The 132,441-nt window shown below is 47.8% G+C and overlaps 2 protein-coding genes, 4 long non-coding RNA genes, 1 other non-coding gene and 1 pseudogene across 11 annotated transcripts; 4 read left to right on the top strand and 4 right to left on the bottom strand.

Moving 5' to 3' along the window:
- The first annotated feature begins 2,555 nt into the window (after positions 1-2,555).
- On the top strand, positions 2,556-15,844 carry LOC112134877 (putative serine protease 47). Its single transcript, XM_054521069.2, has 6 exons — positions 2,556-2,989; positions 3,265-3,291; positions 4,090-4,252; positions 5,741-6,018; positions 9,062-9,228; positions 15,340-15,844. Exons 1-6 carry the CDS (start codon positions 2,776-2,778, stop codon positions 15,640-15,642), a joined length of 1,152 nt encoding a protein of 383 aa, XP_054377044.2. The 5' UTR covers positions 2,556-2,775; the 3' UTR covers positions 15,643-15,844.
- A 3,378-nt stretch (positions 15,845-19,222) lies between these two features.
- LOC100432402 (BEN domain-containing protein 3-like) lies at positions 19,223-24,110 on the bottom strand (annotated as a pseudogene).
- A 126-nt stretch (positions 24,111-24,236) lies between these two features.
- On the bottom strand, positions 24,237-40,549 carry LOC129048080 (uncharacterized). 5 transcript variants are annotated; one of them, XR_010136440.1, is made up of 5 exons: positions 40,037-40,549; positions 37,730-37,802; positions 35,855-36,067; positions 32,357-33,363; positions 28,803-32,294 (listed from the first exon to the last, which is right to left on the bottom strand). It is a non-coding gene; the product is annotated as an uncharacterized LOC129048080 (long non-coding RNA). The 5 variants fall into 5 exon arrangements; XR_008510111.2 differs by lacking the exons at positions 28,803-32,294; positions 32,357-33,363 and adding an exon at positions 24,237-28,796 and having other exon boundaries at positions 40,037-40,452; XR_008510115.2 differs by lacking the exons at positions 28,803-32,294; positions 32,357-33,363 and adding an exon at positions 35,308-35,786 and having other exon boundaries at positions 35,922-36,067; positions 40,037-40,452.
- Positions 39,376-48,485, top strand: LOC129048081 (uncharacterized). Its single transcript, XR_008510116.2, has 5 exons — positions 39,376-39,525; positions 42,010-42,230; positions 44,203-44,273; positions 46,045-46,322; positions 48,199-48,485. It is a non-coding gene; the product is annotated as an uncharacterized LOC129048081 (long non-coding RNA).
- A 1,811-nt stretch (positions 48,486-50,296) lies between these two features.
- On the top strand, positions 50,297-56,735 carry LOC134759737 (uncharacterized). Its single transcript, XR_010136441.1, has 4 exons — positions 50,297-54,817; positions 55,206-56,131; positions 56,231-56,447; positions 56,625-56,735. It is a non-coding gene; the product is annotated as an uncharacterized LOC134759737 (long non-coding RNA).
- Positions 56,736-74,055: 17,320 nt separating this feature from the next.
- Positions 74,056-105,955, bottom strand: LOC134759784 (uncharacterized). The gene is made up of 2 exons (XR_010136545.1): positions 103,696-105,955; positions 74,056-75,185 (listed from the first exon to the last, which is right to left on the bottom strand). It is a non-coding gene; the product is annotated as an uncharacterized LOC134759784 (long non-coding RNA).
- LOC112135059 (small nucleolar RNA U13) lies at positions 100,150-100,249 on the top strand. The gene has a single exon (XR_002916372.3). It is a non-coding gene; the product is annotated as a small nucleolar RNA U13 (small nucleolar RNA).
- Positions 105,956-106,717: 762 nt separating the features above from the next.
- Positions 106,718-123,938, bottom strand: LOC129047762 (uncharacterized). The gene is made up of 13 exons (XM_054519639.2): positions 123,842-123,938; positions 122,599-122,663; positions 112,703-112,793; positions 112,419-112,594; positions 111,343-111,481; positions 110,391-110,845; positions 109,758-109,990; positions 108,787-108,886; positions 108,115-108,295; positions 107,916-108,032; positions 107,647-107,810; positions 107,189-107,335; positions 106,718-106,939 (listed from the first exon to the last, which is right to left on the bottom strand). The coding sequence occupies exons 1-11, from the start codon at positions 123,936-123,938 to the stop codon at positions 107,746-107,748; spliced, it is 1,719 nt and encodes a 572-aa protein (XP_054375614.2). The 3' UTR covers positions 106,718-106,939; positions 107,189-107,335; positions 107,647-107,745.
- Between the last annotated feature and the right edge of the window lie 8,503 nt (positions 123,939-132,441).

Raw genomic sequence — 132,441 nt, forward strand, 5'->3', positions numbered from 1 at the left:
GGCTCTGGCCCTGAGCTAAATTCCTTTGACCCTGATATCCATAAACCCTAGTCCCCTTGCTGCAGACATACCTAGGGAGAAGCCCCTTGTCTCTTGCTCTCCCTCAAACATACTGCTGCAGCCTCTGTACGTAGGTTCCCCTAATAAATGCTCTGGACTCATCACCCCGGTGTTAGTGCTTCTTTTCTTTGGAATCCCAACCGACCCTATCTTGGGATAGTTTGGGGCACTCTCTTCTGGGAATTCCCCTGCCACCATTTTGGGGGCAACTCTAGCCATTGGCTTGGTGGGACAAAACAAAACAAGACTGTGTGGAGGCCCGGTACCATGGCGCATGCCTGTAATCCCAGCACTTTGGGAGGCCGAGGCGGGTGGGTTGCCTGAGCTCAGGAGTTCGAGACCACCCCGGGCAATATGGTGAAATCTCGTCTCTATTAAAATACAAAAAATTAGCCGGGCATGGTGGTGGGTGCCTGTAGTCCCAGCTACTTGGGAGGCTGAGGCAGGAGAATTGCTTGAACCCAGAAGGCGGAGGTTGCAGTGAGCTGAGATCATGCCATTGCACTCTAGTGTGGGCAACAGAGGAGATCTTGTCTCAAAAACAAACAAACCAAAAGGCTGTGTGGAGCACAAGGGCTGGTGTATTTTGCTCTTTCCTCTAGGCCAAGTCCTACTGTAAGTCCTTATGTGTATTAGTCCTCACATTCTCCCCCAGTCTCTTTTCTTTTCTTTTTTCTATTTTTGAAACAGAGTCTCCTCTGTCACCTAGGCTGGAGTGCAGTGGCATGATCACAGCTCACTGCAGTCTCAACCCCTGGGGCTCAAGCAATCTTCCCACCTCAGCCTTCCTAGCAGCTGGGACTACAGGCATGTACCACCATATCTGACTAGTGTTTTGTTTTGTTTTGCTTTTTTGTTTTTGTAGAGACAAAGTCTCACTATGTTCCCCAGACTGGTTTTGAACTCTTGGGCTCAAGTGATCCTCCTACTGCAGCCTCCCAAAGTGCTGAGCCCATCTCCATTTCTTTCTCTGTTTGTTTGTTTTTTTTGAGACGGAGTCTCGCTCTGTCGCCAGGCTGGAGTGCAATGGTGCGATCTTGGCTCACTGCAACCTCTGCCTCCTGGGTTCAAGTGATTCTCCTGCCTCAGCCCCCCGAGTAATTTGGGACTACAGGCGAGTGCCACCACACCCAGCTAATTTTTGTATTTTTGGTACAGACGGGGTTTCACCATGTTGGCCAGGATGGTCTCGATCTCTTGACCTCATGATCTACCCACCTCAGCCTCCCAAAGTGCTGGGATTACAGGTGTGAGCCACCGCGCCCGGCCACATCTCCATTTCTTCAAGAGAAAAGGCCAGAGCCCAGACTGAGCTCCTTTCCTCAGAGCAGCCCTGGGATTCTGGCCCGTCTCAGCCACCATGAACTACCACACTAAACCCAGGAAGGGCTGCTTCCTCCTCTTACAGGCTAGCAGGTGTGGGAGGAGAAGGGCAGGGAGGGCGTTTGTATTCACTTGTCCTGTGCTGTCCGGGACAGCAGCCCTGGTCCACATGCGATGATTGTGCACCTGAACATGGCGAGGCCGAATTGAGCTGTGCCGTGAGTAGACATAACACACACCAGATTTTGGAGATTTACCATGGTATTTATTTTGGAAATACCAAAATTTACCAGATTTTGGAATTTACCATGGAGATTTACCATGGAGATAGTTACCAGAATGTGAACTATCTCGATGATTTTTATCTGCATTTATGTTGAAACAATAATTTTTTGACATATTGAGTAAAATAAAATGTATTATTAAAATCAATTTCACCTATTTCTTTGTAGTTGAATGTTGTTACTGTAAAATTTAAGGTTACTTATGTGGCTCACATAATATTTCTTCCGAGAAGCATGGCTCCAGAAGGGTGGACATTGAAACTGCTCTCAACCCGCACGGTTGTGCAGTGGAGCTGTGCTGCCAACTCAGACCTGGGGACTGGTGTCATCCCCACAGTTTCATGGAAACAGGTATTCCTAAGAGAAACACCAAGCCTCTTCCACCTAGGGACAGATGTTTATTTTATTTTATTTTATTTTATTTTTATTATTATTATTTTTTTTTAGTTGAGATTGAGGGCCGGGGGCAGGGGGGTGGGTCTTGCTATGTTGCCCAGGCTGGTCTTGAACTCGTGGCTGCAAGATGAACTGCCCGTCTTGGCTTCCCAAAGTGCTAAGATTACAGAGGTGAGTCAATGAGCCAGCTGGGAACAGATGTTCATGTCTTCCTCTCATCTTCTTCCCAAATTGCCCTTGGAAACTCTTGACAAGTCTTGGCCCGAGTTCTCTACCTCTTCCTCACCTATCTAGAAAAGGCAACTGGAGCCCAGAACAGCCGGAGAGATGATAGCTTTCAAGGTGCAAAGATAAAGAGATCCCAGAAAAGAGATGCATTTTGGAGATTATGAATTGTCTCCGTAGTGGAGAGAAGGATCGACAGGCTCCCCGCAGCTTTCACCCTCTCCTTTGTTCTGGAACCTGCCGCTGCCTAAGGAATTCTTTGGCAAAAGACTGCTTCCTAGGTCTCAGGGGTCGAACATGGGGAGGGTCAGGGCGGGGTCAGGGGCTGTCTTGGGACGGGGTTAGGGACTGGGTTCTGCGCCTGTCTGGGGCTAGGGTCAGGGCGAGGTCAGGACCTGTTTCCCAGGAGTCAGGGCCGGAAGTCACCGCCTGTTTCGGGGGTCAGGGTCGGCTCCAGCTCCCCTTCCTTCTGTCCTCGCGTCAGGCGATGGGTGTGAGGTCAACGCGGACCAGAGCCCAGCCGGGGCCCCTGCTCTGGTCTCTGCTGCCGCTGCTGCTCCTGAGCCCAGAAGCCGCCCTTGCCCCACAGTCCCGCACCGCCAGCCCCTCGCAGGCTCCGGGGGAGGCCAGAGAGAGCTCGGGGGTGGCCAGAGAGAGCTCGGGGGCGCAGCAGGGCCGGGAGCCTGCAGCCAGAGCCCAAGGTCCGTTTGAAGCAGAGGGTGTGGGGCCGAGCCGGCCTCGGAGGCAGAGGGCAGGGGGCAGGGGGCATTTGACGGGGCCACTGGGCCACGGGGGCAGGGGGTCGAGGGCTCGGCAAGACCGGATGGGGTAAGGAGTGTCCGGGAGAGGCAGGCGTCTGCGGAGAGATGGGGGAACCGCAGGCTAGAGGCGGTGGGGAGAAGGCCGGGGCTCTGGGCCTGGTGCCAGGGCCGGAAGTCACCCGAATCCGTTGTCTCTCTCCTCCCCTCCCAACCAGGTGGCTACAGAGACGACATCAAGCAAGGTGGGTCAGGCTTCCCGCTCTTGGTCCCAGGACTGGGTGTGGGCCCGACGAAACCGGACGGGGCGCCAGGGCCTGGTGCCGGGGCTGGGTGGAGGGAGACAGCACCAGGACTGCTGCTGGGCCCCGGGAGTGTGGGGTGGGCCCTGGGGTCTCATGTCCCCTTCTTGAGGCCTGGAAGGGTAGGCCAGGGATCAGGACACTGCCCCTCAGGGGTCCAGGCCTGCAGCTCCCGCTCCCAGCTGTGAGTCTCAGAACCAAGGTTGTCCACCTCAGCCCCACCCCCTCACCTTCTAAAAATAGAAGATCAGGAATCAGAGAGAGGGAGCAAGTTTCCCCAAGTCACACAGCACAACAGACTCCTTCCTGAGAATCTCTCTCCCTGGGATACTGGGGTGAGGTGCCGGGGGTAGGGGGCACAGCCACTTGGACACCCCCGAGACCTTCAGTTCTTTGATCTGCAAAGTAGGCAGACAGGTGTTCTGATGGAGGGAAATAAAGTCCCAGGGCTGGATTCCAGTCCACCAGTCCTTGGCAGGTCCGGATGAGCTGCTGTGGCCACCCTGGGTCAGCCTTGCCCTGCCTGCCAGACCCCTGGGCCCTCATTCCCACACAGCCTGCTCAGTTGTACTCTGTCATCTGGTCCTGCTAGTGGCCATAGAAGGCAGATGCTGGAGTAGCCCTCAGTCATTTTGGCCAGGTCACCTATTCTTTGGCCTTGGTTTTCCATCTGTGAAGAGAGCAGAGGCCTCACTGGGCACCACTAGTGTCTCTAACAGGTGGACCGGGGTGTCTCCACAGTGTGTGGGAAGCCTAAGGTGGTGGGGAAGATCTATGGTGGCCAGGACGCAGCAGCTGGCCAGTGGCCATGGCAGGCCAGCCTACTCTACTGGGGCTCACACCTCTGTGGAGCTGTCCTCATCGACTCCCGCTGGCTGGTGTCGACTGCCCACTGCTTTCTCAAGTGAGTCCTCCTTCCCTGGGCCCCAGCAGAGGGGCTGATGGGGAGGAAGATGCAAGGGACGAGGGTTGGGGGCTGGGGGGGTTATGCCTTTCTCCTCTGGGCTTTGCTCTGGGGAAGTCTGCTGCCACCAAACTGATGCAGTGCCTGCCTTTGACCCGCAGTCCCCTCCACCAGGACTGTCCTTCCCACTCTCCACCCACTGTCCCTCCATGTGCCCAGAACCTCCTCATCCTTCATCCTCAGTTCTGGCAGGGAGTTCCCTGGCCCCTGTGTCTGTCTGCTCAACCCAGACATGTGTGAGAGCATTGGCAGTGTCTGTGCTGGCCACCTGCAGGGCTTCTCTTCAGTGTCCCCCACGCTCCTGTGAGTCAGACTCCAGGCAGGGACTGGGGACTCTGCAGGTAGCCAGCAGCCAGGCGATGCTTTTTTTCTGTAAAACTGTATGCCTGGAAGGAGCTGTGCCAGGCTGCATGCATGGGTGGGAAGAGTGGGGCCCCCTGACCCTGGAGAATGATGGGGACAGTCAGGTGCTACTCCTCTGGCCCTCCTGAGCCTGACTCAGTGCCTAGCTTCTGAACAGTCATGGAGGGACCCAGAGGGAGAGGAAGGCATCACAGTCCAGATATGGAGTCAGCTTGGGCACTTAGTGGCTTTGAGACTCCAACTATTGGGCGCTGTGAGCATCTCCTGGGTGTCATACCACCCAAGACCCTCTATGGCACAGAGTGTGGCAAGACCCCAAGTGAAGGTGTCTCTATGGGAAGGCAAGGCACAAGCTCCAACAAGCAGGATGCAGGAGAGAAAGCCCAGAGTGAGTCAGAAGAGCTGACCCAAGGCAGGGGCATCCAGAGAGATGCTGCAGTCTTGAGGGAGGATGAGGAGCTGCAGGGGCTTGCCAGAGGGGAGGCTTTGGTATGGGGAGTGTGGCGAGGGGTTTCCTGGCGGCTGACCCACGTGAACAAAGTCACAAAGGTCAGAAGTTTCATCACTTGTGTTCAGGAACAAGGAGAGCATCAGTTTCATGCGCTCATCCGGGCATTGAACAAATCCTTTATGAGTGCTTACAACAGTGGGGAAGACATCCTTGGGGAGGGCAGGAAAGGTGGTTAGGCCAGGAAGAGGGTCATAGGTAGCCTTAGGAAGGGTCAGGCTGGAGCCAGAATTAAGCCAGAGCTCCTCTTGTGTAAAATAAAAAGGCTGGATTTGATGACTCTGTCAAGGACTTTCCTGGCACTAGGATTCTCTGCTCCTCTGATTCAGGGGTGTGCTGGGGAAGCCATATGTCCTGAGGTTGTGAGTAGAATAGCCATTAGCCTCAAAAAAAAAAAAAAAGAGTTCCTGACTGTTAGAAAGGGGGATACAAAGCTGCCTGGAATCATGTCAGGGGAGAAGGACCCAGAGGTGTGTGGGCGGTTACAAGTGGATGTAAAAAGAGAGTGCTGCCCCGCACTCCCAGAGAATGGTAAAAATGGGCCTTTCCTCCTCCAGCAAATCCCAGGCCCCGGAGAACTATCAGGTTCTGTTGGGAAACACCCAACTGTATCATCAAACCCAGCACACCCAGAAGATGTCTGTGCACCGGATCATCACCCATCCAGACTTTGAGAAGCTCCACCCCTTTGGGAGTGACATTGCCATGTTGCAGCTGCACCTGCCTGTGAACTTCACTTCCTACATTGTCCCTGTCTGCCTCCCATCCCAGGACATGCAGCTGCCCAGTAACGTGTCCTGTTGGATAACCGGCTGGGGAATGCTCACCGAAGACCGTGAGAGGGGTGCGGGAGAGGCAGGAGGATGAGGGAGGGGAAGGAGAGGGAGGCAGAGGGGAAGAAGGAAGGATGGCTTAGCCAGGCAAAGAGGAAGCCACTGGACTTGACCCTCTGTGCCTCACTTCCATGACTGGTAAATTGAGGACCACCACGCTGGGGCCCTTCTAGTTCTGAAAGTGTGTGATCCCATAGCTTTAGAGTCCCCTGAGTCCCAGGCTTTGAAAGTCTGGGAATCTTTAACTTTTGAGAATCCAGAATCTGGATTCTTTGAGTCTTCATGGTTCTTCATTTTAATGTTTTATTTATTTATTTATTTATTTACTTATTTATTTTTTGAGACGGAGTCTTACTCTGTCACCTAGGCTAGAGTACAGTGGCATGATCTCGGCTCACTGCAACCTCTGCCTCCCAGGTTCAAGCAATTCTCCTGCCTTAGCCTCTCAAGTAGCTGGCATTACAGGCATGCACCACTATGCCCGGCTAATTTTGTATTTTTAGTAGAGACAGGGTTTCTCCTCGTAGGTCAGGCTGGTCTTGAACTCCTGACCTCAGGTGATCTGCCCACCTTGGCCTCCCAAAGTGCTGGGATTACAGGCGTGAGCCACTATTTTAAGGTTTTAATCAGCCATGGGTCTGATTGAACTCCAAAGACATGCTTGGGGGCTGGCGCATTCTAGGTCACCACCAAACACTTGGATCGTCCCTTGCTTGGGAAGGTGCTTGGGAAGAGTGGCGAGAAAACACATGGTGGCTCTGCAGTCTGAGGCTGCATGATCCAGTTAGAATGATTGCGACGTAGAACTGTTGACCCTCTCTGAACCTCACGTTGCTCTTATCCTAACCTGGGTCATTCATCTACTTCACAGTCTTGTTACGTGACTGAATAACAGAGGAGAGAGTGGTGTGTGTTTTCATTGTTAGATGAGTAGAAAAGAAATGTAGGCAAAGACTTATACACAAGAGTGTTTATTGAAGAAAGGAGTGTTTATAGTTTAGGGAAATGCTTATGGTATGATGTTAAGGGAAAAAGGAAGAACATATATTTAATTATGTGTAGGGTTAGCATTTCTCAACAGAGGTGCTGTACGTATTTTTGATAGAATATGTTTTCACTGAGTGGGGCTCTGCTAGCATCCATGGCCTTTGACTACTAGATGGAGGGGATTCTCCCTGATCATCTGCTGGCTGGCCCCCAGCATTCACACACACATCTGGTTATACCTTGAGGGTAGAGGCAACATATACTTGTTTTAATATCCCAACTGGTGCTCCTGGGCTGGTACCACCGTGCTGCATGACACCGGTAGACCAGCATTTCTTGCCTGTAGCTTCGGAACTGGTCACCCAGCTTCCATTCTTCTGTGCCCCCACTGTAGGCTCCACGTGGATGTCAGAGTGTTACTTTAAATATTAGTCATGTCACTTCCCGGCTCAATATTCTACAGTAACTTCTCATTTGTGCAGAATGAAATCCAGACACCTGGCCGGGCGCGGTGGCTCACACCTGCAATCCCAGCACCCTTCACATCCCTCACCTCCCACCGCGCCCTTCACATTTCCCACCTCCCACCGCGCCCTTCCCATCCCCCACCTCCCACCGCGCCCTTCCCATCCCCCACCTCCCACCGCGCCCTTCCCATCCCCCACCTCCCACCGCGCCCTTCACATCCCCCCCTCCCACCGCGCCCTTCCCATCCCCCACCTCCCACCGCGCCTTTCCCATCCCCCACCTCCCACCGCGCCCTTCCCATCCCCCATCTCCCACTGCACCCTTCGCATCCCCCATCTCCTGCTCCAGTCATGACATATCCCACCTTCCAATGCACCCTTTCCATTCTTCATATTTCACTGCAGCCATTACATACCCCATCTTTTACTGCAGCCTTCACATACCCCACCCCATCCTCTTGGGCCTCCTGGGTACTCTTTGAACATCTCAAGGCTATTTCTATCTCGGGGCCTTTAGCTGCTGGTTTTTTTTTTTTTTTTTTTCTTAGCTTGCTTGTCATTCTAATCTTTGCAGGAGTCACTTCTTTACATTTACTATGCAGTTTTTTTTCTTGGTTTTACTTAATCATGTGAGCTAAAGTAGGCAACCCCCTCTATCACATCTTCCTGTTTTATTTTCTTCATATCACTTAATCTAAAATATTTTTTAATTTATTATTTCATATAATCTGTCACTTTCTACTAAAAATTATCTATATCATTAGCATATAAAAGACAGCACCAGAATAGCTGAATAGATGAGCGAATAGATCAGTGATTGTGTTAGTAAATGGATGGATGGATGGATGAATGGATAAATGGATGGATAATGGATGGCTAGAATGATGGGTGACTGCACGGATGGAAGGATAAGTGGATGGATGAGTGGATGGATGGATGGATTGATGGATGATATTTGAGTTGGTAGATGGATGTTTGGATAGATGTGTAGATAGAAGGATTGGTGAGGGGTAGATAGATGGAGTGGGTGGATGTGTCAATAGGTGGAGAGGAGGCTAGGTGGGTGAGTGATGGAGGGCTCGATGGAGAGATGGATGCAAGGATGGATGGTTGGGCAAATGTGTGGAAAGTGAGTGGATGAATGGGTAGGTGTGGGAAGATAGGTAGATGGAGGAATGGGTGAGTGAGTGGATGGGATGATGGGTGGAGAAGAAAGGTTAGTGATAGATGGAGGGAGAATGGATGGGATGGTTCATGAAAGAGTAAGTTGGTCAGTGAATAGTTGCTAACTTCCAATAAATGAGTCGTGGGTTGGTGGGATTTGCCTCTTGTAGAATAAGAGAGGTGTGATCTATTGCTATGAGAGAGGTAGAGGGAATAGGATGACTATGTGCAAAGGTTTGAGAAAAAGAAGAGAAGCTTATCAAAGATGGGTAGTAGAGTGAAGCAGCATTTAAAGCTTGGCAGCTCTGAGAAAACCTATGTTTGGGGGGTTGTGGTTAGCAGTCAGGCAGAGTAGGGGCTCAGAGTAGCCTGAGCTTTCTTAGTTAACCTACAGGACATGTCATTGATCTCCCCCTTATCTCTTCAGTGCAACTGTCACCACCCTTCTATCTCCAGGAGGGCAAGGTGGGCCTCATTGAGAACACACTCTGTAATACCTTATATGGGCAAAGAACTGGCAAAGGTGAGACCTACGCTGTGCACGAGGAGATGCTGTGTGTGGGGGACTTCTCGACAGGAAAGTCCATCTGCAAAGTGAGTACGGTCATTTCCTCTCTTCCTTTGCATATTCTCTTGGCCTCAGTTTCCCTTGGGACGGGTCTGTGTGTTGCCTCTGCTCTCTCTGTGGCGTCCCCTGGACTTCCTGTTTCCTCTCCTCTGAGTGTCCTCCTGGGCTCCATCCCTCAGAAGTCTCCCCTAGACTAGCCCCTTCCCCAGTGCATCTCAGTAGGAACATCTGCTGGAAGGATCTTCAAACAGCATATTTTAATATATTTTAAACTTTTTATTAAAGCATAATATACATACACAAGAGTACATAATTAATAAGTATATAGTTTGATGAACTTTCCCACACTGATACAACATGTTAACAGCACCCAAGAAGCACCCATGTGCCTCCTTCTTATCACTAACACCCAAGGGTAACAAACACCTTCACTTTTAACACCTTAGATTCTGAACTTCCTGTAAGTGGAATTTACAGTCAGCACTCTCTTGTGTCCTAACAGTGTATTTCTGAGATTCGTCCATACTATTACACGTTGTTATGGTGTGTCCTTCTCATTGCTCGACAGCACGCTATTGTGTGAGTTGAGTTCTGCATTGGATAAGTATTTGAGTAGGTTCCAAGTTGGAGGTATTATGAGTAGCTGTGCTATGTACATGTTTGTATTTGTCTTTGGGGCACAGATGAATATATTTTATTGCATAGAATCCTATGAGTAGAATTGCTAGATAAAAAGGTGTGTCTGTGTGTTCAGCTTTGGCAGAGGATAGCAAACGGCCTTCCCTCTAGCAGAGGATGAGAGCTTCTTTTCTCACCAACTATTATTCCTTTCCATCTTTTCTGATTTTGGCCATTTTGGTGAGTGTGTAGTAGTTTTTGGCTTAAAATTTTTTGTATGTTTATTATTATTGGATATCTTTATGAAGTTTCCCTTCAAGTTCTTTTTCTCCTATCATTTTTCTGTTGGGTTGTCTGTCTTTTTCTTCTAGGAGCTCTTTATGTATTCTGGACATAAGTTCATTGTAAGATACATGGATTGTGAAGATCCTTTTCAACTTTCTGTAATGTCCCATCTTATAGATGGGGAAATTGAGGCCCAGAGAGGAAAAGTGTCTAGCCTAAGTGAGGCAGTACAACCTGGGCCCAGGTGTTGTGACTCCAAGGCCAACCCTGCCTCCACAACCTCTCCCACAGGTTGTAGCCTCTTAAGCTGACATCTGTGGGCTGAGGTTTTGCATAGACACCACTGTAGGGCAGAGAGGAAAGTGCTGGGACCCTGAAATGAGAGACATTGCTCCACCACATGTGCCTGCCCTGTGACCTGGGATGTTCTCTTCACCTCCTGAGCCTGGGTCCTCATCAGCTATGTGAGGATTCCAAGGCCTCCTCCATGAGGTGGTTGGAAGGATGGTGTCCACTTGGAACCTCAGAGTGTGACCTTATTCGGAAGTAGGATCTTTACAGATGTAATTAGTTAAGAATCTCAAGATGAACCCATCCTAGATTTAGGGTGGGCCCTAAATTCAATGACTGGTGTCCTTAAAAGAGGGGGAGAGGCCATAGAGACACACATGGAGAAGATGGCCTTGTGCAGAAAGACATGGAGAGGGGAGGGATGCCGCCACAAGCCAAGGAATGCCTGTGCCGCCAGAAGCTGGAACAGCCAAGGGAGGGTCTTCCCCTAGAGCTTTTGGAGGTAGTGTGTCCCTGGAAGCACGCTGATTTCAGATTCGTGGCCTCCAGAACTGTGAGAGAATACATTTCTGTTGCTTCTAAGCCACCAAGGTGGTGGCAATGTGTTATGGCAAGCCCTTGGAAATGGATATGTTTGGCAAAGACCACAATGCTAGCAAAACGATAGATTGAAAACTAGAACCAGGTCTTTCCTTCCCCCTAGTCTGAGCCCTGAATCCCCCTGGCCCATGGGAAGGGATCATTGGCAGCACTGTTTTCAATATTGCCTGGCAAGCTAACTGAATAGTGGGAGGGAGCTCGGCCCATCTGCCTGCCCAGCAGGAGCCAGCCCCAGTCTTCTTGGTTTCCTGTCCACGTCCACATACTTTGTTGTTCCTCCTTTCTGGCTGTGGCCTGGCCCCTTCTCCACACAGAGTCATCTGTACCCCAGGGGGAGTAGGGAGCCTGCCCAATGCCCAGCCCTGGTGGGGCTCAGCCACCAAATCCTTAGTCCAGCTCCCTTCCAGCCTTGTTCTCCACTAGCCTCTCTTGCGAAGGCCATGCCCCTGGAGCCTCAGGGCCAGCACACTTTGCCTGCCTGCTGGACATCCCACAGTGCCCTCGGCCCTGCCCCTCCTCTAGTTCCTTGCCCAGGCCGAGGACACTGCTGAGGTGGACATCTCCTGAGCCTTTCAGCCACCACTGCCTGTCTGTGAGATTCCATCTGGATTCATCTCCTGCTGAGCCATCTGCTGTGGTCCCTGCCTCCACCCCGTGGGTCTCTTCTCTTCCCTGCATGGAGCACACAAAAACAGCTTTGAGGAGAGAGAGAGCTGCAGGGTGACTCAGCCCTCAGACTGCGGACAGGACACAGCTGGTTGCAGTCTTCACTCTGTCACTTGCATGTGCTGTGACCTTAGCTAAGTTTTCTCACCCATGCAGTGGGCTTGCTAACAGCCTCCACTTCATAAGATCCCTGTAGAAATGTAGCACCATGCCTGACATTTGGCAGGTGCTTAATAAGTGTTGGCTTCCATGTTCCTGGCCTTGTCTGTTTTCCTCTATCTGAGTTGTACTCATTCTCTGGGCCTATCTTGGATCTGCCCTTTCACTCAATGTGGAATTCACCACCAGGCCCACCAGTTACATGTGGCTTCCTCTGTCTCCACAGTAGTGCAAACCACAGCCTAGTTTGCATGGGGTACATTAATGTTGGGACTTCCTCTGCCTACTCAGAGCTCCCAAGGGTCAGGGCCAGGAGACCCTTGGAGTTCTCCCCGTCTCTCCCAGACTGGCCCAGAATCAAGCGTGATGTTGGCAAGCAGGTGGTTCATCTGCATGGATCGCTGAGGCCTGGAGTAGTCAGGGACCATTGCCCGGAGGACCAGGCCTCCTCTTGCCCTCAAACAAGCTGGGTGGGCACTCCGAGTAGGGAAGCACTGAGGGGTGGATCTGAGACAGCGAAGGCACTTTCCACTCCCAAGAAGATCCCAGGCATGAATTTACCAGGGCTGCAGGAGCAAATCCCCACAAACTGGGTGGCTGAGACCACAGATGTCTATTATCTGGCAGTTCTAGAGGGCAAAAGTCTAAAATCAAGGTGTCAGCAGGGCTGGGTTTTTTTCTGGAGCTCTAGAGGAGATTCTATTTCCTTTTCCAACTTCTAGAGGCCGCCCATACTCCTGCGCTCATGGTCTCTTTCTCCATCTTCAAAGCTATCAGTGTGACCTCTGTGTCTGTTGTCATATCTCCTTCTCTGACTCTGACCCTCCTGCCTTCTGCCTTCCCTTATAAAGAACTTTGTGATGACACTGGGCCTTTTGAGATACTCCAGAATAATCTCCCATCTCAAGAGTCTCCACTCAACTCCAGTTGCAAAGTCCCCTATGCCATGTAAGATAACACATTCACAGGTTGCAGGGATGAGGATATGGATGTCTTTGGGAGCATTCTTTAGTGACCGCACCATGTCACCCCTTCTCTCTCCTCTGGCCTCCACTCCCCCAGCCCAGGCCCCTCCCTCTCAGTGTGCTGTCTTGCTTCTCATCGAACTGAGAAGATGGAGCAATGAGAAGCTCGCTCTTCTTGGCCCCACATCTGCTCACCCTGATCTGCCCAGTCTCTCCCCCTTGCCCCGATGGCTCACCCTGGGCCAGCCCATCCTTGAGCACCGGGTCGCTAGGGCCTTCCCCTACTCCTGTGTCCCCTGCTCTCCCTCTCATGCCTCCCACGTCAAGGCATGGCAACAATCTCCTCCAGCTACTGCCCCATTTCTCCACCTTTCTTCCCTGAAGACTCCTCCCAGGGCTGACTGCACTGAATCACCCAATGCAGCCTTGTCCCTCTCATGCCACCAGAGCCACTTCGTCCACAGCCTCTGCCTTGCCAAAGTCACTGCTCCCTTGATGCATCAGCAGCATCTCACGCTCAGCTCCTGGTGCCAGGCCCCAGCCGCTCCACCCCCACTTTTTGCTACCAGCTGCCTCTGAGGAGATAGCAGACTAGAAGCCCCCCAGAATCACCCTGAGGACAAAGAAAGAGGAGTTAGCTTTGGGCGATGAGTGTGTCTGAGACACCAGGTGGCAAGGTCGGATGCTCTGTGCCTCCTCTCTCTGAGTCAGGGTTCCACTGCAGACCCACCAGATAGAAATTTCCAGGTATCAAGCTCCTGAGCTGACCCTCAGAGTGGACAATTATGGATCTGAATCTATCACATATGGACACACTCTCTGCCCTCCACACCCAGGACAACATACTACTTGAAGCCTAGAGGAGACAGCTGTATGTACAGGGCCTGAGAGGGGCTGGGCCCTTCCGGCCTCTCAGTGCTGGAGACCCCAGAGCCGAGTTCTCAGCCTTCTTCCTTTTGTCTCCACACCTTTTCCCTGGTTGGTGAGAAAAGGCCAGAGTCCACAAGTCCTTTGGCTTCTCCTTCAAAATACCATCCCAAATCTGACCATTTCTTCCCCCTGTAGTTGCCTCCCTGGTCCCTCCTCTCTACCTGGTGCTCAGCAACTTTTTCTCTACATGGCACCAGACTGATGGTTTAAACAGGTCACGTGTCCCCCACCCTCCAGCATACAGTTCTCCAAGTTGCCCCTCTGTGGCTCTGGGACCTCCCTCTGCCCCCTTGCTCCCTCCCACAAGGCTTGCCCCATCCTCTCCTGGTTTGCACCAACTGGGCCCTCTCTTCTGGACCTCGCAGAGGTAGGTTCTGTTTTGTATTTTGAGTGTAAGGTCGGGAAAGCTTGTTGTGATCCATGGATATGAAATGTCCTCCCGCTTCCATAGGGTCGGTTGACTTATTTATCTAAGCACCATGGGGGAGGGGGTTTGTCTTTTCCCCGTGTTTCTCAAGAGCAGTGCCTGCACTGGATGTCCCAGGTGCACCCTGGACTAGTGGGTGGAAGAGCCGGCTGTGGGCCCTGCCTCCCACCACCCTGAAGATGAGACCCTTTCTTTTTTCCCTTCCTTCCTTCCTTCCTTTCTTCCTTCTTTCTTTCTTTCCTTCCTTCCTTCTTTCTTTCTTTCCTTCCTTCCTTCTTCCTCCCTTCCTTCTTTCCTTTTTTTTGACGGAGTCTCGCTCTGTTGCCAGGCTGGAGTGTAGTGGCATGATCTTGGCTCACTGGAACCTCCGCCTCCTGGGTTCAAGCGATTCTCCTGCCTTGGCCTCCCGAGCAGCTGGGAGTACAGGTACATGCCACCATGCCCAGCTAATTTTTGTATTTTTAGTAGAGACGGGGTTTCACCATGTTGGCCAGGATGGTCTCGATCTCTTGACCTCGTGATTGACTGCCTCGGCCTCCCAAAGTGCTGTGATTACAGGCGTGAGCTACCATGCCCAGCTGAGACCCTTTCTTTGGGTCTCACTTTTTGGCCCATGATATAGGGGGCTTTCAACTGCATGATCCCACCCTGACAGCATTTCAGGACTCCAGTAACTCCCAGCAACTTTCTGGAGACCTCTGCCTGCTTCCCTAGTGATGTGGGCTGTCTCCACAGGGCCTGGGCATGGGCACTTTCTAAAGATACTTTACCAAAAAGTTGAGAGAAAACCAAAGGCCCAAATGAACAAAAAAGGAAGGAGTCCCCAGAGGGGATGTTCTGCTGCAGCTTGGGGTTCACAAGAGCTGTGCTCTGCACAGAGGTTTCAGCTGGCTGTGCTTTGCTAGCAGGCCCAGCCTTTCTCAGGCCCTGTACATACAGCTGTCCTCTCTAGGCTTCAAGCAGTGTGTTGTTCTGGGTGTAGAGGGCAGAGGGTGGGTTCACGTGTTGATAGATTCAAATCTATGATTGTCTACTCTGAGGGTCAGCTCAGGAGCTTGATGCCTGGAGATTTCTATCTGGTGAGTCTGCAGCGGGACCCTGACTCGGAGAGCGGAGGCACAGAATGTCCGACCTTGCCACTTGGTGTCTCAGACACACTCATTCCCCAAAGCTAACTCCTCTTTCTTTGTCTTCAGGGTGATTCCGGGGGGCCTCTAGTCTGCTACCTCCCCAGTGCCTGGGTCCTGGTGGGGCTGGCCAGCTGGGGCCTGGACTGCCGGCATCCTGCCTACCCCAGCATCTTCACCAGGGTCACCTACTTCACCAACTGGATCGACGAAATCATGAGGCTCACTCCTCTTTCTGACCCCGTGCTGGCTCCTCACACCCACTCTCCACCCAAGCCTCTGAGGGCTACTGGCCTGCCTGGGCCCTGCGCAGCCCTTGTGCTGCCACCGACCTGGCTCCTGCTGCCACTTACCCTCAGGGCCCCATGGTAGACCCTGTGATGACCGCAGAGCCCCTCGACCCCTTCTCTCTGCTCAGGCCTAGGTATCCATGCTGGACCCTCCCTCTCCCTAGCCCACTGTCCCTCTAAATGGTTCCTAATCCTGGCTTTTCTGCCTATCAACTGCTATTCCCCAACCAAGCTTGGCAACACGAAACCAAACCCAATAAAAGAGTCATCTGCTCCTCCTCTAACCCGCACGGCCCTCCCAGGCCCCTCTTGCTCCTTAGTGCTTGCCCTTTCCATAGGATTCATTGTCTGACTCCCAGGGCAGGAAACTGGGACCTCACAGAGAGAATCTCAACTGTGGGCTCCTAGGAGGAAAGCAGGGGTAGGGGGACACTAGGGGTGCTGAGGGAACTGAGACCACCAGCTGGGAGGGAGCGGGGTCAGTCTGCCCTCAACATTGCTCCTGCCACAGGAAGCACCCAGGCCTTCAGAGGAGCTGAAACTACGCCTGATGTCCACAGTGCCAGGGAGCAAGGGCTTCTCTGAAGTAGAGGAACAGCGCTTCTGGGGCATGGAGGAGGGAGGTTTGACTCCCAGTGGAGACGGAAAAAGGGAAGTGGCTGGTGCACAAAGTAATTGAGCAGGACTGGGGAACAGGATCCCAGCCATGAGAAGAGGGTTCCAGCCTGCAGCTAGAGTGCTTTCAAAACATGAGGGTCTGGGAAAGACTGACAGAAGCAGATGGAGGAGGGTCCTGATGCCAGGCCAAAAGCCGAGGTTTAGGTCAGCCATGCTCAGAGCTCTGCGCCTAGGGACAATTCCTGCCCCTCCTCACCTGTCCCCGTAGGCCCTGCTTTCCCCAAGTCCGCAGGCACCTGACCCACTGCCCATCTCCAAAGTGCCCAATCCTGCATAAATGTGCTCCCTCCTGTCTAAGGCCCTTGGCCAACCCTGCCCCAAGAAGTCTGCACTCCTCCAGCTGGTAGAGCCTGGTATTACCTTATCTACTTAGCTGACGCAGGATTTAGTGCCCCAGCAAAATAGTGTTCTGGGCCATCCTTCCTGCAAGCCTGCTGGACACAGCCCTGTGCATCCAGCAGGACTCCTAGAGGCCTAGACTCCTAGAGGCCTCTCAGCATAGCCTACCCCCAGCCTTCAGAGACCACGGGAGAGCTCCCATTTAGCACATATCCGTATGGACAAGGCACCATCCAAAAGGTTCAGTGCACATTGTCCCCAGTCCTGGTATTGGTGACATTTCCTGTACCCTCACAGGCAAGGGGCACAGATGGACTCACATGCACATCAACACCAGGACCTCACTGGCTTAAACCCTCTACTACTCATGCAGGAATTCTCACCCCAAAATAATATTGTGAGGCCTGAAGAAAGTGTCTTCCCGGTATCCACTCCTGTAGGGGTATTTCCAGCAGTCCCTCCCTCTGACCAGAGCTCCACCACTGAGGTACTGCTATGCCTAGTAATATGTCCACTACTAGTGTCCAGCCTTAGAGGTCAGCGGTCTCCACAGAAAGTGTTCCCTCCCCTGGTGGTAAGCTCAGTTATGGGGTCTCAGAGCAGGGCTGCTCAGGACTCTGAGAGGTCAGTGAGTTACCAAGACAGCATGTGCTCCACGCATGTTCTCCAGAAGGCCAGGAGAGCTTGGGCAGTTCTGTTTAGAGTATTAGCCACTCCACTGTCCCCAGAGCCACTGTTCTCCTTTGTGGCAGCCACAGGCTGGCTGTGTCCTGAGGGCCTGCCTGTTATACACCTTATGCCAGGGGTTAGGTGATTTCCTGTCCTCCCGGATGCTCTCAGGCCTCTAAACCAAAGGGTAGGGATACATACCTAGTCCACATGACAGATCAAACAAATCTCAGTTCCCGCACAGTTAGTTTCCCTGTTTCTTGAAACCAGCGTAAGTGCTCAGTAACCTTTCCTGGTTTCGTTTATTTTTAAAGATAAACTGCAGCCTATTAGGGTTGAGTAGCTTTTTTTTTTTTTTTTTTGAGATGGAGTCTCGCTCTGTCGCCCAGGCTGGAGTACAGTGGTGCGATCTCCGCTCACTGCGAGCTCCACCTCCTGGGTTCACACCATCCTCCTGCCTCAGCCTCCTGAGTAGCTGGGACTACAGGCGCCCGCCATCATGCCTGGCTAATTTTTTGTATTTTTAGTAGAGACGGGGTTTCACCATGTCAGCCAGGATGGTCTCGCTCTCCTGACCTCATGATCCGCCCGCCTCAGCCTCCCAAAGTGCTGGGAATACAGGCATGAGCCACCACACCCGGCCAGGGTTGAGTGGCTTTTTAAAGAATCATAGGTAGTATGTAGTGGAACAGAAATTCAACTCAGATCTCTCTTGAGAGAGCTCAATCACTGTTCTTTCCACACCCACAGACTGCACCCAAGATGCCTTTTATCCAAGCCTTAGACACCTGAGGGAGGCTTACTCTGACCTGTCCCCAAAGTGAGCCTCAGATATCCACTCCTGAAGAGAGAGACGAGTAGGGCATGGAGGGCCCTAGAGTCATCATCAGGGCCCCCCTGTTCTCCCAGATGGTGCACGGGCATGGGCTGCTGCTTTTGTTGCCAAAGTCATCCCCAGACAAGCTATGGGAATGAAATGAAATGAACCAAGATCAATTAAAGACTTCCAGTTTCCAGTCTGGAGTATAAGAAGCTTGGAAGTCATCACTCCCATTCTCAAAACAAGAAAAAAAAGCTGAACAAACTGAAAGTCAACAACTCTTCTTAGATCTGTCAGTGAATTGAGGTCACAGGGCAGATTACTACCCTCAAAACTGGAGACAGGCAGATACAGAGAATCACAGTTAATCTGAAGGAAAGCTCAGATGTAAAAGCTGGCCATTGGAGCAAATCCTGGGGTAGGAAAACCTAAACTGTAATTGACAAAGTGCTAAAGATTCAATGTGGATGAGCTTGACAGTTAAAAACTCCATGTCCAGTCTTAGAAGAGCCCCAACTTTCAGGAGATTTACCTTCAGTAGCCTTACCAGATTCTCAGGGTGTAGATCAGAGAAAAGCCCCCTCCTGATTTTGGCAGGACGATGGGAAAAGTAACCATTTTGAAATAAGAGGAGAATATTAGTTCTACTTTGCAAAAACCTATCCTAAAGAGAAAATATTTTTACCAGAGCCTAATGTATTGGGGTTTTATCAGACTCTAACTGAGTTGGGGAAAGAAAAGCGTCAAACTCCAGTTCCCTGTGCCTTCCTGTCCCACCAGGGACATGGGCTACTGAGAAGCACATGTTCAGGTCACAGCCTAGAAGCATAGGTTCACTGTGCACTGTGCCTGGAACCTAATTACAGGACTATAGAACATTTCCTCTCCCACATAAGCGCCTCACCACCACATCAGTAGGACTTTTGTGTAATAAAGGAATTATAATGGAAGGAATTGACTGTCTCAGCACTTATTTAAGAAGGAGTCTCTAGGGAAAGTCAAAGACAAAAGGGGAGATACTAACAAGGACACCAGAGTACATTTTGCCTCTGACACCTACAGCAACACCAAACAGTAAAGACAGTCTAACTACCAGCCAGATAAACACAGAGCCTTACACAAAAGACCTCTTTACCTCTGTTCCTTTTGCCCAGTATATCATGTCTTGCTTTCAACCAAAAAAATGGAACTAAAAGGTACTAAAAGTGAGTACACTAAAAGTGTATTAAAAAGTCTGCAGATGAGCCGCAGCTGTGTAGGGTCCAGCTGCTTCTTGTTGCAAGCCCGGGAATGGTTGTACTGCAGCGGGAGGTTCTTGGCGGTGGAGGAGCCCTGCAGCCAAGTTGCTCACAGAGAGGCTCTGCTGCACTATCTCGCGCACCTCCTTGTCGGACAGCAGGTAGGGAGAGGGCACCGGGAAGCTGGGCGAGGGACCATCACCTCGTCCAAGGGGATCTTGCAAAAGTCCTTCCTGCTCCTCTTGGGGGCAGCGGGGGACCCTCAAACTCCTCCTCAAACCTCTCAGGGTTGATTGCATAGTTCCTCGTGTCTCTGCACCCGGGGCCAGCACGTGGACCTTGCACTGCTGCTGGTAGGAGCGCCTCTGCTCGTGTCCTGGTGCAGGGTGCCCATGAACTCCAGGGTCCAGAAGTGGTCATTTTTGGCGTGGAGGTAGAGCAGGCACATGTACTGGCGAATGAGCTTGATGCAGGACAGGTCCAGCTGCTTCTTGCCCAGGGAACCGCTGGAGCTATACTGCTTGTGCAGGTTCTCATGGGTGAAGAGCTTGGGGAACAGGGGCACCAGCAGGCGCAAGGCGAAGTTGCCAATGGACAGGCTGCTCTCATAGATGCTGTGCAGATGCTCCTTGCTGAGCAGGCAGTCGGTGCTGGGCACCTCCAAGTTGGCCTGGGGAATCTCCAATTTGTCCAAGTTGATGAGTACTAGCCAGATCTTCTTGGAGCGGCACTGCTCGCCCTTGGAGGTATCCTCCACCCTGATTACTGAGATGTCATCGGGAGGCTGGAGGAGTTGTAGCGGTCGTCGCGTGGGGGGCTCGCCTTCGCTGCCTGCATCCAGCCCCAGGCCCTGGAGCTTGTCGTTGATGCGCTGGGCACACTGCTGCAGCCAGGCCGCCTCCTTCTGCATATGGGAGAAGTAGACCTCTGTGCAGCCTCTGCGTCTCCAGCTCCTGCTTGCTGCCATCCCCATAGCAGCTGTAGTACTCGCCCAGCTTGCAGTAGTCAAAGAGCTCAGGGAAGAGCCAGTGGAGGAGGAAGACGATAAAATTCGCCAGGCGAAGAGGCTTCATCCAGTAGCTCGGTGAGGTCCCGCATGTCCACCACATGGTCTGAGGCCATGGTGCTGCTCCGGTCCAGAGACAGGCCCTCCTCCTCGTCTTTGTAGTCCAGGAAGTGGCCGGGGTCCACTGCTTGGCCTCAAAGAAGCTGGCAGCCTGGCCACCGGGCTGGCTGTTCTCCATCTCCCGCTGGGCCCAGAAGTGGCTGAAGAAGTTATTCAGCTGGGGCAAGCACTCAGCCTGTCACACAGCTGTGTCCTTCACTGAGGGGTAGTAGACCTCCACGTAGTTGTGGATGAGCTGCAGGTGCAGTGACTCCAGCTTATGCTTGGCCTCAAAGCTGCAGGCACTGCAGGCTCAGGAGAAGTCAACTGCGGCTGAAGAGCTTGGGGAAGAGCTGCACCAGTGGGCAGCAGGCCAAGATCCCACCCGACAGGCTCTGGTCCACCATCTGCTTGAGCTCTGCAGTCCATGAGCTGCTATGGGGTGGTGGGGGCGGCTGGAATTTGGCCACCATCTCAGTGGGGTTCACCTTCAGGGAGAGCAGGTCCACTTTGCTGTGCAGCTGGGACCTGTTAGACTTGAGGGTGTTGAGCATGTAGAATAACTTCTGGATCAGGAAGTAGATGTTAGGGTCACTTGGTGGCCACCCCAGTGCTGCCATAGTCCCACTTCTGTGACTCATTCAGGAGCCTAAGTGACGAGGGGCTGTTGCTGGCATTTGCCTTCTGGAAGAGGTCATACATGTTTAGCAGGTCCCCTGAGGGAGGGTTCTTCTTCTCCATGAACTTGTGTGAGATGCCATACAGAGGCTTCTTGTAGTAAGGGGTGATGGCATGGTTGCAGAGCTCCTCCTTGCCTGACCACACAGAGCCTGAGCTCCTGCCCTGCTGGCCTGCTCTCCATTGCCTTGGCAGGGCTAGCTTTTCTCAGGTTCCACATTCGTGCTAGGAGCACCTCTGGGATCAGCTGCCTCCTCTCCATGCTGGGGACGGACTCTGGCTGGCCATTGCTGACCAGTCAAGTCCTGGAGGGCAGTGAAGATGCTGTTCAGAGGGTGTTTCTCAGAAGTCCTGGAATTCACGGAGCAGCTTAGAGCAGCAACTTTGGCCTCTGTCTCCACTCTCACTTCTTAGAAGTTCTTCTACATCTTCACTGAATTCAGCTGAGTTCATCTTCTGTTCCACTGGGACTTGAGTTATGTACTTTGCTGGGCAGCCTGAGCCAAGTTTGGGTGCCAAGTGGTGGGGAGGGTGTGGGGCCAGGGAGTGGGAGCAGCGCACAAAGGGCCTGGCTAGGGCAGCTGGGGGAGGTGCCGGGGGTGGCAGACAGCCAGGCACCATGTATTTCCCCTCTCTCTCTGAGTGTCTGTGTGCTGCGCTCTCATGTGACATGACAGGACTCCATGTGTCATTTCTGCACAGGGACACAGGAGCCCTTGCTGCAGTGGAACTGCAAACCCTCCACCCACACCTCCGGCCCACCCCTCCCCCTCAGTGGGGCACACGAGGGCTATTTCCTTCTTATTTATTTATTTTTTATTCTTTTCTTCCTAGACTGTGCAGCAGAATAGAATAATATCATTTATATGTGGGTTTTGGAAATTTTAATTGTTTATTTCTAGGGTTCTTGCATATACTTGGGATGTATATTTGTGAGTAGCATGGATATAAGTGTATTTTTAAATAGGAGTTGTTTTAGGATGCTTTGGGGTTGAAAGTATATGCATAGTTTATGATGTGATAGAGTTTAGAGGTATTGATTAAGGGAAGTGTTTTATGAATTTTGTCAAATGTATTTTCTGCAATAATTGATATTTTTCCTTTATTCTATCAATGTGGTGTATTGCACTGATTGATTTTCGGTGCATTGAAACCATCTTTGTTGAGTGGTGTTGAACTATCAGTACCATTGATGTTGAACCGTCTTTGCTCTCCAGGAATATATCCCACTTATTCCTGGTGGATAATCTTTTAATGCGCTGTTGAATTTGGTTTGCTAGTATTTTGTTGAGGATTTTTGAATCAATATTTATAAGGGATATTTTTTGCTAGTGTTCTTTTCTTGCAATGTCTTTGGCTTTGGTATCAGACAATGCTGGCCTTGTAAAGTGAGTTTGGAAGTGTTACCTCCTCTTCAATTTTTTGGAACAGTTTGAGAAGGATTGATGTTAATTCTTCCCTAAATGTTGGTAGAATATACCAGTAAAGTCACCTAGTCCTGGGCTTTTCTTTGTTGGGAAGTTTTTGATTACTGATTCAATCACCTGATGAGTTATAGGCTTCAGATTTTCCATTTCTTCATGATTCAACCTTGGTAGATTGTGTTTTTGTAGTATTTGTCTATTGCATGTAGATCATCCATTTGTTGACATACAATCATTCATAGTTCTCTCTTATAATCTTTTTTATTTCTGTGAAATCAGCAATATCCCCTCTTTCATTTTGAATTTTAGTTGTCTTCTCTCTTTTGTCTTGGGTAACCTAGCTAAAGATTTGTTAATTTTTTTGTTTTCCTTTTTTTTCTTTTTTCTTTTTTTTTTGAGATGGAGTCTCGCTCTGCTGCCCAGGCTGGAGTGCAGTGGTGTGATCTCAGCACACTGCAAGCTCCGCCTCCCAGGTTCAAGCAATTCAGCCTCCTGAGTAGCTGGGACTACAGGTGCATGCCATGATGCCTGGCTAATTTTTGTATTTTCAGTAGAGACGGGGTTTCACCATATTGGCCAGGCTGGTCTCAAACTCCTGACCTTAAGTGATCCACCCACCTTGGCCTCCCAAAGTGCTGGGATTACAGGTATGAGCCACTGCACCTAGCCCTTGTTTTTTTCGTTTGTTTTGTTTTGTTTTTTCTTTGTTTTTTTGTTTGTTTGGTTTTTTTTTTCAAAGAACACATGATTTTGTTGATTTCCTTTTTTTTTTTTTTTTTTGAGATGGAGTCTCACTCAGTCACCCAGGCTGGAGTGGAATGGTGTGATCTTGGCTCACTGCAAGCTCCGCCTCCCGGGTTCAGGCCATTCTCCTGCCTCAGCCTCCCGAGTAGCTGGGACTACAGGTGCCTGCAACCATGCCCGGCTAATTTTTTTTTTTTTTTTTGTATTTTTAGTAGAGATGGGGTTTCACGATGTTAGCCAGGATGGTCTCGATCTCCTGACCTCGTGATCCACCTGCCTTGGCCTCCCAAAGTGCTGGGATTACAGGCGTGAGCCACCGCGTCTGGCCTGACTTCCTATTTTTAAAAAATTTTTCTATTTTATTTCTGTGCCCTAACTTTTATTGTTACTTTTCTCTGGTAGCTTTGGGTTTAGTTTTTTTTGGTTTTTTTTGTTTTTAGTTTATTAAGATGTAAAGTTTCATCATTAATTTGAGATCTTTCTTCTTTTCTAATCGAAGTGTTTACAATTATACATTTCCCCTAGAACTGCTTTTGCTGGCTCCCATAAATTTTGGTATATTGTATTTTCATTCAAAGATACTGTCTAATTTACCTTGTAATTTCTTCTTCGATCCGTTGTTTGTTTAGGAATATGTTGTTTGAGGCCAGGTGTGGTGGCTCATGCCTGTAATCCCAGCACTTTGTGAGGCTGAGGTGGGCAGATCACCTGAGGTCAGGAGTTCAAGACCAGCATGGCCAACATGGTGAAACCCTGTCTCTACTGAAAATACAAAAATTAGCCAGACTGGTGGCGGGGGCCTGTAATCCCAGCTACTCGCGAGGCTGAGACAGGAGAATCACTTGAACATGGGAGGCAGAGGTTGCAGTGAGCCGAGATCATGCCATTGCACTCTAGCCTGGGCAACAAGAGCAAAACTCAGTCTCAAAAAAAAAAAAGAAAGGTTGTTTGATTTCCACATATATGTGGGTTCTTCTGCTGTTTATTTCTAGTTTCATTACATTTTTATCAGAAAAGGTATTTTGTATGATTCAAATGTTTTTAAACTATTAAGACCTATTTTGTGGCCTACGATACCCTGTCCTGGAAAATGTTCCATGTGCACTTGAGAAAAATGTGTGTATCTTCTTGGTGAGTTGATGCTTTTATCATTATACAATGTTCATGTACCTTATACCAGTTTTTGACTTAAAGACTATTTTGTCTAATGTTGCTATAGTCACCCCAATCTCTCTTTTGTCTTTTTCTGTTTTGTTTGAGATGGAGTCTCGCTCTGTCACCAGGCTGGAGTGCAGTGGCGTGATCTTGGCTCACTGCAACCTCTGACTCCCTGGTTCAAGCGATTCTCCTGCCTCAGCCTCCCGAGTAGCTGGGATTACAGGCACACACCACCACGCCCAGCTAATTTTTGTATTTTTAGTAAAGATGGGGTTTCACCATGTTGGCCAGGATGGTCTCGATCTCCCAACCTCATGATCCACCCACCTCGGCCTCCCAAAGTGCTGGGATTACAGGCGTGAGCCACTGCGCTTGGCCTTAATCTCTTTTTATTACTATTTGCATAGGGTGCTGTTTTAGGGGGGGAAAACCATCAAACCATGTTTTTCTTCTGCTTTCAAACCACCAAGACAATCATCAACACAGAAGATGTCTGTAACCAAACTGTATGGGATTCTCCCCACCAGCAAGCAGTAGACACTAGCTGGGTATCCTCCAATTAAATTCTGTCACTATCTACCTGAGCTTATAATGTCAGACCCCACAGGTTGAAGGCTCAGTTTCCAAGACTGCCCCCGCCAACCACTAGTTACAACTCTGGGCCTCCAGAACTTCTGATTGACAGGCTTCAAGTTGGGGTTCCCTCTTTGGGATGGATTAATTTGCTGGAGTGGCTTACAGAGCTCAGGGAAGCACTTAATGTTTGCCAGTTTATTCTAAAGCAGCCATCCCTAACCTTTTCGGCACCAGGGACTGGTTTCATGGAAGAAAGGTGAGGGAAGATTAGATCCTACCTTGGAGCAGGTGAAGGGAAGACAAGAGTAGTCAGAAAGATTCTGTTTCCTGAGACCTACACCTAAGGCCTAACACACTCAACATTATGATCAGAGGTACCTTTTTATATTATTTTACTTTCAACCTATTTGTGTCTTTATCTTTTTTTTTTTTGAAATGGAGTCTTGTTCTGTCACCCAGGCTAGAGTGCAATGGCGCAATCTCGGCTCACTGCAACCTCTGCCTCCCAGGTTCGAGTGATTCTACTGCCTCAGCCTCCTGAGTAGATGTAGCTGGGACTACAGGTGTACACCACCATGGCCAGCTAACTTTTGTATTTTTAGTAGAGTTGGGGTTTCACCATGTTGGTCAGGCTGGTCTTAAACTCCTGACCTTAAGTGATCTGCCTGCCTTGGCCTCCCAAAGTGCTGGGTTAACAAGTGTGAGCCACTGTACCTGGCCCTATTTGTGTCTTTTTTTTTTGGAGTTGGAGCCTTGCTCTGTTGTCCAGGCTGGAGTGCAGTGGCATGATTTTGGCTCCTTGCAACCTCTGCCTCCTGCAAGCAATTCTTGTGCCTCAGCCTCCCAAGTAGCTGGGATTACAGACGCATGCCACCATGCCCAGTTAATTTTTATATTTTTAGTAGAGACAGGGTTTCACCATGTTGACCAGGCTGGTCTCGAACTCCTGACCTCAAGTGATCTGCTCTTCTCTGCCTGCCAAAGTGCTGGAATTACAGGTGTGAGCCACCATGGGCAGCCTCCTATTTGTGTCTTTAGATCTAAAGTGAGTCTGTGTAGACATCCTCTAGTTGAATCATATTTTAAAAAAATCAATTCTGCCAATTTATGTCTTTTAATTGCAGAGTTTAATACATTTACACTTAAAGTAATTACTGATAGGGAAGAACTGACTATTGCCGTTTTTTTCTTTTAAGTCCTATTGCTTTTTTTGTCCTTCATTTCCTCCATTATTGCCTTTTTGTTTAGTTGATTTTTGTAGTGAAATATTTTGATTTCCTTCCCATTTCCTTTTGTGTACATTCTATTGATATTTGTGGTTACTATGGGGATTACATATAGCATCCTACATGTGTAACAGTGTATTTTAAATTGGTACCGGCTAATTCCGATCACAATTTAAAAACTCTACTCCTTTACGACAGCACCCACCATTTTTATATTATTGATGTTACAGTTACATCTTTATATATTGTGTACCCATTACTATATAATTATTTGTATGCTTTTGTCTTTTTAATTGTGTAGAGGAATAAAAAGTGAAGTTATAAGCCAAAAACTGATTCTTATATTTATCCATAGATTTGCCTTTATGGAAAATCTGTATTTTTACATGGCTTCTAGTTACTGTCTAGCATCCTTTATTCCTTTTGAAGTATTCCATTTAGCATTTCTTGTAGGGCAGGTCTTTCAGCTTTTATCTGAAATATCTTAATTTCTCCCTCACTTTTGAAGGACAGTTTTGTTAGATATAGAATTTTTGGTTGTTTTTTTTCCTCAGCATTTTAATTATATCATCCCACTAACTTCTGGACTGTACAACTTCTGCTGAGAAATATGCTGATAATTTCTTTGAGGAAGTATCTTGTGCTGCTTTAACAGAATGCCTGAGACTGGGCAATTTATACTGAGCAGAAATTTACTGGCTAACAGTTGTTGAGACCAAGAAATCCAGTATCGAGGTGCTGGCATATTGTGAGGGTCTTCTTCCGTGTCACCTTATTACTGTGTGATCCTATGGTGACAAGCATCACATGGCAGAAGAGCAACAGGGGTAAGAGAGAGAGACAAAGGGAACCTGAACTTGCCATTTTCTAATGGCATGCATCCCACCAATGAGGGCAGAGCCATCATGGCCTAGTCATCTCAAAGGTTTCACATCTTAATAGTGTTACATACAGTGTCAACTGAATTTCAACATGAGTTTTAGAGGGGACAGGCATTCAAACTGTAGCACCATGTACGTGATAAGTTGCTTTTCCCTTATTGCTTTCAAGAGTCTCTTTTTGTCTTTCAACAATTTATGTATTTTATTGTGTATTTCTTCAGATTTTATTAAGTTTCTTGGATTTACGTGTCTATGTCTTTCGTCAAATTTGGGAAGTTTTGGGTCGTTATTTCTTGAAATAATCTGCCTATCTCCTTCCCCTTTCTCTATGTCTTATCCTACTATGACCCCCACCCCATAATGCATGTATTGGTCTACCTGATGGCACCCCATAAATTCCTTATGCTCTGTTCACTTTTCTTTATTCTTTTTTCTTTTTGCTCCTCAGATTCAGTAGGGCCTGTCTTCAGGTTCACTGATTCCTTCTTCTGCCTGTTTGAATCTGTTGATGAATTCTAATACATTTTTCAATTCAGATGTGAGATTTTTCAGCTCCAGAATTTGTTTGGTTATTTTTATATAAATTCTCTTTGTTGATATTTTCATTTTGTTCACATGTCATTTTCCTGGTTTGGGCGGGGGGGTTCTTTGTGTTTTTCTTTTGCTCTTTAGGCATATTTAAGACAGTAGTTTTAAAGTCTTTGCTAGTAAGCCTGATGCCTTTTATCTTCAGGAACAACTTTTAGAGGGTTAGTTTGTGCCTGTGAGTGGACCATGTTTTCTTGTTTCTTGTGACCTTTTGTTGAAAACTGGCAGTTGAAAAAACAGCCACCTCTGTCTTTATAGACTGGCTCTGTATAGGGGAAGACCTTCATGTATCAGTTCATCATGAGCACTTAAAGTCTTCTCAGGTCTTTTCTGGGCATATGTCTTCCCTGTGTGCATGCCTTTCTCCAGTCCACCTTATACACAGCTGCTTTTCATGACTTCATTTCTGTGAGTGTCACCCCTGCCTCTTCCCAGGGTCTTAGCACTTCTACTGTATTTCTCAATCACTAACCTCTTGTCCCAGGCATCTGCAGGTCTGTAATCCCCCTGAAGCTTTCATAAGTTATATTTCACAGCTTTGTCCAGTCTGAGGTGTGCTTCATTTGGCCATCTGAGCTCTCAGTTAGGTGACACAGAGATTAATCAGGCAATCCCTGGACAGATTAGAATGTTGCAAATTTGGCCTGCCCTGCTCTCTCTGCTCAGTTGCCCCATAGGGTAACTGGGGACTGGGTTGCTGCTTCCCCCAAACCATACTGTACAGTTCCAGGGAGGGAGTAGGGCAAGTGCAAATTAAAATGCCATGAAATTTTTTTACTGTTTTGAATCTAACTTTTCTTGATTGGGTTTTTGCTTGGTTGCTGTAATCTTTACTGATTTCAAGGGCTCCTATAAGGCTATTTTAGCCAGTATTTAGATGTTTATTCTACATTTATATGGGGGATTTCTGGAAGCTTCCTAGTCTTCCATCTTGCTGACATTACTCCTCTAACCCTCCTATTTTAAGATCAGTGCATTAGCAGCCTTAATTTCATCTGAAATTGTAGTTCCTTTCTGCCATGTAACCTAACATTTTGACAGGTTCTGGGAGTTAGGACACAGACATTTTTTTCAGACATGAGTAAATTTAATGTAGTATCTTGAATGGGATCCTGGAACAGAAAAAGAACATTAGGGAAAAGCTAATGAAATTTTAATAAGATACAGAGTTTAGCTAATAGTAAACTATAATAATATCAATGTTGGTTCATTAGCTATGACTAATGTACATTGGTAATTTAAGATGTAAACAATGGCAGACATAGGATGTAGAGTATATTGGAACAATCTGTACTGTCTTTGCAACTTTTCTGTAAATCTAAAGCTTTTCTAAAATTAAAAATTTATTTAAAAGAAAAGAGTAACTATAATATATAATAAAACTCTGTAGTACTTTTGGACTGAGGTAGAGTACTCAAAGAAGGACAAGCTTGAAAGGGGGACCCCTCCCTAAGTCTGAGGTTCAGACCTCATTGGAGAAGGTATAGTTGCAACCCACTGGGAGGTAGAGACATTTGCTGATTTTCCCAGGTGAGTTGGCCCTCAGTTACTAGTTGGGCAGACAGGAAGCAACTTTGGGGTGCAGAAACCAGGCATGCAGGTTTTCAGAGGGAGGAAGGTGCCAATGGCAACCCTCTGCAGTGCAGGTGGAGTGCAGGTGAGCAAAGGAAGTGAATGCATTAGTGGGACTGGAGGAATAGAGAGTGCTGTGTCTATGTCCAGAGGGCAAGAGACAGGCCAGGCTCTGAGGTCACTGGGTGACTCCCCTCTGGGCACATGGCTGGGCAGAGCACCCACCTCATATCACTTCTCAACTTTATGGCCCCAGAAGCAGCAGGACAGCCCGTTTCTCCTTGCACTGTTCTCCAAGCACCCTCTACTGAGAAAACTATAAACCAAAAGTACCTGAGCCTAGTCTCAATTAATTTGGGAGTTTCTTTTGCCAAAGCTAAGGACATGCCTGTGACAAGCCTCAGGAGGCCCTGATGACATGTGCCCATGGTAGTCAGCCTACAAATTGGTTTATAAACTGTTTTTTAGGGAGAAATAAGACATCAAACAATATATGTAAGATATACATTGGTTCAGTCTGGAAAGGCAGGACAACTGGAAGCAGAGGCTTCCCGGTCATAGCAGATTCAAAGATTTTCTAATTAGCAATTGGTTATTATCTAAAGAGCTGGAATCAACAGAAAAGAATGTCTGGGTTACAGTAAGGGGTTGTGGAAAAACCAAGGTTTTTGTCTTCTTTCCTAGTGTCCCAAGATTCCTTCTTTTATTGCTTACTGTTTGTCTAGAGAACTTCCTTTAACCATTCTTTTGAAGGAATCTATTGGCAATATCTCTTAGTTTTCTGTTGTCTTTGAACGTTCTAATTTTCTCTTCATTCCTGAAGGATATATTTTGCTGGGTATAGGATTCTGGGTTGATGTTTCTTTCCATTCAGTACTTGAAAACTGTCCAACCATTTCCTTAGGGCCTTATGGCTTCTGATGAAGAATCTGCTAATTTTTGTATTTTTAGTAGAGACGGGGTTTCACCATGTTGGCCAGGCTGGTCTTGAACTCCTGACCTCAGATGATCCACCTGCCTCTGCCTCTCAGAGTGCTGGGAGAGCCACCATGTCTGGCTCTCTTGCTGCTTTTAAAATATTTTTGTTGTCTCTAGTCTTTATACTTTTACTATGATATGTGCTTTTCATAAGTTTGACTATAATGTGTCTTAATGTGGATTTCTTTCCATTTATCCTATTTAAGATTTGCTCACCTTCTTGAATCTATAGTTTTGTCCTTTGCCATATTTGGGAAGCGTTCAGACACTCTTTCTTTGTGTACTTTCCGTACCCACCCTCTCCCTTCTTCTGTTCCAGGACTGTTGACACAAACTTTAGAACTTTTCTTATTGTCCTACAGGACCTGAAGCTCTGTTCATTGTGTGTGTGTGTGTGTGTGTGTGTGTGTGTGTGTGTGTGTGTGTGTATTTTCTGACTATAATTTAGGTTGAGTAATTTTATTGTTCTACATCTCTGAAGCTCTGTTCATTTGTTTGGTCTATTTTCTGACTATTATTTAGATTGGGTAGTTTTATTGTTCTATATTCAAGTGGCAAACAGTCTTCCAGGTGCAGTATCATCTGATTATTCCCTCTGCACCCCCATTCTGTGGTTTAGTGTTTCATTTTGTTACTGTATGTTTTAGCCCTAACATTTATTTTTGTTTCTTCTATAAATCTGCCATTTATTTGCAGCAACTTTCTGGGGGTTTTTTGGTTTTTTTTGGTTTTTTTTTTCATTTGCTTAAATCTGTCCACAATTGCATAAATGGAAACACATTTATGATGATGGCTGACTTAAAATCTTTGTCAGATAATTCTAACATCACTGTCATCTCAATTTCAACATCTACTGATTTTGTGTTTTAATTTGCTTTGAAGTATTCTGCTTTCTTCATATGAGTGATTTTTCTATTGCAATCTGGTCATTTGGGGTATTATGAGATTCTGTGTATGATTTGAATCTTCTGTTTTGGCTGGTTTTAGCTGGCATCCCTCCAGCAGGTGAAGGAGAAGACACTTTGGTACTGTTTGGTGAGGGTATAATCCATCTTTCCACTTGAGCTCCATCAATACACACAGGGGGGCCTTTATTACAGCATAGGTGAGGATAGCAATTCTGTCTCCCTAGTGGGGTGCCCATTGATACCCCAATGCCTGGGAGAGGTAGACATTCCTCCTTACTGGCCACATGTGACCTCCACAGACAATACAGGACGTCGGGGTGGCCTGGTCATCTCTGGGCACAGCAAAATTCTTTATTCTCCACTAGTCTTCCACGGATACTACACAATGCTGGATGGGAGGGAATGTCATCCTCCTGCTGCTGGGGAGGGTAGTGGAAGTCCAGCCATGGTCTCCCCTGACAGCACTCCTGGGTGAGGAAGGCGATATTACCTATATCTGGTGGAGACGAATGTCCCTGCTCTCAGCTTAGCCTTCTCTGACACCACAACAGTGGGAGGCTGGGGTGCCTCACAGCAGCCTAGTGAGGGTGAAGGGTGGACCCCTCATCTGACCTTGCATGGGAAGGATCGAGGCGGTTCCTGGTCTTGGTCAGCTGCTTTTTCCTCATCCTTTGGTGCAAGAGAGCAAGCTCCGGCTGAGGAGTTGTTTTCTGTCCTGTTCTCACTTCCAGGTTGCTGGCTTCTCCAGTTCCCCTTCTGGGATGCGTGAGGCAAAAAGAAAGCACAGGGAATGCACCTCCATGTTGCTCCCCAGGTCCCAAAGTCTGCAGGTCACCTGACTTCTTCTCGCTGCTTTCCTTCTGTCTGTAATATAGTAAGTGCAGGCTTCTGCTTGTACTCAGTGGCATGAACAGGGAAAAGTAGATGACTTCATCTCTCTGTAAGCAGGAGTCCCAGAGTCCTTCTTAAAGAAGATGTTCAGAATTTGTCCCTGGACTTTTGCCTGAGGAAGCATATTAGAGGCAGCTCTGGACTTTCTGAGGCAGGATGAGCCTCTTCCACAGAGGGTGTCTCAGTCACACCAGCTTGGAATGGTGCGGCCTGTGAGCACATTGCTTAGCTCACCTGATGCCGTCAAATTCACCAGGCGACCTACCTGATGCTGGCGAATTCACCAGGCGACTCACCCAATGCTGGCAAATTCACCAGGCGACTCACCCGATGCCGTCGAATTCACCAGGCGACCTACCTGATGCTGGCGAATTCACCAGGCGACTCACCCAATGCTGGCAAATTCACCAGGCAACCCATCTGATGCCAGGAAATTGACCAGATGACCCACTCATGCCAGCAAATTCACCAGGTGACTCACCCGATGCCAGAAAATTCACCAGACAACCCACCTGATGCCAGGAAATTCAGCAGGAGAGCCAGGCCAGGACTTAACCTCTTCCCTGTCAAATTGTTCCCAGAACAAGTTCCTCTTTTTTTTCCCCAAAGTGAAGTTTATGTATGAAGTTCAAGCAAACCTTTAAGAACTTACTCACTAAAAAGCAAGAGAATTTTTGTGGAGAAAAATCTTATATTCCACTTTCATTTCATGACAAAAATCTCTTGAAAGGCAGTAATTCAAGACTGTCTCTCATGAATTTGATAAATTCCACAGTCAGAGATGAGACGTTTTCCAGGTCATTGACGACAGTCTTTGAGCATAATCTGATAGCAAATGCAAGGAAACACAGTGGCTGGTGGGTCTTCTTTTTACACCAAAGCAGCAAAGCCAGATGGGTTGCCAGACAAGGAAGCGTGGGCTCTGCGTCTTGAATACTAATATTCTTTTATAGTCAGAGTCATTCTCAGAAAAGAAACTTTCCGTGATTATAAAGCTGTGGACTGCCTTTGAAGTTTAAAAAAGAAGGAAGAGAAGGACAGCAAGCTTATGAGCTTATGGATTCCATGATGGTGGAAGGGAACTTGGTGGGAAGCAGGTGCTGGCTGCACGAAGAGATACCAGGAGAGTCACCTGGTTGCATGACCTGCTTGCACAAGCACATGAAATGTCAGTGATTCTAGAAAAGACTGCATCACTTAAGAGAGGAATACTTCCGTTACCCAGCTCCTGTGCAAGCCACAAGTCCAGAGCTTCCTCCTAAGACCCCGGGTTTTGCAATGGTTTCCTTCTTTTAGGTGGCTGCTTTGACTTGGCTTGAGATGCTCAGCCCTGCAGGATGTTTCCAGACAATAATTTTGCCAGGAGCTTAATCTGAATTTTCTGTAAGTTATAGGGTTTTCAAAAAGAGCAATATTCCTGGAACAGGACCATATTCCCCGATGTATTTATGCAGATTCATGGAAGAAAATTGCTGCTTGATGTGTCAATAGTCAACAACCTTAACCAAAGCACTGTGCCCTTTTGACCACCGTTACACCAGGGATACGAGTAAATTCAACAGACTCTTTCACTTGTGTTTTCCTCTCTTTGTTCACTTCAATTATATTACAAGAAATGTCAAAGAAAAACATCAATAACAGCAAAAATAGTTTTTTAAAATTCCTATCACTGATCATAAAGATTATAGAGGCTATGATATGACAACAATAATTGTTATTTTACCCAGTTCTGTACTGTACCATCCCATGCATGGAGAAGACACCATACATCAATGAGATTATTTGACATTGCATTTTGTAAAAATTACAGGTAAGTGTATATACCCCCAGGAGACCTCAGGAAAAAAACCTCCTATTTTCCTGTTTTCAATGATATTTATACACCAAGAAAAACATCCTTTGAAATGGAACTCAAGTAAACTGGAGCCTTGAGAAAGTGACATTTATTTTCTCTCAAAAGCAAAAGTTGTAAACAGAGAGAGGCTGTGTTACAGAAGCTGGAAAATCTAGTATTTTGTACTGAAAATGATTTGACTGAAGCCTTAGGACAAATATAAAGGATATTCAGTAGGAAATTTGAAAGACATTTCACATGTTAATTATAATCATCAAAAGGCATAAAGTTTAGAACTTCCTAACTTGCCAGAAAGCCTCCAGGTTATAGAGTATTTTTGATCCAACTTTCCATCCTAACAGGAAAATAAGACTCTAAACTGCAGTCGCTCTGAGAGGAAAGAACCCTGAGGGTGTCCTACGCCAATTCTTTCTTCCTTTGCTTTTCTCGTAATGTGATCACAGTGAAATGAAGTAGTAATAGGAACCATTTGACTCATAACCTCACCAGATATTTATGGGAGCACAATCTTATTTATCTGTAGTTGTGATGTTTATTTGCTAGATGTTTATTTACAATGTGGGGGGGAAATGTTTTTAGACTCAAAAATATATTCATTATTAGAATTTTCTATACAAGACTTTTTTGTTGCACACACATGTATGTGTGAATTACAACTTTTCCTTATTTTTATTTGCATAAAGGGTTGCAACATTATCTTCTGCTACTTATGGGAACTACGTTCTCTCAATGACTTTGGGAATATTACTGTTAATAATAAACACTAAAATGTGCGTACGTGTGTGTAAGTTTTATTTCATGAATTTAGAGAGAACTGAGAACTTAATAATTTTCGATTTACTAGTGTTGGTGAGAACATCAAACTCTGTAAAACATTTAAAGAGTTTTATTCTCAGCCAACGATGAATGACCATGGCCCAGGGTATAGTCTCAAGAGGTCCTGGGAATGTGTACCCAAGGTGGTTAGGTTACAACTTGGTTTTATACATTTTAGGCAGACGGAAGTTACAGACAAAGACATCAATCACTACATGCAAGGTATACTTTGATTTGGCCCAGAAAAGAGGGATATCTAGAAGAGGGAGGGACTTCGAGGTCCTAGGTGGATTCATAGATTTTCTGACTAGCAGTTGGTTGAAAGAAGTAAGCTTTGTATAAAGACTTAAGATAGTCAGTAGAAAGAAATGCTTGAGTTAAAATAAGGGAGGTTGTGGAAGCCAAGATTCTCGTTATGTAGATGATGCCTCTAAGTGGCAGGCTTCAGAGAGAATGGATGGGGAATGTCTCAGACACTAAAAGGTATCAGACTCTTAGTTCCATCTCTCCTGGACCTGGAGAAGACCTAGAAAGGGAAAGGGATTCTTTACATATGCAAATTTCCCACAAGAGATGGCTTTGCAGGGCCATTTCAAATGCCAAAGAAATAGATTTGGGGGTAAAATATTTTGATTTCCTTTGGAGCCTGCTATCTGTCACATGATGCTATAGTCAGGTTGAAATTTGGTATTTTATTGTAACAGAGACTCTGTCAGTCTTATGCTGTCTACTTTAAAGTTAATCCTGGTCAGCTGTGCCTACGCACCAGAGGAAGTGGATATTAACGAGGACTGTCCACCTCCCTTCCCGTCATGGCCAGGAATTTGGTTTTTCAGATTTCCCTTGGCCCAGAGGAGGTCTGTTCAGTTGACTGGGAGGCTTAGGATTGCATTTTTGGTTTACACTAGAAGTGAGAGTGAACAAAAACTCAATTTTCTATGCATTTTGAAGCCTATGTAATAAATAATGTGTCCGGTCCTTATCCCCAGTTCTGGGAGGGAGTTTCTAAACCCTTTGGGTCTCCTGTTGGACGTAGACACTGAAACTCTCCTCACAGGTTAAAGAGAATTGCATTCTGGGTTCTAGACAGAAATAATTAAGCATTAATTATGCTGCACCTTGGCCCACTCCCTTGTAGCTGTTTACTAACCAAAAGTCCCATGGCACTGGGTCCTGGCCTTTTCCATCCCACTGTTTCTGTAGACAGGGCTCCTGACCTTAGAATCCTAAGGCTTTTGTTTCAGAATTGATTTGCAGCTCCGTTGTTCCTGTAGATAGGATTTCTGACCTTAGATGAATTGCTGAAGATGTTTTCCAGATCCTGAGTTCCGGCAGAACTGCTGATGCCAGGCAATTTGAAGACCTCCACAGAGAAAACAAATCAGCAGGACACTGCAGTTCACTCACCACCTTCCACGACTTCACCCTGCACTCTTTGACCCATCAGCCATCTCCAACCTTGGCCCAGTATTTTATTATTCTTCTTTTTTTGGACAGGGTTTTAGTCTTGTCACCCAGGCCAGAATGCAGTGATGCAATCTCAGCTCACTGCAACTTTCATCCCCTGGGCTCAAGCGATTCTCCTGCTTCAGCTTCTCAAGTAGCTGGGACTACAGGTTTGCACCACCACATCAGGCTACTTTTTCATATTTGTTGTAGAGACCAGGTTTTGCCATGTTGCCCAGCCTGGTCTCAAACTCCTAGGCTCAAGCGATCCGCCCTCCTCAACCTTGCAAAATACTGGGATTACAGGTGGGAGCCACTGGGCCCAGCCAAACTTTAGCCCAGTACTTGTCCAACCCTTAAAATCCCTAGCCCCAAACTCCTTAGGGAGGTGGATTTGAGGTTTCCTCTTGTCTCCTCCTCTGGCTGCCTTATGATTCAGCCTCTTTCTCCACTACAACCTGGAGTCTCTGTGTATTGACTTGCTGCACATTGGGCAAGAAACCTACTGCAGTTTCAACACCTTTGTTATTTATGGTTGGACCCTGGGACAACTGAGTGGCTCAGATGGTCTTGGGATGGGGACTAGCAATGGTGGAAAGGCCAGCATGTGATGATAGGGTTGGAGCTTCAAGCCAAGGTATCTCACCCTGGCTTTCAAAAAAGAGAGAGGAGCTGATGATTGAGTTCAATTAGTCATGGCTGGATTGAGCTCAGTTAATGATTAATTAATGATTCAGCTAATCACACTTGTGTAATGGAGCCCCAAGACAAACTCTGAACATTGAGGCTCAGGGGAGCTTCCTGGTTGTTGAACTCATCAATGGGCTGGGAGGGGCCACATCCTGATTCCATAGGGAGAGGACACAAAAGCCCCATGCCTGGGACCTTCTCAGTCCTCACCCCATGCACCTTTTCATCCAGCTGGTCCTGGCTTGTATTCTTTCATGTTAAGCTGTAACCATAAGCACAGTACTTACCTGAGTTCTGTGAGTAATTCCAGGGAATTATCACACCTTAGAAGGTCATGGGAAGCCTCCAGTTTTAGCCAGTTGGTTAGAAGTGTGGATGGCCTGAGGACCCCTGAACTTGCAGCTGGCATGCCCTTGACCTGCAGGGATCTGCATTAACTCTGGCAGCCAGTGCCAGGACTGTCCTGCAGAATTGCACTAACAGGCGTTTGCTATTTTTGTCTCCAATGACACAGCCATGTGGGTTCTAATGGTGACTAAAATGTTGGGTCCAGATGTTATCTCCAGGAGCTCGTGCCTAAACAGTAAATGTTATAGGCACCACCATGCCATGCCCTGTGTACATCATTCATTCAGACTCAGTAATTAATGATGTGGGATCCTCCAGAGTCCTTTGAGCCCCTGGGAGGGACAGGTGCCTGTGTTTAAAAGACATATGAGATAGATAGAAGGAGGGGGTGTGACTGCTCCTTCAAATATATTTTTTTCTTTTTTTTTCTCTTCACAAAACCCACACAAGCACCTCACTTACACTCTACCAGTGACCCCAAGTTTTTAGTTGCACAAAGAAAACAGTAGTTCTTCTGTGCTCTAATAATGCTTAGCCATACCTTTTACTGAATAGATTCCAGAAACTGGCCTGAGGAAATCCAAACTTCGAACCAAGGTTGCGTAGTGCCCCACCTGGGGAAGAAATGCAGCATGATTGATTCACAGCCTTGTTGCTGCCAGACAGATGGCCAAGCGGCCCGTGACTCGAGAAAACCACAATGACCAGATATGCTGACCCACATGCCCTACCCCTCAGGGACACTGCCCAGCCCAGCTGCATACCCTACTCCTGATGTAGGGTATGCCTAATTAAAAAAAAATCCCCACTGGCTCTTTTTGGGGAACCAGCTGGAGTATTCTCGCACCTCCACTGTCTCCCTTGCATTCAAGCACAAGTCTCCAAATAAAAGCCTTGTCTGGGAAAGCTGCTTGGCCCTGCGTTAGTTTCCACACCATGGAACCCAAGACCCTGTGGTCTGGAACACATGGAGAATGAGGCAGCAGACAGAGGTGAGATGTAGGGTTCTGTCAGCATGCTTCAAGACCTTGTCGGCACGATGTCACATGAATTCCTTCATGAGAAGACAGCAAGATAAATTGTGGGGGTGGAATAGGAGGAGAGAAAGGTCAGGGAGTGGGGTGAGGGCAGACATGGAAATGATGACGTTGGTAGAGAATGAGACCAGCAGGTGGAAAGGATGATTGGGGTTGGGGAGGAGCAGAGGAATGTGAGGGTGGTCAGGGCACAGGAGGACTGATGAGTTCTGGAGTCCCTGGCCTCAGGGGACTTCCTGTCATGTCCACAAACCAAGAACGTGGGAAAACCATGTCCTTGTCTTGCCCCGTGGGCTTTGGGAGCACTCATTTGAGGATTTCCCATGAGGTAAGCTCCATGACACGTCAGCTCCATGACACGTCAGCTCCATGAAGGAAGAACTAGTATTTGTCACGTGCATCCATCTGAAGAGACCACCAAACAGGCTTTGTGTGAGCAGTAAAACTTTTTAATCACCTGGGTGCAGGCGGGCTGAGTCCGAAAAAGGAGTCAGCAAAGGGAGAGAGGGGTGGGGCAGGAACAAATCATAATGGTAGAATGTCATCTTTTGTGGTTCAGTTGCTCCAGGCCATCTGGATGTATTCGTGCAGGTCACAGGGGTTATGATGGCTTAGCTTGGGCTCAGAGGCCTGACAGTATCATATTCTTTTTATGAGTGAGGAAACCCAACCTAGGAATGTGAAATAACTCTCTCCAGGCCCCCCATTTGTTAGGTGGGGAGGGATTTGGTCCACATGGTGTGACTCCACAACCCACTGTCTTCTCCACCAAAGAAGCAAGAATGCGTCATTGCAAAGTCTTGAGCAGATGACTGTGGAAAGCAATTCTTAGACCTGTGAGGCTACTGAGCCCTTGCAATGGGGCAAGTTGAAACTGCAATTTGCTATAAGTTTGAAATGCACCCTGGATTCCCAAGACTTAGTATAAAAAAAAGTAAACTGTTTTATTACTAATTTTTATATTGATGATATATTGGAATAATGATATTTTTGATCTATTGAGTTAAATAAAATGTTATTGAAATTAATATCACCTGCTGCTTATTGCGTTTTTAAAATGTGGCTGTTGGAAAATATTTTTAAAAATTATGTATGTGGCTTGCATTATGACATCACAAATAAAATTGAATTGTATTTCTATTGCTTAAGTTCTACTGACCAGTAAAGTGCTGCTTTGAAGAATCAGACTAGGAGATGGTTTGGGAGAAGAACCAGACAAGGCCTGGAGAGGAGGACCAGGCACCCAGACAGCACAAGGCACCCCTCTGGGGTCTCTTAGACTGAGTTACCCAAGCACAAGGTATGCGTAATTGAAAAATATTGTCATTGGTCCCAGTCAGCGCTTCCTCTGTTCCCTGCTGGGCCCATTGGAGTGTGCCCCTCCTGTTGACAGCGCTGTGGATTAGCTCTGCAGGGTGCAGTGGGAGGAGGGGCTGGCTCATTACTGGTTTTGTGATGCTAAAGAGATTCCAGCACTGACTGCACCTGTTGGGAGGGGGTGGGGTGGGCGGAAACACTTCTCATCAGCTCATTGAGCAAGGAGGCAGTGCTTCCAATAGAGCAAGCTAATTTACCCTTTAACTTAAAGGGTTCTTGCTTTTCTGTAAGTAGAAATGAGTGTTCACTTTTGAGCAGATGTTGGCAGGGAGCCCACAGCCTTCATTATATCCCAGCTGGCATTGTATCATCACCAATGTCCACAACGTAATTGGGGATATTTTGATTTGCTCTTTGCTGGAGACTGGGATCAGCTCCAAAATGTGGTACACGTAGGTGTCATGTCCCTACAGGCTGGGCTTGGCCATGCTTACCCATTTATGTTGAGCCTCAATCATCTGTGACTCCAAAGTTGCAGACCACCCTGGTGCTCAGGGGTTCTTGTGGGTAGGCGGGCCAACAGCTATTGCCTGGCTGTCAGCAACGCCCTTAGCCTCCTGCAGTGCTCCCGGCGCTGTCCTCCACTGCTGGGACTGAAATTGGAAGAAGGTTGAGAGTCTGTGACTTGGGAGTCGACAGCATCTCCCAGGTGCCGTGGACTCGCATTTGGCGTTTACTTTCTGCTTTTCAGTGCAGTTGTTCTCATGTCTCTCTCACCAGTGATGTTCCTTCAGGACACAGAGGGTCCTGGCTCTCCCTGTGTCCCTGAGCATCTCCCACACCTGCCAGGATGGCACCCTGCAGGGATGAGGTCATAAACAGAGTCCAGCTGGATCCAGGGCCCTTGGTTCTGCTGTCCTGGTTTTCTTACCTAATAACCGACAGCCTCATCTGTGTGCTCCGCCCACTACAACTGTGCGTCCTGCCACCGCATGTGAGCCACACTCCCCAAGCTATTACCTGTAAGATCAGATGATCAAATGTGTGTAAAGCACATCACAGTGATTCCAAGGTGGGGCCTCCCCAGTGTGAGAAAGTGCTGGCATACACCCGCTTAGTTGATGCCTACAGTGGTGTGTGAAGTCCACACATCAAGACTAGGTCTGTTCTTTCCACTTCATCTCCAGCATCTACAGGAGTCTTTTGCTGAATGAAGGAGACACTGATAAAGGCCAGAGGTATCCAGAGGGAAAGAATTTGTACACAAACCTCTTGCCCTAGAGAGGAGAGTCCCTCACTATCCACACGGCTGCTCGGACAACCCCGTCCTCCAGGGTCCTCCCTGCCCCCAGTTCAAGTGAGGCACCTACCTTCATGTAGGTTGAACTAAACCTCTAGGATTCAAGACAACACCCATTGAATTTATATTTTGTTTTCTCCAGACACACTATAAAGGGTAGATCTTGTGCCTGGTTGTTGATAAAATAAAGTAACATGCTGACTGATAAAATAATATGCAGGCTCCTCCCTGCTCTCTCTTCCCTAATAAACGGATGTGTAGGATGAATCTCACAATCCTAACATTATGCACCAGAAGAAGGCGGTGAAGAGCACCTGGAGGGAGCTGAGAGGCTTGAGTGGACTTGTTCTGAGTCTTTACAGCTCTAGTAAATGACTTGGGCATGGACCCTGCAGCAGCACAATTGTTATGGCCCAGCAGGTACTTCCTGCCTGCTGCACAGGAAAAGTCAATCAACCAAGAAGGTGGCATTGCAGGAGAGACAGTGTAATTGATGCCAGGCCAGCCCACGTGGGAGAACTGGCATTATCACCCAAATCAGTCTCCCTGTAGGCTCACAGGTTTGGGTTCTATGAACAATTTTGTGGGCAGGGGGCTAGGGAAGGAGTGCTGCTGATTGATTAGAGATGAAACAATGGGGTGAGAAAAACAGTCTTCATGTGCTGAGTCCACCCTTGGGTGGGACCACAGGATCAGCTGAGTCATGAGTCTAGGTAGAGTCAAGTCTGAAAAACAACTCTGGAAAAAAAACAGTCTTAGGTTCTAAAAGGGAGAAGTTATGTAATGGAGCAGTGGGGAGAGTCATGAATCTTGTGGCTTCTGTCCACATGGCCCCTGAGCAGTAAGGGATTATAGACACTACGCCCAGCTTATCAGAATTCACACCCTTATCATCATCCCAACCTTGTGGCCTTTCATCAGTTTTACAAAAGCAATTTAGTGTTGAGAAGGGCTGTTATCATCTTTGCTTTAAGGTGAAACTAAACTAAATTCCTACCAAAGTTAGCTTGACCTACACCGAGGAAGGACCAAAGACAGCTTGTAGGTCAGAAGCAAGATGGACTCAACTCTTGTCGCCTTTCTCTTGCTGTCATCATTTTGCAAATGTTGTTTCACAATCCCTCCTTGGTTGTAATAAACTACGTCTTCTTTGGTTTTCTTCTCCAGAATTCTCCCTGGCCCTCCTGCTCACCCAGAAGAGGCTCTTTGTTGGTGAGGCTGCCATGCATTGGGAAAGGGTCAGACTTGGCACCCAGGACACAGGGAGGGCTGCCACACTGTGATCTTCTGCCCCAGCCAAGGGATGACCCAGCCTCAGGAGGAAAAGGCAGCCTTCTGGGGGTGCATCCTGGAAGCCCATCCTGCCCTGGAACACGAGTCCCTTCCAGGTGTGACAGCCCAGGTGTGCTCTGCCTGTCTCCTGCCTTCTCCTTCTTCCCCAGGAGACCCCAGGAATCAGAGTGAGGATGTATCCCCATGAGGGCAGGGGCTGGCTGTGCTTTAAGGGTTCATGGCGTCAGCCAGAAAGTGCAGGAAGAAAGAGGAGAGAAGCAATTGAGGGACGGGTTGTTATTTAGAGGACTGTGTATGTGTGTGCACGTGCATGTGTGTGCATGTGTGTCTGTGTGTGTGTGTGCATGTGTGTCTGTGTGGACTGTGTGTGTGTGTGGACTGTGTGTATGTGTGTGTGGACTGTGTGTGCACATGCATGTGTGCATGTGTGTGTGCGTGTGTGGACTGTGTGTGCATTTGTGTGCCTGCGTGTGTGGACTGTGTGTGCACATGTGTGCATGTGTGGACTCTGTGTGTGTGTGTGTGCACGTGTGTGGACTGTGTGCATGTGTGCATGTGTGGACTGTGTGTGGACTGTGTGTGTGTGTGCATGTGTGTGTGCGTATGTGGACTGTGTGTGTGCGTGTGTGGACTGTGTGTGTGTGTGCGTGTGTGTGGACTGTGTGCGTTTGTGGACTGTGTGTGTGCGTGTGTGTATGTGTGTGGACTGTGTGCTTGTGTGCGGACTGTGTGTGTGTGCACGTGTGTGTGGACTGTACGTGTGTGCATGTGTGTATCTGTGCATGTGTGGACTGTGTGTGTGCATGTGTCTGTGCATGTGTGTGTGCGTGTGTGGACTGTGTGTGTGCATGTGTGTGTCTGTGCATGTGTGGACTGTGTGTGCGTGTGTGGACTCTGTGTGCACATGTGTGTGTCTGTGCATGTGTGGACTGTGTGTGCGTGTGTGTGAGCACATGTGTGTGGACTGTGTGTGTGCATGTGTGCGTGTGTGGACTGTGTGTGTGCGTCTGTGCGTGTGTGCGTCTGTGCGTGTGTGGACTGTGTGTGTATGTATGTGGACTGTGCGTGTGTGTGTGGACTGTGTGTGTGCATGTGTGTGTGCATGTGTGTGTCTGTGCGTGTGTAGATTGTGCATGTGTGGACTGTGTGTGTGTGCGTGTGTGAACTGTGTGTGTGCGCATGTGTGTGTCTGCGTGTGTGGACTGTGTGCATGTGTGTGTGGACTGTGTGTGTGTGCATGTGTGTCTGTGCGTGTGTGGACTGTGTGTGCATGTGTGTGGACTGTGTGTGTGGACTGTGTGTGTGCATGTGTGTGTCTGTGCGTGTGTGGACTGTGTGTGCATGTGTGTGGACTGTGTGGACTGTGTGTGTGCATGTGTGTGTCTGTGCATGTGTGGACTGTGTGCGTCTGTGGACTGTGTGTGTGCACGTGCACGTGTGTGTGGACTGTGTGTGTGCATATGTGTGTGTGTGGACTGTGTGTGTGCATGTGTGGACTGTGTGTGCGTGTGTGGACTGTGTGCGTGTGTGTGTGGACTGTGTGTGTGCACGCATGTGTGCATGTGTGTGTGCGTGTGTGCGTGTGTGGACTCTGTGTGTGTGTGCGCATGTGTGAACTGTGTGTGTGTGCGTGTGTGTGTGTGTCAGGGGCTTTTGGGACAGCTGCCCACATTGTTCAGGACCATGGGAAGATTAATGTGGGAACTGGGGGACACTTTTGCTATGTGGTACATAATGGGACTTCACAGGCCCCGAGGAAAGCTGTCAATGAATATTTATTTTACACTGTAAGGCGTTTGGAGTCAAATTCATTTCTCTTGGATGTGTAACCAGGCTGGGACGGGACTTAAAGCAAACAGGGAAAGAATACAGTTTTATCTGCGTTTCATGATGATTTGAGACGAATCTATGACTGATCTTGGTGTTTAATAGCAAACTATTGAATAAGTAAAAAACATTATGAAGAACCTATGGCCCTTTGCATCATTTTATGAGATTCCTAATTAATTTAAGATACACTGAACGTTTCAAGTGTGTGTCTTCTGTTTGCATTTACGCAACATGGAGGTGGGGGACGCAGCTCCTTGGCCGCCGTTCACCACTAGAGTCTGCACCTGCCAGGCACACAGCAGACCCAGGTATGCTTGTTAAAGAATAGAGAATTTGCTTTATTTTCCTGGGCACATGTTATAAATTCTCCCTGTTTCCCTTATTTAACAGTGGTTTCTACAGAATTTTTTCTCATGGAGAAAGTTCTCATCTATAAGCTGAACTTCCAGAATGCCAGAGTGAGATGCTGAAGGATGGGAAGTCCAAAGGACAGTCCTACTCCCTCCACCCTCCTCCCTTCCTCCTTTCCTCCTCCCTCTCTCCGTCCTTTCCTCCTCTCTCTCCCTCCTTTCCTTCTCCCTCCCCCTACTCTGCTTGCTTCCTTCCTTCCTAACCTTCCTTCCTCCCTTCCTCCTTTCTTCTACCTTTCTCTCCCTCTCTGTCTCCCTCATGAGATGCCAAGAGAAGGAGATGGTGCCCTTTCCTTTCCTGTTGGGTACTGTTAGGCAAGGCTGCCAAAGGCTAATAGCCCCCTCTGAGCTGGAATAAACCATGACCAAGAAGCAGGTGAACCCACCTGCCTCCTCCAAGCAAGTTCCCTGGCATGCTCTGGACCCTGGCAGGCTCCCTTGGGCACCTTGAGGGTCCTCAACCACAAGGAGAGGGGCATATCCACCCATCATGGGGGCTGAGGGTTGCAGTAAAGGCCTTTCCTAGAATCTTGTTTCTTGGTGTGGCTCCAAGAACATCAGGGGTCCCCAGCACGTGGCCTCGGGCCGGGCTCCTAGAGAGTTGTCTGCAGATGGTGGCTTTCCCCCTTCCGATCCTCTGACCTCTTTCCCATGGTTATAATAAAGGTGGTCTCAGGGATCAGTGGTCAAATGAAGTTCAGCTGCTCCCACACAAGTGCTCTGACACTGTGAAGAAGAGAAAGGGAAGTGTGTGCTCTTGTTGCCATGGTGACAGCTGGAGAGAGAGAGAGAGAGAGACAGAGGGGTGAGAGAGAGAGACTAAGAGAGAGAGAAAATCAGAGGGAGAGGATCTTGTTGCCCCTTTCTGCTGTCCTGTGGAACCTGGTGGTGCCAGGTGGAACCTGGTGGTTCCTGGGCGTGATTAAGATGTGTGGCCCCTTCCCAACCACACAATGTCCCTTCCCCATCTCGTGAGACATCTGTCTCCCCCAGAAGACATGGACACTCAGGGGGCCATGCCAGCATCTTCCTGCAGAAGTGAGAACGTGGGATCCCCAGGTGCTGGGAAGGACTCAGCAGGGCCCTGGCAAGTCTCCCCAGGACTGAGGGCTTCCAGTGCTCCCCAGGACTGAGGGCTTTCAGTGCTCCCCAGGACTGAGGGCTTTCAGTGCTCCCCAGGACTGAGGGCTTCCAGTCCTCCCGAGCAGTGAGGGCTTCCAGTGCTCCCCACGAGTGAGGGTTTCCAGTGCTCCCCAGGAATGAAGGCATCCAGTGCTCCCCAGGAGGGCTTCGATGCTCCCCAGGAGTGAGGGCTTCCATGCTCCCCAGGAGTGAGGGCTTCCAGTGCTTCCCAGGAGTGAGGGCTTCCAGTGTTCCCCAGGAGTGAAGGCATTCAGTGTTCCCCAGGAGGGCTTCTAGTGCTCCCCAGGAGTGAGGGCTTCCAGGGCTCCCCAGGACTAAGGGCTTCCAGTGCTCCCCAGGAGTGAGGGAATCTACTGCTCCCCAGGAGTGTGGGCATCTAGTGCTCCCCAGGAAGGGTTTGACAATTCAGTCCCTCACAGCCCTGTTTCACTCATTTAAAGAAAGGCTCATATTTTATTGTCTTTCTTGACTCATTGTCATTTCTTAACACCCTGCTAATAGCTTCCCTTTCAACTTCTGCTTTCAGGGAATCCACCAAGATGCAGGAGACGGGAGACATTTCCAGAACTACTGTGTTCCAGCCAACACTGATAAGGAGAAGACTGGGCTCTGTTCATCTTGTAGTAGCCCCAGAGCCTAGTGGAGGCAGAGAGAAAAGTGCAGGCACTCAAATGAGCCACTGGAGCCCTTGGTTGCCCCGTACCCCACATTACTCTCCATGGGCAGGTGCTGCACCTGCAGCCTGACAAAGACTCGGAGCCGAGAGGCTCAGAACCCTCAGGGACAAGAGTCAGCAACCACCAGGTGAGCCACCAGCCCAGGAAGAGTGCCAGCTGGGGGCAGGGGATGCAGCCTGGAGGGTGGAGGAGGCAGGCGTGTAGCAGCCGGCTGCCTAGGGTGGGCTGCGGCATGGGGGCTGCACTTCATCTGAACAGCCCTCCCTGGCGCTGTGCCTGGCAAGGGTCCCAGGGAAGCTGTGTCTGGACAGAGGATTTAACGTGAGGAGCAAGTGGACTGGAACAGTACAAGGCAAGGACTCAGTGGATGCTGCAGGTGCCGGCCCCGTTCCTGGCTGGTGCACTCACACTACTGTGGCTGTGAGCATTCCCCAGAGTGAAGCCGCTCTATCCCTTACCCCCACCACTCCCCACATGCTATCTTACCTCACCCCCGCTACCCTACCTTACCCCCACCCCCGATACCCTATCTTACCCCACCCCTGATACCCTATCTTACCCCACCCCTGACACCCTATCTTACCCCACCCCTGCCACCCTATCTTACCCCACCCCCAACACCCTATCTTACCCTACCGCTGACACCCTATCTTTCTTCCCCATCTCTTGAGAGTGATCCTCACAATACATCAACTGATGCTTCCAGGGCTCCAGACTGAGGCCAGTTGCTTTGCAGAATCTGCAAACTCTAGGCTTTCAGGGGATGTGTTAGACTGCATCTTAAGGATTTGATGTTCTCACATTTCAATGCCTATACAAAGCTCTCCTGATGCCAAGAAAGGTGAACAGCTGAGCTATTAGCCTCCCAGCAGGATGAGTTCCACCGGCACTCCCAACTTGCTCCTTCACACAGACGCGCTGCTGGGTCTAAAATTAGGAGCACGAGGGCTGATTATGGACCCTTGACACCATTAGCATTGATATGCAAAATTTATTTCCATCCAATCTGCAGAGCAATCCAAATTGCCCTGTGAAAGCAGGGCCTGAAGTCTTTGGATGTTGGCCATGCTGAGCTGAAGTCCCCCAGGGCACAGTCCTCGAGCAGCTCTGCTATTTGCATAAATATTGGCATATGTCCACCCTCCTCCTGTTAGCCGCAATTAACCACGCAGCACACTCAGATCAGCATCTCTGGAGCTGCAGCCTGATTTACAAAGAAAGCTCGAATTAGATCCCTTGAACATCTCCTGTAATTAGACCAAGGAGAGGTGTGGTGGGGATTCCAGCAGCGGCCTCTTCTGAAAAGTCCACACGGTTTCCCAGTAGATTTGCTGCTGAGAAATCCGCTGGTGCCATTTCAGTCTGTCAAGCTTAACCCTGAACATACCCTTATACATTTCACGTGCTCACAAGTCGATAAAACATAGATGGACCCTTGAGTTTGGGAATGTTATATGTAAATGCTTGTTCCCTGGTGCCACAGTGAGATAGCACTCAAATATAAATTGAATTGTCTCAGCAAGGCAATCTTTACTTTCTGCGGAAAGGGTGCTAATCACAGATGGAATAATGGTGAGAGCACACCTGAAAAAGGAGGGAAGCAATTTTTATTCCTTGCACACTTTGTCTCTGCTACTGTGTCCTGTCTCCATTGGCTGGAGCCGGACCACACAATTTAAACTAAAACCCGATTGGCTAACAGTTTAAAACTTTTCTAAATAGGTAAAAGTAAGGGAAAGACAAAGGAAAACAGGAAGTTGCTTATGCCAAATAAGGAAGGGGCGTAGGCCATGAGCTGGAGCATGCCTGTGAGCATGTCCAGCACAAATATCTTGGTTAAGGTACAAGGACATGGAACGTACTACGTGCCTGTCAGCACGTTTAACAGGTACATAAGATAGGGCCCAACAAAGAGTTACTAGCATAAAGTAAGGAAGCTTAAAGGAAGTTAGTCTTTAAAAGAAACTATTATTTCTAACATTTATGGTTTATTCTTTATCAAGGAGGGAAACTTTGAAGAGGAACTTTTTACTTTCTACAGGGAAGTTGGCCAGCTGTGAGGCCCCTGTGAGCTGTGGATATTTGCTTCTTTCTTCACGGTTGGGACCGACTCCTGCCTTCTGCTGGGTTCTGCTGAGAATGCATGAGAGAAGTTTCCTCCATTCCCTGTTGGGCTCATGAATGTGGACTCTGGGACTGAAAGGTCGTGACCTGTATTAGTCTTTTCTCACATTGCTGTAAAGAAATAACTGAGGCTGTGTCATTGATAAAGAAAAGAGGTTTCACTGGCTCATGGTTCCACAGGCTGCATGGTTCCTCCGTGAGTGGCTAGGGAGGCCTCCGGGAGCTTTCACTTATGGTGGAAGAGGAAGGGGAAGCAGGCACATAGACATGGGGAGAGCAGGAGGAAGAGAGGGGAAGGAGGGACAACACACATTTAAACAACCAGATCTCATGAGAACTCACTCACCAGAACAGCATGAGGGGAATGGTACTAAACCATTAGAAACTGCCCCCAGGATCCAGTCATCTTCAGGTCCCACCTCCAGCACTGGGAATTAAAATTGAAGATGAGATTCGGGTGGGGACACAGATTCAAACCCTATCATGATGAATCCCTGTATACCAAGCACCTCATTGGCTAGGATGGGGCCTCTGTTGCTATGCACAACACTCAAGTGAGAGAAAACCCTAACATTGTCTTAAATAATATGGACACTTATTGACCTAACAGGAGGCCTAGAGGTATTGGGTCTCAAGCTTGGTTTTGTGGCTCTTCTTTACTCCAATGTTCTTGTCATGTTGTTCCTCATTCTGAAACATTTTACTTCCTGATCCTAAAAGAGCTGCCACTGCTCCTGATATCACATAATCACAGCAACATCCAGAGCTGGGAGAGAACGGAGAAGCGGCACAGGCCCACCTTGTAGCGTCTTGTAGCAATTCTCTAATATACCAGGGAGGCGAATCTTCCTGAAGAGCAGCTAGTACCTAAAGAACACCTTGTGTATTATTTATACAAAAGTGAACTCAAAATGGATCAAAGATCAAAATGCAAAATGTAAAACTGTAACACTTTTAGAAGAAAATGTCAGAAAAAACCTTGACTTATTGCTAGACAAATAATTATTAGATATGATACCAAGACACAGTCCATAAAAATAATATTGATAAATTGGACTTTATATTAAAATTAAAAATGTCTGCCCTGTGAAAGATCTTGTTAAGATAATGAAAACATAAGACACATACTGGAGAAATATTTTCAAGCCACACATCTGATAGGACCTGTATCTAAAAGCTGTAAAGAACTCTGAACACAACAATAAGAAATCAAACCATCCAATTAGCAAATTGGCAAAAGATTTGAACAAACACTTCACTAAAGATTCATGGGTGCCTCTTTCTTTAGAGAATTGGGTGGCAAAGAAGCACATGAAATTTATTTACCATCCTTAAACATTAGGAATATGCAAATTAGATCTAAAGTGAAGTAATACTACACACCTATCAGAATAGGTAAAAGAAAAAAATACTTGACAATACCAAGTGCTATAAAGCATATGCAACAGCTGGAATCTTACACATTGCTGGTGGGAATGTAAAAGGGTACATCCATTCTGCACCATGATTTGTCAGTTTCTTACACAGTTACACATATATTTACCCTATGACCCGGCAATGACACTCCTGGATATTTAGAGAAAAGAAAACTTATGATCTTATAAAAACTGGTGCTAAAATGTTCATAGCAGCTTTATTTGTAATTGCTGTAAACTGAAAACTACCCACGTTTTTCAAGAATGAAATGGATAAATAAACTGTGGAAGTTCCGTGCAATGAACAGCAGCTACTCAGCCATCAAAGGGAATAGAGGCCGGGCACAGTGGCTCATGCCTGTAATCCCAGCACTTTGGGAGGCCGAGACTAGTGGATCACTTGAGGTCAAGAGTTCAAGACCAGCCTGGTCAACATGGCGAAACCCCGTCTCTACCAAAAATACAAAAATTAGTCAGATGTGGCAGTGCGTGACATTAATCCCAGCTACTCAGGAGACTGAGGCAGGAGAATCGCTTGAACCTGGGAGGCAGAGGTTGGAGTGAGCCAGGATCGTGCCACTGCACTCCAGCCTGGGTGACAGAGGGAGACTCCATCTCAAAAACAACAGCAACAATAACAACAACAACAACAATAACAACAACAAAAGGGAATGGAATGCTGATGCGCACACTGGCCTGAACGGGTCTCAGGGCATCACGCTGAATGACGAAAGCCAGTCTCAAATGGTGGCATCTGTACAACTGCATTCATGCAATGCTCTAGAAGTGATGAGAGATGGAGAATGCATCAATGGTGGCTGGGGGTCAGGCTCAGCAAGGACAGGACCGGTGGGGTAGCAGGACGGAGTTTCTTTGTGGTGCTAGAAGTTCTGCATCCTGGTTATGTGGATGATGGCTTGAATTTTTATGTGATCAATTTTATTAGAAAGATATGCCAAACTTTAAAAAAAAAACTCATATAAAAATGAATGAAATCCAAGACTGTTTGAGTCACCAGTATTGCAGCTGTGCCAGTCTCCTGCTTTCAATGACATGGGGTTTGTGTGAGATGTTATCACAGAGGGAGACCAGGGGAAGGGTGACCGGGCACTCATGGTATGATTGTTGCAATTTATGAGGTCCTTAAGCTATTTCAGCATTTAAATATATATTTAAAAATAGCATCCGGCCAACTTCTGCTTCTCATTTGCCAAAACTGGGTCAACTGGTTCCATGGCATCCTAAACAAAGAAGCAGCAGATTGTGTCATCAATGTGGACAGATCCTGATTCCAGCTCTTGAGTGAGCATGTGACTGACCATACCCAAGCAAGGTGAAGTTAGCAAGAAAGAGAGGCCGGGGGAGGACTGTGAGCAGGAGAGAATCTGCACAGCTGCATGGATTCCTAAGAGAGGTTGGGTCCCATCCATGAAGCTTTGTGGATGAAAGGGAGAAGGCCAGGGGCCTGAGGAACCCTCAGTGCCCTTCTGCAGGAGCAAAGCGGTGAGGCTGAGCAGCAGTGCTGGTGTGTGAAGCCCCATACTTCTCCAACATGGTAGGGGATGAATGGTTTTTTAGGATGGGACCCTGCCTGCTCTCGAGTGGTAGCCCAAGGCTGGGCACACCATGATACCCACAACACAAAGAGTTGCAAGTATTGGAATCCCCAGCCAAGAGGCAAATTGATTGACTTAGGGACCTTGTACTTCTAAGGGCAGCTTTCACAACAGCTGGATTCAGGGGCTGTCTCTTCCTCCTTCCAAGTCTCCACCCCTCAGTGCCGCTCCTCTCCTTCCGCTGCCACTGGGCCCTTGGGCCACAAGTGGGCTTCTTCATCTGGAGGGAGAGACGGCTGCAGGCAGCCAAAGTCTCTGTCCTTACAGATCGTGACCTAAAGGGGAGAGGAAGCTTTCTTCCCCTCCGCTTCCCAGGAAGAACTCCGAAGGAACTGGTTTGAGCTACATCAGTACCCCTTGGACTGACTGGAGTCACATGCTGAGCCCTGTGATCCCCTGAACCATGCTCATACCCGCATTCCACACGTATGGAGCCTCATCTTCAGACAGTGCTGTGGGGGCTGGAGACGGAGTGGTGAGCAGCCCAGGTAGGAAGAGGCAGCACCGCCCACCTGCACAATCTGCCCCCAGCCCCATGGGAGATGGGTCACAGCAGGAGCAGTGGTCACCGCGGATTTCCAGGTGAGTGCCGTCGAAGGGAAAAAAGGCAGGATGGTGACTGAAATGTTAGGCATGGAAGTTGGGCAGGCTTCGCTGGGTGAAGGACAGCCGGAAAAAATCAGCAGGAGATTTGGGGGAAAGAGGTCCCAGATGGGAGGAAGCAGATCAGATCAACACGGCCACCACAAGCACAGGGTCTGCTTGGCTCTGATGTTTAGGGGTGAACACAGACTGAGGCCAGAAGAGGAGAGCCCGGAAATGTCCGGAGCCCAGAGCCTCGGCTACATCTAACTTCACATTTGCACAGATCACTATTGAGCACAAGGCTATGCTACCTGTCCCTCCCAACTCCTGTCTGCCTGAGCTCACCTGGGACAGAAGACAGGACTTCCAAACAACGGGACATGAGCCAATTCCTTGTGAGGGGAGGATTTCAGAGAATGTTATCGGGCAAAGTGGACCCAGCCCCCGGCAATTCAGCCTTATTGGTCACACAAGACCTGTGGCCATTCTTGGGGACAAGCACAGAGCCACAGCAGGGGCTGTCACCTGTCACATCCCTGGGCTGAGTCCACAGGGGTCCCTTCGCTGATCTCATGTGCTTGTCTGTAATAGCAGTGTAAGCATTCGAGTGTGGGGTTAGCCTGACTGCACAGAGGCAGGGCATTCAAAACAGTAGGATATCTGTGGCACCTGTGACAGTAGGTGCCTGTGGCACCCGCGAAGGCAGGGACACTGGGGGGATGCTTCCTTCCTTCCAGGGTTCCCTCCAGCCTGCCTCAGGCCCTGGGAACTTTATTTTAAAGAGGAAACTGCTGAGAACAAAGGGAGAGGTTGCCCCAATGACTCTTAATTCCTGATCGGACCCTGGTTCCCCAGCGAGAGAAAGGCCGGACGATTTTATGAAGTGAGCTCGAGAACGAAACCCTCCATCCCTATAACTCACGGAAGAAACACACGACTTTGGCAGACTCCCCACATGGCTTTTTGTTGACCTGTGAAGAACAGAGGTCAGAGAAACTTTACCTTTGGATTTAAGACTACCTGGATGAGACCAAGGGGCGTCTTCCTCCTCCTATTCCCCATCCCCAAAGCTCCTGTTTCCTCCCCACCTTGTCTCAAGTCCCTAAGAATTGGAGCTGCCTTCTGAACGCGATGGAGCTGCTAGTTTATGATTCTCTGCACTCCATTAACTTCAAATGCAGATCAGCGATCTATAAAATATAGAACAAGGAAGATGAGGAAACACCGCTAGGCTCAGAAATAATTTTCAAACATTTCTGCGTATCAGAAATGAAACAGAAACAAAAAGTAAATGATTTTTAAAGGTTTTAGAAAAATTTTTAAGAGAGCATCTTTGACTTTGAGGGCAGGAAAAGATGTAAATAAGACATAAAACAAAAGTCATAGAAGAAATGGCTGAAAAATGTGATAACATTAAAAAGTTCTACATTTCCAATGGTAGTCAATACTGGAAAAAAATGAAAATACAAACATAGAGAAGACATTTGCAATGCAGATAACCAATGTCTAAGATAAATTAATAAGAAGAAAGGCAAAACCTGATAGGCCAATAGATAACTTACAGATGAGAAACCATAAACAGCCAAGAACATGCATTTCATTTTTGAGCCTCACAATTAACCAGAAACGTGTATTAAAATAAGAAACCATCTGGTTTGGTTGGTTCAGAATCAGTGTTTGGCAAGAAAGTGGTGTGACCAGAGCCATCCTACACTGGTGGAGAAGACGAGATTGTTCAACTGCATTTTAGAGCAATTTAGCAAAACCTGGTAAAGATGAAGATGCCCCGACATTGAATTTCTAAGCAAATACCTGTGCAGTTTAGAAAGAAACTCTTCCACCTAGGTCTACGGAGACACGGATCAGAACATGTGTTGCTGAGTTATTCGTGACAGCAAAAAACTGAAAATAATTGAATTTCCATGAATAAGAAAATGGATACATAAATCGTGGTGGGCTTATGGGGCACACTACTACTGCACTGCAATTGAAATAAGCATGCAGCCACAAACATCAGTGTGTGTCAAAATCCCCCAAACGAAGCAAGTGACAGACAGCATGATATTTATATAGGATGTTAGAATATGCAAATTGTTTATGGATTTATATGTGAATCACAATTCTCCCTGGACATACACAATGCTTTTGTGCTCATAGAATAAGTTACACTCTCTGGGCAGACACATCTGAAGGAAGCAGCTGGTGCTGCCTCTGGTGGGGCCTGTGGTGCAGGGCTCTGGGGTGCAGTCTCCCTGTGGCTCCAGCTCAGCCCTGGCTGAGTGCTCCCATGCAGGGCACAGCCTGTGAAGCCCTGGGGGTAGCCCTGATATGACGCCAGTGTAAGACTGTGCAGGTGGAACAGTAAACCAAATACTGCATGTTCTCACTTATAAGTGGAAGCTAAACATTGAGTACACAGGGACGTAGATGGGAACATTACACACTGAGGACTCATAGAGGGGCATGGAGGAAGGGGGATGAGGGCTGAAAAACTACCTACTGTGTGTGCTGTGCTCCCTACCTGGGTGACAGGACCCAAACCTCAGCATCATGCAATATACCACCTAACAAACCTACACACATACCCCCGAATTGAAAATAAAACTTGAAATTATAAGAAATAAAAGTAAAATAAAAGCATGCAAGTAACAAAGGACACATTCAGGAGGGTGGGGGCCTCCAGGGAGGGAAACAGTGGAACCGGGCTCTGAGGTGAACTGCAGGGGCCTCAATCATGTTATATTCTCATTATGATGTTCTCTCTGCCTCTTTGTTTTAAAAATATTTCACAGCTTAACTAATCACTGAAGCAGAAGAGCTGTGTTCTGGAGATTGCAGGTGCCCTCTCTGGCCTGCCTCCACCTGGCTTGAGCCGCCTGCAGGTGACTGGCCCTATCCAGGCCCCATAGTGCAGGCTCAGGAACCCTAGGAGTTGCCTGTCTGAGGGATGCCCTCTCCTGCTCCTGCTCCACGTTCCCCAGGAGCCTCCCTACCTCCCTCTTGGACCCTGGGTGTCCTCTGCTACCCCATTACACCAGAGGCTGTGGGAGGGGCTGAGCACTGGTGTCTTGGCCATGTCTGTGCCCTGCACCAGTTGCCCGCCCACTGCAGGGACACCCTGCCTTGCAAAGTGACCCTCTCTGGAAGGGGAGCATACCTGCAGCCGCCATTGCCAGGACTGCTTTTTGGCTGGATGTGCCTGGGGGAGCAGGGGAACAACCTGTTACCCACATAATCCTCACTCACCCTCTCTGCCATCACCCACCCCAGGTGCACAGGACGTCCTGGTCATTTGGGTGAAACATGTCCAGCTCTGTTGCTGCCTGAGGCCTCGCCTTGGTCCCATGTGCATGAGGGACCAGCCTCATCACCTTGGTCCCGCCCCAGCGCCATGTGCAGAGCCAGCCTCCATCTTTCTTCGTATCCAGACCCCCTGCTTCTGCCTGTGTTCTGCATGGAGAAGCCTTCACAGAAGGTTCACTCTCCAGCTAGTAAATGTGTCTGGTGCCCCATGTGCTGCCAGGAGAGACTGTGAGTGCCCCCCATCCCCGTTACTCAGTAGGACCCCATGCAACTGTCTTCACAGGGACCCTAATGCCTCTTGTCCTCAGTAGGACCCTGTGCACCCCCATCCTTAGTGGGACCTCGAGCCCTCTGTCCTCAGTGGGACCCCATGCCCCTGCTCTCCGTGGAATCACGTGTCGGCTCATAGCCCTCAGCACAGTTCTGGGTTCAGTAAGTCCTAATATGCTCCTGCCTGGCTCTTACACACTGTCTGCTTCTACGGGGTGTTATATCTTCATTAAGATGGTAAACTCCTAGGGACAGAGGCTCTGTTCCCCCTTCTTCGGCCACTCAGCAGCCTGCCCAGCGCTGGTGCTGCACACCCAGGTGCAGACCAGGGAGCCCAGCTTGCAGCACTTGAGCCTCTTTCTAGTTCAGGCGGGACCTGGGGAGGGGGGACTCTGCTGGGGGCAGGGCCAGGCTTCCCCGTGAGCATTCCTCTGTTGGTGACCCTGCTGCCTCCAGTGGGGAAGAAAATCCAGGTCCAACCATCACACCAGAAGCCAGGTTGTGCCATGAAGAGGACTAGCATGAGCCTGGGGTTCCACAGGCCTGGTTCAGTGCCCTGAGCTGCACACACTGGCTGTGTGTCCTTGCATGGTTACTATCGTCTCTGTGCCTCTGCCGAGGGGGTAAGAATATGTACCCACCGTAGTTGGTTGCTTTGAAAAATAAATGAGGGGATATGAAAGCAACGGCCTTCTAAGCAATCATTTGCTCTCTTCATGCAGGACGGTGAGCGAGAAGCCTGTGATGCCGGCATGGTGGTTCCGGCCGCCCTGTGAATTCAGTGGGTATCACTTCCATTGCCGAGGAGCAATGCCCTCACCATAGAAACCCCACAAGACGCCCTTAGCATGGCAGCCAACGTCTCTGTGGACAACAGAGATTTTCCTGTGCCTTTTGGAGCATCTGTGGGACCAGCGTGGGGGTGCGCTGCCTGAGAAGGTACAGGTGCCACCGCTGTGGGGTCAGAGTTCTGATTGCTTTTAGATTGTGTCTCTGCCAGGGAAGACGAATGAACACAAAGTAAATTACCATCGCTTGGCGCGGTGACGGGGACCAGCCTGTGAGGCGGCTTCTGTCCTTCTCACTCCTTATCTCTTTCCTCTCTCCTCACCCCAGCTCCTGACCCAATTCAGTGTCATTCTGGAATATGAAGCCCAGCCAGAATGGAAATAGAAAGCCAATCACATCACCGCATAAAAGAGAGAAGAAAAATAAAAATTTGACTGCAATAACAAATGCCCATTTCTGTTAAATGAGTTAAACTTTTAAGAGTCTATCTCTGGCCAGGTGCAGTGGCTCACACCTGTAATCCCAGCATTTTGGGAGGCCGAGGTGGGTGGATCACCTGAGGTCAGGGGTTCGAGACCAGCCTGGCCAATATGGTGAAACCCTGTTTCTACTAAAAATAAAAAAATTAGCCGGGTGTGGTGGTGGGTGCCTGTAATCCCAGCCACTTGGGAGGCTGGGGCAGGAGAATCTCTTGAACCCAGGAGGTGGAGGTTGCAGTGAGCCGAGATTGCACCACTGCACTCCAGCCTGGGCAACAGAGTGAGACTCCATCTCAAAAAAAAAAAAAAAAGTCTATCTTCAGGTGTTATAACTTTCCAAATAAATAAATAAATAGAATTATAGGTACGTTAGAAACTCAGAGGTTAAAAGGACAGAAAGAGCCGTCCCATCTGAGTGTTCTGTCCAAATTCATCCTCAGCTGAGTTCCCTCCCTGCAAGGAGACAACCTGGGATGGATCCAGAAAGGGACTCCACTGCATCACATCGTACATTTCAGTTAACTAAGCCGAGTCAGCCCTCGGGTAGGGACACAGGGAGGGAGAATGAGACGTGTGTCGCACCCGCCCCCTTGACCACTTCCTACTCCCTCAGATCCACCTCCTCTTGTGCTGTCCTGGCAAGAGGGCCTGATAGTTACAGTGCGAGCCATGCTATCAGAGATGGAGGCCTGTGGGTCCTCCGATTGCAGCGAGGGAACCCAGAATTAATACATCAATTCTGGGTGGCTTATAAAGAAAATAAGAAGAATGTATTTGGATTCCTAGAATGAGAGCACTGACTCAGACAGCTCACAGGTTTACCCACGGAACTGCCGTGTCTCCACAGAACTAATTGGTATTTACAACGAGTCTTCCTTGATCTTTACAGGCACACCCTGGAGACATTGTGGGTTCCGTTACAGACCACCACAATAAAGCCAACATATAACAAAATGGTTCAGACAAGTTTTTTGGTTTCCCAGTGCATCTAAAAGTTATGTTTGCACTATACTGTGGTCTACTAGGTGTGTAATAGCATAATGTCTAAAAATGTATATACGTTAATTTAAAAATCTTTTATTACTAAAAGTTTTTAACAATCAATTATCTGACCTTCAGATGATTGATGAAGGATGTTCAATCAATCCTCAATTGATTGAAGGATGTTGATGGCTGCTGACTGATCAGGGTGGTGGTTGCTGAAGGTTGCGGTGGCTGTGGCAATTTCATAAAATAAGACAGCAATGAAGTTTGCCACATCCCTTGACTCTTCCTTTCACAAAAGATTTTTGCTGCTTGACAGCACTTCACCCACAGTAGAACTTTTTTCAAAATTGGAGTTAATTCTCTCAAATCCTCCTGCTGCTTCATCAGGTAAGTTTACGGAATATTTTAAATCCTGTGTTCTTGTTTCAACAGTGGTCACAGCATCTTCACCAGGAGTAGATTCCACTTCAAGAAACCACTTTATTTGCTCATCTATAGGAAGCAACTCCTCATTACTTCAAGTGTTATGAGATTGTAGCAATTCAATCGGGCTCCAGTTTTAATTCTAATTCTTTTGCTGTTTCCACCATATCTGCAGTCACTTCCTCCACAGAAGTCTTGAGTCTCTCAAAGTCATCCATGAGGGTTGGAATCAGCTTCCTCCAGATCTCTATTGGTGTTGATATTTTGGTCTCCTCCCATGAATTACAAGTGTTCTTAATGGCATTTAGAATGGTGAATCCTGTCCAGAAGGTTTTCTTTTTTTTTTTTTTTTTTTCAGACAGAGTCTTGCTCTGTTGCCCAGGCTGGAGTCCAGTGGCGCAATCTCGGCTCACTGCAAACACCGCCTCCTGGGTTCACTCCATTCTCCTGCCTCAGCCTCCCGAGTAGCTGAGACTACAGGCACCTGCCACCACGCCTGGCTAATTTTGTCTTGTATTTTTAGTAGAGATGGGGTTTCACTGTGTTAGCCAGGATGGTCTTGACCTCTAACCTTGTGATCTGCCCACCTTGGCCTCCCAAAGTGCTGGGATTATAGGCGTGAGCCACTGCACCCAGTCTCCAGAAGGTTTTCAATGTACTTTTGTACTTTGCCAAGATGCACTAGAGGAATCACTATCTATGGCAGGTATAGCCTTATGAAATGTATTTATTTTCTTTCTTTCTTTTTCTTTTTCTTTTTTTTCTTTTTGAGGTGGAGTTTAGCTCTTGTTGTCCAGGCTGGAGTACAGTGGTACAATCTGGGCTCACTGCAACCTCTGCCTCCCGGGTTCAAGTGATTCTTCTGCCTCTGCCTCCCGAGTAGCTGAGATTAAAGGCATGCACCACCACGCCCAGCTAATTTTGTATTTTTAATAGAGACGAAGTTTCACCATGTTGGCCAGGTTAGTCTCGAACTCCTGACCTCAGGTGATCTGCCCACCTTGGCCTCCCAAAGTGCGGGGATTACAAGCGTGAGCCACTGCACCCGGCCCATGAAATGTATTTCTTAAATAATAAGAGTTGAAAGTCAAAATTACCCCTTGATCCATGGGCTGCAGAATGGATGTTGTGTTAGCAGGCATGAAAGTAACAATCATCTCCTTGGGCATCTCAGAGCTCTTGTGGGATCAGGCTGTGTTGTCAATGAACAGTAGTATTTTGAAAGGAAACTTTTTTTTCTGAGAGTGGGTCTTAAAAGTGGGTTTAAAATATTCATTACACCATGTTGTAAACAGATGTGCTGTCATCCACACTTTGCTGATTCATTTATAAAGCACAGAGAGAGTAAATTTAATGTAAATTTTACGGCCCTAGGATTTTCAGAATGGTGAATGAGCATTGGCTTCAATTGAAAGTCCCCAGATGCTTTAGCCCCTAACGAGAGAATCACCCTTTGCTTTGAAGCTTTCAAGCCAGGAATTGACTTTTCCTCTATAGCTATGGAAGCCCTAAATGGCATCTTCTTCCAATAGAAGGCAGTTTTGTCTGCATTGAAAATCTGGTGTGTGTGTGTGTGCGTGTGTGTGTGTGTGTGTATGTATCCATCATCAGTGATCTTGGCAAGATCTTCCAGGTAACTTTCTGAAGCTTCTCCATCAGCACTTGCCGCTTCATCTTGCACTTTTATGTTATGGAGACAGCTTCTGTCCTTAGACCTCATGAACCCACCTCTGCCAGCTTCAAACTTTTCTTCTGCAGCTTCCTTACTTCTCTCAGATTTCATAGAATGGAAGAGAGGTAGGGCCTTGCTCTGAATTAGGATTTGGCATAAGAAAATGTTATGGTGGGTTTAATTTATTCAGAACACTCAATCTTTCTCCATATCGGCAGTAAGGCTGTTTCCCTTTCTTAACATTTGTGAGTTCACCAGAGTAGCACTTTAACTTCCTTCGAGAATTTTCCTTTATATTCACAACTTGGCTAGCTGGTGAAAAAGTCTCAATTTTTGACTGATCTAGGCTTTCAACCCATGCCTTCTTCACTAAGATTAATCATCGCTAGCTTTTTATTTAAAGTAAGAGCCATGCAACTCCTCCTTTCACTTGAACACTTTGAGGCCATGGTAGGGTTCTTAGTTGGCTCAACTTCAATATTGTTGATTTCAGGGGATAGAAAGGTCTGAGGGGAGGGGGAGAGACAGGGGAATGCTGGTGACTGGAGCAGTCAGAACACACATGGCATTTATTGATTAAGTTTATTGTCTTATTTGGTTGCCACTCATGGTGCCCCAAAATAATTATATTCATAATATCAAGGATCATCACAGATCACCATCATAGATGTCACAATAAGGACAAAGTCTGAACTATTGTGAGAGTTCCTACAATGTTACCCAGAGACACGAAGTGAGCACATGCTCTTGGAAAAATTCCAGCAGAGGTGGTGGATGCCAGACTCCACCCATCTTTAATCTGTCAAACATGATATCTGTAAAGTGCAACAGAATGATGCACACCTGTAGTTAAGCAGGTTCTGCAAATGCTTCTTACATCTTTTCACTATTGTGACAAACAAGACACACAACTGAAGCAAAACTTGCATAAACCCAAATGCTCAGGGAAATGCGGCTCGTTCACGGGATCCCAGGGAGTCATCTACATGCACTCTAACCGTGAGTTCCCATTGCTGGCCCAACTAAAGTCAGGGTCTAAATTGTATTGGCTGTGTAGTCAGTTTGGAGTGTGTGTGTGTGTGTGTGTGTGTGTGTCAGACTTTAGGAACTGTGAATGGCACATACTTTTTCACTGTCTTAGACAAATTTCAGCTTATGTCTCACTGGCACATCCACCCAGGACTCTTAGGAGAGGGAGCTAGTAGCTGTATCTATCGCACAACTATGAAAGGCTGCATAACAAACAACTAGAAAAGCTTGGTGACAGACAACATCAGCACTGATTTGGCTGTGGGTGGTGCTTGGCCAGGGTTTGCCTGTGAGGGGCTGGGCTCAGCTGAGGCATCTTGGTCGTGCTGCAGAATCTTCCATGCTCCTCTTGCACCGGCAGCCCAGACAGACATGCTCTTGATGGCAAAGGCAGGGGCCCAAGAGGGCAGGCCCGACCCCTTCAGCACTTTTCATGACTTGCTCATGGACACAACTGCTCTCATGCCACTGCTCACAGCAAGTCACGCAGCTGAGCCTCCAGCCAGCGGGTGCGGAGGAGCAGCCCCTCAGCCTGCCCCAGTGCAGTGCAGTCCTGAAAGGTGGAGGGAGGGGTGAGGAATTGGAGTCATCAATGACATCTGCTGAAGTAGCTGTTTTACTCCCTAAACACAAGTTTCTAACCCTTAGTGCCTGCTTGAAATGTGTGAAATGCGTGAACAAGAGGAAAAAGGGAGAGAATAAGAACGACTTTTGTTTTACTTTTCTTACTTTTCTTTATCTGCATTTTGATGCCTGGCATTGATACAATGCCAGACTCGAAATTAATTGGTGAGTGGCTTTGGGAGCCCGTCAGTCACATTTTGAGTGTTCTCTGCTAATTTCTGCTAAGCCCATCAGACATAGGCTTCTTTCTTTCCTAAATGACGAAATTATTTTTAAGGAAAGTTTCTTTAAAATGGTAAATAAAAATAAGACATCTTTTCAAAACATAGCTGTACAACAGTTTGCCACCTGCATGTTTGTGCCACGGCATGTGTCATTCCGATTGGAAGCTTTGTCAATAATTGAAGCATGTGCTGGATGTAAGCTCAGCCTATGAGCATTGGCCCTGGTGTGTCTGCCGCAGACGCACAGGAGGACCTGGAGAAGGGCCCTGGAAATTGGACATCGCCTGCCTCAGCAGCCAGCGTCCAGGTAAAGCATCCATTGCCCTGTTTCAGAAAGGCCTGAGGTGGCCAGGGGAAAACCACGAGGCAAAGTCAGTGCAGGGGTGTCTCTCCCATCGGCTTCCTTATTAAAACAGGCAGGGGGTGTGGCTTCTCCTTGGCTCCTGCCCCTTGGCTCTCTAAGGGCTTTGCTGGCCACAGGGGTGTTGAGGCAGCTGGACGTAACTTCCCAAGGTCCTGCCTTCTGCTCAGGATGTCCTGGCTGTGTCCCAGCAGCTCCCATTTTTCCTTTGTTTTGTGTAGGAGGCTCACTTCCCCAAAGCATGCGTGACTTTGTTATTCTTGGCCATGACAAGTCCCAGGGCACTTATTTATTTTTTAATAAAATGGATTCAAATCTATTTTTCCACTGGAATCTGAATCTTTTATTTATTTATTTTATTTTTTCGAGACAGAGTCTCGCTCTGTAACCCAGGCTGGAGTGCAATGGCGCGATCTCGGCTCACTGCAACTTTTGCTTTCCGGGTTCAAGCAATTCTCCTGCCTCAGCCTCCTGAGTAGTTGGGATTACAGGTGTGTGCCACCATGCCAGGCTAATTTTTGTATTTTTAGTAGAGATGGGGTTTCACCATGTTAGCCAGGCTGGTCTCAAACTCCTGACCTCAGGTGTTCTGCCTGTTTCAGCCTTCCAAATTGCTGGGATTTACAGGCATGAGCCACCACACCTAGCCTGGTATCTGAACCTTTTAAATGTATCACAACAGTGGGGCAACATTAGGGCCTGGGCGGGGTGACCACAGAAAAGCTGCGAGGAGGGCTGCCTAATCGAAGGGTTCCTTTGCCAGTCGGGTTCTAAAGCTCATTAGCTACCCAGTGTTCCTGCGCATTCCCAGGGGTTTCTGAGACTCCCTGCCACTGCTCCTGGGGGTTTTGAGCTCTGCCATCAGCGATGGGCTGTGGCCCTTCATTTCCCCTCTTAGTCTCCATCCATGCCCTCTCTGCTTTGAGGGTCCTCATGCTTTCTTCTCTCCAGGGTGTGGACCTGGTGCAGAGATCTCATCTGGACTCTGGGATACCTGGTTCTGGTTTGCAGCCATAGGCTCTTTCCCCCGCTGGGGATGGCCTCAGCCTCTACTTTGAGGAGGAGCCTCCTGTCCTGTCCTCGCCTGGCCCCTGGCTCTCCCTCCATCCCTGTGCTCCACACCATCTGTCCTCTGGGAGCGGGCATGAGTGCCTTCCCTGGGAATTGGAGCCCGGGAAGATCTTGCAGCCTCCACTGGCATGCAGCTTCACAATTATCTTATTACGGCTGGGATAAAGGAAGGAGGGACAATGGTCCCTGTCATGGTAGTTTTACGAAGCTTTGTCATCCTTCCGCCTGGCCCATGTTCTCTTCCTCACACCCTGGTGGGAGGTCCCAGGTGAGGAAGCTTGTGTGGTGTCTGTGTTGCTGGCCCTTTAAGAAGCTGGGTCCTGCAGGGAGACCAGTGGGCATCAGCAGAGCCAGCAGCTTCCCCCTGGAGAGTGGGCTGTGGGATTCTGATGACTAAGACGCACTCATAGAGTCATTTGCCCTTCGTAGGGTGAACATGGACTTGTTCAAACCAGGACGCCTTTGAGCACCCAGATCTCTGGGTCTCCCTGCACTGGCGCAATGGCTGTAAAAGCGGGGTGTCTCCGCAAGTCAGGGCATGGGATGGTCCTATCTGCAAACCGGCATTCCATGCCCCTTGCTCAGCATGGGGGTGTTGGGGCGAGGTGGGCAGGGACAGACGTGTGTTTCCCACAAGCCAGGATCTCCAGCGCCTCCAGGAACAAGGCAGATGGCAGGCAAGAGGGCAGGGTCACTGGAAAAGGCATTGGGAATAAAGTCCCAACACTCGCCCCCGGCCCAGGCCCACAGGAGAGGAGCAAGGCAGTGCAGGGCCCTGCCAGGACAGGCTGCTCCATGTTGGCACCCTGAAACCACTTTCTTACATTTTGCTGCCCTAAAAATGTAAAAGTAGAAATACGTTAATCGTTCCAAATTGCTGTTTGTGCCTACAGATTCTCAATTGTAAGGCGCCAGACTCTGAATTTGGTTTATTTGATGTGTCTTTCCAGCAGGAAAACATTCTGGTGTGACCCAAGTGCCTGTCCAACCAACCGAGGCTGTTAGGATGCCTCTATGATCTGAGCGTGTTCCCAGAGTTTATGTGTCAAAAACTTAATCCCCAACCCAACAGTGTTGGGAGGTGGGGCCTAGTAAGAGATGACTAGGGGATGAGGTAAGTTCTGTCCTTGTGAATGGATTAATGTTGTCATCATAGAGTGTGTTCGTTATCATGAGGGTGGGTTTGCTATAAAAGAGAGCTGGGCTCCTCTTGCATTCGCTCTCTCTCGTGTGTCTGTCTCTCTCCCCTCCTCTCTGCTTCTGCCCTGGGATGGCACAGGAAGAGGGCCCTTGTAAGATGCCAGCACCTTGATATTGAACTTCCCAGCCTCCAGAACTGTGAGAAATAAATGGCTTTTCTTCATAATTATCCCGTCTGTGATATTCAGTTTTAGCAACACACAACACAGACTCAGGCTGATGCCGAGTACAGCCTTCATGCAGAGGTTCCAGGCAGCGGTGCTTAATCCAGCACCCACCATGCTCCCTGAGGCCCTCTGTGTGTGGCACCCACTTTCTCGGTGAGAAGTGGTCTTTACTGGTGAGTGTTGGAGAAATTCCTTGAGCTGTTGATGTGTGGAACGTTCTAGGGCAAGGCTCTTGGGGGCACACACCTCCCAGGAAGGCCAAGTCCCATCCCAGGCTGCAGGTGAATCTCGCCCTTACGCCAGCCCAGCCCCTTTCTCATTTCTTAGCAGATGTATTTCTGGAGGTATCGCTGCACCTGCAGTGGCTGTTTAATTGCCATGGGTGGAGGTATTCCATTATTTGCCATTAAGGCTTGCGTTTTTAACATTACATGAATGCAAGGTAGCCATGTAGCTAAATTTCATCTTTTTCCTGCGGCACTTCTTAAATGATTGGTAGGAGGGGTTATGCAATTGGTGAGACTGACAAGGTTTTGTGCCAAGTTTAAAAAAATGATATTTGGGGGATTCATGTCCTCCTCTCAGCCTGAATAGTGAATAGTCACATGCCAACACCAGGTCCATTCAGCAGGCTCTGCCTGCACCTCCTGAGTCTTGCACAGCCTTGCCTGGTAGCTGCTGTCTCACTATGGAGCAAAGGAGAAGAGTGAGGGTCCTGATGCATAAAGAACAGGCCTGGGGCACAACCCAGGGGCCGTCCTGGAGGGCCACCAGGACATCAGGACATCGGTGCTGCACTTCCCTCATGGGTGAAGGAGAGGGGGCTCAGGGGCACTGCCTTGTCTCTATTCTGGGGTCCCCGCTGTGTGGCTGTTTTCTGGAGGCCAAGCTATCATTGCCTATCACTCAGCATCTGCACAGTACTCCCAGCCTGAGGCTTCGAGCAGTTAGGAAAGGAGAACAGGACACCTTGCTGCTAATCAAAGTGTTTGGAGAGTTCTGCTCTCCTTTGAAGCCCCGGGGCACATTCTCTGATCTTCCCAGCCACCTACCTTCCTCTGCCTTGTCTTCTCTCTCCTCCACGCTGGCCTGCCAGGCACAGGTCGGGAAGGCATTGACTTTGGTCACAAGGCTCACCGGGGCTGTGCTGTGTTATCTGGGGTGGATTCTTCCCTTCCCTCACCTGTGGGACGCATGTGTGATCTGAGCAGTTGCCAATTTCTTTTCTGTCTCTGAAAATGTGCCTTTTGTCTGACTTCCTCATTAGTCAGCCTCAGATCCTGCAGCATTCAACCACTTAGATTCCTCATGACCTTTCCTCCTGCCCTGTGCCCCAGACGAAGACCATTGCACACTTCCCTGAGTCCCGGAGGATGACCACCACCTCCTGCCCTGTGTCCAGGGACAATAACCTGACATCCTGCCTTGTGTCCCAGGAGGAGGACCATGGCGTCCTGCCCCGTGTCCAGGGACAATGACCATGGCCTCCTGCCCTGCATCCTGGGACGATGACCATGGCATCCTTCCCTGTGTCCTGGGATGCTGACCATGACGTCCTGTCCTGTGTCCCAAAACCATGACCATGGTCTCCTACCCTCTGTCCCAGGACAATGACCGTGGCAGCCCACCCTGTGTCGTGGGATGATGACCATGGACTCCTACCCTGTGTCCCAGGACGATGACCATGGCCTCCTACCCTTGTCCCGGGACAATGACCGTGGCGTCCTGCCCTGTGTCCAGGGAGGATTATCATCACCTCCTGCCCTGTGTCCTCGGCGGATGACCATGGTGTCCTATCCTGTGTCCAGGGACGATGATCATGGCGTCCTGCCTTGTGTCCTGGCAGAGTGACCATCGTGTCCTGCCCTGTGTCACTGGAAGTATGGTCATTGCCAAGTGAGATAACAACTTCCATTGAGCTCAGCCAGTGGGAAGCCCCAGAAGTGCAGCTGTGCAAATGGGAGAAGGGTTTAGCATGGGAGGAGAGGGACCCAGATGTTTGTTCCAGCAGCGGCCAGGTCTTGCACAGTGTCTGTGCTTTAGGAGCCTTCTTCTGTAGCTGTGACTCCCTCTAGCTGCAGTCACACCACCGCCTCTTTTCAGCCTTCCTGCTGAGGGGTCTTGGTGGCCCTCATGCTCCCACCTGCTGCCCTGTGCTTGGCCAGCCTCGGTCCTTCCTGTAACCCACAAACAGTCTATTTGTCCAGCCACCTTCTTTCCACCATGCATCTCAGCGGGGATGATGGGGGCAGCAAAAATGTATTCTTGGGAGGCAGAAAGACTTTACATTTTTTTTTTTTCATATATAGCACCAATATATACACAGTACATAAGCAGAGACAGAGTCTGTGGTGTGAACATTTCATGGAAGGCCATTTCAGGAAAATGTCTGAAAAGGCTCCTTAGGGGGTGATTATGGAAAACACACTAGGAAACCCACCATGCAGCAGAAAGCCACGGGCTTTGGGATCAGAACAGGGATGGCAGGGCCAGGAGGAGAGGGTGGACTGCAGAGGCTCTCAGCAGATGGGGTGGATCTGAGGGACTGATCTTAGGGTTGTGTGAGGACAAAGCCAGGAGATTCAGAGACACCAAATTGTGGCCCTGAGCAGTGGCAGGCACCGCATCGGGCAGGCAGAAAGGTCGGGGGCATGGGTGGAAGGGCAGCAGGGCAAGTGTCTGTGTGGGGGCGAGGTCTGAACTACGTGAGGACCAGCAGGGGTCTTATTAGGAGACAAGAGCCAAGAGAAGGACCAGAGACAGGAATTTGGGATACACAGGATCCCTGGGCCACAGAAGCACCACAGCTGAGGACGTGCGAGGTGCTGAGCTGCCCTGGGGAAGAGACGCAGCCGTGCAATCTGGAGAAGGGTCTAGCTTGGGAAACCTGCCCGCTGGCCACCAGTGAGGCCAAGAGATGGTGAGTCAGGGAGTGAGCGCCCAGTGTGGACAGAAGAGGCTGGGTTTGGTGATGGGAAAAAATGCTGCTGTGTAATATGTTAATTATTTTTATAATATAACACCAATGTGAATCAAAAAAATCAAATTCAAGAAGATCCTTAGAAAAAGTATAAATGGCAGCAAATGTCAGGTATAATTCCATCTGAGGGCCCCCAAACCCTGGGAACTGGGTTGCTCTGCACCCATCAGCCTGGCCCTTTCCTGGGGAATTTACCCAGCGCCACATAAGAGTCACAGAGTCACCTGGGAGGTGGGCCTGAGCCCCGGGAAAGAAAAGTCTCTCAGGGTGAGCCCTGTAGGGATGTGGGGTGTGGGCCCTGGAGGGATGTGGGGTGTGAGCCCTGGAGGGGTGTGGGGTGTGAGCCCTGGAGGGATGTGGGGTGTGAGCCCCGCAGGGGTGTGGGTTGTGAGTCCTACAGGGGTGTGGGGTGTGAGCCCTGCAGGGATGCAGGGTGTAGGCAATGTAGGGGTGAGGAATATAAACAGAGGGAGCCAACAGACCAGGAGACTTCATGCCATCACAGGACCTCCCTCAGGGCAATCTGCCCAGTTTCTCAATAGGTTTCCTTGCCCTCACTCTGGGCTGCCCACCTGGAAGAAGGTGGAAAGGGGCACAGACACGCTGCTTGCTCTCTTCCCGTCTGTCCTGGGTTCCTGACCCCAGGCCACCACTGATTTCTGCTTTCTCCCACTGAAAACCAGCCGGCTTCAAGTCATCTAACTCAGATGTCCCTGACGGTGGCTCAGGCAGTGCTGGGCTCCCACTGTTCTCAGGGCAGGTGCACACGCCAGGGCCCGGGGGGCACAGGGCATGGCTGGGTGGAGAGCACTTTCAGGGGTGGTTAAATGCAGAGCTGCCCTTCCAGGGAGGACATCTGAGGAACGTGCGTTAGGCCTGCCTGCCTCTGGGCCACCATCGCTTCCAGTACGTGCCTCCTGGGCCAGTGCCATCTGTCCTCACCCAGGAGAGCTCACTTTCTAAGTGTCACTTTAAATGAAAACCCAGCCTCCCTCCTGGGCCCTGATTCCCAGCCTCTCCATGAAGATAATGGTGAGAATGTATTATCTCTTGTGTGATAAATATGAAGATGCTGCTGTTTGAAAAATGACAAAGCAACAATTTGGGCCCATTTACTGAGTGCAGCAGGCACGGGGTGAAACTATCACGAGAAATAATGGAGTGCAGAACCTTCTGCCTGTGGCCGGCATTGGCATTCAGCTCACATGTCAGGCGAGGAGAGGGATGGCTCTGCCCCAGACAAATGTTCTTGTCATGCTGATCTCCTTCTCAGAATTGTGAACGCACCTGGACCACAGCCGTCGGCAATGACCAAGGCCAGGCCAGGGCGTGTACTGAAGGCAGCAACATGGTCAGATGCAATTGCAGTTAAAGATGGGGAAAATAAAAGTGAAGGAAGAACCAACCCTAAACCTGGAGGTGGAGTTTGAACCGAGGTCTTCTGAGGGCCTGAAGCTGTGTCCCTGGGACAGGCATGGGACTCACAGGCTCCTCTGCCTATTGGCGGATTCTTCCTCAGCTGGAGCCAAAGGGATTTTGACACGGAAGTGGTGAAATGCAGAGAAAATGCAGACCAAGGGCTACTGACAATAGCCCACTTGCTCAGTGACCTAATTTTAAAAGCCCTTTCACATTCTTTATCTCATTGGAGAAAATGATCAGTTTATAGAACTTGAAAATGTAAGTGACTTTGCAGCCTGTGATTCTGGGATAAATATTTACTTTGGAGGGTATTTTTGCTCCCATTATGTCTGTAGTTGTTTACATTTGATCTTGACCCGGGGCTGATGAAGAGGGGCTGGGCTTGCAGCTCTGAGACTGAGGCTATGGATGGTGCTTGGGCAACCAGGATGTCCTCATTTGGTAAATGTCAAATGTGCTTAGTAGGACCGCAAGCACTTGATTTCCAACTACTCTTGAAGATTTAGACATTCACCAAGTGGGATGTGCAGGGTTTGGTGTTGCCCTTTTGGGTGATTTCATCTGAAATTCACTTCCTCCTGGTCAAGACAGCCTGGAGCATTCGAGGCTGCTGTACAGCAGTACTGTCCATGTGCAATACAGAGAGTTATGACCAACCAGCTACATATAAGTTAGTGCTATGTGACAATATTTCCACACACACAGTGCTTAAAACAACTCACATTGTGATCTCAGTTTCTGTGGACCAGGAATCCAAGCACAGCATGAGTGTGGCATCTGCATGTCTGCAACCCAGGTTTCTGCAGGGGCTGGGCTCTCATCTGAGGCTCATCTGGGGAAGGATCTGACACTGAGCTCATGTATTTGTCAGCAGTATTCAGTTCATTGGGGCCAATGGGCTGAGAGCTTCAGTTTTTTATTGACTGGTGGCTGGAGGTCACCCTCAGCTCCTTGCCCTGTGGCCCTCCCCTAGGGAAGCCCACAACATGCAGGCTTGTTTCTCCAAAGCCTGCTAGGGGACAGCCTGTGAGTGAGATGGATATCGCAATTATGTGAGCATGCACACGCCACCGTCTTGCACATTCCATTGGTTAGGAGCACGTCACCGGTCCTCACTTCAGGGGAGAAAGCTCACAGGGGTGAACCCCAGGCAGGGGGCTGTGGGTCACCCCAGGGTCTACCTGCCATGCTGCCTTTTAGAGAAAGATGACGTTTGCTGGACATTAAGCCCAAAACGTGGTTTGTTTTTAACATCTGAAGAGTTTTCAGTTGAAGTCAGCAGGTTAACAGTCCATATGCTTTAAGAAGTTGCTTTGCAAGGCTCCGGCTGCACAACAGGAGCCATGGGTATCCATCCCTTTCCTTTGCCAAAATGGTAGTCCCTCTTTACAGTGCCCTGTCAGTCTGCTGGAGCCCTCCAGGGTGAGCATTCTTGTTGGAAAGGTGGTTTTTCTGCTTGGTGCCACTGTTGATAGCTAAAGGGGCCATCATGTTGGCTCCCTGTCTCAAGGAAACTTACCTTGGCCTGTTGGACATTGCATTCCTGAGGCATGGACCTAGGCTATGGATGTGAGGAGATGACAAAGGGATGAGTGTCAGTCATCAGGAGGAGGGTGCTTGTCCACCCTTCCTGCCAGGAGAGCATCGCTGTGTCCTATGCCAACTTGCAAAATGCCTTCAGGCCTCCCGTAGCCCTAAGCCTGGCTCCCCAGTCTGTGGTAGATGCACTAGGCCCCTTCATTTCCTACTCACAAATTCCCTTTTGCTCAAGGTAGCCAGAGCTCAGCTCTACTAAAAATAAAATTCCTCACTGAGAGCACCAGGGCATGATGAGTGGATGCTGCTGACCCTCTGAGTTATGGACACCTCTAGGCACTATGAGATGAGTGATTCCCCTATCATAGGAAGCAAAATAATTGGCTCCATGATCAGAAATAGCAGGTTTAACATGAACAAAGCTTGTTTACTTACGCATTAGCAATGAAAGCTAGGTCCACTCTTAGGCTGAGAAAGGATGTCAACTGAAGAGACTCACTTTATGAATATCCACAGCCTCAAAGGTTCAACCTCTGGCTGAACTTAGATAATGGCTCTTACTTCTTTTTTTGTTTGTTTTTGTTTGTTTGTTTGCTTTTGAGATGGAGTCTTGCTCTATCGCCCAGGCTGGAGTGCAGTGGCACAATCTCAGCTCACTGCAACCTCCGCCTCCAGGTCCAAGTGATTCTTCTGCCTTAGTCTCTCGAGTAGCTGGGAATACAGGGGTGCACCACTATGCCTGGTTAGTTTTTTTGTATTTTTGTAGAGACGAGTTTTTGCCATGTTGGCCAGGCTGGTCTCAAACTTCTGATCTCAGATGATCTGCCTCTTTGGGCTCCCAAGGTGCTGGGGTTACAAGCATGAGTCCCCGCACCCGGCCTGGCTCTGACTTCTTAAGGGGTCTGTTCTTTCTCTTCTTGCTGAAGATATGCGTCTGTATACATAGACATGTATATGAAGACATGCATGGCTCACACATATGCAGGATTACTGAATCAGTAGTTTCTGGGCATCATTTTATGTGCAGAGCTACTTGGTGGCCACTATTTTCTAAGTAAGACAGAGGGTGAAGCAATATGTGATATCTGTGGCAGACTTAATAAAGTAAATATATTCCAGTTCTTGGTGCCTTGCGTTTTTTCCTTATGGGATTCCTGGTGCAGAGCGTTTTAGACATTGATTTTAGTTGGTCTTCTTTTCTGTTGTTGCCCATCTTCTCAGCCTGCAAATCCCAAAGCAATGGCCGCTATTTGTGCCATCGCCAAAAGTTTAAGTTCACTCTCGTTTAAAACCAGACCGCTCTAGAAAACTTCTCAAAAATAATCTGTTATAAAAATAATATTGCACAAAAGTTCATTGTGTTTTTGCTGTTCTTGAGAAAATGTGATTAGGCCGGTCCCTGGGTAGTGGAAAAATGGGTGCCACTTTTCTGAATAAAACAAGTGAAAAGCTAAGATGTTCATGATATTTTGTTAGGGGAAGCAGTTATTCACGTAAAACAAAAACAACAACAACAACAACAACAAAATAATTTTCAGGATAAAAACACGAAGTAAAAATTGATTTTTTTTACCAGAAAAATAAAATATATCTACAATTGCATACATGCAAAGAATTGCAGTGCATTATCAAATGCGAGAGTGTAGATTTCTGCTAAATTCCTATGTAAGGGAAGTGAGGCGTACGCTCTGATCGTTGGCACTTACCCCGAGCCAATATGTTTTACCATGTTGCTCTTTTGTGCTCCTTTCTAGAGTCCTGGGGACAGTGTACAGGCCAGGGGCCAGGACAGACCCCAGCCCTCCTGCCTGCAGGGAAGCAGCTGTGCCCGGTGACCTCTCTCATCCACCATGGATCTGGATTTCTGGGCCTTTGCACCTAAGTAGACAAGAGATGGCAGCCCATGCCTCAGCTGCCCCTCCAGCTTCCCCTTTGTGGGTTTCCTGGCCCTGAATCCTGAAACAACAGTTTTTTTCCAGTCACTTTTCAGCTGGGCAAGTTTCCACGTTCTTTAGGACCTACCAGTTCATCAGAACCATGGATCATCTTCAGACAAACAATGGAATCTCATCTTTTCCAGTTGTCTTATCCTCCATGGGACTTTAAACCTACTTACACCCTACTTACACCGGAAGCCTTGGTTTGGGATTTTAAACCACCTCTGGAATTGCAGCTGGGCAGGATCTAGCTGTTCCATACTTACACCAGAAGCCTCAGTTTGTGCCATGCCTACACGGCCATTTCCCTTTTTCCTTCGCTGTGGCCAAATCCTATTCGTCCTTCAAGTCACAGGTATTCTCAACATCCAATCCAACTGCCAACTTCTGCAGGGCTTGCCATTTGTCTTTGCCTTTAGGACACTTGTATAGACAATGTGGATTGGGATTGACTCAATAACTGGAAGGTATGTCTCCCAGTGCAAGAAGCAGTGAATCCAGAAGTCAGATGGTGATAGAGAGTTGATAGGTAAGTAGGTAGGTAGAGAGAAGGACAGAGAGGGAGAGGGAGTTGCAGGTAAATTCGGGTATATAAAAAATTCCCCTTGACTCTGGGCATATGGGTCAGGGAGGGGGTGGAGAACAAAGAAAAAGCCTATCAGTTCAATGAGTGGAGTATCTCAGTGACAAAGGACTTATGCTCAGATAATCTTTTTCAGTGCATTTTCACAAAATTGGTCTCCCAATTTCTAAACATTGCATTGAATTTTTCATGATTTTTTTTCTAATCCCACAAAATGCCAGATTACCCAGGTGACAATTTAGGGATAGATATGAGAATCAAAACCTAGAAAATTTTCAAACAACTAAGAAAAATATATCACCCCAAGTCATTTTTATAATTATATCAAACATATGTTTTATAATCCCAATATTTTAAAAATAGTATATTATATTTAAATTCTAAGCTTATGAAGGGATGATTCATCTGCTGTATCTTAATCTGTTACTGATGGTCTGTCTGAAGTTGACAGTGTGCCTGAATGCTTGAAAGGAGCCCCCTCTTTCCCTCATTGCCAACACACCTGCCCATGGTGGAGGTTCACTGTCTTTCCCTGCCCGTGGCCCTGCCTGTCATCTTCTGGGGGTAGCGTCTCCTTTCCCTTGGAGAGCAGTCATCCTCATTCTCTGAGGTCTTGGAGAGACTATTGTCCTGGTGCCATGCACCCTGGAGGCAGGGGTGACCCAGGCTAGGCCAATCATACCAGCCAGGCTCCCTCTCCTGGAAAGGCTGTGGCCTGCCCAGGACCTGCCCTGGATCTCAGCCCCCTTCTTGCTCCTACCCTATGTGGGGCAGGTGGGCCAGTGTGTCTCCTATGCAGTGAGTGCCAGAATCTCTTCTATGAATTTCCATTTTCCTTAAATGATACAAAGAAACTTTCCATGACTTTCCATCCAAGAAACCGCACCCTGCTACCGGGCATTCTTTAACACTGTGCTATCTGGACACAAGGGTAAGTGAGTCCCTGTTCAAATGCTCTTTTGTTAGAGACTGGACTGTGAAAGCCTTAGAATAAAATAAGAAACACATATTCGTGGCCATATCCCTCGTCATTTGCAAATTATGAACTCCAAAAAGCCTCATGTGCTCATTTGTACTATTTATAAATATTTTAACATCAACATAATCTTAGAATATTTCCTGACAGTTTTGCATAAAGTAATTGCTACATTCATAAAATTATTTGCAGGATCAATTAACATAATTTAAGTGATTATATAATTGGAAATATAAACATTACATTTTATATATTTTTGTATACAAAACTGAAGAAAGAAGAAAACTCTGAGTTGCATCATTTGCTTTTGGAATAAAGTGGATTAAAATATCCCCTTCCGCTGAGGGAGGTCACTGACGTCTCACTCATTGCCACTCCATAATGGCCACTCTGTGGACGGTGACTCTAAGAGCTGCTGAGAACTGCAAGGCTCTGTGTGGGCTCCCAGACTCCAGATTCACCTTGCAGCAATAACAGGGAACGTGAGTCACAGGAGGCGGGCGGCTGGGGAGCAGCACCCTGAAATGCAGGCAGAGCTGGGAATTACATCCGTGTGGGTGGAGTGCGCTGTCCGGGTCTTGGACCTGAGAAGATGCTGGCACCCCAGGTGAATGGCGTCCTGGTGGAGGAAGCATGGATTCCAGAGGTCAGCATGGAAGATGGCAGGTTAGAGCCAGCCCCATACACCAACCAACCACAAGAAGCCTCAACGTGAGTAGAGTCTGACATCTCGGATTCCAGGGGCAGGTATCACCCAGGCAGAGGGCCAGTCAGGCAGGCCACCTGGCAGGCATGTGGGCAAGCAGCCTGCCTCAGCCTCAGGCTAGGACTCAAGGCACAAGCCTCAGGCACGGGTGGCAGTTATAGATGGAGGCTGATGGTGGAGGCACTTCAGCTCTGGGCCCATTTGTCCAGGCAGAGAACCCAGCCGGGGAAATAAATGAGGCCCAGTCTCCAGAATGAGAATGAAAAATGTGTGCAAGGCTGGGGAATGTGACAAGAGCCCATTTATCCAACTAGACAGCGAGGCAGGAAAAGAACGATGGCCACTTTCCACTGTGCTGGGCGTAAGCTGCTTCTTTTCCTGCTGTCTTGGGGCAGCTTTGCCACGGAGAGGGCTGGGGAGCCACAGCAGGGAGGCCTTGAATGCCCCTTCACCCCTTTGGTGAGGAAGAAACGTCTGCCCCAGGGTTATGGAGGATCATGCAGCACCTGACCTAGGACCAATGAGATGATGCGGGTTAATCAGCCAAATGCACTCACATCCGGGGAGGAGGACACCACGCCACATGGGGTCACAGGGGGATGCATTCGGAGCAGTGAGCCGGCAGGGCTGTGGGGCAGTCTGGGTGGTCCCAAGAGGGCGAGGTGCCCTTGCTTCCTGCAGGAGGGTGTGACTGGTTTGTCTGAATGAGTCCACGGGCTGTCAGGGACCTGAAACCCACTGCTCAGTGATCAGTGGGAGCTGCCTTAGCTGTTTGATAAAGGGGATTGTTTGGCGAGGGGGCCCTTCTGTGGGGGCAGTGTCTAGAGAGAACTTGCAGTCAGGCCTGTTTCTATTGTCAAGGAAGCACGTCACACTGAACCTGAATTTGGAGTCTCACAGGGGCATTGAGTGGGGTCTTTGCTGTGTGGAGAGGTGGAAGCAGAGGCTGGGTAGCCTCACAAGGCCAGCATCGTCGCCCTGCTCTGATGTCTGACATCCGACCTCACCTCTAGTTTCAGGGCTCTCGGGCTCTGGGTTGGTGGCCACTCCCGCCTTGCACCTGCTTCCAGGGCCTGGCTGGCTCTTGGGTCAGCTCCCAGCTTCTCCTTTTCCTACTCATAGCAGTGGCCCCTGCCCTGCCCAGGGAAAAGAATTCTGCTCCTAAACCTCACTCCTCATGAGCAAGTTTCTGGATCCTGTTCTTCAGTTGGACCACCCTCTGGCTGCTGCAGGGCCCCTCGCACGTGGCTTCCACAGACTGGAGACCTAGCAGGCTGCTGTGCTGCTGTCCTGCTGTCCTCGACCCAGGCAGGTCCACAAAGAGGCACCACAGGGGTCTTCCGCGCTATTTTATGGAGCAACACTTGAGAAGGACCCGGTAACCCATGATATGTGGATGATGCAGGGAACTGGGGAGCTGGGCAGTGAGTCTGGGGAAAAGGGTGCAGGCCCAGGAATCTCTGAGTGGCCCCAGCTCAAGGTCAGCCCCAGACTCAGGACCTCAGGACCACAGAGCAGGAGCTCCAAGCAGGAAGTCTGGGCCCTCCAGCCTTGGGATGAGCTCTGTATGGGGCCCTCAGGTGGGGGATCGGAGTCTTCAGCACCTGACTTACAGCCTCATGCCATTCATCCATCCTTGACTCCTCCCACCAAAGCCCTATAGCCAGCCCAGCCTCCCCGGACACTGGGCTGTTTCCACTCATCCATTCATGGTGAGTTTGGGCCTTTCTCAAGCCCTTGCAAAGTGGTAGACAAAAGATTGCAAATACAAACAAACACAGAGTTGTTCACAGCCCCCCACCTTCTGACCCACCAATGGCAGAGGTGAGCCATGGCAGGCTGTCCTCACCCCGAGGGCTCTGGGGTGCTCCTCGTCCTGACTCCCTTCCAAGTCCTGTCTGGTTGGCCAACTTGCTAGAGAGCATCAGGCCTCTCCCCTCAGTCTTCTGGCCAGCAGAAGCTTGGTGCTGGGGGCTGCTGGGCCTGTAGAACCCCCAGTGCAGGTCCTCAGTGGGCCGTGGCCCTGTGGGGTAACTACCTGGTATTTTTATGCTACCTCTCATCTCCGTGGTGAGCTAGCTCTCTGCATTCTGCTGGCCCCGGGTCCTGGGAGCATGGACCCCAGGTCTCTGGTCCTCGTTACCTTCCAGATACCCCCCACTCCCCGGATATCCCTCACTTGTATTGACCGGGTGTGTGGTTCCGGGTGTGTGGTTCTGCCACATCACTTTCCTCAGGCTGCTCTGGTGGCCAAGACCCACTGTGTGGGAAGGCGGCTCCTCCCTCGGAGGGCCATCCACAGCCTCAAAAGGCGAGGTCTTCCTGTCTGCCTCCCAGGAGGCCTCCCGGCAGGTGTTCTCAAAAGGCAAGCAAGCCAGAACCAATGGCAATATGAAGGCAGATGTGATTCAAATAAAGGACTTCATTAGCTCAAGTTTTGGATATTAAAACAATCAAGTTGAAAAATTTCAGAATAAATAGGTTTATAAATATCACCAGATACTTAGAATTAAAATTTGCACATTGACATTAGCTTATTTAATCTCAATAACCACCCTATAAAATATTAACTAGTGTTATCCTTATGTTATGAAAAACTGTATCCTCAAATATATAAAGCCCATATAGATAGTATCTTACTGGTTAAAGAGAAAAACATCACTTCTGACTAGAGAAAGATTTCCCAGAAATTCATCCACCTTTGATTTGAAATACCAATGTGGCTTTCTGACTCAAATGCAAAAATCATTCTATATTCACATAATTCCATTTCTCATTTCCCCCAAGCTAAGACTCACTGAATCCTCTAGTTTCCAAATCACTTGTATTGACAGCTTGATATGTGAAGAAATAAATAAGATTTCCAGGGAGAAAATTAATTTCGAAAATAATTAAAGATGATCAGCTCCTCCTGGTTGAATGAAAAAGAGGTTTTGTTTCTGCAACATGTAATCCTGAGGGTTGGACACACCACTTCAGGGGCCAGAAAACTGAAGAAGACTATTTCTAATCACATGAATCTAAAAAAAAAAAAAAAAAAAAAAAAAAAAAAAATCCTTTCTGAGTTGCTATTGATGGTCTGGGAGAGATTATTATGATGTCAAATTTTCTTACTTACCACTGACAATTCTCTTAAAAGGAAGAAAAGAAAGACTGTCTTTGAAGTTTACTAACTCTTAGAATATCAAGCCTACTTCATTCTTCGTAACATTAATAACTGGTGCAAAAGCAAAACAGAAGAGTCTGAGTTCAGAACATTTTTGTCTAATGGAGGGGCACAGGGACTCATGTCATGCTTCAGGATACCTTGTAACCATTCCTGTTTTATTAGAGAAGATAATCCAGCTACATTCTCAAGGTGGGCAAGTCAACATGGTGAGGTGCCTTGGATAGAGCGTGCTTCCTGTGCTGGGAGCTCGGGTGCCTGCAGGCGTGGGCTCCCTCTGGTGCACCCTCTGCAGCTCCCCGGATAGCCAAAGCAATCTTGAGCAAGAGCAACAGAGAGGGAGGCATCCTGTTTCCTGATTTCTAACTGTATGACAAAGCTTCAGTGATGCAGTGTGGTACTGGCATAAAAACAGACATATACATACATCAATGGAACAGAATAGCTATGCAGAAATAAACACATGGACACATGGTCAACTAATTTTCAGTAAAGGCACCAAAAAATCAAAATGGGAAAAGGATGATCTCTTCAATAAACAGTGTTGGGAAAAGTGGATATCCATATGCATTAGAATAAAACTGACCCAGATCTTATACCACACACAAAGATCAACTCAGAGGATTAAAGACTTAAATGTGAGACTTAAACCGTAAAACTCCTAGAAGCAAACAGGAAAAAAGCTTCTTGACATTGGTCTTGGCAATGATTTTTTGGATATGACCCCAAAAGCACAGATCAACAAAAGCAAAAATAAACAAGTCGGACTGCATCAAACTGAAAGCTTTTACACAGCAAAAGAAACAATCAATGAAATGAAAAGGCAACCTATGTGATGGGAGAAAACATTTGTGAACTGTATATCTAATGAGATGAGTATTCAAAATATACGAGGAACTCATACAACTGAATAGCAAACAAACCAACAAAAGTAACTCAATTAATAAATGGACACAAGACCTAAATAAATATTTCTGCAGCGAGGACATAGCAGTGGCCAACAGGTGCAGGAAAAGGTACTTAACATCAGGAGTCACTGGAGAAATGCAAATCACACACTGGGACACCACCTGTGATGGTTAATGTTGAGAGTCAACTTGATTGGATTGAAGGATGCAAAGTATTGTTCCTGGGTGTGTCTGTGAGCGTGTTGCCAGAGGAGATTAACATTTGAGTCAGTGGACTGGGAGAAGGAGACCCACCCTCAATCTGGATGGGCACCATCTAATCAGCTGCCAGCGAGGCTAGAATAAAGCAGGCAGAAGAAGATGGAAGACCAGACTTGCTTTGTCTTTCTCCCATTGCTGGATGCTTCCTGCCCTCAAACATCAGACTCCACGTTCTTCAGCTTTTGGACGCTTGGATTTACACCAGTCATCCGCCAGGGGCTCTTGAGCCTTTGTCCATAGACTAAAGGCTTCCCTAATTTTGAGGTTTTGGGGCTCCAACTGGCTTCTTTGCTCCTCAGCTTGCAGACAGCCTATCTTCACCTTGTGATTGTGTGAGCCAATATTCCTTAACAGACTTCACATATACATCTGTCCTATTAGAACTTTCCCTCTAGACAACCCTAATACACCACCTCACATCTGTCAGAGGACGATTATGACAGAATAAAATGTGGCAAGTGTTGGTGAGGATGTGCCTAGTCATTTTGACATGTTAATAATTTCTTACTCAGATATTCAATACTTCCCTCCCTTTTTTACACTGTAAACATATAAAACATTAAGTTTTACGTTCTGTTCTTGATAATTCCAGTATATGCAAGCTTTGCAAATCCAATTCTCTTGTTTTTTTATGTTTGTGATGTGTCTTGTTTCCTCCTGCAGACTGTACTTTAGATTTATTTAACTTAATTTTTGTATCACAGGCACATGTCTGATGGAGCCCTATCTGTGACGACACAGAGGTCTGCACTGAAGGGGCTTTCTTCCAGACCACTCACTTTAGATTTTGACAAGCACCTGGGGACACCATAACCTACGACTACCTTTCAATAGTAACTTGAGGTTTTTTGGACCATCTATGTTGTGTAAGTGTAAATTCAGGTCAACAACTTGTGTGTAGCTAACAAGGTGGTTACAAAATCTCAGAGGAGATTCCCCACATCCCCCCAGCCAGGGTGGGGTTTCTTGTGCTCCTTCCTGTAAGGGTGGATTGCTTTTTCTAGTTATTTTACTGATAGGATAGTCCTTTCGGTCTCTGGCTTCATGGAAGAGGCTCCTCTCCAATGCCTCCTCCAGGTGGGGCCTGGGTTTTGTCTGCTGTTCTCCAGGCTCAAGGTCACCAGTGCTGGCACGGGCCATCAGCACAGCTGTGGTTTCAGAGCTGGGTGATTCTCTAGTTTGCTCTTTCCCTTGGTATTGGCCTGAGGACTTTCTCTACTTCTTGCCAATGTGATGCCATGTATAAGATTTGTTTATTAATATCGTGTCCAACACGTTTAGTCGCATTGAATGGGTGGATTGTCTGGAACCTCTAGTCTGCAACATTATAGAAATGAAAGCGCCAGCCTGCGGCTCTCCCTGTGGCTCTCCCTGTTTCCCTGGATGTCACGGTGCTGAGTCTCATCTCACACAGCTGCAGGTGACCCTCCCGTACTGTCATCCACGCACTGAAACTGTCACTGCCATTTGCTCCCTGCGGCTCCAGAAGGCATCCCAAATCTCATCCAGAAACTTGTTTATCCATTTCTTATGCACACGTGTGCACATCACTGTGCACATAAAATGGATCCACAGAGCCCAGTCTTCGGGAAAAACAGACAAAACGTATCATTGTGGTGCATTTTTGTGATTGCTAAGAAAGTATATATGTCGAGCGTTAGGGAATCAAAGCAAAGAGGCCAAACCAAATAAAAGCATTACACTGACAAACAAAACCCCAGTGTTAGGTCTTTATGTCCAGGAAGCAGGGAAAGGGCCATCGGTCTTCCTAGACGAGGCCCTCACACCTCACTGGCTCCACTCTCAGCTTTCCCAAGAGAGTGACCCTCTAATTTTTAACTCAAGGGCATAGTAGGGTAGTGGTTAGGGTCACAGATTCTTGAGCCAGCCTGACTGGGTTCAAATCCCGGCTCCGTCACATACTAGCTGCATGACATAAGGGATGCTAAGGAATCTCTCTATACCTACATTCAACCACAGATGCACCTCTGCAGCTCCATGCAGCCTCTGCTGTGGTGGGAGTCGCCCAGAATCCAGCTGTCCCCACTATATCCAGACCCAGATGAAGCACTGTGCCCAGGGCATGAGGCTCTGGCTTTCCTAGTAGGTGCCTTGTACGAAAAGGGTTGGGCAGAAGACTGGCCTTACCTGAGGGCATCCCACTGGCATCCTAACCTGGGGCTACCAGCTTCTAGCACGCTGAGAAAAGAAACATTCATTGTTGAAGCCACCCAGTGCTTCCCGGAGAAGTTCAGGGGCATCAGCAGCCTACAGGACGAACTTTGACCAATGGGGAAACTGGACAATGAGGAAGAAGCAGAGAGACAGAGGCCAGCTGTATTTCCAGTCTAGCTAAGGCCAGCTTGGTAACAAATCATCTTTAATTTGCATTTCTTCCCTTTTACCTCATCCTTGCTGTCCTGAGAATAGACACCCAGCTCCAGCTGCCACAAAAAATGCCAGGCGCTGGGTGGCTTCAACAACAACTGTTTTTCTCAGAGTTCTAGAAGCTGGTAGTCCCAGGTCAGGGTGCCAGCAGGAGGTGTTCTGGGGAGGCCAGTCTCCTGGCTCACAGACCGCTGCCTTCTCACTGTAGGTTCATGTGACTTTTCCTCGGTGGACACATATGGAGAGAGATCTCTCTTCTTCTTATGAGGCCACCAGTCTAATGGGATTGGGACCCCACATTTGTGACCTCATTCAACCTTACCTCCTATGTGTTAAGCCTCTCTTGAGTTGCCATAAAGAAATACCTGAGGCCAGGCCAGGCGCAGTGGCTCATGGCTATAATCTCAGCACTTTGGGAGGCCGAGGTAAATTGTTTACCTGAGGCCAGGTGCGACAGCTTATGGCTGTAATCCCAGCACTTTGGGAGGCCGAGGTAAGTGGATCACCTGAGGTCAGGAGCTTGAGAACAGCCTGGACAACATGGTGAAACCCCGTCTCTACTAAAAATACAAAAATTAGCCAGGCGTGGTCATGAGAACTGTAATCCCAGCTACTCAGGAGGCTGAGGAAGGAGAATTGCTTGAACCCAGGAGATGGAGGTTGCAGTGAGCCGAGATCGCACTCTGCACTCCAGCCTGAGTATTAGAGTAAGACTCCATCTCAAAAAAAAAAAAAAACAGAAATACCTGAGATTGCGTAATTTATAAAGAAAACATGGTATCATGGTTCTGCAGGCTGTACAGGAAGCATGGCACCTGCATCTGCTCAGCTTCTGGTGAGGCCTCAGGAAGCTTTTACTCATGGGAGAAGGCAAAGAGGGAGTAGGCATCTCATGTGGTGAGAATAGGAGCAAGAGATGGGGGAGGCACCACACAGTTTTACACACCCAGATCTTGTGTGAACTCAGAGCTCACTCATCACCAAGGATGTGGCCCAAGCCATTCATGAGGGATCCACCCCATGATCCAACACCTCCCACCAGGCCCCACCTCCAACACTGGGGATCACAGTTCAACATCAGATTTGGGCAGGGACAAATCTCATCCCCAAATACCATCACCTAGAGGGTTAAAATTTCAATATGTAAATTTGAGAGAGGGCCATCATTCCGTCCACAGCAATGACAGCTTTTATCAGCATACGCAGCCTTTTTTCTTAAGTTCTGTTTTCATTTGGTTATTTTTATAATATTATAAGTATCTGAATCCATTAACCAAAATAAAAATTGGAATCTTGCTGAAAACTATCTACCTCTAACCTGCAGTGGCCACACCCACTCCTTGCTTTCCCCACACCCAAAGTAAATGTTATCCTGGACACAAGTTCATCATTTCTTTTTTATTTTCCTATTTATACATTATATTTTCCTAAAATTATATGCTTTATTTTCATTATTTTTAACTTTATAAAAATGATATATTCCTGTGTGAATGAATGTGCACTAAAGGAGCCAGTCCTTCAAGATGGGTCCTGAGCGGCCACCTGGGCCTATGTTTTAAATTAAGACAAGCTTCCATTTGCCACCGAGACATACATTCTCTGAGTCTTCCAAAACCCACAACTCTACTTAAATTAGGGACTTCTAGAGCTCACCTCAACCATCCAATCAGATGTCATCTGTATTGACAAAACAAGGCTCAGCTGTATCAACCAATCGGGACTCAACTGAGTCAATCAATCAGGACTAAGCAAGTTCGAATCCTACATTTACATAAAGGGACCTGATTGGAAACCTGGGCAGGAATTTTGCTATAAAATCTGAACCCTCTGTTTGTTCTCTGGAACACACCTTAGTTTCACACTGAAGGCTGTGTCTCCCTGGTTTGCAAACTATTCACTGGAATAGTCTCTTACCTCTAAATTCCTTTTCAGATAACTTTTGTTCATACCTGGAAGTAACCTTTTGGGACTTAATTGTTCTCTCAATATAATATTACTACTGTTAAGCCATATTGAGTGTGTCATTGCATTTTTTTATTGTGCTTGCTGTGAAATATTTCACCATGTGCCTATACTAGAGTTTATTTATCCATTTTACTACTGATGGGCATTCGGCTTACTTCCAAGTCTTTGCTATTGTAAACAGTGCTGCTAAGAACCAACTTCTGTCTCTAGTTGTTCATATGCCAGAATTCCCTTGGAGTATTTATCCAAGAGAGGAATGTCTATGGATAGAACATATGGATAGTTGACTTTAGGAGCAGATGTCGAAATGTTTCCCAAAGTGTTTGTACTAATTAATACCCCACCAGCAATAGGCCAGGAATTCCATGGATCCCCCTTCTCTCTAACACCTGGTATTGCATCTCTCCCTGGCATTAAACATGGTTTGATTAGCCAGGGAGCCTTTCTTATCCAAGAAGTCAGGGCAGTCTTAAAGGAATAACACTCTCTCTCTCTCTCTCTCTCTCTCTGGAGATAAAACAGCTCCGACAACTATCCGGATGCACTGGAGGACGTTGCAAACAATCCAAACCAAAAGAACGTTTAACGTGGTTCTGAGCAATGCATGACATGGATATTTGCGTAGAACTTTTGGACTAGCCTTCATTAGGGTCTGGCAGTCAGAAAAGAATGAAACAGCCCATGCCCGCTGGGGGAATCACAATGTAGTTCCAGTTCTCACCGTGTGGGAGCACCGACATCGCTCTCAGGATTGAGTAAAAGTCCACATGCATTTCCCCCATGATCTGCAGAAATGGCATATAGGTGCAGGTCCCAGCGCCATCACTTGGAGACCGTAAGCCCCTCTGTGAACGTCCCCCACTCAGTGTCTCCTCTCTAACATGCAGCATCTGTCTACGGGGCTGAGAGAAGCAGGAGAGGTCACAGAGAATAAGGGACATTGTGAACCAGCTCCAGCACCCATTATTTCTTTGATGTCAACCGGAACAGAATTGTTTGCAGGACATAATGAGTCAGTAGTTTATAAAACACTTATAGACACGTTTGTCTAAATGGATTGAAGGCAAATTGGGTGAATTTGCTACTACCTTGCTCTGAAAAAATCTGACCACCTCCTGCGGGTACCCTGTGGATTTGGGGAGAGAGGGTGGGGCTCCCAGGAAACGTTCTTTGCCTCAGTGCACCTGTTCAAGCCCCTGAAGCAGTGAAAGCAGAACACACTGCCTCCAAGCCTTCACAGGGACTCAGCTGTTTTTCTGTGGAGCATAAATCTCATTTCTTTCCTTGTGGCTGCCAGCACAAAACAGACTGGTAATAGCCATAAATATCGAATTAATTTTGCTGTATTCATTTATCACAAAAAGTTTGATTTAGATGTGTTACTTTGTGAGTCTCTATGTGTTTCATTTCCAGCAGGTATAAACCACTCCATAGTTTATACCTCAAGGTCAACATACAGGTAATTTAACATCATAACAAAATAACATATTGATTAATGCAAAGAAAGCGACCCTTCTCAGAGCAGGTTCTTACCTCATCTTGTATGAATGACCCATGTGCATAGAATTGCCTGTTAGACTGGCAGGGAATGGGGTTAGCAGGAGCCATTTGAAGAAAGGATATTAACAATGGATCTTTTACCACAGATTTCCCACCCATGAGTCCCAAGAATTAAAGAGGAATGGTGGATACAAAGCATTTCTGTAGCAACCATTAGAGACATGAAATATGCTAAGAATCCAGGGGTTTCCATCAGAGCACAGGTCTATTGTCTATTTTTTTGTTGTTGCTGTTCTCAAAACCAGGTCCAAATCAATGTAATAAGATGGAGAACTATTTTAAGAACCAAGATGGTAGCTCTGAGAGAACTCTATTAAGCCACTACTAGAGCAACATCAACTAAAATTCACACCCTTCATTACTCCTGTGACTGAAGCAGGTGACACAGAAGGACTCTGCCATCTCTACTCTGACTGCCCAGGCAGCTTTTCATCAGCACCTTGCATGGCTCTAAGGCACTAGCAGGTTCCTGACTGGCAGCAAATGGGCCCAGGAGAGACTCCAGCACATGGCAGCAGCTGGGGCCCCCAGCACTGCTGCTCCCCTGAAAGCCTTGCTTCACTTTGAGGATGCCTGAGCCATGTCCACATTGGCTGTGCTGCTCAAACAGAATTTGCTGAAAAGATTTGCAATTCAATATGCTTCCTTCAAACTTGACTGTGAGATCAGATTCTATTTTCATGCAAAGCCAGGATGCAAATGACTGCTGGGGTGGCCAGGCCGCCTGCAGAGCTTTCGGAGGCCTTCTGCAGAGAGCACAATAAGTCACTGCTATAAATCTCTCAGACTCAAATAGCTCAACAGGTGGAAACCACATTTCCACCAAATGCTTCTCCAGAATTCACTCCCTGCCAGAGTCTGTCTTGTGTCTAATAAGAGAAAACAAAAATGTTTGCATCATTTTTTTCCCCTACAGAGCCATTACAGATAGAGCTTTCTATTCTGAATGCTGAGTAGCATCTTCAGGTCAGGTGCAGGGGACCACCCCGGGACAATGCAACCCCCAAACCATCTGGGAGTCCGGGTTCTGCAGGCTGTGTTGAGGGTAGGAGGCTTCCTGCCATTCTGTGCAAAGTAGCATATGCAGAGTGGAAGAGAAAGGATGACTCTCATCCTCATCCACCCACATGAACATCTCCAGCCAGTTCTGAGCTGTTGGGCCCCAGAGCCTCAGACGTGACTGTGAAGATTCGGGGAGAGGAACCGCTGCAGGCAGCCAGAAATTGGAGGCTTCAAAGGATGAATCAATCCAACAAAGCCCTTGCGTCTCAATCGTTTCAGGCGAGGGAAGCATGCCTTGAGGTGGGGCAGGACACTGTGCCATGATTCCTTAGGAAACATGCATTTCTAAGAGGGGAAGCCTTGCTGTGTAGGAAGTGGAAGCCTAAAGGCCGAGGGACAAGGCATGGATGGATTCCCTTTGATGGTGCTCGGAGGCCCTGATTATGAATGATCAAGCATTTGTCCCTGAAAACTCTATGACTTGAGTCAGGAGAAGGAGTAGAATGATAAGCACATCCCTGGCTGAACTTAGAATCACCCAAGAGCCCTAAAGCGCGCAGTGCACTGAAGGCTGTATCTCAAACCAACTGCACTGGAAACTCTGAGGTGGGCCCCGGGCATGCATCAGGGTTTGCAAAGTTCCGCAGGTGCCTGTAATGCACAGCCAGGGCTGAGAGACACGAGGTGCTCAGCAGATTCATCCTTTAAGATGACGATTCTGCACATCTGCACCCTCATCCTGACGGTTTCCTCACAGGGTCCTCTGAAGTCATCCATCACCTCTGCACTATTTTTATCTTTTCCTTCATCTTATTTTCTAAGAAATCTGCCCAGACGTGACCTATACATCCCCGATTTATTCTCTGTGGTGTAAAAACCCTCTGTACCACCACCAAAATAGATGCATAATTTGCTATTCAACATGCAATACATGCTTCATCTATGTCTTTATATTTCTTCCTTTCAGAGTGGTAGCTGTTTCTTTATTCTCTTCTATTTTTGTATAAAAGATTTCTATTTTTTCTTTTTTTTTTTTTTTTTTGCATCTAATGGAGGATATCAAACAGTTTTAAGCTATTCTCTTTTGGTTCAGTTTGTTCTCAATTTTAAGAGGTCTGGTTGTTGCCTGAGTTCCCAGGATGTTGTTCCATTTCTTTCTGGCTAGAGATAAATTTCTTTGGTGACATGTGCTTGTGTAGCCTGTACGTTTGTCCTGGTTGGCTTGTGTTAGTCATTCTTAAATTTGGACCCATGAGGCTAAGCATTGGTCAGCAGAGGAAGGAGCTCGCCTTCCCCCGCCTCTCTGCTCCTCTACTCACTGATCACACTTAAACATTCCCTTGCTCTATCAGCTGAGAGAGTCTAGAAGCAACAACACCTCACTAGCAATGAACACACCAGTGCCTGATCTTGGTTTCTAACACTGTTCTAGTAAAGGAGCCAGGGCTTCTTGGAGAATTTACTGATTCAAAGGCAAAGGCGGAACATGCAGAAGGTGAGCCTGGAGCATCTTTAGTAGCAGAAATTAAGGAAATGCCCGAAAAGCCAAGTGATGAGCACCTGTCAGAGGCACACAGGAGCCGGGAACCTGCCGAGGGAGCTCACCAAGGCCAACCTCAAAGAAGTTGAGCAGGAGAAGCAGCAAAGTCACACTGGAGTCCAGCCCGAGCATGGGCTGAGTATCCATGAGTCCATAGCAATATAAATAAAGATTGAGTACATAAGTAATATGGAGGCATGAACGAGTATTCCCACCCCCTCCACCTGAACACTTCCCAGTCACTCATGACTGGAGTCCAGCCCGAGCATGGGCTGAATATCCATGAGTCCACAGCAATATAAATAAAAGATTGAGTACATAAGTAATGTGGAGGCATGGATGAGTATCCCCCCCAGGACATTTCCCAGTCACTCATGTAGCTACTTCTCCTCGGAAGTGGAGCACAACCCATACCCCTTAGTGTGGGCTGTGCATGGCGACATCCTTCCAGAGAGGACAGCATGAAGAGGGGGACTTCACAGTGGGGAGACCTCAGCCAGCCGACCACGGCCACCACTGTCAGTGAAGAGTCATGTCAGCAGTTTGTGTACCCTTGTTACGACATGATGAGAATGACATTTACCTGTGTGGTCTTCCTCCCAAAACCCATAACCCCAGGCTATTTACGAGGAAAACCTCAGACAAATCCCAACTGAAGAGCATCCTGCAATGCATCTGACCAGGGCTCCTCAAACCATCAAGGTCATCAACGGCAAGGGCCGTCTGAGACCCTGTCACAGCCAAGAGGAGTCCAAGGAGATATGGCAGCCAAATGTGATGGGGTCCTGGGCAAAAATAGAAAATTGGGTAAAACCTAAAGAAGTCTGAATAAATGCAGACTATTGTTAGTAATAATGTATCAGTGTTAGTGGTGACAAATCTAGCCTACTAATATGTTAACAACATGAGAAACTAGGTATGAGTATATGGTAACTTTCTGTAATATTCTTGCAAATTTTTAGTACATCTAAAACTATTGCAAACAAAATATTTTTAAAATGACCTACCTAAAAGAGGTTAAACTTTCATTACAAATCAACTAAACTCAGCCTGTTTTCAAGACATTACTCTTTGTTATGGTCTGTAGGGGTTCTGAAAATTTTTACGAATATAATTTCTCCTTTTGAAATGGGGTATTCCAGAATGCCATGCCTCCACAGATATAATTGGGGTTTCAGACCAGGGGACACAGCCCTGAAAGATACCCAAGAAAGAAATAGTCATGAGTCTAGAAATTAAATTTTCTGATGTTCTAGGTATTGGTTTTCTTGGAACGTCTGACATGTCTAACACATACACTGCACCACATCACTGGATCTATTGTACTTTAATGCTGGTTTTTGTTTGTTTGTTTGTTTGTTTTTAACCGTGGATCATTTCAGCGCAGCTTCAGGCTTAGCATTAGATGCTAACAGCAACTCTATTGAATATCTTTCTTTAGGTATCAGCATTTCCTACCTGGGAGAAAGAATTACACAAAATCGTGTTTGACCCACGCTATTTCCTGCTCAACTCTGAGGAACGAAAGCAGGTAACAGGGTGGGAAGGCACTTTGACTGCAGAGATACGGCATGAAAGCGACTGTTGCATCCTGGATCTGGGGAGCTTTTCATTGCTGAATAACAGACTCCCATGTTGTAAATTTGGCCAGTGGGGAGGAGTTACAGCTCCAGTACTGTAGCTTGCGAGCTTGTGAACAGAAGAGTTAGAGGGACTGAGGAAGGTTATTCTGGTCATTATTCTTACCTCAGCATTTGGTTATGACCCTGGAAGACAAATACTTTTAAAGATGAACATGTAAATTTTAGGAACATTAACCCTCATTCCAAATGATTATAAATCATATGTTAAAAATACGAAATACTTAAGGTATTATATAAAGATAGTGAAACAGGTGGTCTTACATAAGACCTTAAGGTTTTATATGCTTAAAGTCTTATATAATATGAAAGTTGTCAGAATCAAAATGAAGTCACTAATGTTAAGAAACCCCTAACAAATAGAACGGAGGAAGGCCATGAAGAGAGGGTTCTCATACTTGTATACCTGATAACTAAAAAGACTCTACGAGAACCACAGTCTTGCACACAAGGCCATCAAAACCTTTATTTCATTTTATTTTATTTTATTTTATTTTAGACAGGATCTGGCTCTGTTGCCTAGGCTGGACTACAGTGGTGTAATCTCGGCTCACTGCAACTTCCACTTCCTGGGCTCAAGCCATCCTCCCACCTCAGCCTCCTGAGTAGCTGGGACTACAGGCACCAGCCACCATGCCTGGCTAATTTTTGTACTTTTTGTAGAGATGTGGTTGCTGTATATTCCCCAGGCTCGTCTTGAACTCCTGGGCTCAAGCAATCCTTCCACCTCGGACTCCCAAAGTGTTAGGATTACAGGCGTGAGCCACTGCACCTGGCTCATCACAACCTTATACACACAAACAGCACTTCTGCAAGGACACCTGCCCAACAACTGCCTGTCCAACCTCAGACTGGCTTCCTCCTGTTATGGATCTCTGTAGCCAAAGATAATTATTTCAAAACAATGATTTAATCCTCTCATTTATTTTTCCTTAAAAATTATTGTCTTTTTTTTACCTCCCTGAATATTCTCATCATTTACGATGGCATGTGTATTCCCATTGCAATGCTCTTTTCCCAAATAAGCATCCATTTCATTTCAGAGAGCCTCTTTCTGCTTGTTCTTCAGGTTGACAATAATAGTGATGAAATAGGAGTGGTTCAGAGAACAATAGCAGCACCATAAAGGGTGGAAGTTCTACAAAACACCGCCCAGAAAACACGGAATTGATTAGAGGGGGTTCTCTGGGGGTTATTTTAAGGAGAAACTTGCCAGGGGTCTGCCCTAGCTTTTCACAAAGTAGGTGCCTGAGCCAACACTGCTTTCCATATCAAACAGAGAGAGGGACAGATGGCGCTGGCTCACAGGAGGGGTCTGTTGTTACTGGGAGAGGGACCGATGGTCTGACAGCATTAGTGGGCACAGCCTGGGTCTATGTGGCCCGTGGAGCACGTCTGAGAATGGCCCTGAGATAGACTCTGGAAGGTCCAGACTTCCCTGCCCCAGTTAGACTCCATGTGTGCGGTCACGTCTTGCCCTCTCTTTGCCCTTTGAGTTCAGAAATGATGCACATGGAAGGTGAGCTATCAAGAAGAGCTGCTGAAAACAGAAGAGCCAGAGTTAATTAGGGGAGGAGGGGTTCTGTGACCAGGGGCCCCCATGTTGCCGTCCAGTGGATTTCTCACACCAGCAGAGTCTAATAAAGCCCCAGACGGAGGGTATGGGAATTGCCATTTTATTTTCAATTCTGTCCTCTGCTCATAAAGTCCCTTTAAGCAAATGCCTGAGATGATGTCAGTGAAGCACGAACCCACAGAGTCTCAGTCACATGGACCCACGTTGCTCGTTGTAACCAACTCCCACTCTGTCCTCACTCCCGCTCCCAGCCCACGCCCCACCATTCCGCTCATCGGAACTGGACCCTCTCTCTGGTGCAGGCTCAGGGGTAGGCTGGGCACTGTGACGTGTTCCCAGGATTGACTGCCTTGGAATACAGAACTTGAACCTTTCAAGAACTTGGAATTAATAATATTTTATTATCTTCTAGCTGAGTTTCATTTTCTGTAAAGAAATATTTTAAAATATGCGAAATGTGTTATCACAGTCTCAATGCTGCAACAGAGTTAGCTGAGTTTGGGTGTTACATATTTTTTTCCTATAGCGAAGGAAAACCATAGACTTTAATAACTGGTCATATTTCACCCTTTTGTTGCAATTTTAAAAATCAAAAATTTCAGCTATGGGCTGGGCATGATGGCTTATGCCTGTAATACCAGCCCTTTGGGAGGCCGAGGTGGGTGGATCACCTGAGGTCAGGAGTTTGAGACCAGCCTGGACAACATGGCAAAACCCTGTCTTTACTAAAAATGCCAAAACTTACCCAAGTGTAGTGGTGCTTGCTTGTAATCCCAGCTACTCAGGAGGCTGAGGCAGGAGAATCACTTGAACCCGGGAGGCAGAGGTTGCAGTGAGCCGAGATCATGCCACTGCACTCCGGCCTGGGCAACAAGAGCAAAACTCCATCTCAAAAAAAAAAAAAAAAATTCAGCTATGGAAAAGCATAACAAGGAGCCTGTTATTTTATATGACAGAATCACTGGAGGACATAGGCAGGAGCCATAAACCGGGCAGTGTCTAAAAATCATCAGTATATCTGGGGTGTGTGTGGCATGTGTGGCGTGTGTGTGCTGTGTGTGGCGTGTGGGTTGTGTGTGGCGTGTGCCACATGTGCCACCACCAACTTGTTTGCTGTTGTCAGTAGTTCTCTCTCTGTGCCATGGATACCTTTTGAGGCCATTAGTCCCTTTAAAAAACATTGAATAAGTAAGATCATCCCCACCACAAAAAGAAAATTCCAATTTATGATCAAGCCCCTTTCAAATATTCTAGTTTAAATGCTAAGGCACATCTCTTAAAACAACTGGGAACACAGGGTCCCAGTCTGCTTGCTGGATGGAAGTGGTTCATGGGCAGGGCAGGGCTGGCCCCCTGATGTCTGGAGGATGTGGGCATCCCACCCAGGGCTCATCCAAGGGAGCACTGTGAGGCTGGACCTTCCTCAGGCCATCGTCAGAAACAGCAGATGCCAACCCTGATGGGGTTGGCCCTACCTGGGCTGGGATGCCCTGGCCTTGCCTGGGTGGGTTCTCTGCAAATAGATGAGATGAGAATACAGCTCATGCTAAGTACCCATTGCCTGGGGAAAACCTTTAAACATCCCTGTGAAATCACCCGGAGGAAACCGTGGGCCTGTCCTAATGTCCTGCAACTTGGTCCCAGAAGGTCCAGTGGGAAAGAGGAGGAAGCAGGCCACGCCGTAGCCAGTGCACTGGAGGGTCCAGAGAGCACTCAGAAGAACTGCCTGCAACCTCATCAAAGGGGAGCATGGCAGCTCGTATGAGGAGTGGGATGGAAAGAAATCATAGCTGGACCCCATCCAAAGACCACAGTCCTATTTAGGAAGAAATTGGGTTAGAAGTATCAGACATAGAATCTGTACAGGACTTAGTGTCACACAGCATTTTCATGGGGAAAGCTAAGGCCCCTGGTGTGAAAATCACAGCCCTTCCTCTGCTGAGTGAGCTGCACAGGAGAAGAGGGTGATCCTACACAGAATCAGGGTCGAGGGAGTGTGAATCAGGCCTGTTTCTGTGGCAACAAATAGTGTTTTGTTTTATTGCGCTAGAACATACAGCAATGATATAACGGCCAATGGAATCTCTTTTAAAAAGTCATGCTCCGCTTTGGATAAAGCTGGTATAATTTGTTAAGGATGAAAAACAAAACCTGCAATGTTAAATTATAGCAGCATAAAATAAAGTAACAGAGCAAAGCGAGAGGAAAGAGAGAGCATTTGATGAGATGGAGAAATGGTTCTAGGCAGAGAGAGAAGCAGGCATTTCTGAAGAGCCCTGACCCCACAGCCAGCCAGGCTTTCTCTCCATGTCTAAAATTAATAGAGCAAAACTCTAGCTAATGATGGAGCCACATGCTTTTATTTGGATAATAACCCTGCATTCATTTTTTTTATTAGTTAAATATAACAACTGAGAACTTACATTGCTATTTGCCTTGAAGGTCTAAGAAGCCAATTATGGCCAGGCGTGGTGGCTCAAGCCTGTAATCCCAGCAGTTTGGAAGGCTGAGGCGGGTGGATCACCTGAGGTCAGGAGTTCAAGACCAGCCTGGCCAACATGGTGAAACCCTGTCTCTACTAAAAATACAAAAAAATTAGCTGGGCGTGGTGGCACATACCTGTAGTCTCAGTTACTTGGGAGGCTGAGGCAGGAGAATTGCTTGAACCCAGGAGGCAGAGGTTGCAGTGAGCCAAGATTCATGCCATTGCACTCCAGCCTGGGCAACAGAGTGAGACTCTGTCTCAAAAAAAGAAAAGAAAAAAGAAGCCAATCATATGCTTACTTACATATACATGCACATATTCTCAATTTAAGCCATATTTGTGGATGTCTCATTTTGCTGCTGTATCTTCAGGAGACCAGTGGCATTTTGTATTCATAATCCTGTAAAGGTTTGCCACTACTAACATATAATCTGAAACAATAAGACAAAGTGGGAAGAGAGCCGCTCGGGAGAAGGGGCTGAGCAGTGCTGGGGTCGAGGCTTTCATCTGCCCACCCTTGCCTTCTCATCCCCACTCATTTGGCATGAGTGTAGAAGAAGCTGCCTGCTTGGTCCTCAGTCACAATCTAGGATCTGCCTGGCCGTTGGTTGGATTGGTGCACAGTTGCTATTTACTGGCCTTATAGGATCCTACGTGGACTTTCTCTTGATATTTTTATTTATGTTTGCATAAGCACTTTTCTTCAGTTTATTTTTAACGTTCTTGAGTTTGGGGTAGCATTAGGAATGAAAGAAGTTTGTCCCTCTTTGACTCTGTAGTCTATAAATGACCATTTTTCGGTTGTTAGAACAATGATCCATCTTACTCTGACAGAGAAGAGGTTCTGTGGCCTGACACGAAGAGATTGCATCTCGTTATGCAGGCTGCCAGGTTCCAGGAGAAGTGCCCTGGAGCCTTGCCCAGAATTGCCTGCCAGCTGATGTGCGTGTTCTTCCCACTGAGGAACAGGGTTTTCCTATTTGGGGCAGCATTTGAGATGCATTTCTGGTCAGACAGGGGCGTGCCCAGTGCCTGAGGGTCAGGCCTCCTGGCCAGTTGTTTCCACACTGATGACCCAGGCAGCCTGGCATCCCGTGACTTCCTCAGAAGAGGCCGCTTATGCGCCCTGAGTCCTCCCCAAGGCGCCAGACACCCAGGTTCACAAGTGGGGATCAGAGATGCAGAATTTACTTTCTTTTCACAAGTTAAGGTCATTTTTGGGAGACTCGAATGTCAATTTCGTCACCCTAGGAAGTGACTAGCATGAACTAAGTGCTCTACTATGTTCTGGTGCCACTGGCCGTGATGAGAAAGTGAGGAGGCAGAGCATTATGGATGCTGCTCAGAGGCCACAGTGAGGACCACTGCAGCCTACAGCACAGGTTCCGAACCGCCACTTGGTTCCAGACACCTGCAGAGAGGGCAGCCAAGTCATTCTCTGGGTTTCTCCAGCAGGGCTGTGTCATGTTTGACCCAGAAATGGCGCCTGCATGTAGAGAAATGCCGGGCCGTGTGGGGACCCAGGTTTAATTATTCAGACAGCTTGGATCCTTGAGAGCTACGTGAAGGCTATTATTGCTCATAACTCCAGCAGCTGTGAACAAGAACAGCTTTTCCCATAGATTCTTGCTGCTTTCTCACGTTGTGCTTAGAATACAAGATTTCATTTCTGATATGCAATTTCATGATGTTTTTCTTCTGTGTCTGTGTTTTAAGATATTTGAACAGTTTGTCAAGACAAGAATAAAAGAAGAATACAAGGAAAAGTAAATTGCTGCTAGCCAAAGAAGAATTAAAGAAACTTCTAGAGGAATCTAAAGTGTCTCCCAGGTGTGGAGAGAGAAATATACTGGATGATTTCTGGGGCTGGGAACTTACCAATGACAAGAGGACTCTTCAGGTTTGTTTTTGTTAAATCGTGTAACCCAGCCTTCCACAGACACGAAAGTCTGAGCTTTGAAGACCTGCCGGTGAGACCAGGCTGACTCCCCTCTATCATGCTGCCTGTCATAAGCCTCCAAATGTCCCTCTCATCAGTCCTGGGAAAGTGGGCTATTTTGCTAACCAAATGCATCACAACCATTTTATTCCTACCCTGTATGCATTTCAAACGTCAGCAGCCCCGACTGACTCAAATAACCCATCAACATGTAAGCACTCATCAGATGAGGTCTGGTTTCTGATCTAATGATCAAGAAGCAAAAATGCAAAGCTAACTACAAACAACAGAGCCATAACCCCTACCACACCCCTTGGTGCCAGATGTCTTAACAGTTGGTCCCAGAGTAAAATGAAGATTTGATATACCGGACAAGTGAACTGAGTTAACTAGGTTGCCAAAACTTACTAAAATAATAAATGAGGCATTATTTCCATGAAATAAGACACACTTATAAGAAAACAGATGTTAGACATTGGAAGAATACATAAGCTTAACTCTTTCTTAAAAATTAGCTTTAATTGACTGATCTTTAAAAAGTAATGAACATGGGCCAGGCGTGGTGGCTGACTCCTGTAATCCCAGCTGCTCAGGAGACTGAGGCAGGAGAATGGCGTAAACCCGGGAGGCAGAGCTTGCAGTGAGCCTTGATCGCGCCACTGCACTCGAGCCTGGGTGACAGAGTGAGACTCCGTCTCAAAAAATAAATAAATAAGTAAAAAGTAATGAACATGTACTACTTTTAGAACTATAAAACTGTAGGTTTTGTAAACATAAAAATGGTTAACAATGTATTTTTATTTTAGACTGGAAGATGCAGCATCAGTTTTTTTTTTTTTTTTTTTTTGAGACAGATTCTCGCTCTGTCACCCAGGCTGTGTGTAATGACACAATCTTGGTTCACTGTAACCTTCGCCTCCAGAGCTCAAGCAATTCTCCTTGCTTCAGCCTCCCAAGTAGCTGGGATAACAGGCACCCACTACCAAGCCCAGCTAATTTTTGTATTTTTAGTAGAGATGGGGTTTCGCCATGTTGACCAGGCTGGTCTTGAACTCCTGACCTCAGGTGACCCACCCACCTCGGCCTCCCAAAGTGCTGGAATTACAGGCATGAGCCATCAGGCCCAGCCAGCATCAGTTTTTAAATGGACATTAATTGATGCTTTCTATGAAGGCATAGGCCTCCTTTGTTTGACCTGCGATTTGGTTGATCAAGAATTAGGTGACCTAAGTTAGTGCTAGTTACACAATCCTCATAAAACTTCTCTAACTATTCTAAGGACAGGTACTTTCTGAATGGGGAAAAAAATAGCATGAATTATCTTCATCACAATTGCTAATGTAAGGTAAATGTGTGTCCCGTTGCTTGCAACTTGTGATTTTCTATGGTTAGAGTAGTCATGAGAATGCTGGGTTCTAGCCATGGCTTAGCTGTGTCCACCCACCAGGTGGCCATGGGGCAGAGGCAGAGGAGGCAAGGGCTCGGGAAAAGTGCTGGAGCCCCTTCTCTGCCTTAGTTCACAGCCTGGCCCTGGCCCATCTTATCCCAGCCATGGGGTAAGTATTGGACCTTCCTGTGCTTCAGAGCCCTCCTCCAAATGGGAGGATGACCACAGACACCTCAGAAAGTGACTAGGAGGATGGCGTGAGGGGCTGCAGGGAGGGACCCCGGTGGTGCCTGGCAGGCAGGAGGAGCTCCGGAAGTGATAACTGTCATTACTGCTATTGAGACCGTCATTACTATTAAAGACATTTGGCCAGCATTCTCTCTCTATTGATAAACTAGCAGCAATAAACCACATACTCCCCTTCCCATGAATACATCATGAAGACAACGGAAAAAATATTCGGAATGCATTGAGCCATTTAACGAAGATGACATACACACATACACACACACAGAAGGAAAGCAAGGGGTAGAAATTAGAAGAGAGTCAAACTGACTCTTTAAAATGAGATTTAATTGCCTATTTTTAAAAATAGATTTTATTGTATATATTTAAACTATACAACATAATGTTATAGGGCACATAGAGATCGTAGGATGCTTACTATAATGCAGCAAATTATTTTAAAATTTACACTTGGATATATTGCTTTTATAATTACGAAGCTATTTTTTAATTTTAAAAGTAGCTAAGTTTGCAACCTTTCAACAACTTTTTCCAGATATTCTGTCTACTTTTCTATAGGCATCCCAGTGAAACATGTACAATTCAAATGACCACATGCTGGACAGCCAGGCGCGTCCCCATGCAGGCCACGTGGGCCTCTTAGAAGCAGCCTCCTGGGGCTGTGTAGCCTCCTGCAGCCATACAATCCCGTCCCGGTCGCTCGTCTCAGCCTCAGTCCTGAGCAGCCTGTGGGAATGGTGGCGAGGGGACAGTCCAGAACACTCCCGGACAGCCCCTAGCCCCAGCCCTGCCCGCCTCTCGGGGAAGCAGCCACCAGGGACTGGGTCCTAGCCAGGTGGGGTTGGTCACCCAGTGGGGTTGACACCTGGTGTTCCTTCCTGAAAGCTGCAGCAGCCACCTCCTTCACGGCAGGCTGGCCTGAGTCCCACTTAGCGGAAGGAGAGCAGAGATCCAGGGCCCGTGAATCAGCTGACCTTCGTGAATTCACACCACAGCTCGTCAGCATCAGCAGAAAGCCGGTGCTGCCCCTTGGCACGGCTAAGGGGCCATGGAAGCGGGAGGCTCCCTTTCTTTTCAGGAACACTTCTCAGAGAGGCCCAGAATAGGGCCTGTCTAGCAGCTGCCCCCGTCCAGCCCCTAACTGAGAATGTGTAGACGCCTGTCTAGCCAGGGGAGCGTGGAACAAGCCCAGGCGAGTCTGACCGTTTGACTCATCCCCCGCAGGTCAGGGGTGGAGTGTGGCTTAGCCACGGCACACCAAGGTTGTTACATCAGTAAAGGAAGGAAGGGCGAAGGAGGGAGAGAAAGAAGAAAGGAACGGGGAGAAAAGGAGGGAGGGAGAGAAGGAAGGAGGAAGGGAAGGCAGGAAGGAGGGAGGGAGGAAGAGAGAAGCCAGAGAGAAGTGCTTTTCTTGCGAGAGATGTGTAAACAAGCACCCCCACAGACAGAGAGCAGGAAAACGGCAGCGCCTTCAGGAATGAATGAGATGAATTGTTCAATGACACAAATGAGCATGAGTCTGCTAATTATTTGTCTTGTCTTCTAACAGCCATGTCAGCAACATCTTGTTGTTTGTATATTTCAGAAGCTATTAAGTTATAATAATTTAACACAATAATTCAGTGTCTGCAAGGAAGTGTAAAATTCTCTGTAAAGAGAAATGGTAGGGAATAAGAAGAATTCCCCGGACAAAGAATGACCACATTTTCCACGCACCCCGGAGCACATTGCCCAGGCCAGGCCCTGTCCAACTGTTGCTGGACAAGCAAGTGCATCTGCATAGCCCAGCGGCTCCAAGCCTTGGCCCCTCTATCCCTGTCCCTATTCCTGGCTTCAAGTTTAAGGATAAGAGAACAGGAAGTTGCTTAAGAGTAAGTTCTCTTCCCCACCCTGGTCTGGGTGCTGCCTGGGTCCTCCCCTTCCCTCCTTCCCTTCCCTCACTGCCTGCAGCTGAGCAACTCTCCCCGGGAGCTTTCTCTGTCCCACACCAGGAGCAGGAGACTCAAAGTGGATTGCTCCCTACCTCCGCCACTTTCTAGTTTTTCATCCAAAACATGGCTTCTCTGGACATTGAGGTCCAGAGAAGTTTTGGGACTTGCATGGGGTCTCATAGCGACTGAGACTGAAGATTAGATCTCACAAACCCGAAGCTTCCTGAAAGAGTCAAACTCTTAGAATCTATTAGAAAGGGCGACTAAGACTGGGCCAGAGAAGGGTGGCCTTGGAAGTGAGAAATGAGACCTGGCACGTTGGCACCCCCACCCCCAATTCACAACACATCCTCTCCAAGGCTGGCTCTCCCCTGTTAAGGCTGCCTGTTTCTCTGCTTCCTTATCTGTAGCCCCTGCAGGGGCCCGTCTAGACCATGTAAGGGAGCATGCTGGCGTCTTCCATCAGGTGCTCCCCTCCCTGGTTTTTCAGACTGTACTCTTAAAAACAAAACAAAACAAAAAAAACCTAAAATTACTCTGGGTTCCCAGTAGAGCTCATTCCATCTCCTTTGCAGCTTCTTGCACCTCTCACAGCCCCCAACTACACACACACCTATCCTACACCTTTCATAGAACAGGCCTGCTTCCCTCCCTCCCATGCTAGCTCCAGGACTTCCTCCTCCAGGAAGACTTCCATGACTGACATTTCTTGGCCCTGGTCAGCCTTATAACAACACTGGCTAACATTTATTGAGTTCTTCCCATGGACCAGACATAATGCCAAACTCTTTGCAAACATCATCTAAGTGAATCCACACAACAACCCTATGAGGTAGATCTTAACCCTGTTTACAGGTGAGGAAACTAAGTCACAGAAGGGCTAATCAACTGGCTGGGAGTTACATAGCTAGTAAGTGATAGTTTGAACTCTGCTTTGTTGTGGCAAATGCCACAACCCCTTACTCTCTGCCTCCAGCATCCTGCCTCCATCATTTTGGCTGTAGACATCCCCTGCAAATTACCCTGTATCTACACACACACACAGAGACACACGCAGACACACACACACACACAGACACACATGCACATACCATCTAACCTTTCAAACAAGTCCAGTGGTTATCAGTTATCACAGGCAATCTTAAAGGGAGTGAATTCCCAAGAAAGCAATCAGCAGTCTGAAGTGGGGGTTGCATGGTATAGCGGCCCCTCCCTCAGCCCTGGTGGCAGTGGGCGATGAAAATGGGTGCTTAGGTGTGACTGCAAGTGCATAAGCCCGAGGTCTTTTACAACTAGCTGCGTGAGACACCTTTTCTGGCACCATCTGTTTACTGACACTGCTCAGCCTTGGGGGCCCAGAGTAACTACCCAGATCTATCTACTCAGGAACAACTTCGGGGATTATCTGCCCAAGTTATTTGCTGTCTGTGTATTCCTGTCTCTGCATCATGTGCACATGCAATAGAATAGAACAAGAGGTGATCCTTTTGTAGTTAAGAAGCGTGATGATTGGGTTTTCATGCTCACGTGTGAGAAGTGCCTCCCTCAAACCTTGTTATGAAGTCAGCACATTACTGGACTTTTATTTTTTTAAAAAAGAAGAAAGAAAAAAGAATAGAACAAGAGGCATCATGCCTTCTCATCACCATCAGATTGGATGTCCCAGAGCCAGGGGCTCCATCTCCCTCTTGGACTATTTCCAGAACAGGCCCTAGCCAGGGAGAATGTCCAACCCCCGGTGAGTGTCAATGAGCCTCGCTGAGACTAGTTTAGGAGGAAACTGTTGGAAAAAGAGAGACATATGAAGGATTGTGAGTATCTGAAGTCTGTCTTCCCAACCTTGATCAAACAGGGCTGGCATTGAGCCCAAAAGTGGTAATAGCTTCTGGACATGAGTGTCGAGGCAAAGAATACCAGTTGGCTATAAAGACGACTTTCTGGTCTTCCATAGAACCAAGATGGAGAGGTGGAAGCACCTACCTCATGAAAGGTATTGGCTAGAAAGAGAAAATCTCACAGCCATGGAGTGGGGGAAGAGATGTGATGTCATTTTTATTGAGACCAGGTCAAGGAATGTGCAAGAGGACTTGCGGGTACCTTCTGGAGCCCATAGCTCCTGGGCGCCTCCTATGGTTCCGTCTATGGCTCCTTCTAAGGATCTTCGAGTCCTCTCTGGCCTGCTACTTCCTGCATATCCAAGTGTTTTAATATTTTTCCTTCTCAACTCTGTGTCAGGAGGACCTAACTCCCCCACTTCCCTCCCGATCCCCAACCCCCAGTTTTCACCAACTGGTTGGGCTCCAAGTCCCCAGAACCAGCCAAGTATTGATCAAGAGTTGCCCTGATCACACAGCACACAGCTCTCTTCCTCCAGCCACAAACCATTCCCTTGAATTCTACACTCACCCACTAGGCTCAATTTCCCTCTGGTGTGGAGAGGCCTTGTAGTTCACCTCCACCTCCACAGAGCACCCATAGGAGGCATGATAATACTAGCCACCATTTCAGAGTCACCCTCGGGTGTCAGGCACTGTGGGGACTTTCACTGAACATATTATCTCATTTAATCCTCTCAGCAACCTGCTTCCTCCTCTCCATGTACACATGAAGAACCTAAGGCTTAGAGGTGTTCAGTGAGTGACTCTCAGTAGGTGGCAGAGCTAGGAAGGAACCAAGGTTTGAGCGGCCCAGAGAGAGGCACTGCTGGTTATATCATCAGATGCCAATCTGTGCTGTCCTCAGCAAGGGCTGGGATACATGGGGCAGGACCAAGCTGGGCACCTCCTAACATCGCTGAAAAGAGAAAGGAGCCCCAAGACTTCCCCACCCTGGCTCTTCTCCATGCTAGCCCTCAACCCCACCTTCAAGTGCCTTTGTGGTAGAGCTGTTCTCCAGAGAGGGCAAAGAAAGAAAATTCCTCTTCTGAGACACCCTCAGGACAACTGTAGAAATCCTTCACACAGCATCCAGATGGGACCCCTCCCCAGCCCAGGGCAGGGGACATGGTCCTCTGCCACCTCCTTCCAATATTCCAGACCCCACTGCTAAATTCCCCATATTGCCTCAGGACCCATCATACTCTTTCTAGCTCCCACTCCCTCTCTTCTCTCTGCCATTCTCAGAAGCATCCCCTGAGTTTTGAGAGAGAGAGGGGCTTTCTCAATCCCCAGGAAGACACAGACCAGCTCAGAAAACCCCACCCCCACTGAACCCAAATGCAGACTTCATAGCTCCAAGGGAATTGTGACAAGCTAGTGGGAAAATCTTCTGCCAGCATGGATGGTAGGATGCTTGAATTCCAAAGATGACAGTGTACCTCCTTCCCCAAGTCCTTCTAGAAAAAGGATCATTAACCAGTCTAGGAAGACTTAATGCTGGGAAAGGAAGCTCTGGAAGGCCTTATCTCTCCTGCCCTTTCAACCCAGGCAAGGGACCTTCCTTCGGCTCGCCCAGAGAAAGGCTCCACAGAAGTCATATCTAAACTCTTTAGCCACAGGACCCTGTCTTCAAATGAACTAATGTCACATACTCCCAGGATAGAAAACTGCTGAAAGTGGGGCTGCCCTGGGTGTGGGGTGGGGCCGGAGCCTGCCCTGCTTTGCCAGATGCTGAGTACCCAGGCTGTGTGCTGTTGTTACCTTTATTCTCATGATTGCCTCTGCCGTCACCTGCTGCACTGTGAAGGATTCCATTTGTCCTTCTAAAAGATGGACATTATTTTTCTCTCTCACTCCCTCCTTACCTGGCCCACAGCCTGTGCCTTTTGGGGTGGAGGGGGACATCCCAACCTGGGGACAGGGACATTTGGAGAGGAGCCCCATGAAGAGTTGCCATCTGGGACCCTCTATCTCCCAGTGTCTATCTGGCAGTGTCCCAGGACACTGCCAACACTGAGCATCCTTTTAGTTCCACAAATTCTTGCTAGGCCCCCATAAAGATTCACCCAGCCTCCTCTTCCCCTAAGCTCCCACGTGCTAGAACCCCAAAGCCATGAGGGGCCTCTCTCAGGCCAGAAGGAGCTCTGGGATCCTAGCCCTCAGCAGAAGGCTCCAGGCTTTCCCACCTGCTCCCAGCTCCTCTGAGGAAGTTGATGGAGCCTGCAGAGCTGGGCTGGAGGAGGTTTCCTTTCCCCAGAGCGGGGCTGGGGGTACGGGTGGGTGGCCTGGAATGTGCTCTCTCACCCTCCTCCTGCCCAGGTGGTGAGCAGCCAGAGCCCCCAGCCCTCCAGCTCTGAGGGGACGCTCCTGTGAGCCAGAAGGACAGGACAGCTGCCCCCAGTAGGGTTCCCTTCACACGCCATCTCACTCCAACTCAGACGCTAAAAATGGTTCTCTGGTTTTCAGCCTCGGCGCCTGCCCACAAATTAGTGTCTCCAACACAGCCTCTTGGGACATGACTTTAGGGAGGTCCCTGGGGGAGCTGGGAGGCCCCAGTGAAGGGAGATGGTGCTGGCAGAGTCCCTTTCTGAGGAGACAAGAGTGGATAAGGCCCCCCTCCCAGCTTCTGGGACACCTCCCCGCCCCACGAAGGCCACCCAGCCTCAGTGTGACAGCCCTGTTGTCCTCACCATGGCAGAAGAACAGACATTATTTCCACCCCACTGGAGCACGCTCCCCTCACCTCCACCTCCACCTCCAGTTCTGTCAGCTTTACCCTCAGCCACCATCCCGGGCACTGCTCTGCTGGAAGAGAATGCAGCAACAGGAGAAGGGGCAGCCAGCCCCGCGCCCTCCCACTCAGGGTCCAGAACCCACCTTGCCAAGCCTGGGCTCCCGCAGTCAGCCCACAAGCACGGAGGCCAATGGGGAAGCCAAGTCAGGGAAGCCCGGTCTCCCTGCTTGCCTGATATTTAGTCTCAGACTCTTCTCCCCTCCCCAGTCCCACAACGGTCAACTTGGAAGGGGGTGAACCCTCTCCGGGATGCCCACGCCCCAGGGCACCAAGCAAGCAGGTGCCCTGCTGAGGCCAGGACTGGGCGCTAGCCAGCAGCCCGCAGGACCAGGTGGGGACAGGGGAGCAGTACTCACAGGTAAGCCGTCAGGAGATCCAGGTCCCCCGTTACGACGGACAGCCCGAACTCAGAGAAGTCAGCAGACAGCACGATGCCATCCTGGCAGTGTCAGGGGGCCGGGCAGGCGGTGGGCCCTGGGTGGGGCTGGGGGGCGCCGCCGGCGCTCTGGGAGGCTCACAGAGCGGTGCAAAGCCACAGCGCCCGGAGCCCGGGCGGGCTGGGCATCTCGGCGGCCGGGCTGCTGGGGCCCCTGGCGGCCGGGCGCGCAAAGGCACGGGCACGGTGGCCGCAGCTGCTTCTTCCAGGTCCTGGCGGGCTGCGCCGTTGGTGGGGACCGCCCCGAGGGCTCTACTGGGCGGCGGCGGCGGTGGGAGCGCCGGGACGGTGCAGTCAGAGAGGGGCAGGCATTGTTGAGTCATCTTCGTTATTCAGTTTCACAGGCGGGGCTTGGCAAGGGAGGGAGACCCAGCCGGAAGAGGAGTCAAGGAAACTTTCTACGCTGCCGCTCGCTCCCCTTCCCTCCTTCCTTCGGAGCTGGCAGGAATTTCATCCAGGAAAAAAAAAAAAAAAAAAAAAGGAAAAAAGCAAAGAAACCCAAGCGAGCAAAGCTCAGCCCGTCAGAGACCTGCACTTGTTTGGAAAGGGTGTCCCAGAGACTTGGCTGCAGGGCTGGGGACCCTCTTGCCTTTGGGGACAGCCACGGGGTCACATGGGACCCAGAGGAAGTCTCTGAAAGAGACCTTGGGGCTCCCATAGCCCCTCATGCCTCCACCACGTTTCACGCTGGAGGAAACTTCGAGACCCAAGAGGAGAAATGATTTGTTCAAGGTGACACAGCTGATGGGGCATCCCCAAAGCTGGAACTCGTCAGCCCTCCTCGGCCTGTCTCCTAGTACAGGAGAGAGGGGAGTGAGGGGCTACCCTGGAAGAGGCCAGGCTGCGGAGGGTTCCACTGCAAGCTGGGATGACCCGGCAGTGGGCAACCAGGAGCAGTCTCCTCACTGAGAGGCCGTGCCTTGACTCCAAAGAAACGGGTGTGGAGTTCCACCCGCTGAGTGCACCGTGGTTGGAAATGCACGCCCGCAGCCTCTGTCAGGTTTACTGTCAGGTTTACGGGGACCACCTTGATCCCTGCTCCCAGGACCTCGGGAGGCTGAGGGACTGCGTGCAACTCAGCTGGTTGTCAGAGCCCACCATAAAGCAAGCGGATTGGCGCCACCTGGAGGCCGGGTGCTGCAGCTGCAGCTCAACCACCCTGAGGGTGGAATCCCACCAAGTGGCTGACCTGGCCGGCCCCAGAGCCCTGGTGAGCAACGGGCATGGTGGTTAAAACTGAGGTCAATCCCTGTTCTCTCCTTAGACCATAGTAAGCTGGCTGTGCTTCCTTCACGCAGTCTCTTGCTCTCTCTCCCATGCTGAGCTAAGCCCCAGCGCAGAGCTAGAGCAGGCTGTGGGCCCCCCTCCTTCCTTTTTTGCCCTATCTCCCCATGGTCCAGCCAGAGAGTATACCAGAAACCTGGGACCTCAGAGGCATCCAGGATTTCTTCCACCCTGTCCTTCCACATGCCAGGATCCTCTCATCAACATCTCTCCACTCTCTGATAACCTCCCAGGGCTAGAGGGGCTGCATAGCTGGACCAAGAAATGAGCAGACCTAGGCCTCCAGTTGGTGCCATGGTGCTGAAAGTAGATGAGCCTCCTAGGAAGGCCAGAGGATGGGCCTACATGACCAGAAAGACCCACAGATAGAGCCACCTCTGCCCTATGGCAGAAGGCTACCGCAGGCCAGCTGCACTTCCTTCACTCAACCATAGCCTCGGCTGCATCTCATTTGCAGCTCCTGCTTCTCCAATGTGAGATTTTCCCAGAGTGGAAAAGCTATGGTTGAGCCCTGTTGCAACGTGAGCAGCAGCTGCTTGAGACAGACCTGGGCAGTTCAGAGCAGAGCCTCCAGCCTGCTTTTGTGAGGGTCATTAGGGGGCCCACCCTCAGCTCCTGATAAACATGGCCTATGGAGGACACCGACATTTAGTCCTCCTGGGAGGGCACCAGTGCTTTAGTCTCGTTCTGGGAAAGCTCTCGGCTGGGCAGCCAGCATGACCTCTGTACCCTTCTTCAACCAGACCTGAGAAGGACCCTCCCGACTTCTGACCCGTTGCACCTTAGTAGGAACTCAGGTTGGCCAAAGAGCTTTTCCCCCCTTCCCCTTGGGGAGACCCAACTCCGTTTCAGGGACTCTTGCTCTCATCTGTTCAGGCTTTCTCTGTGTCCTCCCAGGGCCTTCCACAAGGGGCAGTTAGTGTCCAGCATCAGGCACTGCACCTGGAAACTCCCAGCCTGACCAGGGAGGCAGGCAGGAGCTCATGTGGCCACCAGCAGTCATGCACATGGTATGCAGCGCAGTCCTAGAGTGTGTGGAACAGACAGCTGCCTCCCCACCTTCTTTTCTGGTCTCTGCTGCTCCTCCTGGTTTTTCCTTTCTCCATATGCCCTCCCTGCTTTCTCCCCCACCTCCTCCTATGTAGAGGGGAGGAAGGAGGAGAGAGCGAAGGAGCAGGGAAAACTTGGCAACTCCACCTGAGGGGTGCCTCCAGCGCCTGCCTTCCGAGTAACAGGGTAGCTCTGGCACCTCCATCCTGGTGGGGGCTGAGGGCGGCCCCTGGGGGCTCTAGCAGGTAAAGAAGGCTGGGGATGGCAGGAGAAGGGAAGTGGGAAACAGGATAAACCCTACTGCATACAGCGTGGTGCGTACAGGGTGATGGAGCAGAGGACAAACAATTTGGAGCTGTGATTCTGAATCCAGGGCTTAGCACCACAGAAAACTAGACCTGGAGAGACCAAAGTCGGAGGAAATTTAGAAACTGGAGGATTAGCGGGGAAAGGATTGCTTCAGGGGAAAAACCAACAGCATAGGGGCCATAGGTCATCGAGTTCAACCAGACTCCAGGTCCTAGCTTCCATCCCGGCTCCATGTTTGCCCACGAGACCCACACGCTGGGCCCAGGTCTGAGGACGGACAGACAGAACACACTGAGCTTCATGCTTGGCCACAGGTCTTTATTCCAAGACCCTGTAACTTCGCAGCACAGGGCCCAGTGGAGGCCACCCTTCCAGGGAGGCCCAGGCCCACGTGGATGTGTCAGGAATGCTGTCCCCATCCCACAGGACACTAACCTCTCTTGCACAGTGACCAGTGCTGACTCAGGCAGCCCGTCTGCCAGCGCGCTGTTCAGACAGCTGTAGAGGCAGACATACTGCTTCTGGAGATGGACATAGGGTTAGGAGGCTCACCCCGCCTGCCCCAATCTAACAGAAAAAGACTCCCTTGTGTGTCCCAACCCCTAGGGCTCCATCTGGGAGAACGCACAGCGGTCCACAGCGCCACCTGGTGGCTACCCAGGTGGTGCTGCCTAGGGGCCTGGGCAGCAGTTCCCTCATCTCCCCGCCCCTTCCCACAGCTGAGCCCCCACGCCCCCACCCCAGCCCCGTCGCCCCTGGTCGCCTCTCACCAGCGTTGGGGTTATAAGGCCACAGGCCTGAGACTGCTGCAGGGCCACGTTAAAGACATCCACGGTGCACTCAGACCCTGCCTGCTGCAGCAGCTGCTCCATGGCCAGGAAGGTGCCCAGCTGGGTCGCACCCTTGCTGCAACTGACCTAGAGGTGGATGAGGTACCTAAAGGGGGTGTGGCGGGGGTGTCCGGGGATGTGAGAAAACCCAACCTGGGCGCAGGGACTGAGAAGGGACACCGGACACTTGGTCAGCCAGCCAGCCTGGGCCCAGGGAGGGAGGCGGTAAATTCCCTCCATATTCCTGAGGACAGGGTAGGGTATGGAGAAGAAGGGGCATTGTGAGACTGTGTCCTTTTAAACAACCCAAGCACGGCCCAGGGAGATCTGAGGCTATGCCAGAGGGGCAGGGAGGGGCTTCCGGTGTCCACTCCCCCAAGGCCGTTGTCCAACAACACCTGGAGTGGCTGAGCAGTGTGCCCAGCTTCTTGCTGTTGCCCCGAGAGCAGCACTGGCCCACAGCAGCCAGGAAGGGCAGCAGGGTGGTGGTGGGCAGCTCATGCCCAGGCTCCAGGTATGGAAACTGCAGTCTCTGCACCTCCCTTTCCTTCCTGCTCTCCCCCTGGGGCAAAGACATGATCAGCATTGGTGCTGGAGAGGGCAGAGGGAACCTGCACAGGACTCTTCCCCCACACACCACCCCATGCCCTGTGGCCCCAGCACCTACATGTGTGACCCTGAAGAGGGTACACAGCCAGCCTGCTGTGCTGCTCTCGGCCACCCAGTGCACTGTCACCATGTCTGTGACTACGGGCTGCATCTCCGTTGGCCAGAATTCCTATGGCTGGGACCAAGTTAGGGCTGCTCAGGCAACTTCCTGAGATCTCTGCCCCTGCCCGGGTTAGACAGCACCACAAACTACCCACCTCCATCCTCAGCCCTAACTCCTGAACCTCCCTTCCTCTGTCCTCTGCTCTCTTTCTCCATGGCATCGGGTGGGCACAGAGAGACAAGCACATGAGCCCCGTGCTGCCACACCAGCTCCCAGAGCTCCTCTGGTCCTGCGGGGCCAGTCAGCACCGTATGATCATGGCCAGAGGGCCCACCCTGCAGAGCACAGCTCATTGGCTTCCAGAGACTGAAGGTGTCCCCTGCCAAGCCCACAACTCTGGGAGCCCCCAGCAGCCCCAGTCCGGGAAGTACAGGTGGTCAGAGAGGCCAGGAAACAGTGGCAAAACCAGCATCATCTCACAGGGAAGAGCCAGGCTTTGGGTATGTCGTCGGGGGGCTCCCCTCCACCGGAGAAAACTGCCCCTGAGAACGGTCATCTGAGGGAAGACAGTGAGGGTGAAGCTGCCAGAGGCCACCAGCCCACGCTGGCCCCCTGCCCCTCCACAGGGTCCACAGTGAGACAGGAGATGGGGCTGTCCTGCTCATAGCCAGGCGGGGGTGCAGAAGAGCCAGCCTCGTCCTTGATGGCCTGCAGCAAGAGCTGGGAAGGAGATGGGTGCCCTGAGGCTGGGAGGTCCTACTGCAGGGCTGGCTCGGCAGGGGAAAGCTGCCCTTGGCTGTCACCCATTTCCCGGCCTGAAGTGTACCTCGTACTCCTTCAAGAAGCCAGCATTGGCATTGGCTGCCCTCTTGGCACACGCCTGCGGGAGGTTTGTCACAGAGATGGGCCAAGACCTGGTGGGGGGGCTGGAGAGGGAGAAGGCACTGAAGGTTCCCCAGCTCCCCGTCTATTCTGCTCGGCTCTGCCCACGAACATGAGCAGGGAGCCTGCCTGTGGGAGGCACAGGGAAGCTGGGACTTACTCTGAGATGTTGAAGGGCCCTTCCAGAATCTCGTTCAGTAAGCAGCTGTGCAGGAAGACGTACTGGCTTCCTGCACAGTACGTCTGTGCAGGAACTGTGGAGGGGCGGCTGTGGGCCCAGCCCTATCACTGCCTGATGCCAGGGGAAAGGGCATCAGGCTGCTCAGCGAGGAGCGAGCGGGGCCTGCAGGGAGATTTTCCAGGCCCTGACCAGCAAGGCAGGGATCAGGTAGGAGGGGAGAGGGAGCCACTGAGAAACCTTCCCTCCACCGTCCCATGTTGTCAAAGCTGACAGGGTCCTGTCCCACCTCCCCTTTCACAGAATAGGAAGCACAGCCCAGGTAGGATGGTGATGTGTCTGAAACCCTCTCCCCAGGGTCTTCTGTGTGCCCCATGAGCTCTCTTTCCTGGTCCCTCCTGCAGCCCTGTGGCCACCCCCCTCCCTCCCACGCCTTCAGGGTCCCAGCTGCCCAGCGCAGCCTGCAGGGCCCGCACAAGGGTCTGGATCATGAGGGGCCGGTGCATCCGGAGTGCATACACAGCATGGAACACATCTACCATCTGCTCCTCCTCCAGCTACTGCAGCAGCCTCGACAGGGCCATGAAGGTGCCCGTCTGGCCCATGCCCGCACCGCAGGGACAGCCCCTGAGGAGCTGAATGGGTGAAAAGGCTGCCCATGTCCCCAGCTCTCCCCACAGTCCAAGAGCCCCCCACGCCCCCAGGCCAGGCAGGGGCTCTCCACCCTATGCACTCACCTGCCCTCACCTGCAGTGCACCAGAATGGGTCCCATGCCCTGGGTGGCCCTTGCCTGCTACTGTACCAGCTCCATAAAGGCGAGCAGGGAGCTGGGGGCCTCCAGGATGCTGTGGTGGGGTCAGGTGGTGAACCGCAGTTGCTCCCCCCTCCGCTGCTGTTGCTGGACAACCTAAGAAGGGGGTGGGAAGGGGGCAAAGGGGCAGAGGGGCCCTGCTGCTGCTCCTTAGCTTCCTAACTCCAGGTTCCCATGGCCCAGACTTCACACTTTCTTCCCCAGCTGCCTAAGGGCAGGGATGATACACACCAACTGTTCCTTGAGGGTGGCAGCTATGTCTCCCCCATCAGGATGCTTCCTGAGCCCTCGGGTCCTTCTCTAGCCTCCTGGGTAACCTCTGCATATAGAGGGTGCCTGGGCAGAGGAGTGATTCGGGTCTCTGGCTTTCCTGCCCCAGGAGTGCACAACCTGGGAAGGAAGTTGGGCACAGGGGGCATGGGGTGAGGCAAGAGCCCTGAGCTGGCATGGGGGAGGTCAGGAACCATCATGTCTCTCCTGTTCTTCCTTTCCCTCACTGTGCAGCCTCAGATAAGCCCTTAACCTTCTCTGTGCCTCTCCACCCCTTCCCTAACACACACTTCCCTGGGTGGTGACTGAGTACTTGTGGTCCTCCAAAAGAGAGGGCTCCAGGGACCCAGGAAGTGAGGCAACTTTCTCAGGGGTCTCAGCTCTAATGCCTGTCCCACCCCTCATCCTTGGGGCAAGCACGTGCTGCAGCTGGAATTCCCGCTTGGTCCACTCATCCTCAGGCTCCTCGGCTAGGAGGTGGATGGTGATGTGACCATGGGTGACCAGGGTAGGGTTGGTCAGCCAGTAATGCTCACACAGCACCTGGGACCAGAAGGTTGAAGAGAGGAGGGGCGGCTGTAGGCCCAGCCCTATCACTGCCGCCCCCTGCTTTACCCAGTCCCACCGCTCCCTGCCCACCTTTCTGGTCCCTGCCACCCTGCTGGGATTCTGCTCTCTGTAATGACCCAGCTCCAAGGCTCCCTCCTCCAGGAGCTGCTCTCCCTTGCCTGGGCTCCGGCATCCTTGCCCTCAGACATCTCATGACTCTCAGGATTCTGAGTCAGCCACTAGGTTCCTGTGCCAAACAGAACAGCCCTTATTCAGCGGCCAGCGGCCCTGGGCTCACTGCTCCAGCAAGAGGACAGACTTGGCAGCCTCTCTGCATGTCCCAGGGCCCTGCATCTGCCAGGCTTATCAAAAGGAAGGATCCATGATGGTACCTTTGACACCGGCCCTGGGCAGTCCCTACCCCTTGGTGCCTTCTCTGCCCAGGGCAAGAAGCCTGTAGAAACTAAGCTAAGCTGGGAGTTTACATACCTGGTTCCTCCCACTGCCTCCCCATCCCAGGGACCACCCTATCCTGGGTCTGGGTGGGAAGTGGTTCCACCACCCTCCAGGCCTGATTGGCCTTACTCCAGTCTGCCTCGCCTTCCCATGGGAAGATGCCAATGGGGCCATCTCCACAAGGAGAACGTGCACCACCTGGTGGCCTTTCCAGGAGCCTGCAAGGCGCACTCACCCTCCCGTTCTCCATGCTGATTGTCAGCATGATGATGATGCGGACCTGCTACTCCCGCACCAGCCGCCAAAAGTTCTCCAGCGTTTTCTTGAGAGGCCCCTGAGAGGCAATGAATTCCTGTGGGCGGGCGGGTGTGGCCCTGGGGTGTAGAAGGCAGAGGTCAGGAACATGGTAACGGGCAATGCTTGGTAACGGGCAATGCTTGGTGTCAAGCACACAGCAGATTTCCAACATTTGACCTACAGGAGTGAGGATGCTGTGCACACACCTACATGTGTGCACACACAGGAACACGTGTGCACCCAGAATGCAAACCAGGAGGGCTGACTTCAGAGACACCACCCCCGTCCCTATCCCACCCCAAAGGGACAAGAAAAACCCCAATGAAAACAACAAGATACTGACATGAGTTAAATAGCCCACTTAGGCCACACTCTTCACCCACCCAGAGTCACCTTCCTAAAACCAAACTGCATTTCTTCCATGCTCAAAAATCTACGGCTCCCCATTGCCCACCAAATAGAGTCCAAAGTCCTCAGCCTAACAATCAAGCCCTCCTTCATTCAGCCCATTCAGCCCCAGGCTATCTTTCCCATTACATCTCCCACCAGCCAGCACCTCCCCACTCCCTCACCCCTACGCACCCCCCACCACACACACACACACACACACACACGCACACACACACACTGCCTGAATGTTACTGCCTGGCTGTTCTCTGGCCGCTTCTTCCAGTCAACAGAATGTCCTTCCCTCTTTCATCACTTATCAAAATGTTACTCATCCTTCAATAAATCAAATGTCCCCTCCTCTGGGTAGCCTTTCTTGATTCCTCAGGTGGATGAAATTTCCCCTTCCTCCATGTGCCCTGAGTACAGTGTTTTTTCCTCTATTACAGCCCTTGTCACTGTGTGTGGTGAATGTCACACACATGCCCACGTGCTCCTTTGAAGGTGGGGAATGTGGCTAACTCAGCTCTGCCTCCTGCAGGCCCAGCACAGAGCCCAGCACACAGTAGACCCTTGCTAGACACCTGCTGGATTGAGCTCATGAAGCCCAAGCTGGTGATCTCCTACAGAGCTGTTACAGCTAGTGAAGGCCAGTGTGGCCTGCAAACCAGCCCATCTCCCGAGCCGATCCCAGATCACATGGACGGCCTCACCGGTGGCCCTTACTGGGATGAAGTTGGCGTTGATGTAGTCAGAATGAGGCTCTCCCTCCAGCTGGGTCAGCCTGACCCTGGAGTGGTTGTCTGCAGAAAGTGAAAGCTGTGCATTCAGGGCTGGGCACATGAAGCCCCCTGCCCCCATGCCAAGCCCTAGCCCTCTGCCATGCGTCCTCTCCTGCCCCCAGCACTCACAGGGTAGCACATGTGGGTAACGGTTCTTGGTGGTGTTGGCAGGGTACTCAGCCTCCAGTCTGGGCTGCTCCTTGCCCACCTCCTTCACCTCCTGCAGGGATCAAGGGCAGGCACTGGTTGCTGAAGTAGACCCATCTCACCCCATGCCAGGAAAGGGGCAGTGAGGGCAAGTGTGCAACTGGGAGTTCTCTCCAGACCTTCAGACAGGTCCCAGTCTTCCCTCCTCTGAGCCCAAGGGTGGTAAAGGCCTTACCTCGAATTCCAAAAAGAAAGCCTGGTGCGCGTGAGCACTCTTGGCCTCATAGCTCTGCCTGAGGCCACAATGACCACAGACTTATGTAACAACACTTAATCCCACTTCAATTACTGAAAGCCTTCTCAAAAAGGATGGATACAAACAGTCCAGACTCCAAAGACTGAAATAAATACCTAACTCTTCAATGCTCAGATATCATTGAACATCCACAAGAATCAAGAGCATCCAGGAAAACATGATCTCACCAAATGGACTAAATAAGGCACCAGTGACCAATTCTGGAGTGATTAAATTATATGACCTCTCAGACAGAGAATTCAAAATACCCATCTTGAGGAAGCCCAACAACTTCAAGATAACACAGAGTAGGAATTCAGAAGTCTATCAGATTAATTTAATGAAGAATTAACATTTAAAAATCAAGCAGAGGCCAGGCACAGTGGTGCACACCTCTAATACCATCACTTTGGGAGGCTAAGGTGGGCGGATTACTTGAGGTCAGGGGTTCCACACCAGCCTGGCCAACATGGGGTTTAGTAGAAACCCTATCTCTACTAAAAATACAAAAAATTAGCTGGTTGTGGTGGTGCATACCTGTAGTCCCAGCTACTCAGAATGCTGAGACAGGAGAATCGCTTGAACCTGGGAGGCAGAGGTTGAAGTGAGCTGAGATTGCACCATTGCAAGCCAGCCTGGGCAACAGAGTGAGAATCTAGCAGAAATTCTGGGGCTTAGAAACTCAATTGACAATAAGAAAAATGAATCATAATCTCTCAACAGTAGAATTGATCAAGTGGCAGAATGAATCAGTAGATTCTAAGACAGGCTATATGCAAGCACACAGTCCAAGGAGAAAAAAGCAAAAATAAATAAAAGAGAAGGAAGCACTATTACGAGATCTAGAAAATAATCTCAAAAGGGCAAGTCTAGTAACTATTGGTCTTAAATAGGACGTAGATGGAGAGACTGGGGTAGAAAGTTTATACAAATAAATAATAACAGAGAACCTTCCAAACTTAGAGAAAGACATGAATACCTAGGAACATGAAGATCAAGAACACTTAGAAGATTCAAGCCAAATAAAACTACCTCAAAGTATACAATGAGCAAACTCTCAAAGGTCAAAGATAAAGAAAGGATCCCAAAAGCAGCAAGACAAAAGAAGCAAACAACATAAAAAGGAGCTCCAATACACCTGGCAGCAGAGTTCTCAGTGGAAACCTTACCAGCCTGAGGAAATAGAATGACATTCAAAGTATTAAAGGAAGAAAAACTTTTGACTAGAATATTATACCCAGCAAAATTATCCTTCAACATAAGAAGAAATAAAGACTTTCTCAGACAACAAAAGCTAAGGGATTTTGTCAACACCAGACCTGTTTTACAAGAAGTTCTTCAATACGAAAGAAAAGGGCATTAATGAGTAACAAGAAAGCAACTGAAGATATAAAACACACTGGTAAACTTAAGTACACAGACAAATACAGAATAGCCTAACACTGTAATTGCATTATTTAAACCACTCATATCATTAGCAGGAAGACTAAAAGACAAATCTATCAAAAATAATGATGACGGCCAGGTGCGGTGGCTCACACCTGTAATCCCAGCACTTTGGGAGGCTAAGGTGGGTGAATCACGAGGTCAGGTGATTGAGACCATCCTGGCTAACACGGTGAAACCCCATCTCTACTAAAAATACAAAAAATTAGCTGGGCATGGTGGTGGGCGCCTGTAGTCCCAGCTATATGGGAGGCCAAGGCAGGAGAATGGCATTAACCCAGGAGGCGGAGCCTGCAGTGAGCCGAGATCATGCCACTGCACTCCAGCCTGGGCGACAGAGCGAGACTCCATCTCAAAAAAGAAAAAAAAAGATAATAATAGTGACAACATGGGAGGCCGAGGTGGGTGGATCACTTGAGGTCAGTAGTTTGAAGTGAGCCTGGCCAACATGGCAAAACCCCGTCTCTACTAAAAATACAAAAATTAGCCAGGCATGGTGTTGCACACCTGTAATCCCCACTACTCAGGAGGCTGAGGCATAAGAATTGCTGGAACCCAGGAGGCGGAGGTTGCAGTGAGCTGAGATCATACCACTGAACTCCAGCCTGGGCGACAGAGTGAGACTTGACCTCAAAATAATAATAATAACGACAATTTCTTAAGAGACAGATGATATAAAAAGATGTAATTAGAGAAACCCTCCCCCCCAAAAAAAGGCAAAAAACAGCCATTGAGGCAAGGGAAGATGGAGTAAAATTGTAGAGTTTTTTTTTTTTTAGTTTTCTCTTTGCTTGTTTGCTTTTTTTCCTTTTTTCTACTCAGTGTTAAGTTTTCATCAGTTTAAAATAACTAGTTATAAGCTGTTACTAGCAACCCTTATAATTACCACAAAGCAAAGACCTATAATAGATACACAAGAAATAAAAAGCAAGAAATTAAAACATATTACCAGGGAAAATCACTTACAAAGGAAGACAGAAAGGAAGTAAGAAAGGAAGAGAGGACCAACAAAACAACCAGAAAAAATTAACAGAATGGCAGCAGTAAGTTCTTACCTATCAATAATAACATTGAATGTCAATGTACTAAGTTCTCCAAATCAAAAGACATAGAGTGGCTGAATAAATTTTTAAAAGACGTAACTATATGCTGCCTACAAGAAACTCTCTTCACCTATAAAGACACACATAGACTGAAAATGCAGGGATGGAAAAAGACATTCCATGCAAATGAAACACCCCCAAAAAGAGCAGGAATAGCTATGCTTATTTCAGATAAAATAAATTTTTCAGTCAAAACCTGTGAAAAGAGACAAAGAAGGTCATTATATGATGATAAAGGGGTCAATTCAGCAAGAGGTTATAATGATTGTAAACATTAATGTACCCAGTGCTGGAACACCCAGATAGATAAAGCAAATACTGTTAGGATTAAAGAGAGAGAGAGAGTTCCCAATACAATAACAGCTGGGGACTTTGACACTCCACTTTCAGCATTGCATAGAAAATCTAGACAGAAAATCATCATCAACAACAACAAAAACCCTTATCAGACTTAATCTGCATGATAGACCAAATGGACCTAATAGACATTTACAGAACAGTTAATTCAATAGCTGCAGAATACACATTATTCTCCTCAGCACATGAAATATTTTCAAAGATAGACCTTATGTTATGCCACAAATCTTAACAAATTTTTAAAAATTCAAATAATAGCAAGTAATTTTTCTGATCACAATGGAATAAAACTAAAAATCAGTAATAAGTAGAACTTCGGAAAGTAGAGATATTGACCGGGCACTCACACCTATAATCCCAGCACTTTGGGAGTCTGAGGTGGGTGCGTCACTTGAGGTCAGGAGTTTGAGACCATCCTGGCCAACATGGTGAAACCTCGTCTCTACTAAAAATACAAAAATTAGCTGGGCATGGTGACACGTGCCTGTAATCCCAGCTACTCAGGAGGCTGAGGCAGGAGAATCACTTGAACCCGGGAGGCAGAGGTTGCAGTGACCCAAGATTGACCCACTGAACTCTAGCCTGGGCACCAGAGGGAGACTCCATCCCCCCCCCAAAAAAAAAAAAAAAAAAGAAAAGAAAGTATACAAACAATAAAAACACATGGAAATTTGACAACATGCTTCTGAACAACCACTGGGTCAATGAAGAAATTAAGAAGAAAATTTAAAAATTCTTGAAAGAAATGGAAATGAATACACAACAGAACGAAACCTATGGTATACAACAAAAGCAGTGCTAAGATAAAATTTATTAGAATAAATGCTTACATCAAAAAAGTAGAAAAACTTCAATTAAACAACCTAACAATGCATCTTAAAAAGCTAGAAAAGCATGGCCGGGTGTGGTGGCTCATGCCTGTAATTCCAACACTTTGGGAGGCCAAGGCTGATGGACTGCTTGAGCTGAGGAGTTTGAGACCAGCCTTGGCAGCATGGTGAAATTCCATCTCTACAAAAATTAGCCAGGCATGGTGGTGCACACCTGTAGTCTCAGCTACTTGGGAGGCTGAGGTGGGAGGATTGCTTGAGCCTGGGAGACGGAGGTTGCAGTGAGCGGAGACTGTGCCACTGCACTCCAGGCTGGGTGACAGAGGGAGACCCTGTCAAAGAACTAGAAAAGTAAGAGCAAACCAAACCCAAAATTAGAAGAAAAGAAATAATAAAGATCGAGCAGAAATAAAATTGAGACAAAAAATACACAAGATAAAAAAGTTGGAGTTTTGAAAAAATCTACAAACTTTTAGCCAGATTAAGAAAAAAAGGAGAGAAGAACCAAATAAATAAAATCAGAGAGAAACAGGAGACATTACAACTAAACCCCAGAAATTCAACGATCACTAGAGGCTGTTATAAGAAGCTCTATGCCAATAAATTGAAAAGCATATAAGAAATGGATAAATGCTTAGACACATACAACCTACAAAGATTGAACCATGAAGAAATCCAAAACTCAAATAGACCAATAACAAGACTGAAGCCTATAATAAAAAAAGTCTCCTACCAAAGGAAAGCCCAGAATCTGATAACTTCACTGCTGAATTCTACCAAACATTTAAAGAAGATCTAATACCAGTCCTATTCAAACTATTCCAAAAAATCAAAGAGAAGGGAATACTTTCAGATTCATTCTAAGAGGCCAGTATTACCCTGATAACAAAACCAGAAAAAGACACAACAAAAAGGCTGACCCAGTGGTTCACACTTGTAATTCCAGCACTTTGGGAGGCTTAGGCCAGGAGGATTACTCTTGGTCAGGAGTTTGAGACCAGCCTAGGCAACATAGCAAGACCCTGTCTCTACAAAAAAAAAAAAAAAAAATTTAGTTGGCTGTGGTGGCATGTGTCTGTAGTTCGAGATACTCAGGGGTCTGAGAGAGGGAAAACTGCTTATGTCCAGAAGTTTGACTTTTTGAGGTTACAGTGAGCTATGATCATGCCACTGTACTCCAGCCTGGGTGACAAAGCAAGACTCTTGTCTCAAAAAAAAAAAAAAAAAAAAAAAAAAGATCAAAATGGTAAATTTTAGGTATATTTTACCATAATAAAAATAAGGAAGTTAGTTGGACTACAAAAAAATAAACTTCCTTCAATTCAGAATATGGGAGGAGTTCATAGTGTTGAGATAATGGGAAGGAAAATACCATGAAGTAAGAGATTGATAATACTGCTCAGGTCAAGATAAATACTCACAACATATTGCCAATAAGAAAGGCATTGCAAATCTCCCACTGACATAGAAGGAAATGACCTAAATGACCTAATATGATGACCTTTTACCAGTGATACGGTTTGGCTCTGTGTCCCCATCCAAATCTCTTGTTGAATTGTAACCCCTAATGTTGGGAGAGGTATGTGGTGGGAGGTGATCGGATCATGGGGGTGGATTTCCCCCTTGCTGTTCTCGTGATAGTGAGTTCTCACGAGATCTGGTTGTTTGAAAGTGTGTAGCACTTCCCTCTTCGCTTTCTCTCTCCCGTCACCATGTGAAGATGTGCTTGCTTCCCCTTCAGCTTCGGCCATGATTGTAAATTTCCTGAGCCCTCCCCAGCTATGCCTCCTGTACAGCCTGTGGAACTGAGTCAATTAAACTTCTTTCAATAAACAGTCCAGTCTCAGGTTTTTTTTTTTTTTTTTGAGACAGGGTCTCTCTCTGTTGCTCAGGCTGGAGTGCAGTGGCGCAATCTTGGCTCACAGCAACCTCCGCCTCCTAGGTTCAAGTGATTCTCATTCCTCAGCCTCCCGAGTAGCTGAGACTACAGGCACACACCACCACACCCAGCTAATTTTTTGTATTTTAGTAGAGGCAGGGTTTCACCATGCTGCCCAGGCTGGTCTCAAACTCCTGAACTCAGACAATCCGCTTGCCTCAGCCTCCCAAAATGGTAGGATGACAGGCATGAGCCACTGCACCCAGCCTCAGGTAGTTCTTTACAGCAATGTGAGAACAGACTAATACAACCAGCAAGAGAAAAACCTAAAGTAAAACAGCAAAAAGTGTAACCAACATTTATACATAAGGGTTATATACAATCTGTAACAACAGTAAAGTGTTAAATTCTAAAAGAAGATGGCTTTAGATTTGCGGATAGACTTTTGTTTCATTTTAGATCACGACCTTGAGCTGCATGACAGTCTTTTTGATTTTTGAAATTTTCTGTAGAGATGGCATCTTGCTATGTTGCCCAGGCTTGTCTTGAACTCCTGGGCTCAAGTGATCCTCTCCTCTTGGCCTCCCAAAGTGCTGGGATTACAGGCATAAACCATGCCACCCAGCCCCACTTCTTCTAATGAGGTAGCTGTCATTTACATTCTCATTTAATAGAGCAATGTGCTGTCTCATTCAGCAGAGCTTTTCACGGGAGGTCTGATGAGCAAGAACAGGCTTGTGAGAGCAAATAACTAAGACCATAAGCAGAGGCCTGAGGTGGAGCTTCCAGCACAGACTGACCAACTCAGGCCCTCCTCAGACAGGCCACCTGCACATGAATATCTAAGAGAGGACCAGAAGACCCCTATGAGGGCATCCACCCTGGAGCAGCATTCAGGGAGAGCTGGAAGGGTTTTATGGGGCTAAAGAATTGATGGGCAATTGGAGTGGGTTGTGGGAAAGTATTAAATTATGTTTGTGTGAGCTTTGCCATCAGGAACATATTTTATCTTTAGCTGATGGTGACACTGCTAGAAGTAAATAAATAAGCTCTTCTCATGAACCAAAATTCCCAGTGGCACTATGGAGTCCTGGTTAAGTTGACAGGCTGAGGGAATACAGAATCCACTTTTAGCAGCTGTGTTAAGAGACAGTTAACCATGAGACCATTATAGCATTACTTTACTCAGGAACCAATCACAGAAAAGGCCGTATGTGGACACACTGAGAAGATGGCCAGCAGATAATATCAAGGAGAGAGGCCTCAGGAGAAACCAAACCTGCTGACACCTTGATATTGGACTTCCAACCTCTAGAAATGTAAAGAAATAAATTTCTGTTGTTTAAGCCACCCAGTCTGTGGTATTTTGTTATGGCAATCTTAGCTAACTAATACAAACATTATTTCTCTTCCATTCATATAGGCTTTATTTTTTTCTTTTCTTTTTTCTTTTGAGATGGAATCTTGCCCTGTCACACAGGCTGGAGTGCAGTGATGTGATCTCAGCTCACTTAAACCTCTGCCTCCTGGCATCAAGCCATTCTCTGCCTCAGCCTCCTGAGTAGCTGGGATTACAGGCACCTGCCACCATGCCTGGCTAACTTTTTTGTATTTTTAAATACAGATGGTGTTTCACCATGTTGGCCAGGCTGGTCTTGAACTCCTGACCTTGTGATCCACCTGCCTGGCCTCCCAAAGTGCTGGGATGACAAGTGTGAGCCACTGTGCCTGGCTTACAGGTTTTCTTTATTATCTCTAAGCAATGTTTTGTAGTTTTCAGTATATAAGCACTATACATCTGTGGTCAAATTTATCTCTGAGTATTCCATATTTTAGGATACTATTCCAACAGGTTTTTACAGGTTTTTTTTTTTTTTTGAGATGGAGTCTCACTCTGTTGTCAGGCTGGAGTGCAGTGGTGCAATCCTGGCTCAGTGCAACCTGCACCTCCCGGGTTCAAGCAATTCTCCTGCCTCAGCCTCCTGAGTAGCTGGAACTACAGACGTGCACCACCACCACGCCCGGCTAATTTTTGTATTTTTAGTAGAGACAGGGTTTCACCATGTTGGCCAGGATGGTTTCGATCTCTTGACCTCATGATCTGCTGGCCTCGGCCTCCCAAAGTGCTGGGATTATAGGTGTGAGCCACTGTGCCCAGCCTACAATAGGTTTTTAATTTCAGTTCCTGACACTTATTAAAAATAAACTTTTATATCTTCAGATTTATAAAAAAGATGCAAATACAGCTGATATACTGACACGCAGTTTACCTTATCACTAACATCTTACATTATTATAGTTTATTGATCTCATTTTATTTGTGCATATATTGTTTTCCTGATTTTGTGTGTTCTTTGTAGCTCACTGAACATCTTTAAGATGATTACTTTGACTTCTTTGTCAGACAACTCATAGATCACCATCATTTTTTTTTTTTTTTTGACACATGGTCTTAATGTGTCACCCGGGCTGGAGTGCAGTGGCATAATCATGGCTCATTGCAGCTTGACCTCCCAGGCTCAGGTTATCCACCTGCCTCGGTCTCCCAAGTAAGTAGCGGGGCCTACAGGCACATGCTACCACATCCACCTAATTGTATTTTACTATTTTATTATTTATTTCATTATCTTTTCTAGAGACAGGGTCTCTCTATGTTGCCCAGGCTGGTCTTGAACTCCTGGGCTCAAGTGTTCCTCCCTCCTCAGTCTCCCAAAGTGCTGGGATTAGAGGTGTTGAGCCACTTTGCCTGGTGATCTCCGTTTCTTTAGAGTTACTTTCTAGAGATTTATTTGTTCCTTTCATAAGGCCATGTTTCCCTGTTTCATGGTATGCCTTGTGATTTTTTTTTTTTTTTTTTTTTTGGAGACAGAGTTTCGCTCTTGTCCCCAAGGCTGGAGTGCAATGGTGCGATCTTAGCTCACTGCAACCTCCGCCTCCTGGGTTCAAGAGATTCTCTTGCCTCAGCCTCTCGAGTAGCTGGGATTACAGGCGCCCTCCACCACGTCCAGCTAATTTTTGTATTTTTACTACAGACGAGGTTTCACCATGTTGGCCAGGCTGGTCTCAAACTCCTGACCTCAGGTGATCTGCCCGCCTTGGCCTCCCAAAGTGTTGGGATTACAGGCATGAGCCACCACACTCAGCCGTTTTTTTTTTTTTTTTTTTAAAGACAGGATCTGGGCTGGCGTGCAGTGGCTTGATCACGGCTCACTGCAGCCTCAAACCCCTGGGCTCAGGCAATTCTCCTGCTTCAGCCTCCCCAGTAGCTGGGATAACAGGCATGCACCACCACAGCTGGCTAATTTTTAAAATTATTTGTAAAGATGAGGTCTCTCTGTGTTGCCCAGGCTGGTCTTGAACTCCTGGATTCAAGTGATCCTCCTGCCTTGGTCTCCCAAAGTGCTGGGATTACAGGCATGAGCCATTGTGTCCGGCCACCTGCTAATCTTTTGTTGAGATTTGGGCATCTGAAAAAACAGCCATCTCTCTTAGCCTTTATAGACTGGCTTTGTAAAAAGGAACAGCATTACAAATTAGTTTAGCTGGAGATCTTGGGGACCTCTTGAATCTTTTCTAGGGATGTATGTTCTCTGGGTTTGTCTGTGCAATTTCCTAAAGAGGTTTGCCCCTGTGTCTTTTTAAGGAACTCATAATTTCTTGCTCCCCTTGGTATCTGTTTATGATACTAGTTCCTGCAGTGCTGTAACAAGGCTATAGCTCTCACATTTGTTCTCAGCAGCCCCTAGTCATCCAAAGTATGACACTGTTCCTGTCAGTGCTCTGAGTCACATGAACAGAAATCAGTCCTTTGGTCAGCCCCACTATAGGCCAGAACATGGGACATACATTCCACTCTACTCTTTCCCTCTTGAGAAGGAAGGTGCAAGTGGGAGATACCTCCAGATTGTGCTGCACTGTGCTTGGTACTGGGAGAACCTATGGTATGCAAATGTAATGGACTTTCTCACCTGCTTCAAATCAGCTCTTCTTGCTTGTAAGTTCACCGGGGGTACTGCAACTTTTAAACTGATTTCTGAAAAATTCTCACAAAGGCAATTTGGTCCATATATTGTTAAGTCAGTGTCTCCATGGGGGAATGAGGGCCTGGGGCTTATTTTTTTAATTTTTATTTTTTGAGACGGAATCTTGCTCTGTCACCCAGGCTGGAGTGCAGTGGCGCGACCTCGACTCACTGCAACCTCTGCCTCCTGGGTTCAAGCGATTCTCTGGACTTCAGAGGAAGCCATAACAATAAACAGCTTATGCCCCAGGATAGTTACAGGATGTCAGACAGCCACACTCAGACCATGTATGATTCTAATCATGGCAGAGCTGCCAATTTCTGGGCACCCTGAAATGCTCTGTATAGGGGTGGCAAGATTGGGCTGATTTCCCTTTCCTAATCCCATCATTTGGTTAGGTACCCATACACATGTTTATATTACCCTACACTTTCCCTGTATAACAATTATCAAAACCATAACTATTTTCGCAAATCTTTAATGTCAGCAAGCACCATGAAAGTAAGGACAAAATCATCCTAGGCTCCAGGGATCCTCCCACCTCAGCCTCCAGAGTAACTGGGATGGCAGGCGCATACCACCACACCTGGCTAAGTGTGGTGGTATGCGCCTGTAGTGATCTCAAGTGATCTATCCATCTAGGCCTCCCAAAGTGCTGGGATTTCAGATGTGAGCCACCGTGCCCAGCTATTTTCTTTCTAAACTGTAAGAATTATTTATAATAAACATTTTTATCAACAGGAAAAAAAAGTTTTATTTAAGAAAAGGATGGCCGGGCGCGGTGGCGCACAGCTGTAATCCCAGCAATTTGGGGGGCCGAGGCGGGTGGATCACCTGAGGTCAGGAGTTAGAGACCAGCCTGGCCAACATGGTGAAACCCTGTTTCTACTGAAAATACAAAAATTAGCCAGGCATGGTAGTGCGCGCCTGTAATCCCAGCTACTTGGAAGGCTGAGGCAGGAGAATCACTTGAACCTGGGAGGCAGAGGTTGCAGTGAGCCAAAATCACACCACTGCACTCCAGGCTGGATGACAGAGCGAGATTCTGTCAAGAGAAGAGAGAAAAGAGAAGAAATGGAAAGAGAAAAGAAAAAAGAAAAGGATGTGATATTAAAAGTCAAACAGTAGCCTAAAAAATATCTCTCAACCTGAAGACATGAACGGTGCCCTTGTCTGTGTAGACACCTACCAGTCTTCTGGAACTGCTCCAGCTCCTCACTGCTCAACTGCTTGATGGACGTCATCACTGCCTTAAAGGCTCCCTTCAGATTCTTCCCCAGGACCATGTGATCTGGTTCTGCCCTTAGTCGAATGCCATACTTGTTTTTATCTGTAGACAGTGTAACTTTTCGAACATTCAATTCCTACAGTTAGTGCACTAGCACTAGCATGAGACATGAAAACATATGTTCATACAAAAACATATGTCCACAGCAGCATTATTCCTAATGGCCAGAAAGTAAGAACACCTCAAGTGTCCATCAAACATCAAAGTGTTGTCCATCAAACATCAAAGTGTTGATGTAAGCATCAACAGAAAGCTTCTGTCTAGTTTTTATGTGAAGATATTTCCTTTTTCACCATAGGCCTCAATGCGCTCCCAAATATCCCTTTGCAGATTCTACAAAAAGACTGTTTCCAAACTGCTCAATCAAAAGAATGGTTCAACTCTGTGAGATGAATGCACACATCAACCGTGAATGGATAAACAAAATGCAGCATACACATGCAATAGAGTATTTGGCAATACAAAAGACCGAAGCACTCATACATGCTACAACATAAATTAATGCGAAACATTATGCTAGGTGAAATATGCCAGACATAAAGATTACAAATTGTATGATTCCACTTATATGAAATGTCCAGAGAAGGAAATCCAGAGACAGCAAATAGGTTCGTGGATGCCAGGAAATGGTCAGATATTGATGGGAAAATGGTGTGTGAATGCTAATGAATACTGGGTTTCTTTCTGGGATGATGAAAATGTTCTAAAACTATGGTGATAGTTGTACTATTCTATAAATATGCTTAAAAACCAGTGACTTGTATGGTAAGAAGAAAATGTTTGTTATGAAGATCTACCAAGACAGTTTGAGCATAACAGAAAAAGGACTCCAGAACCAGAAATACAAACTTCGTCCCTCAGCGGTAACGTTTGTGCAAGCAATTGCAGAGTACCACAAGGTTAACTATCAACTAAGCAGAAGATCAGTTAAACAGAACACTTCATGCTTCAGTCATGCTATTGAGGATTACTGATGTGGCAGGGATGGTGATGGCACAGTAGCGGATGGGAAAATGAGAACAGCTTGAAGCAAATAATACGGAATGTTCAGTTTTGCCATTATATTTAGCTACATTAATTAATCTCACTTTAAGTGAAGTAATGAATTTTAAATTTTTTCAGCTGGGTGTGGTATCGCAAACCTGTAATCTTAGCACTTTGGGAGGCCGAGGTGGGAGGATCACTTGAGATCAGGAGTTAGAGACCAGCCTGGGCAACATGGCGAAACCCCATCTCTACAAAAGCCTGTACTACTATGCCTAATCTCCGCCACTTGGGAGGCTGAGGTGGGAGGATTGCCCGAGCCCAGGAGATGGAGGCTGTAGTGAGCCAAGATCACATCACTGCACTCCAGCCTGGGTGACAGAGCGAGACCCTGTCAAAAAAAAAAAAAAAAAAATTCTATTTTATGCATAGCCACAGGTACTAATTTCAGAATTTAAAATCTAACTTTTGGTTTCTAATATTTCTCTGGAATTTTCAAGCAACTGAAAACCAAATATAGAAATTAACATTTTCTATAATAATGATTTTAAATATCACCTGTGAAAAGAATAAACAATGAAATTTTAAAAAATATTTGTTTTCTATCATCACAAAGAAGATGAGTAAAACATATTTGTTTTTAAAACATCATGGAATACACGTTTTTAAATATCATGGAATAAAAATGTTTAGGAAGACAACTGACACTATAAACTTTGACCCCAAAACTCCACTTCTGGAATCTATCCAATATCCATACACTGATATATGCATATATGTACACACAAAGCTTTTGTTTGTAATCAGAAACCTAAATGTCAAACAACAGGAGAGTAATTAAATTATGAAGCAGCCAGGAAGTGAGACTCCAGGGAGAGATGGGGTAGAGAGAGGCTCACTATGCTAGTGCTTCGACTTTTTACATGCGAGGGTACTTGTCACTTGCATAATTTGGAGGAACAAAGTTTCTTTGGTAGTTATCAAAAAGTACTTCAGAAGGCCAGGCACAGTGGCTCATGCCTGTAATCCCAGCACTTTGGGAGGCCGAGGCAGGCAGATCACTTGAGGTCAGGAGTTTGAGACCAGCCTGGTCAACATGATGAAACCCCATTCTCTACTAAAAATACAAAAGTTAGCTGGGTGTGGTTGTGGGTGCCTGTAATCCCAGCTACTCCGGAGGCTGAGACAGGAGAATCGCTTGAACCCAGGAGGTGGAGGTTGTGGTAAGGCACCACTGCACTCCAGCCTGGGTGACAGAGTGAGAGACTCTGTCAAAAGAAGAGAAAGAAAAGTAAAGTAAGGGAAAAGGAAAAGGAAAAGGAAAGGACAGAACAGAGAAGAACAGAACAGAACTTCAGGGAAGTGAATGAAGACAATAGATGATAGGTAAAGAAATTCATTGATCTTGAAATATTTTTAAAAGAATTACAACAAATTTATGTTGATTCCAAGCACAGTGTAAAACATGGATTATTACATTTGTTATGACTATACTAATAAAAATAAATTACACAGTCAATATGTACTTTGAGGATTATTCATCAAAATAATGTTCTAAGTCTATCTGTACCAAAAACAGACAAATCATCTACCTTACCTCAATGATATACTTCTCCAAAGACTTGATATCTTTAAGAGCTTCTGGATCTTGATGGATAACTACAATTTCTTTCAAAGGATACTAGGAGGAAAAGGGAGGGGAAAGTTCCCTCAGCAGCCAGTCCTCTAAAACTGCAGAAAAATGGAATATTAAATGTTTATTTGAATCTCAAGCTCTAGTCAGGCTGGACTAGTACTAAGTCATTCACACCCTCACTGCAGAAAAGGAAAAAGGCCATTAGTGGAAGCTCTCTATATTAAGAAAGCATTCCAAACACTTAATTATTTAGCTCTGTGCCATGTAAAATAGAAGTAAAATTTCAAACCTTTATGGGAATAGTTTTTCGGTCTCTGATCACTCTTCCAAGTTCAATCACAGACTGCATCTGAGATACTGCACTCTCTGTTTTCTTGTCAATCAATTCTTCTCTGAGTGGTAGAGGTAGGAATATGAAAGAGTTTAGATTTAAAAGGAGAAAACTGAAGGCACTAGGCATGCATTAAGCAAGGAAGAGGGTCAGGCTAGAGAAGTGTGGCTAGGCCCTCTTGGTGAAGCACCAGGGGAAGGGCAGCACAGTGCCTGCCGCTCAGCACCCGGCACCTCCCCAAGGAGCCCCCATGGGGCACGCCCACACCCCACCTGCTGCAGCTCTACAAAGGGGTTCCACACCAAGCATCCTTGCTACCGTGTACCAAAGTGGGCCCCATCCTGCAGCCTGAGGAGTTCATGTCAGCTGGGGTGGGAGGCAAGGCACAGATGGAGCTGGAGCAGGGAAATGCCTCCTCTTCCCCACATGCTTGAGCAACTCTCCCCTCCTTGGCACAGGTGAGGCTTATTTCTATTTGAGTCCTGCTGAACATGGGGCAGCATGAGGTAGTGGATGCTGAGTGTGTCCTTGTCCTGAACAGAAACAGGGTCAATCAGCACCTTTAGATTCTGGTACATCAATTCAGTGAGAAAAGGTGTATAGGGAGCCTGTATGAAGACACAGGACATCATGTCAGTCATATGCAGTCATCAACAACTGATCTCATTTATACTGAGAAACAACTAAACATGTTAGAGAATGACACAGTAATATGCACCAAAATGGGCATGAGGTTACAAAACATGCCCTGTGAATGAGAAATGGCCTCATATCCCTGAAGCATAGCTGCAGGACTGTAGCTAGAAAAAACCCAAAGCACCTCTAGAATTCTGAAGGATGTCTAAAATAGAAACAGGAGCACCTAATGATGTATCAGCCAAGTCAATATGCACAGAGGATGGACTGTCCCAAACCTCAGAAACTTCATCTGTAAACTGGGGAAAATACCCGCTGCTTCACAGGATAAAGGTGATGAGATCAGGCATGGAGAGCACCAGGCACAGCACCTTGTACAAAGCAGATTTTCCTTTGGTTAATCTATTATTTTATATACTGCAATAAATTTTGTTAGTGTCTGATTTTTCAGTTTTCTGAAGTTTGTAAATATTCTATAATAAGTCACCTTTGAATTGCTTTTGCAATTTGTACAACAAAATTTTATTTTAAGCAAATCATTGAAATAGTAAGAATTTCATGAAATCAAGGTGGTCCACCTTTGCTCATAACAACCCTTCATCTCCTGCCTTCTCCTTGTTTTTCTACTCTTCCTTCCTTGTCCTAGAGCACTAGGATCAAAACATGTCCATGCAGCCACCTTATATTGGGTCCCACCGGAAAGTAGTCCCCTGAAACTCAAGCCAAATGCCACAGGCAACACAAACAGGCTCACTGGTTGGTGTTGGCAAAGTCTGGGTCCAGGCCCTGTCCAGGGTTTACTTACTGAAGCAATCTGGCTCCATATGTCTTGCAAATGATTTCAAAGCAGCTACAAATCCCTAGACCCAGAAGCCCCAACATCTGGAACAAAGAGCTTATTTGAAACGCGAAAATTGTTCCCTGACCTAAGGGAAGAGCAGCAGCCTCCTCAGCAGTGAGCCAATCTCTCCAGGTCTTTCCATGGAAGAAGGCCCAGGCTCTTCCCGGCCCTGGAGGCAAGGAAAGTTCCAGTGATCTTGCAAAGGTCCCTTCATCCCTGCTGTTTGGTGGGCTTTGCTTTACCAAACTAGGTACCAAGGTTTGGGGAAATTAAAATTAGCACATGATAGAACCATGAAAACTGGAGCTTCAGGTTTGCAAAAAAAACAGCAAGAGCACAGCATGGAAAGATGTAGCTTCTCCTGATGCAGGAAAGGTGAGGCCTAAAGCCCTGAACCCACACGTGAAGACAAGAGATACTGTGGAAAATGGAGAGACTAAGAATAGAGGTATGAATATAAAAGTCACACCATTGATCTAAATATATTAACAGAAGCCCCATTTTTTTTATCAAAAAGGCAACAGATAACTCCCTCACATTGGTATTTGAACAGGTATATTCAATAGAGCTACTAACGAGTTATATATGCCTGCAAATTCAAACTTTTTGACTCTAAGTAAAAATAGAAAATTTATATTGTGACTCTGAGTACCCCCATATTTATAAGTGAAAACAAAAGTTTTCTGGAATAATGCTTGATGCACTCTCATATATTCAATTCTATTCTACACTATTTCCTTCCCTTCCATTTCATTCCATCCCACTTTTGAAAAAGGTCATGGAAGGCCTGCAAGATGGCACATGAGAGGAGGTTAATGCCTGTGTCCTCCAGAAAAAAGGACAAAAACAGTGACTAAACAAGTTCATTTGGACTGGAGTGCTTGAGAGAGAACCCTGGACAGCAGTGAAGAGACAGAAAACCTGAGGGTCAAGGAAACCATTAGGGGTGGTCAAATAAAGGGGAAAGCAAAATACCCTGCTTCTACCACACAATCTTCCTAGTCGGGATCAGCTGGGAACAAGAAGACCATTTCCTCAGTGGGGAAAAAGGTAAGCAAACAAACTCCAGCAGTCCCATTAACATTGTGGACACCTGCATTCTTTGTTGCTGGGAACTCCTGTTAAGTGCCCACAGATTCTCAGCTCAGTTTAGGGAACTGCTTGGTGTCCACAGGGCTATACTGCCCCAGAGGAGGAGCCCACATACAGCACCATCTAGAAAGCCAAGCCATAGCTGAGTATATTCTGCTCCACGAACTAGTGGTCACTGCCTCCTTCCATCCCAGAGGCTACCCTGTCATTACAACAGGATTCTCCAGGAACGCAGCTATTGCTCTCTATATCCTAGAAAAAAACTCTCCAAGAGGTTTGCCTTCCACATCCTAGTGACTGCAACACTCTAACCGTGGACTGAGTTCTCATGCCATTGGTGTGCTCAACAACCGGGCCTGTTGCTTCCAGGACATCTCCATCTCAAGCCTGCAGACCAACCCCAGTAATCCACAGCCAGGTGTTTCCAAGGGAGTCCCATCTCAAACTGGTGAACCAACCCCTGTGACTCAGTAACACAGTCACTAGCTAGTCATGCAGCTTCCTGAGACTGCCGCCTTCCCCCACAACCCCCAATCCTGAGCAGGAAAACAAACTGCACATGCTCCTGCAGCCTAAGGTCACCAAGGCATGCACCAGTATCACCAAAATGGATAATAGCAAAAGAAAAAAAAAGGCAAGAAAAAAGCACAGATACTACACTACTGTATCCTCCTGGAACTAAAGCAGATGCAGCCCATCCAACTGACACCCTAAGATACATCTCCAGGTGAAAGTCTTTCTCTACATAAGCCACTCTATACAATTAGAACAGGTGACCATGTCAGCAGTCTCATAAATATAAACACAGGAGATAAGAAGCATGAAAATGCAATGAAACTTGACAACACCAAAGGTGCACAATTCTTCACAAAGTTACCCTAAATAAATGGAAATTTTCAAATTGCCTTAAAAGGAATTTGAAGTATAGATCTTAAGAAAATTCAATGAGATACAAGAGAATACAGATAGAAATCTTAATCAAATAATAAAAAACAAGCCATAACCTGAATGAGAAATTCAACAAAGACATAGATAACTTTAAGAAAACAAACCAACCAACAGAAACCTTAGGAATGAAGTTCTGAATGAATGAAATAAAAAGTACAACTGAGAGCTTCAACATCACACTAGATCAAACAAAAGAGAGAATTTCTGAACTCGCAGACAGGACTTTTGAAATAACCCAGCCTGAGGGAAAAAAGGAGAAAAAAAAGAATAAAAGGAAGCAAAGAAAGCCTATGAGACTTGTGCCATGATATTAAGATAACAAATTTTTGCAATATACAAGAGAAACAGAGAGAAGAGACAGACAAAGACACAGAAAACTTATTTAACAAAATAATAGCTGAAAATCTCCCAATTCTTGGGAGAGATATGGACATCCAGTTCCATGAAGCTTAAAGGGTCCCATACACATTCAACCCAAAAAGGCCTTTTCTAAGGCACATTATAATCAATTTGTCAAAAGTTAAACACAAAGAAAAACATTCTAAAATTAGCAAGAGAGAAGCATCAAATCACAAGTAAGCAAGTCTCCTTTAGACTCTCAGGAGTTTTCACAGCAGAAACCTTGAAGGCTAGGAGAGATTAGGATGATATATTCTAAGTGATAATGACAAATCAGTTAGCAAAGAGTACTGTACTTAGCACAGCTACCTATCAAAAATTAAAGAAATAAAGTCTTTCCCAGACAAACAAATTCTTATGGAATTTGTCACCATAAGACCAGCCTGACAAGAAATGCTTAAGGGTATGCTTCAATCACAAGTGAAAGAACAATAACTACTAATGCAGAAACACAGGACACTATCAACCTGTTAAAAGTAAATTCACATTCAAATTGAGAATTCTCTGTTACCGAAATGATGCTTTAGAATCTTTCAAATCACCCTTGAGAAAGTTGAACATCAAAATAGTCAAAAAATTTTTATCTACAATGAGTTCTTAATAAATACCCAATACAGAACAATATAAATTAAGGCAAAAAAGTGCAAATTTTGTGCATTGACAGGGGACGTGGGGGGAGTACAGCATGTTTGTGTGTGATCAAAACTTTTTATCAGCTTTAGTCTATCATAACTATAAATTTTTAAATGTAAACTACAGAGTAACTCAAGAGAAAAAAATTACACCACGTATGTCAATGAAGTAAAGTAATCAGGGCTTATCAGTACGGAAACTCACCAACGCATAAAGGAAACAATAAAAGAAGAAAGAAACGAAAGATCTACAAAACAACCAGAAAACAATTAACAAAATGACACAAGTAACTTCTTGCCTTTTAATAGTATCTTTGAATATAGATGGTTTCAATTCTCCAATAAAAAGATGTAGAGTGACCGAATGGTTTTTCGTATCTGTTTCCCTAGTCCAGACACCCAAGAGTATGTCCTTCTCTTGGGCATAAGAAAATCTAGAATTATATTTAGGGTATCATAATGTGTGGTGAAGAGTGGACCGAGCTGGCATGCTCACAATGACCAAATTATGTTGGTCATATTTTAATCCAGTACATTGATCCACTATTAACTTGTAAATAAATAATGTACTTGCTTTCTAGACACATTCTAGGAAGACAAGAGAAACTGACTTTTATCTATATGGAATAATCCACTGGCGAATTTCTTTTAGGATAGACCAAAGCTGATCTAGAACATAATCTTTACATACTTGGAAGAGATGAGAGAGGACCCACCAGATGAGAAAGAACATCTGGGCTGAAAGGCTCCATTAGAACAGCAATGTGGAATGGTGCTGTGCTGGCAACTGGTAGTCCCTGCCCTACATCTTTGCAGAGGACTGGAGCCCAGAGCATGCCATGGTCAACTTACATGTTGAAGTGAAGACCTCCTTCTAGGTGTGCATGTGCTTATTACAGATATGCCACCACGCTAAGTACCCCCAGACTACAGGAAAAAATAAGAATAGATGCTGTATCCATGATCAGGAGGCACGCAGGCCAGAGTGCCAGCTGTGGAATC

Source organism: Pongo abelii, chromosome 13 (genome assembly GCF_028885655.2).
Source record: "Pongo abelii isolate AG06213 chromosome 13, NHGRI_mPonAbe1-v2.0_pri, whole genome shotgun sequence".
NCBI lineage: Eukaryota > Metazoa > Chordata > Mammalia > Primates > Hominidae > Pongo > Pongo abelii.

Coding starts and splice junctions, on each gene's coding strand:
- LOC112134877 (XM_054521069.2), top strand. CDS start 2,776: ATGGGTGTGAGGTCAACGCGGACCAGAGCCCAGCCGGGGCCCCTGCTC. Junction 2,990..3,264: donor GCCTGCAGCCAGAGCCCAAG/GTCCGTTTGAAG, acceptor CCTCCCAACCAG/GTGGCTACAGAGACGACATC. Junction 3,292..4,089: donor CAGAGACGACATCAAGCAAG/GTGGGTCAGGCT, acceptor GTGTCTCCACAG/TGTGTGGGAAGCCTAAGGTG.
- LOC129047762 (XM_054519639.2), bottom strand. CDS start 123,938: ATGGTCCTGGGGAAGAATCTGAAGGGAGCCTTTAAGGCAGTGATGACG. Junction 112,794..122,598: donor GAAGAGCTGATTTGAAGCAG/GTGAGAAAGTCC, acceptor TGATCCCTGCAG/GAGGTGAAGGAGGTGGGCAA. Junction 108,296..108,786: donor GCTTCTTGAAGGAGTACGAG/GTACACTTCAGG, acceptor TGTGCTCTGCAG/GGTGGGCCCTCTGGCCATGA.